The following is a 126,724-nucleotide window of genomic DNA, read 5'->3' on the forward strand; positions in this document are numbered from 1 at the left end:
GAGAGACACACTGAAACTATGCGCTACAGGGAGACTCTTGGAACATGCTAACATACAAAGGCACTGGCGGGCACACATCCTCACAGCTCCTTCTGCCGCCCCTCCCTCAAGGGCACCCGCCGCCCTCATACAACCGTTAATAAGTGCGAGAGGAACCCGTGGTCAGCCCATCTACAGGGCTGGATTCCACATGAAGCCACATTCTGTTGATGCAGTGCTGAGTCTGGTATATCTGTGTATATATGGTCACAAATGGTAACCTGCTCACACCAATCCCCCAGGTCCCAGACATCGACACACTTCTCAAACTCCTTCAAAAACATCCCTGCTTCATGACAACCAGAGCTTGCACCGGCTTCTAAAGGCTGAATAGGACTGGGGTCAGGGCAGACTGTGCTAGTGGCAGTGGGAGGGTAGGTCCCCTGGATTCTTTTGGAATAAATTTCTTGGGGCATCCACCTCCACTTCAAGATTTACCTAGTTACACGTTCTACCTTCTATAGGGCTCCAGGGATAATGAGAGTTAGGGAAAGGCAAAGACTCAGATATTGAAATAGCAGGCACAGCCCCCAAACACAGACCTCCTCAAACTCAAAGGTCTGATGCTGGCAAACACGGACGTTTATAGCCTCAGCCTTCTTCCTCACCTAAGAACTGTGTCAGAAAAGTGTGCAAATGTGCGTCCTCTTCTAAAACACTGTGTGCACACTCACACTTAGACCTAGTCCTGCATCGAGCAAACCACCCACCACACAGACCACCCCCTTCATAACTGCCCTCATTTACAGATATAAACAGCACCCCCCTCAAATCATGCTTACACTTGTGCACACAGCCATATTCAGGCGAGTCTGGTTTCCCATGGAGCGCCAAACCTTGTATAACCTCTGTTATGAGGCATCTCTTACCATGCACTGCCTTCATATAGACAGTGAGACAGGTACCAGGCTTAAGGGGAAGCAACACACACCTTTGCAAAGAACAGTGTCCCCAGGTGTCAGTCTCTGTCTGCACAATTAGGCATAGCCAGAAACACACATAGACAATGTTGTCTATATACGATCGCAGTACTGAAAAGCCATCTCCCAACCCTTAGGGACACATATCTGCTCCTTCAGGCTGAAACAACCCCAGCTAATGGCATCAGCTCTTGAATTCCAGTAATTTATTGCTCTTGTGTGCACACTGGTTCTGAACCAGTCTTTTCTACTAAAGGGAACAGGTACACTGTGGAAAGCAGGTGAGGTGTGTACCTGCACACCAATGTACACATACACACTTGGATGTATATGTACATCCACACGCACACTCTTGGATGCTTTAATCCGGGCCAGGCATTAGAATGCTAAACATTTTACAATCATGATCTCAATTTCCTCTGTGAGGCAGCACACCCTATGGGTACCCATGTTACCTATTTTAACCTGAGGTTTAAAGAGATCACAGCCATCATAGTGCCACGTGACTAACAATAGTCTGAGCCAAGAACTAAAACCAGATTCCTCTACAGAGCTTATGACCTCTGGGCTACACCCATGACCATGACCGCTCCTGGTGAGCATAGATTCCTCTACAGAGCTTATGGCCTCTGGGCTACACCCATGATCATGACCGCTCATGGTGAGCATGTACAGGCACACACACATGCTTTCCATATTTTGACAAAAGCCTGCATCTGCCTTCTGCCTCATGGGCAAATATGGAATAACAACTGTACTGTTTCGTTCTCTCTCTCCCCTCTGGCCCCATCCCCTCTCATCTTCTCTCCTTTTCTCTCCTCTCCTCTAAGTGGCCAGGAGAGGCCAGAGGCCAGTATATGGTACATGACATGCATAGGAACCCTAAAAGGCAAGGCTCTTGTTGCTCCTCCAAAACTTCTTAGGTAAGTGGGGAAAAAAAACCCCAAAAAACCCACATGAAGTGAAATAAAATGCAGTTGAGATTTACATAGTCTGGGGGACAGAAGACAGTGGTCCAGGCAGAGAAACGATGACAGATCCAGGAGCTGAGCAAACAGGTGGTGCCACTGCTAGAGGAGTGGAAATCTGTGCTCCCAAAGTAGTGACAATGACCACCCCAATGTCCACCACTTATGTGACTGAGCTCTGCTCCACATGCACCACCCTCTCAATCCTCCTGGTAACTCTACAAAGCTGATACAGAGCCCTTGTTTATTGGAATCTAGAGTGAGTCCTGGAACACTGAACAGAAGAAACTCTTATCTGCATGCAGTTCCTCGCCTGAATTCTGACTAAATCCTCAGAAAAATCAAGACTAGATTCAGAGGCATTGAAGTCAGTCAGTCCTGATGAAGTCCAAAGAGTGAGGGCAGCTTGCCTCAGCACTGATCTTAACACTACCCCTTACTTTAGGGGTGGCAGCCACTCCATTCACTCCTTCGGCCTCTGTCTTCTCATCTGTGAGATGGCCATGACAACAGATCCTGCCTCCTATGCACAGCCCCACTGAACTGTGAAACATATGCCCATAAATCAGGATGTCTGTCCCATAGCACCCAGCCTATAACAAATATTAGGGGTCACCGTGGCATCGAGTCACCAGATTTGAAAGATACTACTTCAAATTCTTTCTGGAATAGGAAAGGCATCATTCAAATAATCAAAAACTCCCTGGAATAACTAACCCAAGGAAGCTGAAGACCTATTAGTCTATCTCAGAGCATACCCAACTTCAAAGATAAAAATGAAATCATGGGGTTGGGGGTTTAGCTCAGTGGTAGAGCGCTTGCCTAGCAAGCGCAAGGCCCTGGGTTCGGTCCCCAGCTCTGAAAAAGAGAAAAGAAAAAAAAATGAAATCATTTGGGACATGAGATCTTCCTTCCCACAAATCTAGATTTCTGCTACAGAATAGGCCAGATTGTCGAACCCGGAGAGCCTCTTCAGGATGGATTGTCTTTTTCCTCCTGCAGGAGACTATGGGCAGGTCACTTTGCCATTTAGAACTCTAGTTTCCCAACTTGCAAATGGAGCTAACGAACCTTACCCCTCCGGGTTGGAGTGACAGCTAACTGCACATTAAACACTGATACTTCTACAAATGTTGGCTTCATTCTGGAGCTGTTTTGAGTACCGGGCATCTATAAAGTCATCATTTCAGCATCACTGGTGACTCACAGGATGCGGTCATCTGGTCCTCTGAGGTGGATTTTGCCAGCCTCCTCCCCTCCACCCCCACCTGAGACTCTGTCATCCTCTAAGATTTGGGCTTGAAAAGAGGCTTCATTAGTAACCGGATAATTCTGTGGGAGGCCCCCAGCAGCGGTTCCTCCCCGCCGGGAGTAATTCTAGGAAGGTAATGTGAGCTGGAGAGACTGGAGACCGGCTTCACATTTATTTACTCTGACAGCTAAATTGGTGAGCAAGGGGGAAATCAGATGAAAGCCATTTCAGAGTAAATACTAAATACAAAATTTAAACATTCAGGTTGTGACACACAGGGAGAGAGTAGATGGGAAGGGACAGAGGCAGCACACTCCTCTCCTGTCCGAGACCCGATTCCCACCTCGTCACCTTGCTGGACATTTCCTGTTGAGGAAAGGAACCCAGAGTGGGGTACACCCTGAATGACCCTCAGCCAGCAGCTTATCCTCCCTAGTTACTGTGCCCTTGGTGGTGAAACGTGCAAGCTGTCTGACTCAGATGACCTGGGAAGTGATGGAGAGAACTTTGGACTCAGACAGATGCTGAATCCTAGTCTAGCCACTTCCTGGTTGGGTGAACTGTGGGGAAACTGAGTCAACTGTGGGAACATATCAGCTTCAGATGATTACGTGGAATAAATGATTAGCATAAGTTCTTTAGGCCTCAAAGTATATTGCATATACTTCAGGTAGAGACACCCCCAACTCTCCCAGTTTGAGCACCCACAGAGTAAACTGAAGCTGGCAGATATTCATGAAGCCTTTACTTTATCCCTGGTTCCAGCCAGAACCAGGATACACAGAGGAAGCTGACCTGGTCTCAGGCACAAAGGGCTTACAATCTTACTGAGAGAGAACAGTTAGGCTGCAGTGTAATTTGGTAAGTGTTACAGGGAGTACCCTGAGAGCCAGGAGACGGATGATTACCTTGGCTTCAGAGTTGAGCATCAGGAAAGGCAACATACAGGAGCGGACCTTTCAGGGAAGAATGGAAGGACAAGTTAGTGAGGCAAGGACTGAGGGAGGGTTGGATCGGGATAAAGGCTGGGGACCCAGACAGTGTGTACTGGTCATGCTTAGGGAAGGAGATAGGTAGGAGCTATGCAATGGAGGATAGAGTGGTGGGAAGTTTGTATTTATTCTCAAAGTTTGGTCTAATGAACAGGCAGCTCCACTCGCTCTGCAGATCTGCATAGAATGAAGTCAAGGATTCTGGTAGTTTGAGATGACACCCTAACTGTTACACACTACCATGTGTGGGGCTCTACAGCAAGTGAGAAACTCCAGGAGGTCTAGCTTCCCCATCATAAAAGAAGCACAAACAGAAAACCCACCGAAAAGTATTGGTGTAATCCAGGAATCCAGCATGTACCATCGAGTTAAGAACTCAATACTGGGGCTGTAAGAGATGGCTCATTAGGTTAAGGGACTTGTGGCCAAACCTGAAGTTTGAGTTCAATTCCTGAGGTCACCATAGTAGAAAGAATTGATACCCTCATGTCGCCCTCTAACTACCACACAGACATGTACCTGCACAATTACACAACAAACACGCACGCACGCATGCACGAAGGCACACACACATGCACGGACATGCACACACATGCACACACACACAGCCAAAGCCACTGTCATCACTCCGAATGTACAAAGAAGACACTAGATCAGTGGAGTCCTCCTCCAGGACTAAGTCACCTACTAGAGAGTTCTGCACCTACCACAATGTGCAGTCAACCGACTCTACTCCATCATCTCAAATGTAGGCATTACTTCACTGGGTTCGAGGCTTGCCTATCATGCTAAGGGATATCAACTTCAAGATATAAACCACAAGGAGCCACCAAAGGCCTTTAAGCATGAAAATGACACAATCAAATCGGGGGTTTGGAGAGATCGAAGGGCATGGATGTGAGGACAGACTTGAGGGTGGGGAGAGAGTCTTGAGTTACTGCAGGGGTGAGGTGATGAGGCAGCTGTGGGAACAAAGAGGATTGGAAGGAGTATAATAAATATCTGGTTTACTACTATGTCCAGTCACATACTGTATACCTATAACTACATATAATAAATATATCCATTCCTAAACTGGTTTTACAGGTCAAGATTGTGCCGAGTGCTAGATGTTGCATATATATGTGCTCTATATTTCATATATGTATTGTATATAGAGTGCTAGATAGATAGTGTGATCTTATGCATTATATATGATTATATAAAATCATATTAAATCATACATACACACACACGAGTCTAGCGACGGCGTATATAACTTTACTATGCAGTGGAAAATAGCAAAGATAACTCTGGGGTTTTTAATTTCTAATTATCTTCTCTTTCAGGCTGGGCAATTAGGGACAGGCAGGGAGGTTTAACTGAGTTTTGGTCAGGGTAAGGGGGCAGAGGGTGTGTGTTCAGGAGGAAGTACTCTGAAGCGAGGCTGCAGCTGGGAGGAGGTTTCAAAGATGTCATCCTGGAGACAGACAGGAACACTATGGGAGCTTCTGAAACTTCCCTTCCCGGGAAGAATGGCCTTGTCTGCTTTCTGGGGGTTCCTGGCACATGAGGTTTATATTCCTTTCAGTGGCCATCGTTGTTAAATGACAAAGCAGACTGTATAATGATAAATGCTGAAATAGAATTTAGCATTTAAAGAGCAGAGAGGTAGTAACTGCTTTAGGCCAACCTTTACAGACTTATAGAAATATGTAAGACACGTGTGGGGGAGATGCTTGCCGGGCAAGCATTACTTTGTAAGTAGAAGGAACATCTTTACAGCATTTCTGTACAGGGTGGGGATGATCGCTGATGATCTGGGAGAGTGTCTGGTTTGGAGTATCAAGTCTCCTGGGGGTTGGGGACAGCACATTGGGGAGACTGTAAAAGCACAGAAGCCTGGTTTATTCTACACATACAGGTGCCTGGACAGAGCTTGCTTCTATAGCAATTAAATTCCAGGCTCTCTTATACTATTTACTCTCTCCATCACACCCCTCCCCTACCTATGTTCTTCCTAAGTCCTTGGTTTAGCACAGCCATTTTCTGGGAAATCATTATTCTCTCATCTGTGCCCCTACCTGTGGTAGAGGTCTCTCCTCTGTTCTTGTTTTATCATAGTATGTGACCATGCATTGGGATTAGACTCTATCATTCTTATGTCGAAGTCTATGGCTGTGCAATGTTTCCTCAGCTGAGAGGAGGGGCAGGAACAGCTTCTCAAACAGTGGAGATTTTAGGGAGGGGAGAAAGGCTACCACTTTAATGATTTTTTTATTTGATAATTTATTTACTTTATTTCCCAATCGCTGTCCTCCCTCCTCCCGGTTACCCCCTTACACAGTACCTCCCTCCATCCCTTTCCCCTTCTCCTCTGAGAGGGGGAGGGGGGCCTCCCTGGGTCTTTAATGATATTTCTATTTCAGTCACAGGGCACATGGAGACATAAGTCATTCTGTATAATCAATACTCCTAGTAAAAGTTGGACTGAAAAAGGTAAAATCCCAGTGTCCTGTGTCCTGGGGCAGAGTCTTCATTGGTCCGATTGTTTGAACCAAAGATTCAAATCTCTCTCCTCTCCAGAGACCACTAGGAAGAGCTTGCCCACGAAAGGATCCAATCAAAAGGAAAACACAATCCTAAGACAGACCTCTGGACATATCATATGAATACCTGAAATTTTTAGTTACCCGAGCCAGTAAAATTCATACCACGAGGTGATTGGAACATTGATTTTTGTCCCATGAGCTGAAAGAATTCTGACGGGGATGGGAAAACTAACTCAGGCACATCTGATGCTAAGTGTACATACGACCTGGCTTCCTCTCGAGGCCAGTGAGGAGGTTGCAATCATTTGCAGTGTAGTGATACTAGGATGGTACGGACAATTCCCCATTCCAGAGGCAAATAAGGAACTAGCAACAGGAGGCTGAAGCAGGGGGCTGCTCTTCCAGATGACAGGGTCTCAGCACCCATGTAGCAGCTCACAACTCTCTGTAATACCAGTTCCAGAGGACTTGACACTCAGTGGCCTCTGAGGGCACTGCATGCACACGGTGCACATACATGCAGGCAAACAAAAAACAAAACAAAAACCCATGCACACAATAGATGTGGAAAAAAGAGAAAGTAATAACATCCATTGCACACCATTACGTCATCTGCCTCCTGTACTTTCTGTAGTTACTACGGTGGGATCTATTGTTGTGGAATAAGTATGTTTCCTCAGCAAAGGCATTTCTAATAACTGGACAGTCTAGAGCAGATATGTATGTACTTCAGGCTTTGAGGACCCATGGCTTCTTTTGTTGTTGTTGTGTAACTACTCAAATATCGCTATAGTGAAAAATGGCCTGAGAGAGATATTATGTGAATTCATGAGGACATCTGTGTTCTAATTAAAACTTCCTTGGACCCTGAAACTTGATTTTCATGTGCCACAAGATAATAGTCTGACTTTTTTCCTCAGCCACTTACACTCGCAGCTGTACAAAAAGAGTGGCATGTGTCACTCCGCCAAGGCACCGCCTACTTGGGGAGATACTTGTAGGCCTGGCATAGTGAGATTCCACTTAAAGCTCTTCTATTGTGCTGTGTCTGGAGTGCATAATGAAGTGCATGAGGTAGGCTACCTTAGAGCTAAAGGAAAGGGGTTATCTTTGGCAGTTCTGGGGGCCAACCAGAAGTCAAGGGATGGCATCTAATGGTGGTCTTCTTCCTGAGGTTTACATGTGAGGTGTGCAAGATGAGGCATAGAGAGGAAGCATTGCTGGCCCCTCCCCTTCCTTGTCCTTCATTTTTTTTCTTTTTATGTTAGGGTCTCACTGTGTAGCTTTGGCTGGCTTGGAACTCACCATGTAAACCAGGCTGGTCTTGAAGTCACAGATGTCCACCTGCCTTTCTATCCCAAATGTTGGGATCGAAACCATGTGCCCCCACACTTGGCTCGACTGTTCAAGGTCTTAATACTTACTTCATAATGAGGGTTCAGCTTCATCATGTGAACCCTTGAAGGACACCTTGAAACCATAACATCTATTAACTGTATAATCCCGTGTAAGCCCCATTATCTCCCTGGGTTTCCCTACTTTCCACCGGGATACACAAAGGAGTGACGTAGGATGGTCTCACAAGTCTCTTCAACTTTCAAGCAACTGGGATCCTAGTATTTCCCTCAGCAATTTCATTGGGCATGTGTTACATGATAGGCCCTGTTTAAAAGTCTGGTGACATAGCACTGGCAATGTTCTTTCTTGAATCAACATTATATTTAAACAGAGGACAGATATCCAATTATATAGAATGTTGGGTAGTGGTGAGTTAGTTCTATTGAGAAAATAAGAAGGCAAGAAGTGGAAAGTGGCAGGGATGTAATTTTGACAGAAGGCCAAGGACAGCCTCTTAATCACCGACACGTGAGGAGAGAAATGAGCAGATGGCCTGGGCTCAAGAGCATCTTAGGCAACAGCAGCAGCTAATGGAACTTCTCACGGAGTTGTGCCCGAAGGAACAGGGAGGCCACTATGGCTGAAGACAATGACCAACAGGGAAAAGGCCATATGGTAGGTGGTAGTTAAGCCTAAGTCATTTGGGACCATATAGATCTTTGGATTTTATTCTAGATGTGACAGAAAGCCATCAAACACTTGTTTATTTATTCAAACTTTAAATAAAGTCTTGCTGTGATATATAGGCTCTTCATGGCTTTCTGGACTTAAATGGTTCTACTTCTCAGGTAGCTATGACTACAGATACATGCTACTATATGTAGCTCAAGAATGACATTTCAAAAGAATTATTTAAAAAGGCTTGTTGGGTCTCATGATGAGATTTGTCAGCTTGAGGTCTGAGACACAAATTCAACCACTTGGGTTATAGCATGAGACCCTTTCACAAAATGGAAAACCAGGAAAAGGGCTAAGTATGTAGTTCAAAGATAAGAGCGCTTGTCTAGTACATGTGTTCAGCTCTATTAGTTCAAATCCTTTCTACAGGGGCAACATTGGAGGCGGGGTGGGGTGGGGAAAGTTAGCAAGGCACTGCAATAGTTGTGACTTAGAGCAAAAACAGAAGTGTTGGGTGAATAGTAGTTGGATTCAAGATGCATTTGAAAGACGGTCCAGATAGGAGCAAGAAAAAAAGAAAAGGGGAAAAATCAAGGACAATTTGTGAGGTTCAAATATTTTAGGAACACATTGACTTCACACTGGAAATGTTTAACATTTAATTTATAAGGCAAGAATACCTTGCTCTTTTATACACTAGTATTCAAACCAGAGATGTATGGATGGATTTGGAAATTGGCTGCTCACCTTCATAAATCAAGAGACAGGGTTGTAGAATGCAAGGCTTCTTAAAACCAGGGCTTTCCTGATTTACAACATGCTTTGTGTAATGTCTCCTTAGGTCGCCCTTCCCCCAAACATTGAGATGCCAAGTACAGAAATCCAACAGGTTAGAGTAATGCCGTGTGTCTGAGGAACTGTCACTCCTCCCGCCATAGTATTCCTGTCAGCCTTCCACTCCCACCTAAGTATTCCCACCAACCCTCCACCCCCACCTAAGTATTCCCACCAATCCTCCACTCCCACCTAAGTATTCCCACCAATCCTCCACCCCCACCTAAGTATTCCCACCAATCCTCCACTCCCACCTAAGTATTCCCACCAACCCTCCACCCCCACCTAAGTATTCCCACCAATCCTCCACCCCACCTAAGTATTCCCACCAATCCTCCACTCCCACCTAAGTATTCCCACCAATCCTCCACTCCCACCTAAGTATTCCCACCAACCCTCCACCCCCACCCAAGTATTCCCACCAATCCTCCACTCCCACCTAAGTATTCCCACCAATCCTCCACTTCCACCTAAGTATTCCCACCAATCCTCCACCCCCACCTAAGTATTCCCACCAACCCTCCACCCCCACCTAAGTATTCTCACCAACCCTCCACCCCCACCTAAGTATTCCCACCAATCCTCCACCCCCACCTAAGTATTCCCACCAACCCTCCACCCCCACCTAAGTATTCTCACCAACCCTCCACCCCCACCTAAGTATTCCCACCAATCCTCCACCCCCACCTAAGTATTCCCACCAATCCTCCACTCCCACCTAAGTATTCCCACCAATCCTCTACCCCCACCTAAGTATTCCCACCAATCCTCCACCCCCACCTAAGTATTCCCACCAATCCTCCACCCCCACCTAAGTATTCCCACCAATCCTCCACTCCCACCTAAGTATTCCCACCAATCCTCCACCCCCACCTAAGTATTCCCACCAATCCTCCACCCCCACCTAAGTATTCCCACCAATCCTCCACTCAAATAAGTCAAACTTAAAAGTGAGATGATTTTGACAAGGAATAATTCCAAAGTACAGATGATCTCTTACTAGCCCGGGTTCACATCTGTAATTGGGAGGTTCATCAGGCCCTTTCAGCATATTTACAATGTGCACATTCATTCTGTGAAAACTTGTACTTAGAGAGAAGGCACGTTCATGATACATGCAGGGACTTCAGCCTTCCATTTTCCTTTCAGCCACCTGTGCCAGGAGACCACTGAGTCCCCTTCCTCACCTCTAAATGGCAAGGCTAGGCAGGCAGAGGGGTGGAGAGACTCTGTCCATGGAGCCTTCTGGACAGAGGCACTGAAAAGCAGCACGTCACCTGGATAAGGTACTGGCCAACTTGAGTGGAAACCAGGCTGCTAGAGGGCTGTGATCCAGAACGCAGACAAAAGACGAGAAGACCACACAGATACCGTCTTGCATTTATTCACATAAAGGGGTAAGAATTGGTACAAATCATAGACATTGTTTAAATACAAATAAATAATTCTAGATTCTAAAGAAACAACTCTAGATAATCCTAAAGTATTCTCTAGGTTCCTATTAAAAATAGAAGGCTATTGGCATCAAATTCTACTCCACCTACAACCCTTTGAGAACTTAAGGATGAAATGGTGAATTCTATATTCTAAGAAGTCACCAGACAAATGGGAGCCGGTGTTCCCACTTCCCTGAACGAGCTCCCAAGTGGAAGAGTTTCCTGTATCACAGATATACACAACTGATAAATCTGGGACTTATTCAGTATCTAAAGATAGCTAAAAAAGACTGGCCTTGGGAAAAGCAGTAAGAATTCCTCTGAAGCAGTTCTGTGGATTCTGAAACCCCAGAGGTCAAGCGTCTTAACCCCAGGAAGACTTGAGCCTCTGCAACCCAAGTCATCATGGGTGGCACCTGCGGTGAGCAGCAGTGATCTGCTCAGTGAAGAATGGTGCTGCTAATGAAACAGTCTGTCAGGCCTGGCACCAAAGCAGTCAGCCCTGAGCTGAACAAACACATTCCCAAGGCTGCCCATTTATGTATGTCTCTATACTACCATATTCAGCGTGCCCAAAGAGACAATGATATCTGGAGATCTAACTGTCATGCTGTCAAAATAACGCTCACTTTTAGGCTGTGCAGTCTTCCGAAAGGACAGAACCCGTGTGGTTGCTATGGTCTTGGTGCCTGAGCACTGGCTGCTGACTCCTGCTGCTCACTGCACTTCCCTTCTCAGCTGCAAAAAGGCCACTCAGCCGCTTCCTGCAGTCCCACACACAACTGTGAGAGAGCAATGGCTGAGAGCGGCCAATACAGTAAACTTGAGGTTTTCAGAGAAATTCCGCTTTTCTACTTAGACTGATCATGATACAATTCTAACTGGAACAACGTCATGCTATAAAGCGATCCCATGCACGCGTACTAAGATCCAGGTGAGTAATAACATTGGTATTACAGACGGCAAGGTCCTTCATATTCAAAACCATGATTGCCAGAGAATAAAGGCTGGATTTTCAAATAGAGTATCTGCTGTGGTATAAAATGCTAAATGTGATTCTGCACTTTGTTGACATAAACAATTTTAAGACATACACCACGTTTTCCTAATTGAGGTTTGGAAATAAGAAGCATAATTCTGAAACAGATTGCTACAACATTCACTCAAGGGGTCGGCTGCTTTTTGCCAAGAATTCTCTTTTTAGCCAAACTGAAGGATTTCCACAGAACACTCTCAAACAGTTCTAAAAACGACTGAAAATGTCTCTCACTTCCCACCCTCCCCTTATTTTTGTTTATGTTGAAGAGATGTGTACACATAAAAATGCCAAAAGTTTTTGGTGGATGTTAATAAATTTAGTTTCCTGATTTAAGTAACAACTTTGTATGCTTGTTTCTCTCTCTGGCAACTGTGTTTCTAGAGTTACAAATCCAAACAAAGCAGCCAACTAGAGCGTCTCAGTGTTCAAATCACAGTCTGGACTTATTCCTATTTATTCTGGATGATGCTCAACTCAACACATAGTTCAGGGAAGACACATCCATATGAACACCCAAACGCGCTGCGTCACCGGCCTAACAAGACTGTGCTCTGTTGGTTACCATCCACACCTACAAAGTACAGAGGCTAAGGACTTCTGGGGTGCAGACATTGCCTCTGCTGCTCTGTAACTCCTGACCATCATCTTCGAGACTTCCAGGCTGTTCTCGAGTATGGAGTAGTCCTTTTTTTATCAGGCGGTTTAAAGTAGGAATAAACAGGCGCTGCTGGGTACTCTGCGTCAGGATTCTCTGCCATCATCTTCAGCTTTGCTTCAATGGCCTTTATCTTTGCAGTGACACTGGAAAAAGCACAGCAGAGGGTCAGAGTGGGCTGCGGTACATTCAGAAAATGCTCGCATCTCTCCTCTCCTATGCCGACGTGTGTTAGGAGCCAACACGACATAAAATTATAAAATGAGAAAAATGAAACAGAAAACGACTTAAGTTTTTACAGTATAAGCTCAGGCACAGTTCTGCGTGTCATATGCCCTTACATAGTCAGTCCTGAGACACAGACTTTAGGCAGTACCTCAGTGCTTATCAGAAAGTAAACAAAAGACAGGACTGACAATGTTGTTTCCCATCATCTTTTTTAAAAATTTATTATTTTATTTTATTGAGTACATTGTAGCTGTCTTCAGACACACCAGAAGAGGGCATCGGATCCTATTACAGATGGTTGTGAGCCACCATGTAGATGCTGGGAATGGAACTCAGGACCTCTGGAAGAACAGTCAGTGCTCTTAACAACTGCTGAGCCATCTCTGCAGCCAATGGTGTTAAAGGTAGGTTCTATTTCTTGTTTTGAAAATGTTACATGGCTTGTGAGTGAGAGTTGAGATGTGGATACAAGCTGGCGCATAGGTCCATGTTATTAACTAATACCAACTACCGTACCTTTCTAACCACTGAGTAATATAACATTTTTTTTAAAAGAAATCTTATCAATTCTTTTTTCTCTTTTTAAAGAAAACATGTATTTTATATATGTTTATGTCTGGTGCCCTCAGAGTCTAGAAGAGTACATCAAATTCCCTAGAACTGGAGTTACAGATAGTTATGAGCCACCATGTAGGTGCTGGGAATCGAACCTACGTTCTCTGGAAGAACAGCTAGTGTTCTTAACCTCTGAACCGTATTTACAGCCCTGAGTTTCTTTTTATGAACAAATATGTTACATCAAGCCAGACACCCAGCAGTGTCAGGACTTTATTGCTTCTAGTCCTTATAATAACCCAAGAAGGGTTACCTACCCTCAGGATTTTATGGGATAAATGCAGAGGGGCTTAACGTGCCCAGGGTTCACAAGGCTAACAAACTGGGCCTTTGTGGAAAGGCCTTTGTTTTTCCTCTGCATCAGAGAGGAGGCAGCATAGCTCTGCAGACTCTGAGAGGATGAAGGGAGGGTGCTGCGTCAGTCGTGAACCAGTCACTTCTGACTCGGGCCCCTGCACTCAGGCAGTCATGTGCTGCACCAGATTCCCCATTTCTTATTCTTGATGCTGCCAACGGTCTATAGCTGGTAAGGAGTGTTCACATGGCCTTCTAGAGATCTGCAAATGGCATACAGCAGTTGATCATTCCCACATATTTTTGTGGGTGACCAATTAAAAACTAAGTCAACTAGAAGGGATCAAACATGGGAAAAGGCAGATGCTTTCCCTGCACGCACATATCCAAACATCATGTGGACCACACAAATACATGCAAGTTTTTGAAATTCGTGCTATCAGCAGAAGTAGCTCTACGCTGTGTTTCTAAGTGCATTACATTGTGTTACAGGGATGTAATTTGGTCTTTCTTCCATTAATGAGACAGCGAAACTTCAATCTGCATGAGTCATAGGGAAACACCACTGTCTTCTACCGAAGCACAGTTCTAATAGAAAAATGAAGACCAAAACACTCTCAATTTAAAAGTAGATGGAAACTACTAGGCAAACAAGCTACAGGTACAGAGGAAAACTTAAAGCCATGTCCACTACTACAATAGGGAGAGCATCAGGCCTAAGTCAGAGAGTTGTGTAGGAGGGCTATGAAAATCTCCATGGAGATCAACCTGTGACCGAGGAGCTTTAGATGTTGTGGGGATGACAGAACATGGATAGGAGCTCTCAATGACTCTAAAGAAATCACGTTTTTTTCCCTATGTAATTTATTTTAATTTCTAGACCATCTTCCTCCTTGCAGTTTAGTGAGATGCTTTTAACTCTGTGTGGCTCAGCGAACAGTTCGTATAGGGAGGAGATGTTTCCTTCCTGTCTGGGGTTCTATCCAAATAGGTATCGCAGTTTATAATCCTGCGTTAGACTGAGCATAACTGTGGACTTCTGAGCCATGGGTGTTCCCTCACACACACTCTGCTGTCCTGAACAGGCTTTAATAGGAATCTTGACATTTATAACCTGGGGAATTTTGAAGTAATAAGTCAAGGATGGTCCATCAAGCCTGTTTTTAAATTCTGGTTTTGTTTCTTTGTTATGAGCATGGTTTGAGCAGTAATATTTCACTTTTCTAAGCTTTGGTTTTTCCATATGTGAAGTACTTTTTATGGTATTAAAGTATATACTCTAAATAAAGTATTTAGCATAGTTCTTGCTATAGAAAGTTCAATAGATCCTGACTATTGTTACTGTTATTGTTAAAATTTTTCCCTAAGCTACAGTGCAAAGAAAGAAAAAACAAAAACCAACAAAATCCCTGAACACCACACACACACAACTGCTTCTGCTCCCCCACCCACTCAACTCCCCTTCTCTATTCAACTCTTGGTGCCCCTGTTTTGAATTAACTCCAAAGAAGCAGCTGACAAGCCATGTAGATGGGAACAAGACTATTATAGCTGCTGCAGGGACACAGAATCAACATCTGCGAGCACAGGAGAGGCCAGAGTCGGGGAGGAATTAGTATATAACGAAAATGCCAGGGACACAGCTCTCATTAGAATGCTTGTTTTCAGGGTAAAGGGCTGTGTGTGATTTATCTCCTAGCGCTAGCTCAAGGAGCTGTGTGTGACCATTAAACCTGTTCCTTTTTCGGTGAATGAATTCTATGAATGGTGGTACATGATTATGAAGGGGGAGTGTGGAGAAAGAGGAAATATACACTGACCATCTCTCTCTTAACACAACAGACCCGCGGTCTACTCTAGATTAAGAGCCTGTCGCGTCTCACTATACTGTGATCAGAGTGTTGGCAGTGCTCGGATGCTGCCTTACCTGAGGTTAGACTGAGTAGCTTCAGTGCTTGAGGATGGCTCAAGGCTGATGGGAAGGATCTTATCATTCTTGTTATGATCGTATCTCTGAAAGGGACAGAAGGTGGATTACTTCACCCAGGCAGAAGTTAGCTGACAGAAGTCCAACACGGGTAAAATATGCCAATCCCATCCATTTTACCACCAGCGTATTGCTAGACAACCCTAGGCCTGTTTTATATTTAATATTAATGCAAAATTTTGTCCTAGAAAAAGAAGTCCAGAAAAAGCTTCTATCTCGTCATTAGTCTTTTTGGGGAGAGGAGGAATTTCCTAGCTAAGAACTTCATTGCTCAAACTCACAGATGTACAAATGCACAGCAGGGCTGCCTGCCCTCTCACAGGTCTTAAACCTGCCATATAATGCTTCTTACAGTATTGGTTTATTCAAACCACTTTAAAATTCTGCTAGATTCTGCAAAGTAACAAGTATAATACTCAACGCTTAATCGGCCTGCTGGAGAAGAGGAGTAGTAACAACGCTCCATGTTGGACAGAGGAAAGGAGTTTAATTTGATGTCAAATAATTACGTACTTGTTGTGAAAAGTATGACACTGAGAGCAATCAGGGGCCTCTGGTCAGAAAAGAAACCACGAGGTAGACATTTCATATGAAAGGCAGGATGAAGGGTGATTTCTCCTGTTTGCCTCTTCCTGAGATGCAGGATGAGAAACTTAGCTGAGACACTGAGGGTGCCTGTCCCATCGCGACCTGGGATGTGCACAGGCCTCACAGCTTATACAGCCTGCTTTTCAGCAGGGACATGCTACTCAGATGTCAATTTAGTCTGAGTTCTTATGGGGAAGTGTGCTAGGAAGCAGGCAGCACGGCTCAGATCAGAACCTGGGCTCATCTAGCTGAGAGCAGACGCTCTAGCTCTGACAGCTGCAAGTCCGTCTGCTGGCAGATTTGCAGCAAGGGCTGTCTGTTGGGACTGCTGGAGTCCACCCCTTACCACTTGCGTGCCAGCTGGAACAGAATACCTTTTTGCTTGTTTGTTTTGGTTTTTGTAAACTAGAGTTTCTTTGTGTAGGCCAAGCTGTCCTGGAATTTGCCCTGTAGACTAAGCTGGCCTTGAACTCACAGAAATCCACTTGCCTTTGCCTTCTATGTGCTGGGATTAAAGCGTGTGCCACTATAGCCTGGTTAGAATACCTTAAAAAAAATGGCCACAGCTTTTACAGTACCTTTCCCCAAGAGACCAACTATAAAGTGGACAGGGCAGTGTGCCACTTTTCAAGGCCTGGAGCCATACAGACCCTGCAAAGTTCCACAAATCCACACTCTAGTCATTCTCCCAACCTCTGCAGGAGAGGGACTATAGTGCTTTAAGCACAAAGAGCCTACCCACTTCTCAAGTGTTTAGAACAATAAATACATGGGAACTCTCCTTAGAGATGTGAGGCTGGGAAGAGTCATAGACTCTCCACCCCAAGAACAATTCCCATTAAAAAAAAAAAAAAAAGACAGAGGCTTCAGTGTACACATAAGCCACGTGCAAAAATCAATCACAGCAGGATCTGTGAGCATGTGCAGAGAAACAATGAGGGAACTTGCTTCCTCTCCAACAGCTTTCAAAAGAAAAGTCTGGCGAGACACATAGTCAATTCAAGTGGAGGAGAGCAAAGCATGGCTGTGGCACAAACAGGCCGCACGTAATGGAGAGCTGGGCTACTCATCAGAGACTCAGCCAGGGTGGGTGCTTTGTGTCTGTCTCCCTTACACTCACCTTGACCTGAGCGTGGGCCCATCGCACAACCAGCTTCTTAGACAGTGCCAGCTTGCCATTGAGACACTGGATGGCTTGTTCTGCTTCCTGTCCAAGACAGGACAAGAGTCAGTCAGAAATTCAAACACTTATCAGTTACCTGTACTCTCACAGGGCCTCAGTAAGTTTCGATAGCTGGGTTTCTAACCAAATTGCTTTTGGTAACTGGACTTATAATTCAACTTGGCTTATAATTTCAAATGGTCAAACAACAATAACATCTTGAATTTTAAAAACGAAATAAGATTTCAAATCCTCTGTCACTTGTTGGCAGTGCAGGGTTTGCAGGTATTTAAAGTCTCTACATTTGTCAGCTGTAAAATATGGTCACTACTACTCGTTCCCGAGGGGTGGCTGTGAGTCTTCAGAGGGCATGAAAAGCAGGACGCACAGAGGAGGCGCTCCAGTGTGAGCTGACAGCACTGCCCCCTCAGGTGCTATCTTTCTGCACACACATGCGTTAGCCGGTGTGCAGACTACATCACGAACCAGTGCTCACTCGGGAGCTATGGAGTTATATCCTTGACTACAGCTCAAGGATAAGAAGGCAATCAGGCTGGAAAAGGCAGAGCTAATCCAAGAGACTGAGCGAGGCATCTGTGAGTCAACCTATGCGCCTGGTTTTCAGAGCACAAACTCTCCCGACCCTCTCATCAGCAGACATAGCAGCGACAAGGTTAAAAGGAACGCCAAAGCTGAGAAGTCACTCTCAGCAAACCTTCCCATCCTGACAAACCACTGGTATCCATGAGGCATTCAACTAAGTGGAACTCACATCCAGTAGGGGTGAAGAGGCCCGAAAGGAAGACTTGGACAGCAGTGAGTCTGTAGCACTCAGCAGCCATCTATCCCATGCACTTTCATCACCATGCACTGTGTGTCAGGCACTGGCTGCTCACCCGCTGTAAGAAGGCCCCACCAGAGCACACAGAGCGAGACAGGAGACACGCTTTGCTTCACTTGTGGGATTACAATGTCCTTAATGTTCTCTTAGCCCTAAAGTAGCAGCAGCAGTAGAGGCCAACAAGGGATAAGCATTCTAAAAGAACAATTACCATCTCTGTACATTGTTTCAAAGTTCACAAATTTAATACTATATGTTCACTGTACTGTCACATCTACACTTACATATTCTCAGTCTCTCCAAATTTGCAAAAGAGAACCTCTTACCCTTCTCCATTTTTAGATAAAACTGAGGCCAAAAGAGACTTGATCAAAGTTAAAAAATAAAAAAATACAGGAATATAAAGTATGTTTTGACTACTAGGCCAGGGTTTTTAAATATTACATGCCCCTACCATGAGCTCTGGTTTTAGTTGTTGGCAAGAATCCTCATCACTCTATCAAGGAAAAACACTTAAAAATGGCTATTACATGAACAGTCTTTAATTGCTCCAAAAAGGAGTGGACAAAGGTGAGGATAAATGATGCCCTGTGCGACCTTAGAAGTAACTCTGATACATTGCTTCTGGTAGTCAGTGTGGCAACTGTATCTTTTTTTCCTTACTATGTAGTCCAGGCTGCCCTCCAACTCTCAGTCTCCTTGCCTCCTTCTCCCAGGGCTGGATTTACTGTCAGTGCAGCCAGGCCCAGCTGTGGCAACTACATTAACAACAATTATGCCTTTGTCTGGTTTGTTTTGTTTGGAGACAGGGTTTCTCTGCGTAGCCCTGGCTGTCCTGTAACTCATTCTAGAGCAGGCTGGCCTGGAACTCAGAGATGAACCTGCCTCTGCCTCCCGAGTGCTGGGATGAAGCACTAGGATAAAGCTCAGCACTACGCCTGGCTAAAATGGATGCCTCCTGGTGATGCTATTCATTCCATTTCCCTAAATGCAGTGGATGCACATAGAGCTATAACAACACCCACTCCATCATGCCTATACAGTCAGTCACTGCTGGTGAGTTAAATAACTAACAACTGGGGTTCAGGTAACAAACCCATATAACATTATGCAGTCATCAGAATTCAGGATTTTTTTTTTTTTTTTTTTCTTAAAGACAGAGCCTCACTATGTAGCCTTGGCTGGATTAGAACTACTATATAAGACCAGGCTGGCTTCAAATTCAGAGATCCCACCTGCATCTGCTTCCTGACTGCTGGGATCACAAGTGTCATCACCCCATGCTGCACCTTCTGCTTACTTCTGAACTGTACTACAAGTCACATGTGAAATATATAAATCTATGATACAGATCACTGAGGATCAACATGTGTTATTGAGCAGGGTTATCTCAGTGGTACTTCTCTAGCTAGCATATATTAACCCTGGGTTCAGACAGGCATGATGGAGCATGGCTTTAATTCCAGCTCTGAGGAGGCAGAGGCAAGCACTCTGTGAGGGATTACATAGTGAGGTTGTCTCAAAGGGGGGTGGGGGGGAGAAGATATACTGGCCTTGGGTTTAATCCCAATATCACACAAAATTTGTATGTAACTTCTGAGACTGAGACCCACAAGCATGCACACGCGCACAAACACACACACACACACACACACACACACACACACACACACACACTTTGTACACATGTATATAAATTATGTATGCACATGAGTAATACGAGTAGTGTGTGGTAAGGCCAACGCTGAATGCATCCCTCAGTGCTCAAACCTTGTTTTTTGTGGCAGTCTCACTGAATCTGTACCTCAGCAGTCTGTAACTCTCTTGAACCCAGGGAGAGGGTGTTTGTGAGGCTGTACTACTTACATTCACTAGTGAAGGACACAGCCTTTAGCTCAGAGTGAGGTGCACAGAGAATAACCAGACATGACTCCTGCCCATGAGGTCTGGTGGTCAGGAGATTTAGAACGGATTACGACAGAGTGCAGACTGTAAGAGGTAGAGGAGCTCAATTACCTGCTTAGTCTCAAAGTTAACAAAACAGTACCCTCGGGGCTGGCCCTCCAAAGCACCCGACTTGTGGAAGAGGAAATCGAATTGCTTCACCTTGCCGAACCTCTGGAGGAGCTTGAGGAGGTGGTATCTGTGGAGACAGAAGAGCCATGAGTTCACTCAGGGAATGCTGCTGGCTGCTCAGCCTCAAATGTAAGATAAAAGAGGGAGGTAGTTTACCTCAGGCAAAAGGTTCCCTGGCCGATGCCCTAAGCTTTCCTATAGACTGCTGTTAGTTTATTTGGGAAACGAGACTGTTTGCCTGTATTTGGAATGGGAACTAGAATGGCCATGCCTCTGCATCTGTCCAACACAAAATACCAAACACCAGAACCACACCTAACAAAGAGCTGTCTGGCACACAAGCACTGTTTGTTTTACTTTTGGAGAAAAACTCAAAAATAGTGTCGATTTATTTATTTTTTAACTTCTTGGCAATGAAATAGCTCTTATGAATATCTGAAACTTCATCAGAAACACACACACACACACACATACACACACACACACACACACACGCACACACATACCCCAAACCTACTCTGTATCAAAAATAAACAAAATTGCAAAACCATCCCTATTCACACATACAAAACAGCTCTCTATTACACTTTGTAGCTAATCATTAACCACAAACTGTACTGAGAGGGACTCTGCTAGAATCCAAACTGTAGTTAGTGGCACTTCTACAGAACTTAAAATGTGACTGGAAATTAGGACAACACGGAAACCAAACAAGACTGAGGCTGCTCTCACCATATAAGGGACACTGGCCAGCTCTGTGAATCAGCCAACCTGTTTCCATAATACAGTATATACGCTGGTAAATGGTCAAATTAAAGAGTCAAAGAAGGAATTTATTCCAGGTAGAGGTTCACCCAAACTACTGCTTTGCCATTCTGCTTCTCCCTTTCTTATAGACCCACTGGTAACACACATTGGTTCCTGTAAGGCTTTTTGGTTGTTCGGACAGATGTGGCCTTAGCAGGTTGCCATGGCTGATCTCCATTCTGACTTCCTGTCATCCGATGCAAGGGTGAGACAAACCAACAGCTCTCCCATTTCCTTTTCCTCTGGCCTTCCTCCTGGCATCCTCTAGGCTATTCAAATGGAGTCAAGGCTTTCTCTAAACAATGCTGTCCCCTTGATACTAAAAAGGTTATCAGCCCACATGCTAAATGTGTTACTACTCGGAATTCTACCTCACGGGGAAGTCAGGGAGGTCCTATTCACATTGTTTTCTAGGAGAAACACACCACAAGTATATTCTTGAGCAAGGTCTCCTTTGGGAAGCAGAGATAGGAAATACCGCACTAAATCTGACACTGATGGGTATCAATAAGCAAGTCCATCATAGTTAATCAGGTGTAGAAAGATACAATACAGGTCTAGTACTGGGATAGGATGAAAGGCTCCCAAGCCCCACTGTGGAGAGTAATCTGGTCCTTGGACTAGTTTTGAAATGGAAGACCTGGTACTTAATTACTGTCTCCCATCAGGAGACCTCAATTACCCAGTGAGAATGCTGGACTCTTGGAGGGAGGGGGGATTGGAGACACCTCAAACCTCTGTTCTTGATTATCTGGACAGGCTTATAGCAAGTCTGTCTCCCCTACAGGCTTTAAGTCATAGCCACACCTGTTCTTACTACACCCATTCAAACCTCCACACCATGTCAATGTCACAGAATGGTGGGTCAAATCCATTTAAAACAAAACAAAACTTGAAGGCTACTATGGCACAGCTATCTTTTCATTAGCTCCGTTCTGCTAAATAGCAGGAAGGTAACGCGATTGGCATTTCCTAGGAAATGAATTTTAATTTACTCAGGGAAAAAATGCCAACAGATTATTCATTGTAAAGCTAACAAACACGCGCTGCCTGAGAAATGTGACCTTAAGATTCCAGGAACATCTGCTTAGGTCTGTGTCTTTCAACTTCGCTAAGATTTCTTTTCTTGTTTGATAATTTCTTGAAATTATCGGAACACTGAAACAAAAGGAATGAAATGTTTACTACTTTGCTTCCTGGAGATGGGGACTGCAGGCTCAGATAGTGAAAAAAGCCTGAAGCCTCTCGCTTCCACATCTGCAAGCACTTTCATCTGCTGCTGGAGTATGGGAGCTCAGTCCTCAGCAGCGGGCTCGCTTCCCTTAACGAAATGTGCACCCTGCTGCCTTCCAGAGAGATTAGTATGCTTGTCCCCCACCCCCCCCACTTCTGTAACCCAATCAGTGCTTTCTTCTCCTAATGAGTCATTAAAATAGCCTTCCTGCTTGGTGGCACAGAAGCAATCACCTGTACAAATGCTAAAACAGATACCTACTATGTGCCAAGGACCTCTAGATGGATAGAACTGTCTTCTAGGCCCTCAATGCTGGGTAGAGGAATATATGCATAATCACTCGGGGTTGGGGGTTGGAAGTGAGGAGTGTAGGAAAGCCTAAGAAAGAGGGACATCTGAATGTATGTTAGTATGAGTGAATACCATGCAATGAGAAAAGTTAAGTCTGGAGAAGAGTAGAGAGGAAGGACAGGTCTTGAGGAATGTGTATACAGGGAATTTTGTTTTGAGGTTACAGGAAACAGAGAGGCAACAGAGAGCCAATGAAATGACCTTTAGGATTTTAAAATTTACTATATAGTGATTTTAGAGAAAATTTTCTTTATAGTCTACAGAAATTACTATGAAGAGAATCTTTGTGTCCTGTGCTATACACCTTACTAAATGCTTTATTGTTTCAGACTTAAGTAAGAAAACAGCAAACATCACTTCACGCCAGTCACGGACTATGAAGGAAGAATATGGGAAGGCAAGAGAGTAAGGGAAGCAACTGCTGCTACCGGCTCGTGCGTCTGCTTGCAGTGAGTCCTGGTTTACCCAGTTAATCCCCGAAAGTCAGCACCACAAGGACAACTGCACCTGGTGGCTCTCTACCTCTTGGCCTTTAAGTTTACTCACTGTGCTGCAAACTGACTTCTTTACCACTACTCTATGGTCAGTAGGCACTTGAGCTGTTCACACTGCCCAGGCAAGACCCCTCTGTGGCTGAGGCTGAGTTGGAGCCCTAGTGTTATAAAATGAAAATAGCAACACCCTTCAGAATCTCTTTCCTCTCCACTCCTCTATTCTGGTTTTCACATCTCAGACTCACCCACCAATCTCCAAGTTCACTGTCCACACTATCCTCCAACTGATCTGCACCCTCAGTCTTGGCCTTTCTAACCTACCTTGCACAAGTGCAGCTGAATCCCCACTAAAACATCACCGCCTTGATATCAGGTTCTTGTGAAAATCCTCAGGGCACTCTACACGAACTTCACTTGTCTGAATACAATTTAAAGAGCCCAGCGTCACCTGACAGTATTCTACCTATCCAACTGCCTTCATTACCATTTGGTACTCATTCTTGCCTAAGGCCAAAAGGTCCTTTTGGATCTGTTTATATGGAGCCTTCTTTCTTAACCCCGACTTACATACATTTGATAGTGTCCCCTCTGCTTAGAAAGCACTGTTAAAATTTCTACTGATGTTCTCTCTCACTCTTACATACAATGCAAAAGTTACTTTCTGATTTCATAGAGCACATTTAAAATTTGAATAAGAAAGTCAGCCCTAAGTACAGAATGTCAATCAACATCCAAGATACTAACTTTTTGGCTTCCCTGCTAAAAGTATTGGTGATATTTATAGTTCTAAGCTTATAGTTCAGGTCTCACAGTAATTTAGAAGTTTCCACATGTTTAAATTCAAAACAGGATGCTTTAGGTCGTGATTATTCAGTTGCTCTGACTACCAGAACATCTGAGTAAAGGTGCAGTTAACTAGGAGGAGGAAGCTAGGGCTATCATAAACTGCTTTGTAAATTGAGCCAACTTGTATAACTTTCCTTTTCCTATAAAGAATGGCTAATCTGTTCCACTCATCTAGGCTGTTATGAGGTAAAATAAGAGGACTTCATAGAGTGTGAGTTAGAGGAAATGTTTCTGTTATTCAGTTGAACATTCTCACTTTACAAAACCCTGACTTACAAAGAAGCCGGGGAACTGGAACACAGGGGGAATTAGTGGGATTCAGGCTTGACTACTGCTGTAAGAATAGGTGTCCATCACTCACTCAAGAGCCACTTAGTCACGTGAATGCCTCTGGCATACAGCATAGTCGTGAAACAGTAAGATGCTATGTTCACATAAGCTCTATCTTATAATACAGCAACATTTGGGAGTGGTTGTATCCTAGTTATTCATGTATGTTCATTGTATCGAACACAGAAGAACATGACCCAAGAGTTTAGGTAGCTGAGCTGTGTATAAGGAGTCAATCACCATGAGCACAAACAGCATAATGTTTGAGTGCCAGACTGTCATATTCTTGAAAACACTCAAGGATGTCCTAATATAACTTGAGAAGAACCCAGATTAATAATCAAAAGACACAGATATACACAGGGCAACCAGAACTAATGATTAAAAAAAATGTGGGGAAAATGAATGACAGACAGCATTTTTCAATGCTGTTTGAAAAGTATCTACCATCAAGGCTGGAGAGATGGCCCAGTGGTTCAGAGAATGGCTGCTCTTCCAGAGGACCTGGATTCCACTCCCAGCAGCTCACAACCATCTGTAACTTTATTTCCTCCAGGGAATCTGATGCTCTCTTCTGCTCTCCCAGGACACTAGACATACACGTGGTGTACCAGGCACACATGCAGCCAGAAAACCCTGTGTATATAAGCCCCCTTCCCCCTCCCACCACCCACCACTGTATTAGATAGCCTTGTGACTAGTCCTCGCAGTTGACTGAAAAGAAGCAACAGAATATTTTTAAAGGACAAACACTCAAAGCAAGTTCTGAAAGATTAAGAAATAAGGTTAAGGAGCTGGGATACAGGCATATGAAAGAGACGTAAGGATCTGATGAAGAGGAAATGGCAGCAGTTTTCGGTTGGGTAACTTAATGGGCAAAACTGGAAGACATTCTGCAAACTTCCCTTTCGAGTCACTAGAAGATTAGAGCTTTGGATTCAACTGACAACACAAGTTCCCGGTGTTCATCTGCCCTCAGTGCTGGGGATCGATTGTTACTTAACTGGGTTCACTATTTTCTGCCCTTGGAGGATCTAAAAGTTCAGGTCCTTGAACTTGAAGGAAATACTGTTTCCACAAGACTCATGAAATCCAGCAAAGTGATACTAAGCTTTCATGTGAGTGAACCGTACGTGAGCTTTGATCGGAAGCTGTGTTTTTGAAGATAAATGATGTAACAAATCAGTTTCTTTGAGGACAAATCATTTCAAGGTATGGAAATCATAGAAGGAAGATAGAGAAAATTGTTTTGGCAATAGAGAAATAGGGATACTACGGGTACAGCACAGCAAAGCACTTTTAGCCAGCAAGGCCCTGACACACAGTTGGCATTTAGTATCTGCCTTTGACTGAAATGTGGGAAAGTCTCAATCCAGTGTTCCTGTTAAAGATGTAATTCAGGACTACAGTCATACGCTCATTCTGACACAAGCCCCAGGGCAGATGCCCTGTGAGCCTTCGATGAGCATCAGGACAGGAGCAGCACAGGAGCCTCATTACAGAGAGCTGCAGCCAACATGGCTGGCACTGTTTCCATGCTTTAGATTTTCATCCAGACAAGGAGAGGTGGGAATGGAAACCACTCTGGGGAGCATCCCTGTAGAGCCTGCATTTTAGAGGATGGAAAAATTGACATGAACAGACATTAATGAAGAGCTGATTCTCACATCCACAAGAAAGGATGGTAATAAATACAACCACACTCATGTTCCCATGACCATAGCGACAGGACATGAAGATAAGGCATCCTCAGTATCACTGTAATTTATACCCAATGAGACCTACGCTCATCTGACTGGGCCCAGTGCAGGTTTAGGAGTGAAATTCTGTGTTGTGAAGTAAAATTACATCTCTTTTCCTCTTTCCTAACTCCAATCCTTAAATACACCTCATCTCATCTCAGACTCAAATGAAAGGGTTCCTCTCTCAAAACCTTTGTGTTTACTTAGCCCTACTCTAGGAATAATTCCAGGACTGTTGGTTTATTCCGTGCTTGCTTTAAGCACTGACTCCACGTAGACAGTCTACTCACTCCTCACAATTCTGCCACCACTGACACCGGCACCCTTACTCCTTCTGCCCCCATGGACCTAGTAATTCTCTGCCAAGACATTCCTTTTCACTGCAATGGGTCTGATGAAATGAGTGGGAGTGAGGACTCTGAATTCAATTAGTAATGTGATCTTGGGCAAGGTAATTCGCCTCTTAGAGCCTCATTTCCTTTATTGCAGAGAAAGAGGGTTGATGGTGTCAGGGCCCCAAGTGATCACGACTCATAGAGCCTGTTTAAACTGATCAGCATGGTGCTGGGCACCCAACAGGCACTCCAACCACTTAGTGAATAGTGAAAACCAAAGGGTGATCTCTGAGATGCCTTCCCACTCACTGTCTATGGTTCCATGGCTGCTCCCTTCCATCGGTTAAGTGGGGCTCATACGCTTATGCACAAAGATATCAAGACGGGCTGGAGAGATGGTTCAGCGGTCAAGAGCACTGCCTGCTCTACCAGAGGTCCTGAGTTCAATTCCCAGCAACCACATGGTGGCTCACAACCAACTGTAATGGAATCTGGCATCCTCTTCTGGTGTGTCTGAAGACAGCGACAGTGTACTCATACATAAAAGAAATAAATCTTCAAAGATATCAAGACGATTTCTTGTTCTTCCATTTGAGAGACAAAATATGCCTCAGGTTGGTTCTACAATGATTCTCTAGAAATGCTGGGAACAGAGTTGAACAGTTGGCACAGAGTCCCACTCTTTGTTGACTAGGAAGAAAGAGGCTTATGCTTGGCGGAAACGCAAAGCTGGGTCCTCACAGTTGTATGGAAAATGGGAACAGGCTAAGCACAGCATCATATCCCCTTCAGAGAAAAATTCGAACACAAATGAAGGGATGGAGATGCTACCACTGCTCTGAAAAGGCTCCAGAGCATCCATAGCAGATGCTGAATCTCTCTGCACATAACGAATGGACTTACTCTGTGATTTTGGGATCCAGGTTGCCAATCCATAATCGGTGTCCTTCTTGTAGAGAGCCCTCTGAAAGGATGGATGCATTCTCCAGGGGAAGAGTTTTGGTTTCTGCTTCCATCAATCTCTAAAAAATACTAAAGGCGATGTGAACGTTCAGGCAGGAGACTAAAACAATTTTGTGTGAACATGAGACCTCACATGTAATCCAAATATATATCCAAGGAAGACATGCTCTCTGGGCAGTCTTTTAAAGGCCTGTTATTCCCTCACTGGGGCCCTGGACCAGTTGCCTTGGGACAGCACTTCTGGCAGCCAGAGCTACCTTTTAGGATAAAGAGGTACTGTTGTGTGGAGAGTCTTAAGTCTCCCTGACTGACGCAGGAGGCCAAAGGCTCTATCACCACATAATACTGCAGGAAAAAAGGAAAACTGTCTCGATGGTGCTGAAGGCAACAGACATAGAAGAGCAGCTTATATTCTTGCTCTTCTTGGAGCAACACAAAGTACAGGGAGCAGGTGGCACAAAAAAACAGGAGCAGAGTCTGGAGTTAGAGGTGAATGGATAGGAAAGCAGGTGTGTGACTTAGCTAATTATCTAAATTTTATAGGCCCCCAATTTCCTCAAATGTAAAATTAGAGGCAATCGTTCTTATTTGATAGGACAGTTGTGAGGATTGCATACATAAAAAGTCACTATTTAACAACAGTAAGTAGTCTATATTAGCTATTGATCGAGTTTACTGTTCGGGTAGTAACAAGAGATGTTTCTCCTCAGTTATTACAGTTCACCATCTGCTTCCTTTGTGTAACTGTGGCAAGCTGTCTAACAACTGCAGTTCAGTTCCCTTATGAGGACAGTATCTCATTAAGGTATGTAGCTCTGCCAAGTTCTACCCCTGAAGCCTTCAGAACCACGCTTCTTAGAAGTATTCAAGACTGATAGATAGATTGGGCTGGAGAGATGGCTCAGCGGTTAAGAGCACTGAGTGCTTTTCCAGAGGTCCTGAGTTCAATTCCCAGCAACCACATGGTGGCTCACAACCATCTGTAATGGGATCTGATTCCCTCTTCTGGTGTGTCTGAAGACAGCTATAGTGTACTCATAAAATAAACAAGTCTTTTTTAAAAAAAAAAAGTCTGATAAATTACTATTGGTCTTCATTCCTGAAGCATCTCACCTCACAGAAAGGATTGTGATGGAGGCGGTAATGGATACTGCAAAAAGCCTGGAGCCAGAAGACTTCGTTATAAATTGTCCCATTTCCACCGGAAGTTATTTTTCTTGGTACCCCACTTTCCTTGTTTTTACTTTATTATCATGGGTTGGGGAGGGGGCTGGGCTATCATGTAGCACAGACAGCAGTCAGAAGACAACTTTCAAGAGCTGGTTCTCTCTTTTCACTTTTACTTGGATCCTAGAGATTGGACTCAGGCTGTCTGGGTTATATGGGAAGCACTTTTACTGGTCAGCCATCTTGCTGGCCCAGTTTCTTCATGTTTTAAAGTAAAGTCTGAGGGGCTGGAGAGATGACTCAGCAGTTAAGAGCTCTTGCAGAGGACCCAGGAATTCAGTTCCCAGCACCCACTTGATGGCTTACTACCTGCAGTTCTGGAAGATGAAACACTGTATACATGCCGTGCACATACATACGCAGATGCAGGCAAAAGGCTCATACACAGAGTAAATAAATCTGAAAGATCTGTAAAGATATACCCTGCTTTCCTTATTAGTTAAGGTTGCTGAGAAGGAAAAAAATGAGTTTACAGATGAAAAATGAAATTGTAATAAATATACAATATGATAAAGAAAAGAGAACGGGACAGGGAAGATAGCTGCCTATACCAGACTACAGACCTCCCTGCTAGGAAAACAAAGACTTAAAAAAAAAACAAAACCCTAAAACCAAAACATTTATCTTCTGTATCTAGAAGTGCCTCAAGCTCAGCCTTGTACAAAATAATCCCTATTCTCAGAAATTTTTGAAAGGGAAAGAAAACTAAATTTAAAAAAGAAAAAAAAAAGGAAAATATTGATTGAAGTAATTAATGACAGATACCGAGACAGATACTATCATTTAACAAGGCCAGTTCAGTTCCCTTATGAGGGCAGTATCTCATTATGGTAGTACTTCTCCCAAGTTCTACCCCTGAAGCCTTCAGAACCACGCTGAGAACTCATGCAACACTGAGACGGAGGATGTGACTAGGGGCTGCACTATTTTAGACAGAGAAAAGTTGGATTTCAATGCTAGAACTTCTGATGTTCTCATGTCTAAAAGCAACTGTAACACCAAAAGATACTTAAAAATGCCAAAGAGGCCATGTTTCAATAGGAAGAATACAAGACCTGGGGCTAGAGAGACCTGGACTCAAAATGGACTTTTTCAATAATTGTGGCTTCAATAACAGTCCCTCCCTTAGGTTATCGTCCTCACATTCTCTGTCCCTGCCACTTCCCCCTTCCCATATAATGTGAATACATTGGGTAATTTACTTTTTGCCTATTCTTCTAAAATAATAAAAACCCCTACAGCACAGGGCCTTGATCATGGTTCTTTACCCAGGATACAGTACACTGCCTGGCTCAGAGTTGGTACTATTTTCTTGGAGAATGAATGAAACAAAGTCAAGTCTCATCTTTCCACAGGTGGAGACAATTGTTCCTGCATCACGTGGTCATTTTAAATAAGAATATACATGTGCCAGCTCAGGTCATGAGTTTTTGAGAAACAGTAAAGTCTAGTAAGTATGTGACTATCAAGTCGTTTGGGGGTTGCAAAGGCGACAACTCCTTAAGAGTAACAAGTTCATAAAATGCCAATCTATTCCTCCCAGCTGAGATGTATCAACTCTAGTAGTCAGGAGGGCTCTGGAGGGCTCTGGGGTCGCTTATTCCTACACGCTAATCACAGGGTCAGGCCAGCAACCAGGGTTTCCCGATTCCTGGCAGCGAAGTCACTAATGGAATTGTTATTTCCGGCCAGATACAGGACAATCCGGGGCGGGGCCTAGAAGCCTGCGGGTGAGGGCAGTCTTCGCCAAGGTCCCCGCGGCCAGGATGGTGCTGAGCTTCGGGTACTCACCCGCTAGCCTCGGAGCCGTGCCCTCTCAGCTCATGCCCCGAAAGCAGCTTCCGACGCTGGGGTCCGAGCGAGGGACGTGAGGTTACCTCTGCCGAAACACCGCTCGCCGCCCGGCCGCCCGTGACGCGCTACGCCTGCGCCGCCGCGCCAGCCCGTGACGTCATGACGCCCGCACCTCCGCCTCCGCTGTCCCGCGTGTGTTTCTCTATAATCCCGGCTGTAGCTGGTGAGTGGCCTCGAGGGGGGCTCTCAAGAAGTGGGCGGGATCCAGATACCGGTGACACTTTTTCTAGGACCTCGGAGGGACCTCGTGGGGCTAAGGATACCTCCGTGACTGGTTCTGCAGAGTTCGGCTCGACCTTAAAACCAGGGGCGGGACTTCTATGCTCTCAAGGGTGGGGCGGAGCTCGTGTCACTCAGCCGACATTTAGAGCCTTGCCAGGGAACTTGTAATTAGTTCCTGATGTTTAAGACGTCACCTGACAGGAATAATGCCTTTTCCAAATAGCCCTACACACGGAGGTGTAATTATTCCCGATGATGAAGAAACAAAAACTCAAGCGGTGTCTACCAAGGTCGCACAGCTCCCAAGTGATGGAGTTTGAATTCTACCCAGGCCTGAGACCAACGCCTGGGCTTTTAAAATCGTCATTCTGCCGTCCTGTGGGCAAACAGTTGTCATTTCGATGGTGCTTCAACATTCCCGTGACTCTGGCATTAAGATCACATACTTAGGAAGCACTAGAAGCAGGACTCTTGCCTAGGCCCATTTCTTTTTTCCCATTTCTGTGTTTTTATTAACTCACACACAACTCCTTGTCTTCTGGATTGTTGAAGCAGTAAGTCAGCCAACACTTGACCCAGTAATGTCTGTCAAAGCGACTAGCCTTGAACACTGTAGCATCATATTGATCAGAAGGACACTCAACGAAGTCGAGTGATTTTGCCATTTTTCATCCACTTCTTAATATTACAGCACAACCAGCTTAACCTTTCTCTTACACTTATGCTTCTTGTCTGTGGTGAAAGACTTTATCCTTTTCTCAGGACCACCATGAAGTCTCAGCACAGGAGAAAGGGTGAACTCCTTTTGAATGTTACAAAATATGGCCATCTCCCAGCTGCTTACCAACAAAGATTAGCCTCTCTGCTGATCAGAAGGAATTCCTTCCTTATCTTGGATCTTGGCCTTTACATTTTCTGTAGTGTTTGAGGAGGGTTCAACCTCTACCTCGACCTTCCTCTGTAAGGGTCTTTATTTCTTCCCGGGAAAGGCCTTCATCTAGGGGGTGGTTCCACCACAGAGGGTGGATCCAATAGGCAGTGCTTTCTCTTGACCACATTCCAATGTATTTCCCAGAATCTTGGAGAACTCGTCATGGGAAAGTCAGGAAACTTGATCTGATTCCTTCAGTTAATGGCAGAGGTTACAAAACCAAACTAGGAGAAATGATTTACTATAGTTCTCATCCTCGGTAGAGCGGTGATCCATGCTCTTTGGATATGGGTAGTTGTGAATTCCACAGTTGCATGTGATAGGGATTGATGAGGTGGGGATATTGAAATCCAGGTCTTCTAGTCTTAAGGTGAGGCCTTTTGTCCACTTTGTGAAGTTTTTATTATTCCTCCTTTGGCTTGTGCCAAGGACATTTGGATTTTGTATTGAGTCAGATATTCCAAATACCTTTCTTTACCCGATACTGACTTTGAAAAGAAGTACACCAAGTAAAGAACTGGAAATCCAGGGGATAGTGGAACCAGTGTTGAGAAAAGATCCCAAGACCTGCCATCCGAGGTGTTGACATTGGACAAGGATTTAATCTTTGTGGAAGTCCATTACCATACTTAACACATTTGTATGATGTCTGTATATTTGTACTATACTAAGTTCAGGATACAGTGCTAACCTGGTAGATTAATGGGTAGATTGATCCACTAGAACTTTTGTGGAGTGCCAGCAGTCATATGGGGGTGCCTAGACAAGGATCAAGTACTTACACATGCATTTACTTTTACTGGTGGAAACTGTGTACTGTGATGAAGTATTGGGCGTGAAAGCTTAGTTTAGTTGGAAGAGGTGGCCAATGACCCTGTGCTCTGACAGAGTGATGGTTAAGATGGATGGTAAAGAAAAGATGGATGGTTAAAGAGATAAAGGGAGAACATTCCAAACAGGGGATTGGGGATGGAGGCGATGCCCTCCTTTAATCCCAGCACTCAGGAAGCAGAGGCAAGAAGTTTATCTGATTTCAAGGTCAGCCTGGTTATAGACTGAGTTCCAGGATGGCCAGGGCTACACAGAGAAACCCTGCCTTGTAAAACCAAAAAAAAAAAAAAAAAAGAAAGAAAGAAAGAAATGTTGTATACCAATACATAGCTGGTTGTAAGAGGTTGGTGGAGCAGTGGACGAGCCAGGATGTTGGTTCATAAATGTACGAAACTCTTAAATTAAGAGTCAATAAAAAGCATTATTAAAATATTCATGATTTAAAAAGAAAAAGAGATGTGGTGGGACTGACCTTCTCAAGATCACGTATGTAGTGAGTGGAGAAACAGTTCCTCCTGTGAGTGTTATTGGAACAGACTAGAACTAAAAGTTTCTTCTTCAGTTTCAGTTCTTCATATGTGCTGACCTGACCATGTTCCTAAGGTTACAGACCCAGAAGACTGCTGTATTGAACTTCCACTGTGAAATGTCCTGGCTTCTTTGCAGTGATACGTCGTATGCCTCAAGCATTCCAGCAATGCAGTTTATTTATAGAATTGGCTTCCGGTTCACTTGTACTGGGTCTGCTTTTTGGTGCTGCATTTTCTGTCAAAGGTTGTTTATTTCTAACCCATTTTAGTTTCCTGTTGCCTTGTGGGTTATGGCCCACAACAGGAACTCCAGGAAACCTGTCATACACCCTGCAGCCAGATCAAGACCCTGTCAATTAAAAACAAAACACTGCACATTATTATATACCCATATTTGGGTATAAATGTGAGTTGGGTATTGGCTATATTAGGTAGAAACTTAGATTTAGAAGCATCACTCAGAGCCAAACTTTTGTGAGCAGTGTCCTTGGACACTTAATCTCTCGGAGCCTCAGTTTTAATGACTACAAAGTGGGGACCATGATGCTTTATCTGTGGCTCTATTGACAGGAGTAAATGAACGGATACGAGTAAAGCAAGCAGCCCAGGCCTGTGTTTGAAGAGACTACACAGGCTGATGGCAGATATGCAGCATAACTTGCTGTCAAAAATTCCATCAGGAGGAATTGTTTGCCTTTGTACTATTCATGTTGTTTTCTTTTTTGCTTGCTTTTTAAGACGGAGCTCATCTAGCTTAAGCCGGCCTCTAGTTTGCTGTGTAACTGAGCCTGACCTTGAAGTCGTCTTCTTCTCCCTCTTCCTCCTGCCTTACCTCCTAACTGCTGGGATTATAGGCAGGCCTCACCACACATGGCATTATGTGTTATTCCCTTTTTCATTTAGAAGAAGTCACAATAGTAGTAATAGTCACACGCCTTGAGCAGTTAGCTATTCCAGGTACCAGGCTGGATGTTTTCCAGGTGTGTGTATGTTTTTTTATGTGTACTCAGTATTTCATTTTTAAATGAAGCTTATCTTTCTCATTGAGAGGGGAAGGATGAATTGCCCCAGACAGCAATCCACATCCCTGTCTGACTGAATCCAGGCCACCTTACACCTCAGTCCTGATACCGCAAGTGTCTTTCTTGTATCTGACCCTAAGGAAAGCTGATAGCTGCTGTCTAGTAGTCACCATGCCAAGGGTTTTACCTGCCAATCTTCATTATTCCCAACCTGAAGAAATAAGTACCAATCTCATTTCACAGAAGAGAAGATGAAGAGGCAGAGACTCCCGGGGTGGATCTGTCAGGGGTGGATCTGTCAGGGGTGGATCTGTCTGTCAGGGGTGGATCTGTCAGGGGTGGATCTGTCAGGGGTGGATCTGTCAGGGTGGATCTGTCAGGGTGGATCTGTCAGGGTGGATCTGTCAGGGTGGATCTGTCAGTCAGGGGTGGATCTGGGATTGGGTTTTATGTTCCCGCTGGCTCTTGTTACTCCATTATGCTGCATCAACATTTTAGCAGTTGTTTTCTAACGAGATGTGATTTTTCAAAGATAGTGCTTCCCGACACTTGATACTAATTGTTCTTAGTTTTTAGCTAATAGCCAGACTCTTGGCAGAAGCTCTCCTGGTTGGCTAGGACTGTGTTCTGTATCAGAGGAAGCAGGAGCATCTTTGTATGGTCAAAGACCTCAGGAAGTGTGTATAAGTTGTGTTAAGTGAGTGGATGGTGGCATTTCCCAGTTCTAGACTGCGGAGAAGACCTCAAGCCTCACTTATGCTTCAGACTCAAATTAAAGTGCATTCTAATTGGTAATCAGTGCATAAGGAACCAAAGAAAATTTTAATTTAATGCCGCCATGTACGTTTTGTAGTCATTTTATGCCTATTAAAATGTTTTTCTTACTTAAACTTCCCTTCTAGTACTCGGCCCTTCCTCTTAAGCTTTATCAGGATTTGGTGCTTCTGCTCGTATAAGGGCTTAATTAGCGTCATTGCAGAGTTAGGCTGCTGCACATTTGCTGAGCAGGCATTTAGATGCGCTGGAACTCTGCAGACTGGGTGGGTCAGGAGCCTCAGTCTCTTCATCCTGTGAAATGAGGATAACAGTTCTTCCCGGGGCTGCTGGGAAGAGGGTTAGGGATAATGTATACACAGTGCCAAGGTCATGGCTTACTTTGAGGAGTTGCTTGAAAGTTGGCATAAACTCATTTTGTAAGTTGCTGTAGCTTTTCTTTTAGTGAAATTCTCCCCTCTCCTCTTTGAGACAGGGTTTCTCTGCATGGCCCTGGCTGTCCTGGAACACTCTGTAGGCCAGGACAGCCCAGAGATCTGCCTACCTCTGTCTCCTGAGTGCTGAATTAAAGGCAGGCACCACCACTACCCAGCTTCCTGAGATCTTTTTGTGTTTTTCTTTGTAGTGGCTGCTTCTGAGGATTCTCTCCCGTCATGGCCTTGGGAATAAGATGCTTTCGCCTACTACATCCTGCCTTTAGCAGCTACCTGGCTGATTTGAGCAGACCTGTTTCAGAAGTTCCCATGAAGACAGTGCGAGGAAGACAACGTGACCATATACAGTACTCAGCCCACCCAGCAGTGCCAGTTCGCCAGTTTGCAACCAAGAAGGCCAAAGGTAGAGGATCTCCTTCCCAATCTCATCTCTCTCTCTCTCATGTTTGGCAGAGATCTCAGAGATGTCCTGAATTTCTTTTCTTCCCATGTAAGGGAATGGTATCTCTCAGACGTTCACAGACCAACTGTGTTAGAACCTTGTTTTGTTACCATTATACCCCATTTATTTTTGTTAGTGGCTCAGAAAATGCCTAATTTATTTCATTTAGATGCAGAACTAGAGGTAAAAGTGCCAAGCAAACTGGAGGGCTTGTGGCGGGGGATAAGCATACACTCGAGTTCTCGGAAGATTCAGATTGGGGTATAATTAAAGCCAGAAGGGTTTTTGGATGAACGGAGCACTAAAGCCATGGGTTTAGATGGATGATCTTAATGGTTTATGTCATCTAAGAATGAGATTTTGATGTACGGCAGGTCTTAGCTTAAATGCCACTTCCTCTAGGATGCCTTCCTTGGCCTGAGCCTGGGTCAGATCCCCTGTTACATGCACTCATGTACACTATTATTTTTCTTTGACACACTTAGAACTGTAGTAACTCACCAATCAGTTGTAAAATTGATTATTGGTTGTTACCTGCCTGCCCTATTGGATCTGATGAAGGTCAGTTTCTTTTTTTGTTGTTTAGCACTCTCCAGGGCCTTTGTGGGATGAATGAGTGACAGTAAATGATCAGGCAAGCCTGCTGTTTGCAGGGGCTAGTCAGGGAGCGCCCTTGAAGATGGTGCTAGAAAGAAGCTGCTGGGTATTCCACCCTCTCCCCTCTCCCCCTCCCCCGACTTTCCTTTTTGCTTTGACACAGACCCAGACTTGCTTTTTGTTGAAAAGAGAATTGACATTTTGATGAAGGAAAAGTAATGCTTACAAGACTTATCTTCTGTTAAGTTAGTGTTTGATTTGTATGCTATTTTTACCACTTTTTAATCAAATCCTTATCATTATCCATTGAAAACAATTACAATTTTACAGTAAAGAAACCTTTATGACTAACGAATACAGATTTTAACATGTTGCAAATATGTTAACAGTTGCCCGTGGACTCATCCAGGGAACCTGTGGCTTCTGAGGCCCAGTGTGGTCTGCAGGCAGCATCTTTCCTCTGGCTGCTGACAGTCTCTTAAATTTCCTGGAGTCTTTCTTTTTTTTTTTTTTGGTTCTTTTTTTTCGGAGCTGGGGATCGAACCCAGGGCCTTGCGCTTCCTAGGCAAGCGCTCTACCACTGAGCTAAATCCCCAACCTCCTGGAGTCTTTCTACAGTGGGGATACTGTCCCTAGTGTTTGTGTTAGAAGGAATATCTTTTACTGTGGTCATTTTCAGTTCTTTTCTTTGTATCTTTTTCAAGAACTCGTTTCTGTCCCAAGGGATTTTATTTCTGAATGTGTTATGAATTAATAATCTTAACTGTTAAACTGACTGTGGTGGCTCACACCTGTAATCCCAGTGCTTGAGAGTCTGAGGCAGGAGGATTACTTCTGGCTCAAGGTGTTCCTGGACTGCATAGTGAATTCTAGGCTACACCCTGGTTTGTAGAGCGAGATTTTTTTTTTCCCTCAAAAAAAAAAAAAAAAAAAAAAAAAAACAAAAAAACTCAGAAACTAAAACTCAGTTTTGGTTTTCTTTCCAAGTAGGCTGTAAGCCGTGTGGCCAGGACTCGGTCATCCAGTTGGTGTGAACGCGTATGTTGTGTGCCACATTCCCTTATGTGCGTGGTTTTTGTTGAACTGCTTTGTTTCTACACCAAATTGCTCTTCCTTCCATAAATCAGCCGTAAAGCCTTGTATGCTGTGCTGCAGATCTCTGCCTGTCACAGACATTATTGTAGATCTCTATCACACACATTACTGTAGATCTCTGCTTATCACACACTTTACTGCAGATCTTTGCCTATCACACACATTGTTGCAGACCTCTACCTATTACACACATTTTTCCTTGCCTTTTTCTTCTGTGTGACTGTTTCTTCTTTTGTTAGTCACAAACCAACATTTTCTAGAAAATGGTATCATTATTATATCACTTTATGATATACTCATACTTTATTTTGAGGTATAATGTATACAGAAAAGCACATAATTATGTTGTTAAGTGATTGGCTCTGGATTTTTGGAAGGTGTACACAACCATTTATCTATCTCCTAGATCAAGAAATAAAAAGTAGCGAGACTGGAGAGATGGTTTAGCAGTTAAGAGCACTGGCTGCTCTTTCAGAGGACCAGAGTTTGATTCCTAGCACCTACATGGTATCTTACAACTGTAACTACGATTCCAGAGGATCCAATACCCTCTTCTGGCTTCCCTGGGTACCAGGCACACATGTGGTGCAGGAATGCATAAAATAGGAAAATAAAATAAAACGAAGAGAAATAAAGTCTGGCATGGCATGGTATCACATGCCTGTAATCCTGACACTTGGGAGTCAGAAGCCGAAGGTCACTACAATAGCAAATTTTAGGCCAGCCATAGTTACACAGTGACAGTGTCTCAAAACAGTAACCACAAAGTAACATCCAAATGAAAACAGAAACAAAAGTTATAAAAAAGAAAAAGAAAAGAGGAAGAAAATATTTTTATACTCTAGAATCTTCTCCAAGTGATTGGCCTTAACACCATAGATTAATTTTATTCTTTTTGAACTCTTTGTCTGGCTTTGTGGGGTGACAGATGTCTCGTGAGGTATTTGCCTGTTCCTGCAACAGTTGCTGTATGCTTTGATTTTTATAGTGTTCTGAGTGTGCTGCAGTTTACGTAGCTATCCTGTAGTGGCATCTGGGTGGCTTCCAATTTGGAGTTAAACTCAAAATATTGTTAAAATATAAACGTTCTCATACATGTGCTTTGGTGAGTGTGCATGCACATAAATCCCCATTCTCCATTTACACCCTCACTGCATTGCCCAGGAACCCTAGTCTAATTTAAGTAGGTGCCATTGGTGATATTGGGCATCCCTCATTTATTCTTGACTTTAGATAGAATACTTCTTATATATGACGTGAAGAATGTTTCCTTTATATTTTTCATAGTCTTTTTTAAAGCAAATAATCTAATTCTTGAACTTTTTAAAAAGACATTAAATTCTAATGAAATGATACACCATGTTTAGTGAGATGGTTCTATCTCCTTACCTTTAGTTTTTGCACTACTGGGGATTGAACTCAGGGCCTGGTGTGTGCTAAGCATGTGCTCTACTCTGTTCCAAATCCCCTACACTCCGCTGCTTTTAATCTAATAGAATAACTCAACATCATAACTTTTCTGTTAAACGATTTTTGCATTTTTGATGAGATCTCTACTTGTTCTTGGTAATAATTTCTATATATCTTGCTTGGTCCACAATCTGTGTATTCGTTGCTGGATTTATCAAGCTTGTATATTGGATTAAGTATTAGGCTCTTTAGTCTGTGTTTGCATGTATAAAATTTGCCTGAATGTAATTCCACAAACTGAACTCTGTCGTTTTAGGTTTTGCTGTTTACATTAGCCTCATGCTGTGAGAGGAGCACATCTCTCTTGTAATAGGATGGTTTAAAGTCAGACTAATGAGGTCCTTGCCTCATTGGTAGTAGAAACTGCCTGTAAATTCATCTGGATCTGGTATGCATATATAGACTTAAAATTACAGATTCAGTCTGTTTAGTAATTATGAGACTGCTTATATTTTCTGTATTTGATTTTTTTTTCTGTTTCAAAGCTGTTGGTCTAAAATTGTGCCCAATAGCCTCTTAAGATGAAATTTTTTACTGTTTTGATAAATCTTATATGTTCTCTTTTTCTTAGCTTGTGTTTATATCTTTCATATCACCATTCTGTCAGAAGACTATCAGTGTTACAAGCTTTAAGTAATTTTTAATGTTGTGTCTCTTATTTTGTTGATAAATAATATTTTTGTGTTTTCTACTTACTTTTTTTTTGAGATGAGGTCTCAACATGTGCCTCTGGCTGTCCTGGAACTCAACAGTGTAGACGGAGATGGCCTTGAACTCACAGATGTGGTAGCTTCCTGAGTGATGGCAGTAAAGTAGCCATGCTTAGGATCACATTTTCCATGTGCTTTTTATTTGCTCTGCTTAGCATTTACCAAGAAAAATGTGTTAAGATCTCCTGGTAGGGTTGTAGAGTGGACAGTAACCCTTTTTCATTTTGAGGCTACCTTATGTATATGTGCATATTTTACACCTGAATTATTACATGTCTTTTGATACTATTTTGAAGAAGCCCTCATTTCTAACAATGCATTGTCTTAAAATATTTTGCTTGCTATTGATATAGTAAAACTGACTTTATTTTCATCATTATTTTTCAGGTTTATAAAATTTTTCCTATCCATTAAACCTGTAATTTCATATATTTATACATTTTCTTGTATATTCTGAATGGTTAAATTAAAGTCTTACTGAGAGCCTTGAGCTTTTGGCTAGTCATTTTGGTTCATTTCTGTTTATCTTATTTTGTTGAGTATTTACATTTTAATTTTGTTTTGTACTTTTCTTGTGGTTTTTTCTTTTTCTTCCTTTCTATTAAGTTAATCAGGTTTCTTTATTCCTTTTTCATTTCTGCTGATTTGCAGGCTATGTGCGTATAACCATCTGTCTTTACTTGGCTAGTTACCCTTAACTTTTTTTTTTAGTCTTTTCATAGAAATAAAACTACAACTTGCCAATTTTCACAAACTGAAATCACTAGTGTAGCCAAGACTCCTCTTACCCCTCAATCAAGGACCGGTGTGTGGGGACCCATCCCTATAATCTTAGTCCTCAGGAGGCTGAAGCAGATAGACAGACAGGCAGACAGACCTAGCAAGACATTCAGAAACCAGAGGGCTGGTACTGTAGCTCAGTGGTAGAGCCCTCTCCCACATCAGAAGTCCCTTTCCACCCACATCTCGTGAGTGTCCTTTCCCCGTGTCTCCTGAGGGTACTTATTACTCAGATGTCTGCTGTCATGGGTCGGCTTTGTCTGTTACATACTACTCAGGATCTATTCTCATATATGGCTTTTGTTTTTTACTGTAGTATGTGTTTCTGTGTCCAGCCTCTTCATTCAGCATGTAATTTTGACCCCTATGGATAAGTCTGTCTTTTCTCTTCAGCTTTTAGAGTGATCTGTATGTCTTTGGTCTTCCTTATTCACAATCTGCCTAAATATGGATTAGCTTCTACTGTTCTGCTTGTAATGAGTGTTTTTGAATTGACATCTTTTATCAGTTCCAAAAATAATAAGCCCCTTAGCTTGTTTACTCAAAAGCAGTGGGGACTTCAAGCAGGATGGTGACTTGAACAGACCTTTGGGAAAAGTCACTTTGCTTCTTGTTCATTTGTTACTTTGGGCAAATATTTAAATGGCTTGCATCCCAGAGCTCTTATTTTCCTACCTCAGTGAACTGTCTTGAGTATCAAATGGAAGAAGGTATTCGAAATTGCATTATAAACACAGCACAGTCAAGCTCGCTATAGAAATAAAAATTGCTGAATGAACTTTGTTTTGTTAAATAGTCTTCATTACAGAGATATTATTTAGGTATTTTCATTTTTCTGCTCCTTTCCTACCCCCATGTAGAAATACAAGAGTATTTGTGTCATATGCATATTACAGAGCGTATGTGAAAACCCCCTGACGTTTAGACATGAAACCAGATCCCATCCGCCCTCCAGCACTGTTGATTTTCTAACCCGCTCGTCAATGTGCTCTGGTGGGTAGAGTGTAGTGTCTCTGCAGTTCATTTTGTCCAGATCAGCCACACAGTGCTGAGCCTAACCTTGTCTTAGTATGATTGAAACCGAATTAATGCACTTCCTTTCTCTCCATTAGATTTGTGGAGATGGTCTTACGAAAAGTTCATGGGCTTAAAATTAGACAGATCTGGGACCAAATCTTGACTTGATCATTTCCTGACCTGTGACCTTAGGCAAGTTACTTTACCTTTCTTGTCTTCTGTTTCTCTGAAAAATAAGGTATTAATTTCCTCCTGGATTCCTTGGTATATGTACAGTACTCTTTTGGGTATGTAAGTAACTTCATTTGTATTCCTGTAGCAGCTTTATAATACAGACTTTATTAGTCTTTTACAAAGAGAGAGAGAGGCTTGCCTAACGTCACAGAGCCAGTGTGCTCTGCGGTTGGTTAAACCCAGAATGTCTAACTGGAAGGCCTGTGCCCTTGCTAATGTGCAAGGATTGAGCACTGATGTGGGAGCTGGCTGACACCCAGTAGATGTGAGCTCCGGCGTAGGGCAGAGATGATTTTTATAAAATTCTAGCCCTTGACAATTTGCCCTGTGCACAGCAGGCACTTTTAGAAATGGCCAATGCTTGTTATTTGTGATGTGCTTCTATTCTGTTGTTCACTGGATGTTCACTTTTTAGCCAAAGGGAAAGGACAGCCCCAGGCCAGAGTGAACATTAACACTGCCTTGGTTGAGGACATAATCAGTTTGGAAGAGGTGGATGAAGACATGAAATCTGTGATGGAAGCACTTAAAGATAATTTCAATAAGACTCTCAACATAAGGACTGCACCAGGTTAGTGGCTGAACCCGTTTCAGGGAGTGTTACAGTGGGAAAGAACTTGGCCGTGTCACCGTGTCAGCTCCAGCTTTGGCCTCACTACTTGGTGTTTCTGAGCAGTTACTTTTCCATAACTGAGGTGTTTCCTTGTCCAGTGCCTGCCGTAGACAGTGGGGCAGTAGACTGTAACTGAGTTAATGTATCTTCTGGCTCTGGAGTAGTGTTGGATGTGTCCATTTAAGCTCTGTCTCCTGTGGGATATCGGGGCTTGGCCTACTGAGAATTAGCATTGTGGTGAGAAAAGCTGTCCCCAGTGCTTTTGTGGAACTACACTCTAGAAAAGATGGGTTCTTTTATAGTTGTGGGTACTGTAAGCAAATGTAGGCATCTAGGCTCATAGCTCATGTCCTTAGTCTGCTTCTTCCCCAGTTTGTCCTATTTGGTAGTTCTTAGCCTGTACTGAAAACCAGAGTCTATAGACTTGCCCACCTGAGGCCTTTTTGTGCCCAAGAGCTTGACCAGGAAGATTCCGTTTAGGTTAATAGCTTCCTGAAAGTGGCTTTTCTAAGTGGGAAATGTCAGAGCTGTCTAAGAGAACTGTTTGCAGATGTGATGGAGAAGTGGGTTGTCAGCTAATGGTGCAAGCAGGCAGGAAAAATCCAATTGCTGTTAAATTGGCCTTTTGCAAATTGTCATCATCCTATAGTTAAGCCTGGGACCCCCTCTGAAGGTATCTGCAGGAGCTTCAGCCTCTCCCATTCGTGTTTTGATTGGGGAAGTTCGTAAGGAAAATAGAAGGTATTTCATGAACTTGTTTGTGAAAAGTCCTCAGTTCATTATAAAAATGATCAGAACCATGTTGAGTTCAGAGATGCGATCTGGCGGGAGACTAGAAGGCAGTTCCTGGCATTTGTTAACCTTTGTTCTGGGGTGTTTCTGCCTCTGCTGACAGTACAGCGTGCCATTCAATCTCTCCCAACTGTTTATTTTAAGCTTGATTATTATTTTAGGTATGAAACTGATAAAGTGCTCTGTCTCCCCTGTGCTTTCTGGCCTGTTAACATTCTGCAGCCGAAACCAGAGAGCAGCTTGAGAGAAGCCCAGGGAGAAACGTGATACTTAAAATGAGCCAGCCAGTTCCACTCTTGTTGAACTTAAAAAGATGATGGGCTCGGAAAGAGGGTGGGAGTGTAATTTGTTAAATGTTAACCTCTGAGAAAATGAGGGGCAGGAGTGAGCTTGAGGGAGATTCTCACTGGGGACAGATTGAGGGAAGGATTTGATGCATTATGTCGATATGGATTGAAGGGATAGGAACCACCGCAACTGCACACTTACATGTGCAGGAGGCAACTTCTGTGGCACAGGCTCTCAGAGCCCGTCGGGGAGGCTGAGCTAAGACCCATCTGTAGCAGACCTCTCCTTTTCCTTCTCTTTGGGTTGAGTTTGTGTAATGTTTTGTGTAGAATTTGAGGCTGTAAAGAAGCTGTGCGAAACAAGCTAGACTTAGCCAGACTCTCTGCTAGACAGGTTCTTCCATTTCATCTCTCTCTGCTACTTGAGCCAGCCACACTTTTCCTCTTCACTTGGATCTATCCCATGACCATCTCAGAGACAGCGGACTTATGCCGGTGTTTGCCCTCTATGCAGGCTTGTCCTGTCCTTGTGCTGCTTTCCCTCATCCTTTATCGTCCGTGTGTTCGCTTGCCGCAGTGCTGCTGAGCACACACTCTGTGGCACTTAGGTACAGACATGGGGAAGGGAGATCTGGTTCCTAACGTCCAGGAACTTAGAACCTCCTATGAAAGGGCAGACAGGGAAACCACTGTGTATAAAACCACATACCACAGCAGAGCAGTGAATACACAGCTGGGCATGGTCATGCTTGTACTGGGATTTAAGAGCTGTTTTGACAGTGGGCAAATCATTCTGTTTGCCTCAGTTTCCTCATCTGTGAAATGATGGCAATAATAATCATCTTATAAGTTAATGAGAGCATTAAAGAGTATTATCTTGAAGCACTGCTTATAGGACATAGTCAGTAACTTAAGGCTACCATCGTTGTTGTTGAAGCATGCTTAGGATGCTTGAGGGCTTGTAAGAAAGGTCCAAAAGCTGAAGAGTCAGACAGGGTTCCTGTACCACTACAGAGAGACGTTAAAGAGGGGGCAAAGATGTATCTGAGTAAAGAAGTATATTTCTACATAATGGCTTACATATTGAGTTCTAAAACACTAGGATCATGGGAGTGAGTCAATAAACCTAGCTTTAAATAAGATTTATTTAAGAAATGTTGAGGAAAATTATAAGTGAATCTAAAATACTATGGAGTGAAAGATCCGATGTTATTGAGGTATTAGTTCTCTTCTGCTACATCTATTAATGTCTGGAAACCGGAAACTAAAACTTCTAAGTGATTATAGTTAATTTTAAAAGATGAGAAAACTGTAAATAATTTATAAGGTGATTCAGCCAACTAATTTATACCAATCAATGACTGATTCCTTGGATCACTTTGGGTGGTGTGGTCATTTAAAAATGATTAAGTAGTCTGAGCATTGGTATTTCTCAAACCTATGGTAAAGTAAATAACTTTTATAATTTCAAAAAAAGGGAAGTATATTCCTGATAGAAGGGAAATTACGTGCAAGGATGTTAGTTTGATTAAAACACAAAACTTCCAAAAATCATAGCAGTACTATTGGGTCATAGTTATAAATGCTTTTCAGTATACTATTGGGTCTAATTCTCATAAAAGCACTTTATGTACATTGTCTCATTTAAAGATCAGGAAGTGGACACCCAGAAGGGGCTTAGAGTCTTGGAGCAGTGAGTTGGTATTAAGTCCGTGGAATTTTAGAATTGTGGAGTTTTTTTTATCATTATACATTTTGCAGGTTAAAGCCAGTGTTGCCAACTACTGTCTGTCATCTTATGATGACACTGAATCTGGATGAGTACTTCAAGTCTGATCTGTGGTGATGCATTAATCCTACAACATATTGTCAGAGTAGCTTCAGTGTATTGAAGGATCCCTCCCCCACCTCCAGGACCCTATTTTGTGTCTCTGAATAAGCCATCCACGAGTGGTGAGTGGTCCCTACTGTGAGTGATAAGGGTTTTCTGCTAGTTCCATTTGCATAGGAAATCAGGGACTTTGAATAATTTTCCATGTAGAGCTGTGGATTTATTTATCTTTTTTGACTAATGAAAGTTTTCCTCAGGTCTGGAAAAGGATCAGATCTAGGGTAGCAGTGAGGTTTATGATCTGTGCTTTGTTTTCCTGGGCTTGTTTCTGAAGAGGGTTTCAGGACCAAAGGCAAGGGAACAAACGTAAGGAAGTTGTTCTGAACCGGCTGTATGCTAGAATTGTGTGGTGAATTCAAAACATTACAACAGACTCGGGATCTCTGGGGGCGGGTGTGGGGGTGGCAAGCGTAAAGGCTAAAGCCCTGGTGATTGTGTGCACAGTTCTGTATAGAGGAGAACTTAGAAATCAGACATGAGCACACATGAGTTAGACTCTTGGCTCTGGATTGTCTTTCACTTGTCAGCCCTGTGGTCTTGCTGTTTATTTTTCTCAAGTCTCACTTCCTCAGCTATAAAGTGATGGTTGAAGTGAGAGAGGAGGAATACAAGGTAACTTCTCAGCGTGGTTCTTCCGTATCTTCCGTAGTTTCTGTTCAGCTGTAGTGATCATTGTCGTGATGCAAGCAGCCACTCTTTTTAAGCTCGTTGGAAACCAGGGCACACAGAAGGATAAGTGATTGGTTTCTCTGTGCTGTTGTAGCTGAGTGGCAGCACTGTTGGAAGGAGGATCTTTTTCAGTTTCAGCTCTGTGCTAGATAGGTAGTCGTATGTCAGCCTCACCTAAGCTAGTCATGTGAGAGGAGGGAGCCTGAACTGAGGAAAAGCCTCTAGAAGATCAGACTGTAGGCAGGCCTGTAGGGTATTTCCTAATTAGTGATTGATGGGAGAGGGCCACTCCTGGGCTGCTGCTCCTGAGCTCCATAAGAAAGCAGGGTGAGCAAGCTGTGGGGACAAGCTAGTAAGCGGTACCCCTCTATGGCTTCTGCATCAGCTCCTGCTCCAGGTTCCAGCACTGCTTAAGTTTCTGTCCTGACTTCCATCAGAGATGAGCTGTCCTATGTCAAAGGAAAGGCTTTAAGTCCAGGCACACCAGAATGGTTACTCACCTTGGTTCCAGTAAGGAATTCCAATGTGGTTCTTCTAGTGTTACATACATTCTCTCTCTGCTGCCTGAAGCTTCCTATGAACAGCCTTGTCCCATTGGTAAGGGGTTTATGTATGTTTGTGAATCTGAATTAGATAAAGAGATAAAGGCTTCTAAGGTCCTTTAGAATCCTAAAACCTTATTACTTTTTCTTTAGGATCCCTTGATCATATTACTGTGGTAACTGCTGATGGGAAGCTTGCTCTAAACCAGATTGGCCAGATCTCCATGAAGTCGCCACAGTTGATTCTGGTGAATATGGCCAGCTTCCCAGAGGTAAGGTGCCTTATTGTAAGGGTCTGTCTTCAGAGTTTCTTTTGGAATAAAGGAGGTTTGATTAGGTCAGAAGGAAATGTTCCCTTCTGTTTTGAAAGAAATTTATTAAACAAAATTTAGGATAAAGAAAGCTTTCTTATTTTTGTATTTCTTACCTGTTAAACTCAAATATTACTCAAATATTACAGTGACCAAGTACTTACTTTTCAAGTAATTTGAAAAACAATAATGGAGAGCCGTGATTGTCTCTTGGGGGAATGTGAGGCTCTGGTAACCTACTGTCTTAGTTACTTTTCTATTGCCATAACAAAAACACCATGACCAAGGCAACTTCTAGAAGATAGCACTTAATTTGAGGCTCACAGTTCCAGGGGCTTATTCTCTACCAGGGGCATGGTAGCAGGCAGACAGATATGGAGCTGGAGCATAGCTAAAAACCTTTGAAACTTTAAAGTTGACCCCCAGTGACGTACCTCCTCCAAGGCCACACATAATAATCCTTCCCAAACAGTTCCACAAAATGGGGACCGAACATTCAAATATATGCACCTAAGGGGGCCATTCTCATTCAAACCACCACACCTGGAAGTAGTCATGTGGCCTGTTTCTGGGACACCTCTGCTCAGTTCTTGCTGAAGATTGCCAGGTAGGAATGTAGGCATGGTAATTAGTATTAACAGATGCTCCAGTTTTTAGTTTCCAAAGAAGCTAATAACCCTAAATGACATACAAAGTATCTTCCTTCTCTAAATGGTTTGGACTAATTGACTTTTCTCTTTTAAAAATGTTGGGCAGCGGGCTGGAGAGATGGCTCAGCGGTTAAGAGCACCCTGACTGCTCTTTCAGAGGTCATGAGTTCAATTCCCAGCAACCACATGGTGGCTCACAACCATCTGTAAAGAGATCCGATGCCCTCTTCTGGTGTATCTGAAGACAGCTACAGTGTACTCACATATAATAAATGAATAAATCTTTAAAAAAAAAAAATGTTGGGCAGCCAGGAGTGCTGACATGTGTCTGTTATCTCAGCTTTTAGGGGTGGGAGGCAGGAAGATCAATGAAATTGCCTCAAAATAAACTAGAAACTCTTGAGACAGGTAAAACAGTGCCATTTTTGACCCTGTATTAGAATTTGGAGAAGACCCTCCAGGAATTCACTTTTGTTCAGACTAGATATCAATACATAGAGTGCCTGACTTTAGAGACTGGAGGATGAGCTGCATTTCACCTTCAGGCTGTAGTTGAGAAACCTAGAGAACCAGAAATCTAGTCCTGTCTCCACCTCCAACTGGCCTGGTCCTCTGGCAAGTTACTTCCTCCCTGGGCTTCCATTTCCTCACCTTCCTGCTCTGGTCTCTGTTTCAGGAGACTCATCCACAGCAGGCTGTGTGCTGGATCTGACAAACTAGCTTAGCAGCAGGAGCAGAACAGACTGTCTCCAATTGGAAGACTCGTGAGGCTGATAGGTGGATGCAATTCTAGAGCTATAGTTGCTCACTCTGACCCACGCCAGTCTCAGTCCTACAGCCGCAGTGAACTTGAATGCTTCAAAGCATTGGATTGTATCATTCTCATAATTCAAACAATCTTTAAGAAATGAAAGCCCCAAATCTCTACTGTGATCAAGAAGGCTTTAGGTGATCCGGCTTTGGCCTGCTTCCAGTCTTTGCAGTCCTGTGGCACTGTATCCTGGTACACTGCTCTCTGATCCTGGCCTTAAAACACATTATGCCTTTTGCGCTCTTTGGGCCTTTGTAGGTACTGCCTGTGTGGCTTGAACATTAGGCTGGCTATTTACTACTCCTGTGTGGAGGTACAACGTGAGTGTCAGTTTTCCACTAGGTTGTAAGCTCTCAGTAGAAGAGTGTATACAGTGTATTCATTGTATCCACATCCAACACAGTGCCTGACCCACAGAAGCATTCCATACACTGCCCTTAAGTTGGCGGATATGTGTTACTAGTTTTATGGAAGGGGAACACTCACTTGTGGCATTACTGAGGAGCGTAGACATGGATGCAAAGAGAACTGTCAACTCCTTTCCTCCTTGGCCCCCTCTGAACCACTGAGGCCTCTCTGCCCTGTTCATCTAATCCCATAGGCACTGTAGGCCAATTTAGGGAATAGCCTCCTAATTACACAGCTTGAGGACCTCATCAGACAGATTGCTTTTTAGAGCCAGCCACTTCTGGTATTAAATAGCAAATGATATTCACAGAAGTAGCACCTGATTGGCCACCAGAGCATCTCTTATGAAGCAAGAGGAGGTATTAACTGCTTAATTTTTCCTAGGAAGTTGGAGTATATTTTCATCTTTCAGCTAAACTATCTGGGAAAAGCTTTACCAGTGTCTCAGTTATGGGGTCCATGTACATGCACAGGGAGGAAGTGGGAGTTATGTTGTCCTTTGAATTTCTTGTTCTCATCTGGCGTATACATTAAACAAACAGCTCTAACTAAACATTTCCTTCCTCCAGCTTTAGAAGCTGCCCATAGAGTACTGAGGTTCATAGCTTCAGAATGCTGAGCTAATCCTCCTTGTGTTTATAGAATTCCTTTCTGTTTCACGTGCAGTTGGCTTTCTTTCCAAACCTGAGCATTTCTGTGTCATGCTGTTGTGACACAATGCAGATTTACATGTATAATCTTTCAAACGAATTGAAGGCAAAAACTGTTGCATTTGTTTGGCATGTATTCTGCTTGATAAATGGTGCACACAGTTGCTCTCTTCCCTAAACATGCATGAAGCTACAGCTAATGATGGGAAAGAAAAGTAGTGAATAAAAACCATAGCGTCATTTGAATAAAGCAAAGAACGACGACAGCAAAATTCACAGTCTCCATCACTTCTCTATGGAAGGAAGAAAACTGATGTGCGGAAGTCTCTGCTGGGTTGTCAGTCACCTTCTTAGAGCTTCCGTCACACATTAACAGTAAGATCAACACAACGGTTCTGTTTTGTGGGTGAGGCAACAGCTCAGGGAAGGGACCAACCTCCCCTAGCTTCCTACTGCACAGAGCTCTGCTTGACATGGAGGCTTGGGCTCTTCCTCATCCTCCACTAATGCATCCGTGTCTTTTGAGCCCTCCAATTGAGTGGTTTCTTATTTTAGTCCAGAACTCATAGATGATTAAGAGAGCCTAGAGGTCTGTTTTCATGTGCCTTGTATTATAAGGGCCCACTGAGGTGTAGAGAATGTGGAAGGCCAGTAATCAATATGGCACTAACAGGGTTGGCTGTTTACCCGTCTACAGACATTTTGCCATTCCTTATCCATCATGGTGGATTAGCTTAAGAATAGCAAGGGCAAGCATTATAATTGATAATGTAACTCTTCTCTGCCTGTCCCCAGATGGGGTCAGTGATCTTTCTCACTATATACAGTATTCTAGCAGTTGTAACCAGTTGGTTAGTATTAAGAGCAAAGCAACTAGTCTGCCTTGTGATACCAGTGAGTGATTGTCCCCCTCTAGTGAGTGAATAAAGGCTAGGATGAGGCAAGGGAATTGTATATGCATGTATGCATTTTGTTTGTTTCTTTGACCCATGAATTGTTTAATACTGTTAGGGAGATGATTATAATTTCCTGAGGTCTGTGTCCTACCATGTGAAACAAAAATACACATAGCAAGGATAAATTAGAAGAATTACTTTCTGAGGGTTTCTTTAAAAAAACAAAACAAAAAAACAACAAAAAAAAAAAAACAAAAAAAACCCCTCACTTAACATTTTTCCCTGAATATGAAGACATATAAAAACTAAAATGTAAAAAGTAAGGTTTTGAAGTAAAGTCAGGAGATGCATTTTCTAATAGATTTATTTAAGGAAGATTACTAGTATTTGTTCAAGTTGTTGGTACCCACTTGCCTTGTACTTCACCTGGCACTGGACCTTCTACTGTGAAGGTGAAATTTTTGGGGCACATTTCCTGCCTGGCTTGGTGAGTCAGTACTCTCGTGTCTAAGGGGAAGGTTGCATGGAATATATTCATCTGAAAGGAGCTCGGTGGTGGTAGGGGGATTATAAGCAGTGTTTTCTTGGTTTTATGGTGAGAAGACTGGGGGATGGGAGATAAAGCTTCCTCCATGAAATGGGGGTCCTCTCTTCACTCTTAACTCCACCAATGAATGATTTTGTTAAGGATGACTGTTCTTCTCTGCAGAGGATACTAACTTTATGTCTTTACCTAGTTAACCTTTTTAATTTGACTTCATGTCTGGGAGTGTTTTACTGTTTATGTGCGTACTATGTGCATGCAGTGCCCACAGGGCCAGAAGATGGTGATGAGTCCCCTGGAACTGGGGTTACATATGGTTAGTGGCTGCCTCATGGGTGGTGAGAAACAAACTCAGATCCTTTGCAAAAGCAGCAAGTGTTACTGACTGCTGAGCCTTCTCTCCGGCTCCACATAGATAGGTAGTACTCACAGTCCTTTCCTTATGTAATAATTACTGAGTACACTGAGCTTGGGGATCTTTGAAGAGTAAAGACAGCACAACAACGTTGGACTAAATGTAGTTCAGCTTCTCCTTACCCCTGAGAGCAACTGGGGTTTGACAGGTCGTGTCCTTATTGTGCATTTCTTGGGTTGTCAGGGAATACTCTCTGTTCTAAAGGATTTGGCTTTACCCTGTAGGCCCCTTGCCTTGTTCACAGTCAACAGCTGGAGCTTGGTTATGTCACAGGTCCCTTTGCAACCTGAGAGCCTGTGGCCAGAGGTGCCATTTTAAAGCTTTAGATTCTTCACATCTTCATGTGGATGTTCTAGTTTGCCATTTTGACCCCATACGGGTATAGGATTAAGGTTATTTAAAGATGGGATGGGAAGTTTTTACATTAACAGTGAGATGCTTGGAGAAATAAATTAGCTATGTGCCACCCTCCATGCTTTCAGATGTAAAAGCTGGGGAAGAGCTCAAGTCAGGAGCTGGCCTTCGAGATCAAGTGAGGCGGATCAGCCTGGGAAACCTAAAACTCTTTCGAGCATGTCAGAAGCCTCGTTCTTAGGAGTTCATTGTCATCTAGTGGGAATCTCTTCCATTCACTTTCTTTTGCTTTTAGGATCGATACTAGGCTGGACATTAGGGACTCTGTACTAGTGAGTGAGCCTGTCAGAGGAGATCCTGGAGGATGTTAGGACGACGACAGTGTTTCAGTGTAACTCGTACATTAACTCTGACATTGATTTGAGGACTTTACACGTGCTCAGTACATGGACATGGGTTATTCATATCCTAACTGCTCTTACTGGGCATTAACAGCACTGAGTAAGGCACATTAGTTCACCGTCTTAATGATGTTTGGGTACCAGGTCATCTCAGATTGTGAATGGTCAAATTTATTGTTCAGGGAACCTGGTCCCAGAGCTAGACATAAGCTGAAGCTTTTCTGACTCCCAAGACCCACGCTGTGACTCTTGTCCATTCTGCCCTTTGCTGTGCACACCAGAGGAGGTTTACTCTCATGCCGAAGTGTGAGCTTGGGATTGAGTGTAGGTCTGAACGAGTTAAATTTATTTACTCATTCCACATCGGCACTGGTATATTTTGAGTGTAAAATGTCAACTGGAATTTTTAACGTATGAAATCTTTCATCTGTCTTTGCACCGATCTTTGCACAGACCAGTCCTCCTCCCTTGAGGATTTATTGTGGTTTTGATCTGTGTTGCCTCAAACCATTGAAATCTTTTCAAAGAAGCAGAGCTGTTTTCTTTTTATTTTTTCTACTCTTTCTTTTTTCCTTCCGCAATACACTGGTACCAGGAGTGGACATAGTTTGCTATTCAGCTTGATCAAAGCACTCTACACCAGTGTAACTTCCTGATCTTACTGGTAACAGAACTAAATGTTTCCATGTTCTGCCAAGATGGGTTGCCAGTTATCGACAGAGGGCTTGCATCTGGTAATAATTATTTACTAATTCTGTTTACCTTTTGATCTGGTTTTCAGTGTACAGCTGCAGCTATCAAGGCTATAAGAGAAAGTGGAATGAATCTGAACCCAGAAGTGGAAGGAACACTAATTCGGGTACCCATTCCTAAGTAAGTTTGGCTGAAATCCATGTATTCCAGTGATGGGGGTAGTTGCCCTTGGATGAAAACCAGTATCCTGCAGCACTCTTGGGCCAGTGGCATGGCTCACTTACCTGCGTCTTCCACCCTGGCTGTGCTATAAGATCAGTTTGCTGGCACAGACTCGTTCCCAACACCTATGTGTGCTGGACGCTTGGTCTACAGCAGTGAGCTTTCAGAACACCTTGTCCTCACACTTTCTGGCAGAAAAGTTAGGACAAGTTAGCACACAGAGCCATTACAGATCACATTAAGTAAATTCTAGGAGGAAATAAAAGCCACTGGTATCCAAGTGAGAGCGCATGGTGGGAGAGACGGAGGAAAGGGCAGGTTTAGTGTGGGGGATTCTGTAAGGAGCTAATGTTTCTGCTGAGAGAGAGCCTGATGAGGAGGCAGACTCATCAGCCTAGAGGAAACATTCCAGGAAGGGTGAGTGGCAAGCCTCAGATCAGAAAGCAACTTGACACTGTCAACTCTAACCCCATGTTCCTTGTTGAATTATTTTTACATTAGTCTTTGGTAATTGAAGAATTAAAGGCATAAATCCAGAGTCATGGTTTTTTGTTTTGTTTTTTAATGGAGTTTTAAATGATTAAAAATAGATCTTTGTTCCTAAAATTGAAAAGAGAAGGCAGGGCTGATGAGATGTTCAGTGGGTTAAAAAGGACCCTTGCCATAAAAGCCTGACTATCGACTTCAATCCTGAGCCACATAAAGGTGAAGAGACAATTGGCCATGGAGTTGTCCTTTGGCCTCCATGTGTGTGCTGTGGCAGCAACCACTCCCCACCCCCAGGTAATCAATTAAAATTACTTTTAAAAAGAAAAGATAATACTTGGGAAGTGGGGTCAGGAGGGTCACAAGTTCAAGGCCAGCCGGATCTATACAACGTAACTCTTGAAAGAATGGACAGGATGATGACTGAGTGAGTGAAAGGAAATCAGGAGTGCCTAAAGGGTAGCGAGAGTAGGTTTGGACTAGGACTGATGGTGGAGGTTCAAGGCAGTGGGAGGAACTGGGATTTCTTCTGATGGTGAGGAAAAGCCGTTGCATGGGTTGAGGCAAAGGATTGATGGTCTTATAGAGCTTTGTGGGTGTCTCTCTCATTGCTAATTAACGTGGAATTTATGAGGCAGTAGACATGAAAAGAGAAGTCAGCAGTCAAAGTTACAGCAGTCCAGGTGAGACATGAGCCATGGTTACACAGCAGAGGAAGGAAGCCCACTACTACTGTACAGTTCCTCACACTGGATCAGTGTGTTATCCATTCAACAAGTACTACGCACTGACCACAGGACAGCGGTAAATAAAACGACAGAGCTCCTTACCCTCTGAAGCTCACCTGAGCTAGTGGAGCAGATACAGTAAACTGCCAGTGCACTGTCCAGTGATGCTAATGTCTCTGAAGAACCAGCCGGGCAGAGATAAGGAAAGACGGCTCAGCGGGCGAGAGTACTTAACTGCTCTTGCAGAGGACCTGGCTTCAGTTCCCAGCACCTACGTTTAGATACTGTTTCTCCAGATCTAAGAGATTTGATATGTCTTCTGGCATTGTCTTAGTTACTGTTGCTGTGATAAAACACCATAACCAAGGCAGCCTATACATGGAAGAATTTATTTGGGGCTGATAGTTCCAGAGGTATTGGAATCTATCACCATCATAGCAGGGAGCATGGTGGTAGACAGGCAGGCATGATGCTGGACCAGCAGCTGAAAGCTCTCAGACAGAAAGCAGAGTGTACACTGGGGGATGGCAAGAGTCCTTCTGAAACTTCAAAGCCAGCTCCACACCTCCAAATCCTTTCACAGTTCCACCAACTGGAGACCAAGTATTCAAATACATGCACCCAATGGGGTTCATTCCCTTTCAAACCACCACAGGCCTCTTGAGCGCTTGCACATCTATGTGCACGGGAACTCATGTGGGTATGAATACCTACACATAAATTAAAAAAAATCTTTTTAAAAAGTTAGAGAAATTTGGGGGCTTTATAAAAGCAAGATTCATAAAGGAAGGGACATCTGAATGATGTAAAGCAAATGAATGACATCTTCCAGATAACTAGAAGGGAGATGAAATGACCAGGGTTCCATTGTGTCACCTGTCATGCTGTATTACTTTATGGAAACTACTTCATTTGTCATATGATCTGCTCAAAGAGGTAAACTAGTGCCTTCGAGGCCTTCGTTTCTAAAGCTGGGAGCTCAGTTCAGGTTTCCTTGGTTACAAAGTATGATAGCATCATGATTTTTTTCTTTTCTTTTTTTCTTTCTTTTGTTTTTCCTTTTTATGATGAAGTCCTCTTATATGGCCAGGTATTTGAGATCAGCCTGCCTCAGCCTTCAGAGTGCTGTGAGTACAGAAAGCAGAATTTATACTCAGCCACGAGAACCAGTCAGAACACTGAGGAAACGAAGAACTTCCTTGAATTAACACTCTGCTCTGAACTTGTGCGAATTAGACAGTATAACCTAGTACTTAACAGCCATAAAGACATGAGTTCAAGTCCAAATATATGTGTACTTGGGAGGTGTCTTCTGAGCGTGTGTCTATACCAGACTCTGCTGGGACATATAGGCCTATGTTTACCTTATATTCGTTCATAGGTCATTTGTCAGGCCTCATGTTTGTATTACCTCCAGCTTGCTTGAGAAAGCTACTGTGGCCCACAGTTTATTGGAAAAAAGTCCTGAAGCTCTGAGATATGAAGAAATTGCCCAAGATCAGTTGACCAGTAAGTGATAGATAGGTAGAATTTGAGAATCACAGGTTTTCTATTCCTCTGTTTAGATAAGTGATTCTGGAAAGTGCTGAAAGTACTCATGGGTATCAGAAGCAAGATTCACAAGTAGAAGGGCTGCAGAGACGGCTCAGCAGTTAGGGCTGCTACTGCCCTTCCAGAGGACCCGAGTTCAGTTCCTAGTACCTTATCAGGCAGCTCACAGCTGCCTTTAACTCAAGGGTCTGACCTCCTCCGGTCTCATGGAGTACCCACACACATTTGGCATATGACCCGTGCACGTGCACGCGCATACACACACACACACACACACACACACACACACACACACACACACACACGTGCGCGCGCGCGCGCGCGCGCAAATAAAAATAATTTAAAAATTAAGTTTAGGGCTTACATTTATTTGGAATGTGTTGGCGGCAGAGTTTACATTTAAGCAATGTACTCTCCTGCCTGCCTTGTGTGTCAGGCTCCTGAAAGCCCCTGGCAGAGTGGTGTCCAGTGTTGACTGTTCTTCATTCTTAATGTTCACCGTTCACTGAAGTAACAGTGAATGGAGTTTCTTTCCTCCCAACAGATCTCACGGCTTATTGTCTCTCTTAACCTTAGGAAATCTCTGCCTGTCTTTGTGTACTCTTTTACCTACTTTACAAATAGTAATTTAAACACAGCAAGTCACTAGGGCCATGTGGGAGTCACTGCCAAAACCTAATGGAAACTTTGGTCCTTTTACTTTAAAATCAACTTTTATCCCCTCAGATGACATAGCTTCCATAATAAAGAACAGACCATTCATTTTTAACCTGGAAAACTACCAAACACATAATTCAGTAAGGGGCCTCATGACCCTGCCACCTTGTCAAAGAGAAGAAACTATATAAAAAATGAGGTTTGCAGGAGCAGAGGGTTTTGGTCTGTCTACTTTCTCTTGGATTACATCCATTAGCCAAGATAAAATATTGTAAGAATTAATGTAACGAATCCCTGTGTCTTTGAAATTTACAAGTTAAACATACAGATCCTTCAGACTTATATTGGACACACCAAGGGCAACCGTTAACTCCAGCAGGGTTGCAAAGATGCATGTTATGTCAGTCTGATCTTTCAAACATAAATGTGACACACGTTTGGGCTGCTCTGAAGTGAACCCAAGTGAACAGTGAAAACGAGCAACACAGATTCATAGCTTTGCAGAATCTGGGGGCTGTGGAGGGACCTGGCAGACCTGAGGACAGACTCATCATCGGGGACAGGAGGAAGTCAAGGCTCAGTGAAGTGAAGTGGCCTGTCCAGGACTGCAGACGAGAGGTTAAGAACCAGAGGGTGAGGGTGCTGGCTACAATCTATTCCCCTCGTACTGTTTAAAAATCTATTGGGTTTTTTTGTTTTGTTTTGTTTTGTTTTTTGCTTTTTGTTTGTCTTTGGTTTGTTTGTTTTGGTTCTTTTGAGACAGGGTTTTTCTGGGTTTAGCTCTGGCTGTTCTGGAACTCACTCTTTAGACCAGGCTGGCCTCAAATAGCCATCAGTAGCAAGTCTTTTCATTGCTCTTAATCTTGGAAGTGCATCTGTAAAATTAAATTCATGGGATTATTTATGTCGTTCTTGGGAGACAATGTGATAATATGCTTGAAGCGGTTAATACTTGGCAGAACTTACTTTTCGCTATCAAATGCTGCTGTTCCTTTCATTCCTTCTCACAGACAGGTAAGGGCCTCATTCCCCTTATAGGGATAAGGACATAGAGTCAGAGAACTGAAGCACTGCTCTGGGTCTCACAGTTGGTGCAAGGCACATGCACACCCAAAGCAAGTTTGGGAAATACAAAAGAATAAGACGAATAAGTCACTAAGATCCATTTCTGTTTATAAGATTTCAAGCTTACGTAGGAAGATTTGCCTTCTCTGGCCATTTGTGACTCTTGTGCCTCAGGGTTATCTGCAAGTTTGCTTTTTTGCCCTAACTCTGTTTGTCCAACTACAGTTCTCCTGTAACTGAGCTCCTACCTCATGTCATCCCACTTTCTAGAGTCTTAGATCTGTAAAAATGAGTTTGCTGAGTTCATGGCTCTGATCAATGAAGAGGTGGAAGATAAGACGGTAGGAGGTCAGGCCAGGGAGCTGAGTAGTCCTTTTCCTCTTTTTGCTGCCAAAGATCAGCTGTGTGGCCAGAGTTGTTTTGTTTATTTTAAATAGTGTTCACTGGTCTGGAGCTCCCTATCATATGTAGACCAGACTGGCCTTGAACTCAGAGAAATCTGTCTGGTTCTGTCTCTTGAGCACCTGTGACAACAAGCTTGGTGGCTGTAGGAATTTGTCATGTTGTCTTTTCTTGTAAAAATACTCCACCCTGTTCTTCCGGAAATAGCTTTTATACTGTATGCTCACTAAATGAAGCAGTATGTCCATGTTTTCTATGAAAATTCCCTATTTTTTTTCAAGACAAGATCTTATGTAGCCTAGGGTAACCCTAAACTTGCTAGCTAAAAATGACCTTGAATGTTTGCTCTTATGTGCACCACCACACAAATGGTTTATTCCTTATTCTGTTTTGTCTTGTTGGTGTTTTGAGACAGGGTTTCTCTATGTATCCCTGGCTGTTCTAGAACTTGCTCTATAGACCAGGCTGGCCTTGAACTCAGAGATCAGCCTACCTCTCCCTCCTAAGTGCTGGGATTAAGGCATGTGCCACCACTGCCCAGCTTCTTTATTCTTTTTAAAGGTTGTTCAGTGTTTGCATTTTATACGTAGTATTAACTATTTCCCAAATGTCAGATATCTTGTTTTAAACTGTCTTTTGGTGACGTTTTTTTTCTTAGATTTGTTTATTTTAATTTAGTTGTATGAGTGTTTTACCTGCATGTATGTATGTACACTGTGTGTGTGCCTGTGCCTAATGCCAATGGAGGTCAGAAGAGGGTCTCAGATCTCTTAGAACTGGAGTTAGGTGACTGAGCGGCCAGGTGGGTGCTGATTAGCATCCTGAGTCCTCTGTGAGAGTGAACAGTGTTCTTAACTGCTGGGCTGGCTTTCCAGCCTCTTAGCTGTGTTTTAGCTCTTGTAAATTCTAAAGCCTGACTCTGGGTCCCGCTGAGAACAGATGAAGTGGTGAGTTGAGAGTTGGGGAAGAAGTGAATATGGAATGTGGGGCCCATGGGGCCTGAGCGTTTTTCTTGCTACTTGATGTTTCTTGTGTTTGCAGCACCACTGTGTAGTGCTCAGTTGCTTAGAGATATGGACAGTGTAGGACTCCACAGCCATCTACAGCATACCTTTGTTCCTCAGACCCAAGTCTGTTGTTATCCTTGTGGACACCTCTATAGTAGTTGATGCCTCCTTTAGCTTACAGAGTAGCTAACGGTGGCTAGGGGACAGTGCTCTGTGTTTGCCTCATCCCGTTCGGCTGCCCTGTTGTTGTGTGTGTGTGGTTTTTGTTGTATACATGTCACTGTAAACCTTTGGGAGTTCACTCAGGCTCGTTAGCTAGTCCAAGCAGAGGTGAGAGGATCCAGATGCGGAGCTGTTTCACCTCAGATTTATAGTCTTGCTTCTGTAGCCTTGTAAGAGTGCTTTCTGTTTCACATTTGCCTGTTTTCATAGTAAAGGGTGTAGAGATTGATATTTTAAAATTTGATAATATAATTGTCTTAGTTACTCGTTTATTATTGTGAAGAGATACCATGACCAAGGCAACTTATAAAAGAAAGCATTTAATTAGGGGCTCGCTTACAATTTGAGAAGTATGATCACTAAGGAGGACAGCATGGTATTAGGTAGTCATGATCAAAAGAGCTATAGCTGAGACCTACATCCTGATCCAAAGGCAGAGAGACAGGACATGGCATGCACTTTTGAAACCTAAAATCCCACCCTTGGAGACGCACCTACTCCAGCCGTCTAATCCATTCTGAATAGTCCACCAACTAGGGACAAAGCATTCAAGCATATGAACTGTGGGGGCCATTCTCATTCAGACCCCACAATGATAATCCAAGTCATGTAGAATAAGCTATTTCCAGGGCCCAGAGAAATGGTTCAGTGGGTAAGAGCACTTTCTGCTTTTGCAGAGGTCCCAAATTGAGCTCCCAGTGCTCACATGGTTCTAAGGGATCTGTTGTTATTTTATGGCTTCTGTGAGCATCAGGGATGGACATATATGCAGGAAAAAATACTCATAAATCATAAAATAAAAGTAAATTAATCTTAAAAACATAATTTTCAATGCTCAAATCAGGATCCACCATCTGACAGTGGATTTATATGCCATGTTTTTGTTGGGCACTCTGAAGTGCGGTACATCAGGAATCTTTAACTCTACTTAGAGATGTATCTTAAGTTTACTGAGGACTGTTTCCAGTGCAGATGATGTTAGGCTGGGGTAACACAATCACATACTCAGGAGGCAGAGGCAAGCAGATCTCTTTGAGTTCAAAAATAGCCTGGTCTACAGAGTGAGCTTTAGGCCAGTCAGGGTTACATAATGAGACTGTCTCAAAATAAGTAAATAACTGAATATCAAGTGTATGTGAGTGAGTTTATCTAAAAAAAAAAAAATGAAATGTACATGAAGGTGAGTTTAGACCAACTTACATGTCCCTGTAACAACCATTCCACTCAAGATATAAAATAGTTTTTATTTCCCATCTCCTTCTTGGCAGGCCATCTTCCACCCATCCGTGTTTCCTCCTCTGATAAGACAGCTACCGTCTGTTATTGTAAAAATATAAAAATAAAAAAGAGTAATGGTTGTCTTTTATCCCGCTAGGTCCGCACAGCAGTGCCCAAGATATCTGCTAGATATCTTGGTGGAAACACATCCCTACTCCTCGGCGACCCAGAGTCTCTTGCCTCCACACACTTTCCTATATTCAAACCCTCACATAAAAGAACACACAACACAATAATCTTTGACCCAATTGGTAAGATATAATTGCCCACTTAAACATACAAAGCCTGGTACCATCCATCCCTTAGGAACATTGATAACAACCTGTAAATACACAGAGCAGAATCTTAACATCACCTGCCATGGCTTCTCCCCTCTCTCTCTTCTCTGTCCTGTCTCTTCCTCTCTCTCTCCTAGTCTCCTCCTCCTCCTTCAAACTTCTCTTCCGCCCATCCTTCCTTCTCCTCCAATGACAGGCTTCCTTCTATCTTGTACCTGCCCCTCACCTGTACTTTACAAATTCAATGGGGAGGTGGTTCTGGTGAGGTCATCTGACTTCTGAGTAGTGACTAGGTAGCTGTCCTTGGGGCAATGGAATTAGCATCAAAATACAGATAACTTCAGGGCAAACCACAACAACCATCTAGTTTTATAAGAATGTAGAAGTGGGGGCTGGAGAGATGGCTCAGCAGTTAAGAGCATTGACTGCTCTTCTAGAGGTCCTGAGTTCTATTCCCAGCAACCACATGGTGGCTCACAACCATCCATAATGGGATTCGATGTCTCCTTCAGGTGTGTATGAAGACAGCAACAGTGTACTTATATACATGGAATAAATAAAATAAATCTAAAAAAAAAAAAGAATGTAGAAGGGTTTGTTTGTTTGTTTTGTTTTGGACTTTCCTCCATAAATAGAAAGCCTTCTAGAGAGTCAGTAACGTACTCAATAGATAATAGATAATTGGACTGGGGTTCATGATGGAGCTGCTGAGAGGTGTGTGGATGCTGGGTGAATTTTAATTGTTAGGGCCAAGGAGGTGGCTCAACAGCCAAGCTTAACAACATTGAGTTCATCCTTGGGGTCCTTGTGGTAGAAAGAGAGAACCAACTCCTGAAAGTTGTCCACTGACCTCCACTCATGAGTTATGCCACACGCATACCCACCCCCAATACACAAATAAGTAAAAACAAAAAATAATTTTTATTTTACTTTTTATTGATTCTTTGTGAACCTCACATCATGCTTTCCCATCCTGCTCATCTTCCAGTGCCTCTATATCTGCCCTCTGCCCTCTGCCCTCTGCCCTCGCAACCTACCCTTCAAAAGAAAACAAAAAATACAAAAAGAAGAACTTTTAAAAATATAGCCTTTTGCCCAAACAGCTTTACTTGCAGATGCTCATTGTAATGAGTTACTGACCTGGGAGGCCTCTGGTCTGCTACACCATCCCTCTTGGATATCCTGTTGTTGCCCTGTGTCATGGAGTCTGGCCTCTTCATGCAAACCCATCAGCTCATAGATGGGGTAGATGTTGTTTGAGGTGGGCCAACTCCAAGCCCTGGATCTGGGCCTGGGTGGTTGCCAGGTAAGGATCAGGGCCAGCTCTCCTGTGCCAACCCCAGCAAGGGGCAAGGCCAATTCTTCCAGGTCCATGCTGCCAGGGCTAGCTCTTCCAAACTGCCTAGGTGAGGGGCAGGGCCAGCTCTCCCTCCTGCAGGAGGCAGCAAAGGAGAAGCCATCCCAGCCCAGCTCAGCTCAGCTCAGGTCAGCTCACCCTTGGGATATGTACATGGCCCCAGGTGTCAGCCCAGACTACCAATGTCCAAATGGCCTTTGTTGGTAACAGGGCCACAGACCCAGACATGTTCCTCAAAGGCAGCACAGGTACAGATATCAGCATGGCCTCAGATGGCAGCCCAGGCCACTCATGTTAGGCTGTGTTCCTCAGCACCCTTGAGTCTCCATTCTGCCTCTCTTCATAGTGCACAAACTGGTCCGCTTCTCCTTCTTTCCCCTCTCTCTACCACACACTTGCTCGTTGTATCATTTTAATGGTGCCTGCTCGTGCTATTTGGTGGCAGGCTGGCCTCTGGCATTGTAATGGGAGGACTTGCCTGACATACATGAAGCAGGTTTGATCCTCAGCCAGCACCGCCTTTTCCCAGGAATGGGGATTAAACAGAGCTTTGCACATGCTAGGCAAGTGTTCTATCCCTGATCTTTATCCCCAGTTGCTCTGCCATGGGAATATATCAGTTTGTATTCTCCAAGAAACACACAAGATGGGATTAGAGGTGTGAAAGATGGCGGGGACCGAGGCAGCGGGGAGAAGACAGCCAAGATCTGACCATAGGTCTAAACAAAAGCATAGGATGAAAGTTATGCAGCACAACTCCTAGGGTGATTCTGAGCAGAGGCTATCCCTGACGGAGCCCTACCATAGTCAGTGTTATGAATGGTTGAGTGTTGGCCAGGAGTAGTTAGAGAGTCTGCTTGGGGTGATCTCAGCTGAATGTAATGGAAGGGGTCTGACAGTTTGGAAGCCAGGAGCTATGGGCATCTGTGCTCCTCAGAGCCCATCCTGGGGAGTGCAGTCAGGGTGGTGTGCACCTCCCACAGTAGCCACCGTATCTGTAAAATGAGACTGTCAGTGGTTTGGGGAGCAATCAGACATTGTATGTGGGACTTCTTCCCGGGGCCCTGAACAGGTACTCAGTATGTTTTAATTCCTTGTCTTTTGGTGTTTGAATTCATTCTCTCAGTTAAGCAATTCTTGGACACAGCTTTTTTTTTTTTTTTAAATCCTGGTTATTTGGGAGTAAAATCAAGGTTACCTTTACTTTTGCTCCCTGATTCTCCTCTGGTCCATCATGCTTTCCTTCCCCTTCATACTAACCCCTCTCCCAGCCTCACACTCATGGCTTTTTTTTTGTTGCTCTGCTTTTAGGGATGGGAGGAGTTGAGTCATTATGTTGTAATTATCTTGGAATTTGAGTTGCTCAGGAGCACCATAGTTTGATTGTTAATAAGCACTTGGTTTATTCTGTGAATATGAATTACAGTGAACAAGGCCCCTTGGAAGGTATATCCAAATGGGAAAGTCTAGTATAGATTGGCGTTATGTTTCTGGTAAAGCCAGAGATGCTAGCTCTCCTCCCCACCCAGTTCCCTCCTGATGCTTCTCATTGGAGTTTTACCAACATTAGCCCCCTCTGTTCATCTGGACATTGGATGGGAAATCTGAGGCCTTGCTGGTTTCCTCCTCCACACCAAAGTTCTGAGGTGATCAAAGGAGAATTCTTCCTAGAATTAGACCAGAGTTTCCAAGATAACAAGAAGTCTCGGCTGCCTTTCTCCCAGGCTGCCTTTCCCCGACACACAAATACACATGATTTCTCCAGGAAGTTTGCCCATAGCAACAAGCTGGATGAGATGGGTAGGATGAGCCCTAGCTTAGTTGGATAAGGAAGAAAATTGCTATGTAGCCAGGGAGAGCCATGGCAGAGTTAGAGGACAGCCCTAAGAAAACCAATATAAAAAGTGCTGTGTTCTTGGGCAGGATAACCAGCTCTCTGAACCCTACATACTATATATAAAATAGAATAATCATGGCATTTACTCTTGTGGGGTGTGTGTGTGTGTGTGTGTGTGTGTGTGTTAGTGTTTAGTAGAAGCAATACTTTGAATTTTGTATATTTTTTTTCTCCTTGGACTAGTAATCACAGTGATCCTGGTAGGGATAGTGAGTCATGGCTCCCAGCCAGCAACGTGATCACCAGGAGGAGTGCTGTGTTGGCAGACTGCATGGCTGGAAAGGCTAGGTGTGTAAAGTAGTACATTTTCAAACCAGGTGATCTGTAGTTTATAATGAGCTCCCTCCCCACCCTAAGTCAAGTTATGGACATGGGATTAAATGTCTGTGGTACCATAGGTTGCTTTATTATTTTGCACATATCTTTTCATAGTTGTCTCATTTTTTTTTTCAGCTATAAAAGTAACCTTTTGAAGTGACTACAGTAAAACGGGGAAGCTGGGGCTAGGAAGTTTAAAAACTTGCCCAGGCTCTTCATAAGTGGAAGAGCTGTTTTTCAGACTTGAACCCATCTGCTTCCGGAGTTCGTGATTTAACCGTGTTACCAATTGTTCCCTTTATTTTTCTCTCTGGCCGTATAGCTCTTGTTACAGGGGAGTGTGCATGGTTGGCACATCCCAGGACGTATTGGTAAAGCTGCTTGATTATACGGCCTACACATATATAGACTTTGGTAATTTTGAAAGAAAAAATCAAGTCAGAAGAAAGCCCGATGGTCTGACTTGGGCTTGGTGACTTTGAACTGTACTGTAGCAATTGCTGGGTCTCTCCTGAGCTTCTGTGTCACCACCCTCTGCCATTAATTCAGGTCAGTCTAGCAGGAGCTTAGGCCTACTGTTTCATCTGAGTCTCTGCTTTGTAATTTATAAAACCCAGGGCATACACTAATGTCACTGAAGTGTTATGACATTCACTGAGTTAATACAGCACGCATCAGCTTAGAGCTTGGCACTTGGAAAGAGCTCTGCAGGTGTTACCGTTACTGAAGCAGAAAGGATGTTAGAGTCAGATGGCGAGGCAGATATGGTTGAGCAAAATGTCACCATACCACAGATAGCAAGGCTCTCGCTCTATTGTTCTCATACATTTATGCCATTTTGTATATTTACTTGTATACTGTCTGTCTCTCCTTTGCTTGAATGTGAGTACTCTGAGGAGAAGAAGAGCTGTGTTAATTGTATTCATCTATGTATCCCTAGCCCCTGGAATGGGGTTTAGCATGTAGTAAGTATGTAGTAATAGTACCAGTGTTTGTGGTATGAATGAGTGTGAGCATCCACTATGTGTAACCTGCTTTTCCTGGTCTACTGTGTATTATATTATACGATCATAACAGCCCTCGGGCCCTGTTATCATCCCTGTTTTATAGAATAGAAAACCCCAGTCACAGGGAAGGAAGTTCTTTGGATCTCTGTGACTAGTGCCACACTGGGAGTAGGTGTAGGGATGGGTCACCTTTCTCCAGAGCCTAAGCTTGTAGCCACTGAGCTGTTCTTCAGTAAAAGACAGCGCCTTTTGGGTTCTTTCCTTGGTGCTGGGTGTGGAAACTAGCACATGCTTGACAAATGCTCTACCACTGATTTATACCCTGGCGCTCCATCATTTATTCTTTATGTTGACAACTTAAAGAATTTGTCGTTTAGTGCCTGCATATGCTTTCCCTTACCAGCATCTACCATTTAGTCTTTGTGGAAGACAGTGGTTTAAAACATTTACTTACCATTGCTTATGGTTTGTATGCCACACACAGCATGTGTGGAGGTCATAGGAAAACTTCAGGGGCTGGTTCTCGCCTTCCACCGTGAGATCCCAGGAATCACATTCAGGTTCTCAGACTCAGCAGTAAACGCACTTCCAGCTGAGTGTCTTAATGTCCAGAAGGCAACATTCCCTCGTCCCCACCTCGTCCCCAGTCTTATATCTAATAGATGAGAAAGTAATAGTGGATAATGTTTACGAGTACACCACTTTGTACCATCATATTTCTCCCACATAATCCAGTTAACTTCGATGTAGACTTCGATGTGTTTGACAGGCAGGGAAACTGAGACAAGCTTAGACATGAAAAATCTGGGCCTCAAACCTCACTAATATCTTCGGAGACCTGCCTCAAGTGCTCCACCAGTCCACAGTTGCAGAGGAAAAGCTAGTGTCATGGTTACTCAGACTGGCAGAGCAGAGGTTAGAGAGGTCTGGTCTCACTTGTCCACAAACCTGTGCTTGTGTGTGTGTGTGTGTGTGTGTGTGTGTGTGTGTGTGTGTGTGCGCGCGCGCGCGCGCGCGTGTGTGTGCGCGCGCGCGCGTGTGTGTCAGCTGAGAGTTGGAGTTGGGACTCCTGACCTCTCTCCTTTCTCTGTTAGCATAGGTGGTAGGAATCCTTCCCAAGCGTATGATTCTCTTTGGTCTGATGTCTTTATGAGAGATCAAGATGCAAGATGGGATAATGGGAGGGTGGGGTAGGGTATGTAGAAGCATAGGAAATCTGGCCGGGCTGCACAAACAAAAACATTTCCTTCAGGGCTTGAAGCCCCAAACCATTGAGTAGCTCATACCAGCAAACAACGAAGCAGGGCATGTGTCTGCGACTGATTGCTGGTCTGTGCTCCTGGGAGGGAAGGCTCCCAGCTGCCCAGCGAGGGGGTGACACGCTCTCTCTGGAATTGTCAGGGATGTGTTTTCATACGCTTTTCCCTAGAGTGCAGCTGCCTTCTTACTGTGCTCTCTCTGCTGTCAGAGCAGAAGTCACGGTCTCTGCAGCCCCACTGCCTGTTGCTGCCCTCTCCTGTTTTTTTCTTTTCTTGGTAGTGCTGATATTGAACTCAGGACCTCCCATATGCTAGAGCCAGTGCCCCTCCACTGAGCTATGTCCTGGCCCTCTTTCTACTTTTTGTTTTGAGATGGTCCCACAAAGTTGCCAAAACAGGCCTTGAACGCACCCTGTAGTCCAGGAAGATCTTGAACTTGGCTGTCCTCTTGCCTTAGCTCCCAGGTAATGGAGGTTACAGGCTGTGCCACTGGCTTGGCCCTCTGTCCTTCCTATCCTTTGTGTTATCCATCCACTCTGGCCAAAGCTTTAAGGAACCAAACCCTTTTTGAGTGTTTTCTCCCTCCCCACTCATATCCTATTGTCCCTGAGCCTTGGAGAGTCTGTGGTTAAAACAATTAGTGCAGCCATCCTGTGTAGCACTCCTGCAGTGCATATGTGCTGGCAGTGTGCCAAGCCCTTGCCACCCGTCATTTCATTTAATCCTTGCATCCGCCTTTTAGTAATAGCCACACTCTCCTAAGTATGAAGAAACTGAGTTTGGAGAGGCTGAGTATGGTATTCAAAGTTCTGAAGCCAGCAAGTAGCACAGCTCTTGGATTCTACTTCTAGGCCTTTCTGTGTTTAATGCCATCTTTTAAGTGACCAAAAACATCCTAAGTGGGTTTGCTGTAATGACCCAACTCAACAGGGATTTCCCTGAGTAACTTGGTACATGTGTCCCATTTGGTAGAAACAATGGGAGTATCATTTCAGCCGGTGGGTTTCTCTGTGTTGGTTACCAGAGGGGCATGCCCTCTGCTTATTGTTCATGGGAACATGCTCAAGGAATTCTGCAGGAAGGCCCCCATCCAGGATGTTACTGGAAGACCTGCCTGGCGGAGTTTGTACAAACAAAGTATGACCCTGCCGGCCCAGCCAAAACCCCTGCCTCCGTGCTGGGAGGCTCTGTGACCCTGGCGGAAAAGGCTGCTGTCTTCATCACCCAGCCAAGAGGCTGCCGCACTGCAGGGTGGGGCCCTGGCTTCCCTCTCCTTAGATATGGTATGCACATTGTTGTCTATACAAAATGCAGGTCTAGTTGGGTTTCCTTTGCCTCCTGAGCCTCTTTTATGGTGTTTCATGTTGTTTGTAGGAACAATCTGCCAGGGCTCCTCTCTTTAAAAAAACCAAAAATGGAAAAAAAAAAAAAAGCCCAAAATGGTGAGCTGGGCTGTGATTGTGCATGCATTTAATCCCAGTGCTCAGCAGCGAAGGCAGCCAGACATCTGAGTTTGAGGCTAGCCTGGTCTACAGATCGAGGTCTCGGATAGTCAGGGCTACATAGAAAAACCCTGTCTCAAAACAGAAACAAAGACAAAACCAAAATTGTAATAAAATACCAGTTTTTAGTTTTTAAAAATTACTTGTCAGTGTAAGGGCCTTGTAAAATTGAAACTGTACATGTCAGAGTTATGTATACATGCACAGTCCCTAGGAAACTGTACGTGTCAGAGTTACATACACATGCACACAGTCCCTAGGAATCATTCTGCTTCCTGCCTCTGCCTCTTCCTCTGCCTGCTCTAGAAACCTTACATGGATGGAGTCATACAATGTGTCCATTTGAGTTGGGCTTGTTTCAGTTGAGGTTGTCCATGTGTATGTGTATCAGAATCACAATCGTCTTGAAGGCTGAATAGCATCTGGCCCAGTATGACATTGAAGGGCTTGTGTGTCTCACCTGTCAGCCCTTCCAGCATCCTCACTTTGGATAGTCTTTGTCTCCCACTTTCTCCAGTCTGGTCACATTGCCTTTCTTCAGTCTCTGAGAAAGGACCAGGCGTGCCTCTTCTGCATATCAGCCAGCACGGGATGGAGCATGGAGCATGAGGAGCTCAACCGTTGCTCGAGAAACAAGTGTGCACCGGTTTGGAGTGGCCACTGAGGCGCCTGGAATACAAACATGAGTGCGCTCCCGAGTCCCATGAATGTGAGCTGCAGATGATCAGATGTATATAGTCACTGGACTGGAAAGGGATTAGGGCATTTCCATAATATTATGTGGTGTGTTTCTTTTTCTGAAGCAGATGTGCCCTTGTTGCTTCATGAGGAAATCATTAAATGTGTTTGATTAAGACGTCCATAAGCACTGTGATGCATCTGAGGCTACTGTGCTCTGTCTCTTATACTCCGTGTTCTTATATCTGCTTCTCCGAGTTCCTCTCTGAGACGTCGTTCTCATCTTTGATGAGTGTCTTCTGGGTGACAGAGACGGTAATATGGTGGGACCGTCTGCTCTGTATTTCTTCACAGTACACACTCAGTATCCACCAGTGCATCTGCCCTTCTTCCTGTTGGCACTTCCTCTGCATAGTACCCCCAGCTCCTCTCTCCTCATATATACCTTACTCCTCTCCCTTATACATTTTTTGACAGTTGGCTGTGTATTTGAATCCTAACACAAATGTTTTTTAACAGTGTAAAAGTCATACACTGCTATCCTTGGAAACTGATATTTATGGCAATGCTACATGTAATTTTATATATATATCCTTTTATTTTTGAGTATTTTTAAAGTCCTAACTCATGTTTGTTTTTTTTTTAATGTGTGGGTTTTTTTTCCCTCCCATTTGAAATATAAACAAAGCAGTGAAAAGTTAGTTAGCTTTTTTTGTTAAAGGTTTCTCAGCAGTGGGATACCTATTGGAAATTATGAATGAAACACAAGATCGCAGTACTTCAAGAAGATCTTTCTGGAGAGGTTTAAGATGTTTCTTCCAGCCTTCGCCCTGCTTCTTTTCTGCCCCTCCTAGTATTTCAGCAGGATTAGGTTTTTTGAATCAGTGGATCATATTTTAATTTTCCTGTTCCTTTCTTATACTGACATATGCTTTGGCAAAACAAAAAAGAGACCTAAACTTGTCAGCATGATTTTTGTTCAGTGAATTAAAAACCATAAAAGTAACAAGATCAGATCCAAATCCCTAAACTCCTGACATGGTGGTTTTGTCCTTTTCAGCCCCAAGCTTCGTGTTACGACTTTGAAAGCTTTCTGCCTGGAAGCAAAAGTTCATGATTTATTTGAAATAGATTACAAGGGTACAGGCCAGAAAGAACGAGGTTTGAGTCCCAGTCCTGTCACTCAAGCTCATGGGCAGTCACTTACCGTCTCTGAGACTCAGTTTCTCCTTTGAGAAGAATGGGACTCTTAATTTGAGGGAAGGTTTGCAGAGGGTTAGTGGGTCACTAACTCAGCTGGCTGCTTTGTCTTCAGAGGTTGTCTTTACTTAAAATTCTTTTTGTTGTGGGAAAAAGCAGCATATAGATGTCATATACTCTCACTGGTGCACACTGAGCGTGCTCCCAGAACGTGGGGTGCTCCTCCTCAGCCTCCTCAGGATTGTTGATCTGAGGTCAAGAAGCATTGCCAATGATGCCACTTCAGAGCAGAGCATTTTGTTATAATAAACCAACCAGTGGCCTTTCAGACAGGCCACTCCAGGTTTGATGTCACATAATATACCAGACTTTGGCTGGACTTGGCAGTGTGTGCCTAATAATCATAGCACTCAGGTGATTGAAGCAAGAAGATCATAATTTCCAACTGAGAATGGGTGACATAGTGAGACTTTCTCAAAACCCCCCCAAACAGCAACGAAGATTCTACACTTGGTAGGACCTGCTTTTCTTCACATATAAAATGGGGTTTGTGCTGGAAAGTGCTATGTTGACTTGATATATGCTAGAGTTACTGGAGAGAAAGGAGCTTCAGCTGAGAAAATGCCTCTATAAAATCGGGCTGTAGTCTAGCCTGTAGGACATTTCCTTAATTAGTAATTGATGGGGACTACAGCTGGGCTGGTGGTCCTGGGGTTTATCAGAAAGCAGGCTGAGCAAGCCATGGTGAGCAAGCCAGTAAGCAGCACCCCTCCATGGCCTCTGCATCAGCTCCTGTCTCCAGGTGTCCTGCCCTATTTGAGTTCCTATCCTGATTTCCTTCAATAACAAACAGTAATAATGAAATATATCTTACTCTTTAGATCTAGTGAGGTATATTAGGATAATGTGGATTATGCTGCAGTAACAAGCAGTCTTCATATCACCATGGTTTATAGCACTTCACTGTGGATTCTAACAGCTGAGTGTATTTCTCAAACTATGGTCAGGTGCTGTTCTTTATAGTCATCCTAGACCTGAGCTGATGGAGGGCCTGTCTTAGCTTGTACTGTAATCCAGGGGAACATGTTGCCTCTAAAGTCTTCTGCCCTGGATCTACATACCATTTTCTCCCATAACAAAAAAGAATTTTAAGTAAAGACAAGCTCTGAAGACAAAGCAGCCAGCTGAGTTAGTCCAACATGTGTGTACACATTTCCTTAGGTCATTCAGTTTGTGTAGCCTCATCTCAGGGTGGGGAACATGTGTTCCTGCTTCTGCCCTGAGCAAGAGACAGAGCAGTGGTGAGTGGACCTAGTGACCTACCACGTTTAGACCTCATTCTGTCGAGCAGAGCTGCGGCTCTGAGGCTCCTTCTCTTTCCCCACATTGGTCACCACAACACTTCTTACATTCTGGTAAATAACTTTTTGACTCTTTTTTTAGCTGATTTCCTTATGGGCAGGATGAAGTTCTGCTGTCCTCATCCTAATCCATTACCTCAGCTCCTAGCCCTTGGTATTGACAAGATGGAGAAAGGAAGACAGGACATTTATGCTGGGCTGTGTTATAGGTTGTCATGGTGATTCAATGGGAATAGGAACTGCGGTGTGTGGTCACATGCCTTTCTTTGTGGTTTACACTTGTATTTATGATGAGGATGCTGATAATATGAACCAACACTCATCTGGGTGTGGCTTTCAATCCAGCACTAGGGAGGCAGAGACAACCAGATCACAGTTTGAGGCTAGCCTGATCTACAGAGTGAAGTTTAGGATGGCGAGGGATACACAGAGAAACCCTATCTGGAAAAAAACAAAATAATTACATTAAATTAAATCAAATGTGTCAGGGTCCATGCTAAATGCTCATCTCACTACAGACTCATCTTACTCAGCTTCTTCCTACCCGACAGACATTAGACAGCTGTCCCACGGACAGCAGGGATTTTGAGGAGAAGGCATGTCTGTATCTTTTAAGTAGCTTGGTTGAGTTTTGACTCTGGGTCTGCCTATTCTCTCTAGTTCCCTAGTGTCTCTTACGTGCTTTTACCTGATAACTCACAGGACTGAGCATGTCCATTGACATCTGTTGGCAGTGTGAAGGTCACGAGCTGAGGGGTCAGAGCAGTAGACTGCTGGGCTAGTGAACAGAAGAGTATGACATTCTTGGCTGGAGGTCAGGGTCTTACTAGAAAGAATAGTTTTGTTGAACTGTGTGTGTGTCTTTTTCAGAGTAACCAGGGAACACAGAGAAATGCTGGTGAAACTGGCCAAACAGAACACCAACAAAGCCAAAGAAAATTTACGGAAGGTTCGCACTAATGCAATGAATAAACTGAAGAAGTCAAAGGACAAAACCTCAGAGGACACCATTAGGCTCATCGAGAAGCAGGTACTGTGGCCAACAGATGGAGCATCTGTGTATCTCACCCAAGGAATCTGTGTGCTCGTGCCTGAAGCAAGGCCAGCAAACCAGAAGCTCTGGTCACTTAATTCACAGGGTCAACACCGTGTCTCTATTCTAAGACTAGCCCAGTGTTAGACCCTGGAAGGATCCATAGGAACAGATACAATGCTGTTGATCCTTGAGTGGTGCTAGGCTCTGTGCTGGACACTATTTCTCACTACAAAACCCAGTTAGAGGCTGCAGGCGTACCTAAGGGCCTTCGTTCACCAGGCCCTCGGTCCAGTCCCCATTGCTGAAACAGCAGCACCCCAGAGCTGTAAGGGACAGAGAGGAGGCCAGCTCCAGGGAAGTCAGAGGACCTCTGCAAGCCCTCTTGCTCACAGTAGTAGAAATGGAATCCAAACCTAGGCAAACTGACCCTAGAGCTACTTGCTTTGCTTTCTAACTGCCAAGGAGTGAACAGCCATGTTCTCGGTGTGCTGAGTGCTGGTATGGGAAGGGGTGAGACAGGGGCCAGGGAGCTCAGGGTGGGCAGAGGTGTGGTGTTTATCCTGGCTGTTTTAAGAACCCCCTCTGTATACCAGACTGGCATCAAACTCACAGAGATTTGCCTGCCTCTGCCTCCCAAGAGCTTGGATTAAAGGTGTGCACTACCTTTGGTCCTGCAGGTCTTAATCCTAGGATGAGTCTAGGCGATGGGTAAGAAAACAGAGTGACCATGTCATAAAAGGTTTTATGTAGCAGAGTGAGGAATTTGAGTGTGAACATGCCCAGAATGTCCTCACACCAGGCTATACATCTGTATCCGTTACCAGTAGCCACAATAATAGTGCATAACTAGCTACCCAAAATGGGGTGATTTAGAAAATCCACATCATTTCTTATTCTTCTCTCTGTGGGGCAGATGGGTGTATCTGTTCTAGGTTGGGCTTGTGAGCTCAGCTTCACATCACTGGTTGGGCTCATGTGTGTTTTGTGTATCTCAGTCTTCCAGAGTCAGCAAGTGTATAAATCCAAGCACCTAAGCTTGTTTTAAGGACCTGCTCTTGGCCTTTCCCATTGGCTAACTTGTTGTTATTCAGCCCAAGCCAGATAGCATTGCTGCCAAGAAGTATACGCTGACTTCAGAGAGGTCTAAAGGGCGTGTGTGAATATTTGATGAATAATACTTTACCCTTAGGGAAAGGAAGGTGTATGGACTTAGGGAGGTGATTCAGTCAGAAACATGTTTGCTGCACAAGAATAAAGACTTGAGTTAGATCCCTCAGAACCCACATGAAAAGCGGAGTGTAGAGGGCTTGCCTGTAATCCCAGCAGAGGGTTTGGAGGTGTGTGGAGATAGGAACCCTGGGCCTCACTGGCCAGACATTCCAGCTGAAGGTGAGCTCCGGGTTTAGTGAGAGACCCTGATCCAAAACTCAAGGTGGAAAGTGATTGATAAAAAAGGCATGGTCTTCACATGTGTGCGCACACGTGTGCACTTGTACCCACCCCCCTGTCTCGAGGCCTGTTCCAGGTTCTAAGTCAGTGAACCTGGAATGGTACCTGGGAATTTTTAATTGCTTCCCAAGCAGTTCTCACACACTGACTATTTTGAAAGATCTTGTATTTCAGACAGAGAGATCACATGTGTGCTTATGAAAAGTAGCAGTGACCAGGTAGACAACATTGTAGGAGCAAGATCGGAGACAGAAAGGGGATTTATCAGGATTTAGAAGATGGACTGAGTAATGTTCAGAATCAAACTAAGTGTTTCATAGGCCCCAAAGCTGCCGTGTGCACAATGAAAGTATCATGTTAGGGAAGCTGAAAATAAGACGGGGCAGGATGGAGCATGAAAGAAGCAGCAGCAGACAGAGAAGGAGAGGGGATGGAATGAGTCACTACTCTCATTTGGATCAGTAGTTAGTATTCTCGTTATAGATCAGCCAGCAGTCCTCTGGGGAGTTTTGACTCCTGGGTATTGCTCCTACATTTTCTCATTCAGTATATTGCCTAGATCTGGTGGGTTTGTTGTTGTTTTTTGTTTTCTGTCTTTTAAGATTTTTAACATTATGTATACATGTGTGTTTAGGTGAGGGTTATACAGGTGAGTGAAGTTCCTGCAAAGGTCCAGAAGAGGATCTCAGATCCCCTGGGGCAAGGGTTGGAGTTGCTAAAGCACCTGATGTAAGTGTTGGGAATGAACTTGGATCCTCTGCAAGAGCAGTAAGTGCTCTGAACTGCTGAGCCACCTCTAGCTTTGAGGCATGTGGTTTAAATGTTTCCCTGATAATTCTGTAAACACATACTGTAAAGGAGAACCAGAAGCATGTGTGCAAAAGGAAAAACCATTCTGCAGCTGCTGTCCTGTGACCTTGGAAAGATTGCTTGACCCCTGGATCTGTTTTTCCTGTAATAGGGTTTGGTAATTCCTACTCTGAAAGGGCTCCTGGGATGTTAGAAGGTGCTGTTAGGATGCCTAGCATTTAAATCCTCTCCTGTTTTTTAACCTCCTGTGTTTGCTCAAAGGGACATTCATAGGTTAAGCTATCTCCCCAAGGAGAGCCTGCTCTGTCTTGATATCCTAGGGGATCCATCTCTGCAGTGGACACAGGGCCTTTGTGTGCTTCCTGGTAGTAGTCTGCACGGATCACCCAAGCTGCCAGGCTCCTCTCCTCATTCAGCAAGTTGGAGTCTGCCTTAGAGTGCAGAGTCCATGTTCCTTGAAGAAAGAATGATCAGATAGGTGATCAGGGTTCTTGTTAAAACACACTTGACAGAGACCTTGCTAGAAGCCGCCTTTCTGCCACTGGCTGCCCATCCTTTTCAGATTGTCCTTTCTTTTCAGTGTTTCCTATTGTTTGTTACTCTTTCAAAGTGAAAATACTCTGTTCTTCTGAGACTGAACTGGTGCCTGGTTATTGTGAGGCAGCATGAAGACAGTCACCGCTGTCTCAGTTGACCGTCATCAGCATCTGAGGGGGCGCCTGCAGGCTGTGAAATATCACCTCGCACACTGTGTCGTGGTCTCTTGGTGTAAAGGTTTGCAGTGGACACATGTCATTTCCATGTTAATTCCTAGCCTTGCTAGCAACTGCTAATAGCCCAGTGTTTGGAGTTTGGGTCGGAAAACAGCTGGAGGCAGCCCTGTGCCCTCTTCAACATGTTCCTTTCTCCTTTCAGACAGCACCAAAGGGGGTTTGCCATTGCTTTGGGTTTTGTTTTGCTTTATATAATCAAAGCTGCTAGCTGATTATTCCCTCATCAACAGTTTAAGTTCTTTATTACTTTTGTTCTTAACTATCAAAGTAATATCTGCTCATTATAAAAATATGAAGACTGTCTAACAGTTTGAGGAGAATCACCCCCGTAAGTGCAGTGCGGAGGCATCTCTCAGCATTTGAAATAGTCCTTTCCTTTCCTTCAGTGCATAGCTTTGAGTCCATGTTTAATTTCTCATTTGTTATTAAAGGCACTGGCTGTTTATGTGTTTGTAAAATCTTTGCAAATGGCCACTTCTCATGGCTTGTCATATGCAAAATTGTCTCTTAGAAGCTCTGCTTTTAGATATTTTTTTCTCCATCTTTATTAACTTGGGTATTTCTTATTTACATTTCGATTGTTATTCCCTTTCACAATATCCGGGCCAACATCCCCCTAACCCTTCCGCCTCCCCTTCTGTATGAGTGTTCCCCTCCCCATCCTCCCCCCATTACTGCCCTCCCCCAACAGTCACATTCACTGGGGGTTCAGTCTTGGCAGGACCAAGGACTTCCCCTTCCACTGGTGCTCTTACTAGGCTATTCATTGCTACCTATGAGGTCAGAGTCCAGGGTCAGTCCATGTATAGTCTTTGGGTAGTGGCTTAGTCCCTGGAAGCTCTGGTTGCTTGGCATTGTTGTTCATATGGGGTCTCAAGCCCCTTCAAGCTCTTCCAGTCCTTTCTCTGATTCCTTCAACGGGGATCCCGTTCTCAGTTCAGTGGTTTGCTGCTGGCTTTCGCCTATGTATTTGCTGTATTCTGGCTGTGTCTCTCGGGAGAGATCTACATCCAGTTCCTGTCGGCCTGCACTTCTTTGCTTCATCCATGGCTATATATGTATGGGCCACATGTGGGGCAGGCTCTGAATGGGTGTTCCTTCTGCCTCTGTTCTAAACTTTGCCTCCCTATTCCCTCCCAAGGGTATTCTTGTTCCCCTTTTAAAGAAGGAGTGAAACATTTGCATTTTGGTCATCCTTCTTGAGTTTCATGTGCTTAGATATTTTTATTTTAAAATTTTTGTTTGATTTTTTAAAAAAAATTATATTAACAAAGTTACAAAGAATATCTTCTTTACAAATCTTTGTTTTCTTAGGGTGGAACATACCAAGTGTAGATTAGTGAATAGAAAAATGCAGTGGTTTCTTAGGTCTTGTCTCCCCAGTGCTGGTGATTGAACTGAGAACCTTGTATACACTTTGTAAGTGCTCTACCACTAACCTCTCCCCCAGTCTAGAAATGCATTATTTTTAAGGCTCTTAATATATCTTTCCCAAGTCACTTCAAGCTTTTAGAATATAAGTGTCTCTAGCACACATGCGTGGTTTCCTTTATGTACCTGAGTTGGGGCTCATGATCTTCTTGCCCAGGTCTTCTTAGTGCTGGGTCACAGATGTGCACCACTGTACCCAGATTCTTTTACCTCTTACTGGGTCCTAACATTAAACTCAAGTTCCCTTTTTATGAGACATTACCCTGCTGTGTAATCCTAGCTGTCCAGGTATTTGTTATGTAGATTCATCATAGTTCTTAGTCTCCTGAGTACAAAGATTGCAGGCATGTGCCACCATAGCTGGCTGAATTAAAACAATTTAACATGAGCTTACAATTTGTCCTAAAATCATCATCTTTATTTTTGCACTCTTGAGAAATGGGTTATTTTTAAAATATATTTATTTTTTAAATAACCTTGATTATAAAAACCATTGCACACTAAAATTAAGTTAAAGTCTATATTTCACCGAACTTCCGTATAGTCAGAATAACCATTCTTGGGGCTTAGAGAAGCTCAGCAGTAAAGAGCTCTAGCTGCTTTTCCAGAGGTCCTGTTCCCAGCAGCCACAAGGTGACTCACAACCACCTGTAACTCCAGCCCCAAGGCCAGCAAGCACGACAGACACACAGACACACAGACAAACACCTGTATGATTTTGTTCATTGAGGCCACCCTATCTGTCGTACTTCGCTTGGACTTACGTTTTTTTTTGTTGAATTTATTTGTATCCACCTATCTATCACGTGACAGAATGAGAACTGACAAACCATTAGCATTATATCCCCTTTCAAAGTTTGTCTGTATGTTCTTGTTATTATAAATCTGTGTAGTTTTCATAGAGGATAGTGTGACAGATACCTAAAACTCTTTGTTTTTGAAATATGGCTTAGGGATATATCTAAAAGAAATTGTCAGCCTTAATCAGTGGGACTGTGTATGCCATTAGTGTGCTATGTATAATAGCAGAAAAACTAGAAACCAAGCTTCTGGAAAATTTTATGTCCATTGGAATTATCTTAATCGAAATCTATATAGAAGTTAAAAAACATATTTCACTTCATTGATATGGGCATTTTTAGAATTATCTATTAACTTACCCTTTTTTTGGAGGTAGGGTTTCTCTGTTTAATTCTTTTTTCTTTTTTAACTTTTTTCTTTTTCTGTTTTGAAAGATTTATTTATTTATTTATTTATTTATTTATTTATTTATTTAAATACACTGTAGCTATCTTCAGACACCAGAAGAGGGCATCAGATCCCATTACAGATGGTTGTGAGCCACCATGTGGTTGCTGGGAATTGAACTCAGGACCTGTGGAAGAGCAACCACTCTTAACCACTGAGCCATCTCTCCAGCCCTCCTCTGATTAATTCTTGGCTGTTCTAGAACTCATTTTGTTGACCAAGCTAGTCTAGAACTCAGCCTCCACTTCCCAAATGCTGGCATTAAAGATATGCACCACCACTGCCCAGATGACTTTAGTGTTATTTTTAAACAGCGGACTATATAGTAACATTACGATTATATTTTTATAAAGAAAATTGTGACCGGAGAGATGGCTTAGTCGTTAAGAGCACCCAGGTTCAGATACCACCTATAACTCCAGTTCCAGGGGATCTGACCTCTGTGGGCACCAAGCATGTGTGTGGTGTGCATGCATATATATGTGCACACAAAATACTCACACATAAAATGAAACTAATAAATCTAATAAAAAAGTTTTAAAGATACAAAGACATACAAAGATTGGTAACTTGTAATTATCAAAATGTTCACTGATGGGATTCTGAACAGCCTTTTATTTTGTGAAATTGACCTCTTTTTAAATAGTTTTCAAAATTCTTCTGAGGCCAGATTCTCTTGAAATATTTTGTAACAGTATTTCTTTCATCTTTGGTGCATACAGTTGAAACGACTGAGCTGTAGGTCTGTCTCAGTCACTGTGTCTGCCCCCGAGTCTCTCAGCCCTCAGCCCAGGCACCTCTGCTACAGGACCAAGATGTTCCTACTCAGGACCTGACATCTGCCAGCCTGCTGTGGTACCTTCACTTCAGTTCGCCATAAATGGGCTGCTGAACATTAAAGCATTTGGCAGGAACCACCAGTGGCTCTGGCCAAGATCCTTTCACTGCTGTCTTTCTCTGTGAAACAGCACTCTCTGAAATGAAGGAAGCCGGGTGCTGGTGGGGCTAAAGGAAGGGAGGGCCCCTGCAGGCAGGAGGCAGACAGGGCTAGACCTGGTAAGGCGAGCCGCAGGAAGAATGGCTTGTGCAGGCCTGCCTGGAGCTGTTCTCTGTGCTCCTATGCTCCTTTCTCTGTCCTTGGCTTCCTTCCATTTCCTGGACTTGTAACCAGCAGACACACAGTGCTGGTGCCGCTGGTGCCGCTGGTGCTGCTGGTGGTGATAATGTTGTTTACTCTCATAAAGCAAGGCCTGAGAAAATGGTTCCTGCTTTGGAGTCAGGCATTCAGACCCTAGCTCTTTACCTTCCCAGCTGTGAAAGGGAGCAAATGGCTTCACTCATCTGGGAGCCCCTATGCCCACCTGTCAGGTGGGACGGTCTGTGTCCATCTCACAGGAGTGACAGGAGGAGCAGCAGGCAGGCACACATGCTTAATGTGACTACTGTGTGATGCTCCTTGATAATGGTCACTGTTTGTTCTCCCCCTCTGGTTCTCAACCTTGTGATTTTAAAGAAAATGGAACTGACCCTTTCAGTGACTCTAGCAAGATGTGGCTGAATAAGGAAGGGTAGGCTGGGCGTTGTGGAGTGCAGTTGTTACACTGTCCATCAGGAGCCATGACATGTCACATAAAAAGTTAGCGGGCAGAGCAGGCTTGCCCAAATGACCTTGGCTTACTTCTCTGTAGAATGGGCACAGTAGCTGTTGTGTCTGCGTTATAGGGGTAATGTGGAATGGTCAGATGTCAACAAATGAGTTAACAGAAACATTTCATACAGGAGAACTTTTATGCAACTGCTAGGTGAAAGCATACTAAAGAAGACAGTGTGGAGTGCTAACCAGGCCTGTCATGCAGTAAGCACTGGGCAATAGGAGCTGGTGGGTGACACTAATCATCAGTCTGACAAAGTCTGAGGTAAAAATGGTAAACCTGCAGGTAGACGCTTGCCAAGGGCTTGGTAAAAGGTGAATAGATACTCTTGTTGATGGCTTAGCTTGAAGTCAGAAAGTGGTGGTAAAAGTCGCAGGAACACAGCCAGCATAGGATAACCAGATTATTGCATGCTGGTATAGCCTTGTTTTTTACTAAACTGCTAGCTGAAGAGAAGGGACTTGCACCCTCAGTTTGATGGGTGAGGACACGGACTCAAGAGTGGAAATGTCACTTGTTTGTCTTCTCCTGTGTTCTCAGACTGTTAGCCTGGGCCTTCCCCTCAATTTCTCAGTCCTCCTGCTCAGATAACCTTACTACAGCCTTCACCCTTGGCTGGCCCAGGCTGGCAGCCTGTAGTGCTGGTGTTGCTAGGCACAGCTCCTGGCCTACCTGAGGCAGCTCCAGGGAGAATGGCATCTCAGACAGTTGTGACTTGACTCCTGAGGAGGGAACAAGCTGCCATTCTGAGTCTAGCCACTCTTCCAGAGGATCTGGCAGCCCCAGGAGCTGTGCTTTCCCAGCTGAAAGCTGTGTAGCTTTTAGCATGGCGAGACGAGAGCTTGGCTATGTTCCTGCCTGGGACCGAGTGCTGCAACTCCTTTTCAGTTTCTGCTCTTTCTAACTATGTATTTAGTTTCTAATTCCTGGCTGAGGCCTGTGGTCGGCGAATAAAGATGTCAAGCAGCTGCCGTGCTGCCGAGCACAAGATCTGCACACTGGGCCAGCCCTCGGAGCTTCCTGCCAAAGCTGCCTGCCTTCATTTCAGCTCCACTTAGACTTAGAAGGGAGCCTGCAGCACCCACCTACTAAATCATGTTTTCATTTTTAGAAAGGCACGCATACTTACTGCAGAAAAACACAGAGAACTTTAACAATTTTTCTCTTAATAAGTACTTCCTGAGAACTTGCTATGTGCTCTGTCTTAGGTATATGACCAATACAGACCTGAATAACACATCGTTTATCTTCCCATCACTAAAAGATAGAATGTTAAGATTTTAGTGTGTTGTATACGTATATAAAAGGAATTTAAATGAAGTCACCATATAATGGGGGAGACAATACCCCAACTATATGTCTTATGCCACCAAATAAAACTTCCACTGCCAAGAATGGGTTACATCTTGTTGAGTTGCTGGCCATAAAGTTCCCATAGACCACTTCCTTTTAAAGAAAAACTCAAGGAGTCACTAAGACTATTGATTACTCTCTATAAGCTGATGATAAGCCCTATTACTGAAGACAATTTACTTCTGTTGTCAAATTTGTAAATGGAGCTGGTTCCAAACTGGAAGTTCACTCCTACCAACTAGCTTTCATGGTGCTAGGAAGTCCTTTGCATGGTCCTGGCAGAGAAGAGTAATCACTTTCACCTAGCTATAAATCAGTCCTGTGACCTACAACAGATGCTTGCCCGCCAGATATGGTGATGTAATAATGACGCACATGTTATAGGAGTAACCAAACCACTCCCTTTATTTTTGCTTTTGTTTGCCCATTCCATGCAATGTAACCCATCCATGACACTGATAAAGTTGCCAAGAAACTGAGACTAGGCAGGTCATGTGGCTAGGGAAAACCTACCGTTATTATTCTGCTGAAGGAACAGAGTATCGATTAGCCCTCATCAGAAAAGCTTGCTGCAGTGGATAGTAATTAGCACAGAAACACAACTGGTCAAAGGCTGAGACTTCGGAGCGCTCAGCTCTTAAAGGGTTTCTTTAACAAATCCCTCCTTCCAAGACTCAAGCATTCATGTGCAAGAGGAAAGCAGAAAGATTGTTAAGAGCCAGAGGTGGAGAATGGCTCCAAGGAAACAGTGCCTTCTGACGCAACAGGCCTAATATACATGAACTCACAGGGACAGGGACAGCAAACACAAGACCTACACAGGTGTGAACTAGACAACATCCCAGCATGGAGAAGGGAAGTGCACACAGGGTCCCAACCCTAACCAAGAAGCTGTTTGTGGATGAACCTTCTGGAAGAGGGAAGATGAGCTTTCTCAAACGGAGTGTCACTGGACATGCCCTATGTCCAGGAGTAACTGACCAGCAAGCAGTAAACACACTACACAGACTTCATCCCTTCCTTCCCTTCGTTTTTCTTTCTTTCTTTATAGAGAGAGAGAGAGAAGAAAGGGGGGAGAAAGAAATGAAGTTGGGTGAGTAGGGAGGTGGGGAAGGTCTGGGAGGAGTTGAAGAAGGAAAAGGAATGTGTTACGAAAGAATGTTTAAAGAAAATTGAAAGATTTGGGGACGTGTCTTTGTTTTTTAAAGTGTATAACTTTTGTTTAGATATTTTATAGATTAGTTCTTCTATAGATATTCAAACAGAAGTTTCAATCTTGAATTATTTTCTTCTTTAATTGAAAGAAAGCATGAACATGTCTCCAAGATATTATGAGTATCTTGGAGCATATTTCAAATGCATTTTTTATTATTACAAATGTAACCCAAACTTGAATTGTACTTTTTCTCCTTGAGAATTTGACATGACCATTGCAATACCTGTCTGTATTCATCTGCTTCCTATCCTGCAACTGTAGATTTTCTGAGTTTTTTTACTATTCAAAATTAAGCCAGGGGCTGGGGAAGTAGAGAGTTGGTTCCACAGTTAGGAGTACTTCTGCTCTTACAGAGGACCCAAGTTCAGTTCCCATCACCCACATCCATTCCAAGTGATATGACAAGCCCTTTAAGCCTCCTCAGCACCAACACTTAATGCAGTGCACATAAACTTATGCAGACGTAAAAACGTCAAGGATTTTAAAAAGACAGCATCAACATCTTTACACGCTGAGCCTCAGCGTTTGTGGAGGCCAGGGGCAGGGGAGTGGGCTCATTGGTGAGCAACACCCCTCATTCTCAGACTCAGCTCCCAGGACCCACATGGGAGTTCATGGCATCCATAACTCTGGTTTCAGGGAGTTCACAAGGCATCAGGCACACACATGGTACCCATACTCATATAAATAAAAACAATAAAAAAAAAAAAACCCAACAACAGCAACTTGGGATTAGAGAGCTGGCAGAGTGGTTTAAAGTACTGGCTATTCTAGAGAACCCAGGTCTGATTCCCAGCATCTATGTGGTGGCTCATTATAACTCCAGTTTCAGGGACTCTCTGGCCTTCTCAGGCACTAGTCACATACATGATACACAGACACACACATGGCCAAAACACATACATAAAATATTAGAATAGAAGAATCTTATGTTCAGATCATGTTGGCTTGATAATATTGCAGTTGAAACATTTGTGCCTGTTTGAATTTCTACCTGTGATAAGGAATCGTATCCATTCACTGTAGCTTGCTGGGTTTGAATATTGCAATTAGAAACCACAACATCAAGTTTTGTTAGCAATGACAGCTGAAGGTGTATCTTGTTTTAATTTGCATTTTTGTGTCTATTGAATTGGCTGTGTTTGTTGATCGGATGTGCATTTCTCTTTCTGTTTACCTCTAAGGTCTTACTGTCTTTAACATCCGTTCATCTAAAGGCCTTCTGAAATAGAGTAGCTGAGGTGTAGATGTTCTAGAACAGTTGTTCTCAAACTGTGGGTTGCAACGACCCCTTTGTGGAGTCAAACGGCCCTTTCACAGGGGTCACATATCCTGCATATCAGACATTTACATCATGATTCACAGCAGTAGTAAAATCACAGTTAAAAAGTAGCAACGGGGGGTTGGGGATTTAGCTCAGTGGTAGAGCGCTTGCCTAGGAAGCGCAAGGCCCTGGGTTCGGTCCCCAGCTCCGAAAAAAAGAACAACAAAAAAAAAAAAAGTAGCAACGGAAATAATCTTATGGTTGGGGTCAGCACAGCTGAGGAACTGTATTAAAGTGTGACGGTACTGGGAAGGTTGAACCACTGCTGTGGGGCTTACTAAGAGGCAGCAAGGCTGACTTTTCTGCACCGTGTTACAGTTTTAAACGTTGGCTGTACAGTCAGACTCCTGTGTGTTAAAGTTCAGTATTCTGACTTCTGACTGTCGCCCGGAATAAATGATCTGTCTTGGGTTTCTTGTTGTAAAAGAGGAATAATCATACCTACCCTGCAGGATCGTCGTTAATAATCAATAACAGTATCAGCATACATTTCTTAGTGCAGAGCCTGGCTGGCCTCAGTAATGTGAGCTTTGTCACTCTCAGTATTTCCCAGTAACCTTTGCACGTTTCAGAAACACTTGCCCCCTGCCCCAGTCATCAAACTTAAATTGTCCTTGCAGATCAGCCAAATGGCAGACGACACGGTGGCGGAGCTGGACCGGCATCTGGCAGCAAAGACCAAAGAACTTCTTGGATGAAAGTCAGCAGTCACAGCCGAGCACCAGTGTCTGCTCATGCAGTGGGTGGCAAGCGTGTGCGCCCACTGCCCTGACCATCCATCATGCAGTGGGTGGCAAGCGTGTGCGCCCACTGCCCTGACCATCCATGGGAGGCTGACACTGCTGCTCCTCCGTCAGCCACTCAGCTTCCTGTTGGGATGCTCAGACGTATGGAATCTCTTCCTCGTTTCCTTGCTCTGCTCAGAATCTCCTGGTGTGAAGGCCCTCAGAGAATGTCTCCTGGTGTGAAGGCCCTCAGAGAATGTCTCCTGGTGTGAAGGCAGAGGACCTTTACTCTGGCAGTGACCATGACTGTGGTGTCATGGCAAGACTAGGGCCACCGTCAGGCTTAGCAGCTCCTCTCTTCAACATAGGAGCCTCCTTTCAAACTGTGAATCATCCCCTGCCCTTGTGTTAAACTCATTTGGATTAACGTGGACCTTCAGTCCAACTGCTAATGATCAAGCCTAAATAAATTGGAAAATAACAACCACAGAGGAAAGAGAGAGAGGTTTGGATGGAAAGCCCCAGTGCTTGTTTATAAAGCAACCAAGAGCAATGCTTTTGCCTCTAGGTTGTCGTCCCACATGCTGTTCTATGTGGACCGAGCTTCCGCTCCTAACAACCAGCCCTGTTTACTGTGGTCAGTTGCTCCCTCTGGGCAGTCTCTCTGCCTCCAGATTAGGCCCCAGTTTTGGCTGGGCTACTCTTATTTAAACCTCTGTTTTTCTTTTCTGTTAGTCTATATCTGGAGAAAAATTACCAGAGAGAATGACACAGTAACACTTGAAGTTGTCCATGTATTTATGCTGTGAGATTGTTAGCTGCTCTCCAAATGTTTTTCTTCTCTCCGTCACTCCACTCTTGTCTCTGTCAACATTTATTTGGTAATGAGCTACTATTTCTCCTGATAGACAGGTCCTTTGTTGTGACTGTCTTTTTCTTCTTCTTTTCATTGCTGTTTGCCGTGCCATCGCTTTCGTGTAGAGGTCAGGTCAGACAGCTCCCAGGAGTCAGCTCTCACCTTGTGGGATGGACCCAGATCCTCCCTACCAAGCACCTTTGTCTGCTGAGTCATCTCACTTGCTGCGCTGTGGCTTTCAGTGCCAAGTTAAGTCAGTCATTTTTCCCTTCCCCTGCAGACATTCCTTCATTCATTTAATTATAATAAAGCTATATTTAGGCATTATTTGTAATCACAAAACGAGACAGATACCTGCACTTACAAATATGGAAACTGGCACGGCAGTGTTAGGTACTGAGTCCTCCAGACAGTGGAGTGGGAAAGTGGTGGGACATTTTATTTTCCTTTCTTTTTCTGATAACAAGGTCACTCTACATAGCCCTAACTGTCCTGGAGCTCACTCTGTATACCAACTGTGCTGGCCTTGAACTCGGTACTCCTGCCTCAGCTTCTCGAGTGCTTAGTTTAAAGGTGTGGGCCACTGCCCAGCTAGGGGCATTTCCATTGTACAAGATGCAGTTTCTCAAGCCCTGTCATACAGCCAGCAAGCGGCTAGGCAGAGAGAAAAGTTGTAGGCTTGATTCCAGAGTCTGTTCTTTCCACCGAACAGAGTGAGAGGCGAATGACCATTTCCACCACATACCGAGCGGTTCTCCAGTGCAGACCAACCAGGTATCCGGTATGGAGTCAATTCTGAGACATAACTACCTGTGGAGTCTGGGGTTCTGCACTCCGCCCTGAAAAATGCCCTATTTTTCTGACAACAATCGCAAGTCTGGACCACACAAACCTAGTTCCCGGCCCCCCCCTTTGATCTGGTTAATCAGCGGATGATGCTCAGGGCTTGGGAGGTAGGTTTTCTGGCTTTTTATAAAGCATGCTCTGAGGCGTACAGATGAACACGATTCAGGGGATTAGGGGAGGTGGGATACTGGGAAGCAGGAATATGCTCCGAGGCACCCTGGGTGGCCACATTCCCAGCACTGCCAGATTGTCCAACCTGAAGAAGCCACTGCCACCTGCTGTCCTGTCAGGACGCAGTGGGCACCAGCTGTTTCTCCCGTGCCCTATTATGTGCTAGAACACAGAGGCTGCTGGGCTGTGACTGCTGGCTTTGAGCAGTGCCACTACACTGAACTGAGTGGCCCTCACAGTGCCCCAAGCAGGAAGGTCTGTTCGAGGTCTAGGTGGTGAGATGTGGCTCAAGGAACCTGCGCTAGCTACTAAAGCTGCTGCTGCTGCTGCCTCTGCCCACACTAGTGGGACCTGCTGGGAAATAGCCAGTGCGAATTAGGACTAGGCCAGGGATGAAAGGAACTAACATGCCCTCCCACCCCATTTACTTACCCTCAAAGCCAGAGACAAATGGGAAGTTAGGCTGCCAGGGGAGAGCTTCTGGAGCCACAAGGTGGAGGCTTTGCCAGGGTTCAGTTCTGCGAGTGACCAGAATTCTCGCTGCAAATGTGCTGCTCAAAGATGCAGGATTTTTTTTTAATAAACAGAGGAAATGATAAATTATGTTGTAACTCCACTCCAAAGGCATTTGGTTCTTAACAGCCAAATCCTCTGTAGTCTTTAAATAAACAAAACTTATTTGGTGAACAGACGGGGGTGGGGAGGGATGAAAGATTTTCAGTACTTGGGTTCCACATGTCAACAATTTCTCTCCTGTGTGTATGTTGGCCAAAGCCATATATCATGATAAATGAATAAAGGAAAGCCCTGAGCCCAGGGCGGTGAGACAGCTCAGCAAATGGTTTTCAGCTGATTGCTCTATTTCGGTCGATATTTATCAAAGAGGCTCTGCTGGCCTGTGTGTTAGGGTGTGCTGGTGGCGGGGACCAGAAGGCGACTGCCTGGTTGGGTGTGCTGAGGTAGCAGCATGCAGGAACTGCTAACTCCATCCCCTCCTCCCCTGACAGTCTCTGTCTTAAGAAGAGCTAGCCGGGTATCAAAGTTCTCACACTAGCCTAGCATTAACTACCTCCTCTACTCAGTTTAGTAGCTCTCAAAAATAAAAAAAAAAAAATTCAGTTTTAGCCTGTTTAGAAAAACTTTACTTTTGGTCTATATGTATGCACAAAAACACAAAAAGAAATTTAAAAATGTTTAAATGACCTTTCACAGGACTGGGGAGATGGTTTGGCTGCTAAGGGTGCTGACTGCACGTACTTTGACCTACGATTTACTCAACACCCACATAAAAAGCCAGACATATAACTCCAACACTAGGTAGGCTGAGAGAGACAGATCCCAGGAGCTATGTGTTCCCCCACCCCACTGGAGCCCAAAGAATGGGTGTCCAATTCAGTGAGAAAGCCCGTCTCAAGAGAATAAGGTAAGAAGTAACAAGATGGTACCTGCCATCCTCTTCTGACTCCTGCACTCATTTGGCTGCATGCACCTGCACACTCACATGTGCCGCTCTCCTACACAGATGCACCTGCACACTCACATGTGCCCCCATACACAAATGCACCTGAACACTCGTGTGCCCCCACACACAAATGCACCTGTACATTCACATGTTCCCCCTACACACAAATGTACCTGCACACTCACATGTGCCCCCATACACAAATGCACCTGCACACTCACATGTGCCCCCACACACAAATGCACCTGTACACTCACATGTTCATACAAATTTTTAAAATAATTTCTCACAACTCCAGCCTTAGCTTCATTTAAAATAAAGTATGAATAGAGGAGGGCTACTTGCTCATATTCTGGTTTATTTTTCTTAACCTAAAGCTGTTGTGGCCATCTGTCCATGTGTATATATAGACAGCCCCTTCCCCTGCACTACGGTCTGTTTTTGTAATCCAGTGCACCGAAGGATGTTTTTACTTATAATTTTTTCTCTTTTTGATGATTAAAGGATCACTGTTCACCAGATTTATGACTTACGGGTATAACCTCACACTTGGGAGGCAGAGGCAAGAGGCTAAGGCCAGCCTGGGCTAATCCCATCTTTTAAAAAAAAGTGGGTGCAGCAGCTCAGCAAGTAAAACCTCTTACTGCCAAGCCTGACCGAGTTCAATCCTAGGGACCTACATGGTGGAAGGAGAGAGGACTGACTCCCTCAGGTTGTCCTCTGATCTCCATATGCGTGCTGTGATACACACGTACTCACACAGAAAATAATTGTTAACTTTTTATTAAAAAAACAAAACAAAACCAAAGATCCCTATTCTCAGATGATCTGGTAAATTCCACTCTTTGTCCTGTAGCTGCAGACGTGTATGCTGAATGTCCACTGTGAACTAGGCACCATGCCAGACCTTAACATGCGTCACTCCACTGAATTTTAGTTGACATAGGTACTACTGTTACCTGTGTTTATGTAACCGCAGTCATGCAGCCTAGCAAGCACTAGAGCAAACCTAGATCTAACTTTGAAGCAGAATCATAAACTACGTGCTTCACTGGTAGTTATTCCAAATGCATGGGGTGCTCTCACGGGAAGGGACAATAATGGAAGAGAAGCCCCTTGCTGAATAAAGCAGCAAGCCATTTCAGACGGAAGACCACCTAAGATAGTATCCGTAGGCCCTGGCCCCTTAAACACCCAGTGAGATGGTAGGATAGCAAATTCTCACCTCACCTGGCAGCCCCTTCTCTAGAGCCTGTCAGAGAACATGGGGTGAGCAAAATGACAAGCATGTAGTCAATAGCGGTACAATAGCAGCAGCAGCAGCCAGTGCCTGGTTTGCTAGGTGCCATTTGGTTTGCAGAGTGTGCCTTCCTCTTTCCCCTTGGGAGCCAGTAAGCCCAACTCTGCTGTTAGGAAAGAGACTTGCCATAAAGGCCTATGCTCCTGAAGCTGCTGCTGACGCCTTCTCTGTGAGCTCAGATTCCATGATATACAGCTAAGGAGCAATCTCCATGCTGAGGACAACATTTATATGCACCCAAGAAATAAAGTTTAGAAATGGTGTTCTTAAACTGGGTGGTGGTGGCATGTGCCTTCAGAGTTCAAGGCCAGCCTGGTCTACAAAGCAAGTTCTAGGACTGCCAGGGCTGCAAAGAAAAACACTGGCTCAGAGGGAAAAAAGGAAAGAAAGAAAAGAGAGGGAGGGAGGAACGAAGGGGGGGTGGAGAGATGGCTCAGTGGTTAAAAACAGTGGCTGTTCTTCTAGAGGACCCAAGTTCAATTTCCCAGCAACCACATGGCAGCTCACAACTGTCCGTAATCCAGCTCCAGGTGATATGACACCCTCATATAGGCAAAACACCAATGTACATCAAACAAAAATGGAGGATGAAGGGGAGGAAGAAGTGGAGGGCTGGAGTGGTTAAGTGTATTTTGTCATCGAACACTGTCCAGAAGATCTCCAGAACTCTTCATCTCAAAAAACTGAAACCTATACCCATCTAACAAGTACTACTTCTGTCTCACTTTCCGGACCCTGGGCCAGCACTGTCTTTTCTCTTTCAGGATCCTCCTGTGAAGACTTACGCAAAACCTGCTTATGACTGGTTTATTTTACTTGGGTTAGGTCCTTAATATTCATGTTACAGAATTTTTCTTTTCCAATAATAAAGAGCATTCATCCATGCATGAGTTATATCTGGGTGTTCACAAAGCTCCCTGCCATCGTTTTACACTGACAATGCTGACGTGTTTAGAGACCTCACTTGCTCTGCAATACTGACACTAAGACTGAGAACAGTTGCTTCTGCTCAGAGGGAGGAGGGGGTTGACTGGATGAGCAAATAAATAGTGATGACCTTGGTCTCTTGTTCCATTCCAGTCCTCTTCTATCCTTCCTCCTGTGCTGTGAGTAAAGTAAACCTGAAAAGAAGGTCCAAAACTTTCTGGAACTACCCCCTTCTGTCTCTGTGTCTCTGTGTCTCTCTTTCTGTCTCTGTCTCTCTCTTTTGAGAAAGGGGTTTTCTGTGTAGCCCTGGCTGTTCTGCAACTCGCTCTGCAGACCAGACTGGCCATGAACTCAGAGATCCATCTGCCTCTGCCTCCTGAGTGCTGGGATTAAAGGTGCGAGCTACCACTGCCCAGCTCCCCAGAACCCTTTTATTGCCCCATCCCACACTGCCAGTGAATTAGACAGACTCTTTAGCCTCCTCCTATTGACTTCCGGCTTCGGTATCTCCTTAGGAAGTAGCTCTCAAACCACCTAGGTACAACCACCACTTGGATCCTTGTTACCCTTCCTCAGATGGCAGGCAGCTTTCTCACACTTTCCATCTTTCCTTCCACCATGTTCTTTGGGTAGTGTGTCCTGCCCTAAACCTGCCCCAATGGGCAAAAGTCGCCAAGACTTGGAGGCTCTTTGTTCCCCATTCCTCTCAGCAAGTGCACCTTCCTACTCACTTGTTCCTTCTGCTTTAACAACCTCACACCTTCAGACTCAGCAGACCCCGCCTTCTCTATGTCCTTACTTAAATGGCAGGTTTACCCGCCTAGGGCCAAACCATATGTTTTGAGACATTTTAACCATCTGCCGTTCTCTGTCCAATAAGTCATCTCCTCTCTTCAAAGTGACTCTCTGTTCAAGACAAATCCTTGGGAGGTTCTTACTGGGACAGGGTTGGCAGAGGTCCCAGGAAACCTCCACAGGGGCTCTGCACTCTTTGCTCCACCCGTGAGGCAATTGTACCTAACTCTAGAGGAGCCCCTTGCAAGTGTCTTGCAAGGATCTCTGTGTTCCTTGCAGGGTTTACATCTCTGCCCAGCACTGTATTTGGTGCAGACTAGGGCTGGAAGAAACATTTTGCCCACTTCCAAGGGTCTGCTTAGTCTTGAAGACAAATGACGTCCCATTTTCTCCAGTCACTCAAAGTCTCTGTAGTCTTTGGAACATGTTCACCCTGGACCTTCAGTCTTCACTGGCTAAGCCTGCACGAGGGGTTCTGGGCTACTCTGGAAGGCACTGTGTACTGTCCCTAGGACTGGCATTACCATTCTTCCCTCCACGCAGGCACCTTGTGGCTGGCCTCTGTAGCCAGCAATGTCCATTAATTAGCAGGCTTCCCATTGCTCCTAATAAGAGTGCCCTCTTTCCTGACAAGGGCTAGCTCCTGGGTTTGGTACACAGCCTGCTACAGTTGTCTTCAACCTAATCCTGTGCCTACCTTTTGACCCCTGCATTCCAAGGCATCCTGGGTGAGATTCCAAGCCCCTGTCTAAAGTTTTTCTAAGGCACTTCTCCAAACTGACTCATTCTCTGTGGTGGGGCTCCCTGATGGCCCACGGACAGTGCTGGTCACATGTCTTTTTTCCTCTCCAGGCTTTGGTCTCAATGAAAATAGCTCCCCACCCCTTCCTTCCAGATAATACGAGTGGCTAACAAGTGCTGGGCCCTACTATTCTGGCAACCTAGGGGCCACTTGATATTTTATGGATGAGGATAGACACACAGAGATCAATTTACTTAGCCAAAGATACAAAGGATGCTGGGAATCCAGACAGTCTGATGCCTGACTCCAAGCCAGGCACCCCCAGAAGTTAACTGAGAGACTGAGAGTAGGGGGGCTGGAAAGGACTCTATGGGGTGCTGAGTGGCCTTGGAGGGGTTCTAGATCCTGCTCCAGTTTGTGCTTTTTATTAATAAAAGTCACTGTGCTTTTCTACAGGTACCAGGAAGAGGGGCCCTGTTGGGGAGCCCTATCAGCTTCACCTAAGGCAAAATAAGTAGAATACAGTCAATACAGCAAACGATCTCTTAAACCATCTCTCACATTCATAGACTTTGTCTAAATTTAACCTAGAAATGTCAGTTAAGATGGTGGCATATCCCTGGTTCTTGCTCTTCCTCCTGTCTTCGGTGTTAAACATTCTATTGTGTAATGAGAATCCAATGCTGCTGCTGCCTTTTTTTTTTTTAAGCCCGTTTAAAAAAATGAGGTCTTGCACACTTACTGGTTCTCACCTACCATTTATTTCAAATCACATTATTTTGTGCGTACGTGCATGGGCCCATGTGTGGAGGTCAGAGGCCAACTTTCAGGAGTTGGCTCTCCCCTACCACGTGGGTTCTGGGGACAGAACTCAGGTCACACGGCTTGGCTGCGGGTGCCTTTGCCCGCAGAGCCATCTCTCTGGTCTTTATTTATTTATTTTTTTAACTTCTGCCGGTTCCTATTTGTTTGTCTATTTTTAACTCAGCAGATGCCCGAATCTCAGAGTCTGGGAGCTATCGGACCTCACGCCCACTCCTGGTGCTGACATCTGAGAGAAGCTGGAGCTAGAACTAGGGAGAAAAGGAGCTAATGGAGGCGGTTTGACCCCTGTTTTGTGTCAGAGACCCCTGGGTGAACATGCAGTGGTGGTGAGGCCAGGGTTGAAAACAGGAGAATAGTCAATCAGGAGGGTTTAGAGTGGAGCAAGTGGGGAAAGGGAGGAGGGGGCATAGGGGAGGCACGTCCTCAGAGAGAAGAGGGAGATAGAGAAGACAGTGCTGCACAGAAAGGGGACAGAGACAAACATGGAGATCTGAAGCACTGCCACACACTTGCAAGCACAGATATTCCCAGGTAGAGACTGACAGCGAGAGGGGAGATGGTGAGGAGTGTGACAGTGACAGAGACGTTTCTTGTTGCCATGGGAGACGCTTACCCATACAGGGGCTGAGATACATGGGGGTGATAGAAACTGAAGACAGAGAGGAGTCAGCTTTTTAAAAAGAAAAGTGGGAGAGAGGTGGGTGGAGGCTGATCCCCGCCACCAGCAGCAGCCTGGAGGTGGGTGGAAGCTGATGCCCCCCCCCCCACTCTGCGCAGCAGCCCGGGCCCTGGAGGGGTGTGGGTGGAGGAAGCTGCATCAGCTGGGGCTGGCAGGCTGCAGGACTAGATAAGGGCTCTTGCCAGAGGAAGGCAGGGAAGGAAAGCCTGGGAGGCTGCCCCAGCCTAGAGAACAATGGGTACTTGACTCCGGCAGGTCATTAAAGAGACAATGAATACAAAGAACAGCAGAAGCTTCCCCAGGGAGAGCAAAGAAGTGGGATAATTGAGGGCCTGTCCCCACACCCTCTCTGTGTCCAGAGTACACCTGAACTCCTCTGGGGCTTCTGCTCAAGCCCCTCCCTCTACCTGGAAGGTCAGTAGTGGACCTTTAAGGGACAGGTCTTGAGAAGCCAGGGTGGTAGAATGGAGCTTCTAAGCACAAAGGCCGTAGAAGAAGGAAGCACGACCACATACACAACATTGCTTTCATAATCCAGACGGTCACACATAGCAACTGTTCCTAAAATGACTGCCGACTTTTTTTTTCTCTCTTTCCTTTATTTCTTTTTGCATTAGAAAGTGAAAAGGAGAGCGGGTTGTGAGAGAAAGCTATTACATTATAAACCACTGGGGAGTGGTACCCTGACAATCACATAGAATGTATAGATATTTATGTGTACGCGTATGTTTTCACAGGGATGGTTGTTACTGTGTATTCTGGGCGTTGTTTTAGTTGATTTTATTTTTAAATGGGTATTTGGGCTGCATGTATATTCACGTATGTGAGCAGTGCCCATGGAAGCCAGAAGAGGGTATACAATCCCCTAGGACTGAATTTATAGACAGCCGAAAGTCACCATGTGGGTGCTGGGATTTGAACCCAAGTCCCCTGGAAGATTAGCCAGTGCTCTTAATGGCTGAGCCATCTCTCCAGCCCCAGTTTTGGTTTTGGTTCTCTTGAGTCAGGGTTTCACTGTGTAGCTCTGGTTGCCCTGGGACTTGCTCTGTAGACCAGGCTGGCATTGAACTCATAGAGATCTGCCTACCTTTGGCTTCTGAGCATGTGTGCGATCATGCCTGGCCCTGAGTATTTCTATTTTTAATTTTGAGATAGGGGCCCCCTCTGTAGTCCAGGCTGGCCTCAAATTCTAACTCCATCTGTCTCAGCCTCCTACATACTGAGACTGTACGTAGGCGTGACCTGCATACACAGCACTCTCCAGTTCTATTTTTCCCACCCATCGCTTTTATGTCTGTGTGTTTATTCACATATCTGGTGTATGAGTGTGTGCACATGTCGTGTGCATGCGTGTGTGTGTGTAAATTAAAGGACAACTTCCGGAGGATGGAGTTCAGGCTGTCAGGTTCATCGGCGACCGCGCACTGAGCCATCTCACCTTTCCCATCAGGCTTGCCTTTTAAGTAGTTTTCAAAAAAGGAAAGGGAGTGAGAAAGGGAAGAGAAGGACTGGAAGAGGGAGAAGGGGAGGGAGGGAGAGAGCTTGAGACCTCCTACCCTAAATGACTCCACATGAGGGGATCTCCCTTCCCAGGATTCCTCTCTGGTCTCCTCTTGCTAAGAGTTTTAAGAACGTTCCTCCCATGTCCCCTATAATGATGTTCCTATATCCCCGCAAAGCAGCCTCTTAGGAGCAGGGGCCTCATGCACAGGGCCAACTCCGGGGGTTGTTCAGGTGTCTGAGACTAGATCTAGTCCTCCTGTGAAGTTAAGTCAGGGTGCTCTGATCACATCTCACAACACACAGTCAGACAAGGGGCTGGGGGAGTGTAGACTCTTGAAATCCCACACATGGCTTCTAGAATGGGAATGAGTCAGGGGCAGCTGCTGTAATGATGTTGGGAGGAAAGAGAAGACCACATTGGGCACTGTATCTGGGGAACTGTTGTAACAACATTGTTAACAAGACCCACTGCTTTGGGGCCCAGTGAAATGGCCCAGAGTAAGTAAAAGTATCTACCATCAAGCCTGGAGACAGAGTTTCATCCCCAGGACCTACTTGGTAGAAGGAAAGAACTGATTCTTGAAAGTTCTCCCCTGACCTCTACACATGTGCTATGACAACATGCGTGCACACACATACACTTAAAATGCTTAAACCCTACAGTCTTGTACCCCAAATTCTACCAGCCCCAGAGAAACCAAAATGCAATAAGATGAGGCAACTGTGGAGGATGACAAAGAAGATATCAGCCCTACCCCTCCCCAATTCCTGGGCATCCACTATTTGCAGAGAGGGTGAGACAGAAAGGCGGGCTGCCTCATACGAAGCAGTAACTCCTGGGATCTGGGACTCAAGAACGTTGTGTGAGGGTGGATCTGGGAACTGGCAAGTTGAGAGCCTTCACCACTTCAGGACACTCCACCTGGTGTAGAGAAGGTGCTAGTGAGGTGAAGGTGTGTGCGATATGGTGTGTGTGTGATATTGTGTGTGTGTGTGTGTGTGTGTGCGCGCGCGTGTGTGCCAGTGCTCACACATGTGTATGCACATGTGGGTGAACTGCCCATCAAAAGCAAAAGTGAGTGTCCAAGTTGGGTCTTGAGCCCACATTTCCTGACTGTCTCCTGTCTCCACTCTCTGTAGGAGTCTCATCTATAGCTTGTCAGATACCACACTGGGATTTTTTTTTAAGACAACGGATCCAGAGGTGTCTTTAGCTCTTCATAGGGATCAAAAGCACAGATGTTGGGAAACAGGGAAAGAATCCAGAGCTCATCCACTTGGACTCCTCGGTTTTGGTGAATTTAAGACTGAAAGTCTGCAAATGACTCACAAAGGTCCTTTGGCGTCACCAGTTCCCTGCTTGGGCTTGTTTGTTTGTTTGTTTTTAAAACAAGGAGTTTCATCATAGCGTGTCCTGGATTCTCAGAACCGATTGATTCCCACTTAGAACCGTCTTAATAATACGCAACTTGTCTTGGCCATAAATTCGAACGAGGAGAAAGACCGCTTTCCCACAGAGATGCAATGCTGACCTGTGGGCCGCTGCAGCTGGCTCCTGCTTCTGACTCCCCCCTTCCTCTGCTCCATCCCTTACCATCAGTTCAAACCTCTCGGGACAGCCTTTCCAGTGGGGTGGCCCTCCTCACAGCCTCCAGTGACTCCCCATGGCTGGAGGATGGCCAACCTGGGGCCATCTCTGTTCCACCAGAGACTAGGAGCCCCCTAACTGGTCTTTCTCTATTTGACTAACTCTTCAAAATGCAAACCATGACCCTCCCTGGCAGAGGCTCTCTACTGCTCCCAGAAATTAGCATTCCTGCCCTAAGGTCTTAAGAGGAAGTTGACCAGGACAGGTGCTCACCAGGATCCTCGCTCCAGCTGGGTCCCCTTGCTCAGTCCAGTTCCCCATCCCCTCCGAGACTTTGCATAGTCTTCCCTCTGCCCAGAATGCTCCCGACTGAAGTGACCACGGCTGCATGGAGTAAGTAGCCTTTGGTAGCCTTCCCTAGATGAGTTAGTGAGACAAAAAGAATAAAACATCCCAGAGATTCGCACACAAAAGGGGATGCGGAGAGGCTGGGAGCCCTTAAACTACAGTTTAAGAGAGCATTAGCCAGGGGAGCAGCTCTAGAAAGCCCAAGTCACCTGAACTTGGGAGGGGTGGGTCCTTCATAAATGACTCACAACTGAGGACCTGCCTCACTTCTCTCCTTCCTTGCCTTCTTGGAACCAGACCACAGTGGAGGACATGTCCCAGCAGCCCCTCTGTGTCTCCTTTCCTGAAACCATCCATGTGTCTCCGTACAGTTCACTGTGAAGGGGCACTGGAACCTGGGAAACCCAGCACCTCATCTCCAGACTCAGATCCCAGGCTGTTTTATCAGTGTCCACTGAAAGCTATCCCATGCCCCTGGACCTTCCGCCTCACCACAACAACGGATCTGATTGTGTGTAGTCTTGTATCTTTCTTCTGCCCAGGCTGTGAGTACTGAGAGAGCAAGAACCTTCTTAATCCCCACAGCCTGCTCAGTGCCACCAAGGAAGCCTCACACACTGTCCATTTGGCAAGGACCGGCTGAATGAACAAATGGATTTAACGCATTTGTCTGCTGGATGGGGTGGGTTTATCAGTCCTCAAACGCGTCTGCGTCTTAGTCCATGCTTGTTGAATATCCTCTGAGGCTGCCTCCACAGGTCCCAGAGGTGAACCAGTGACCACACGGTTGCTGATCTCTCAGCCTGAAGGAGGAGACTGACACCCTCCCCTCCCCCCGCCCCAGGTAAAGTCATAAGATAATGCCAAGTATAGGAAGACCAAGCCCGTCGCCAGAGTAGAGAGGGATTTTGTCAGAGAACACCTCTCTCAGTGGGATCAGTCCAGGCTTCCAAGAGACACGACTCTCCCCTGCTTGTGGTTGGTTGGACCCAAGGAGCATCCAGGTGTGGCAGACCCGGATTCTCAAACCCTTCCGGTTGGAGCAAAGACTCAGGAGGGGGTCTTCTGTGCCGTGGGTGGGTGGGTGGGTGGGTGAGGCGGCGCGGAAACCTCAAGCCGCTCTTCGCACGCAGCCGCTGTCACTGGGTTCTTTCTGCGTGGAGAGAGGCGGGTTGCTTTGTGCACTGAGGCCTCAGCTGATTGTGGCCAGGCGCTTGGCACCCACAGACCGCGACCGCCAGGGTTTACCGCGCACCCCCAGAGCCCGGGCGGGCCGTGCGCAGCGCGCCAGCCCAATCTCGCCTCCTATATTCAGAGTTGATTAGACGCTATTTCTGCCTGGATTTTTCAGAAGGCTCAAGAGCTTTTTTAATCACTACAGTGGCTCATTACGCTTTTGCAGTGACACTCATGTCCTTCAGTTCTCTTCTCAGATTAGATTCTATAGTCAGATGAATATTGGATGATTTCATTACATACAAATGCAATCAACAGTTTTGCATAAATTTCTTCTCTTTTCTTGAGTTTCAATTGACCCCAGCACCCATGGTGGCAGGCGCGATCCACATGCAAATGAGCTGGGTTTGCAGCGGAGGGGAGGGGCTGAGAGGAGGCGGGCACTAGCTCCAGCCGGGGGAGGCGGCAGCCTTGATTGCTCAGGCTTTGGGAGAGGGGCTTCGAGGAGCCAGGGCTTCGAGGAGCCAGGGGTGATGTGCGGTGGAGGGGACTTGTGTCTAGCCTTAACGCCGGTCCAGGGCTCCCAGTCGGTTCTCCAGGTGATCCGAGGCATAGTCATGCTCAGAGTGCAGACTCTCTACCTGGGCCCAAAATGGACAGTGGCGCCCCTGACCTCGGCACCTGGGCTCGCGGAGGGATGTTAGAGGTGATTCGGCAGAGACTCTTTAACAACATGTGTTTTACGGTTTTAGCAACCAGCTGGTGGGTCTCCCTGAGCATTCGTGCTACGTGGTGGCTCTGACCTGATGAGAGCCCACGGCGCTGTTGTTATTATCATTACAGAGCATCATTATTCCTTGTGGGAGCTTACGCTGTGGTCCTGAGAGCAATCAGCAAACGGTGAAAGCCAGCCTAAGACACTTGGCAGAGTTGAAACCTGTCTGGAGCAGTTGTTCTCCGGGTCTCTTTCTCAATTTCTCCAGCTCTTTTGTGATGAAGGAAGAGAATAGTCTAAGAGTTGAGATGCCTACTTTACAGATGTTTGGCGACTCTGCTTGTTCCCCTCGGACTGGGTAGCTCTCTCCATGCAGAACTCATTTCCGGCTCCCAGGACCCTTTGATGAAGCACCGGTCTGTCTGCACCTTGGCTCTGGACCTCTCAGCCCATCTCTGCTGCTCACCTCGTAGTAGCCTTGAGGTCAGCAGGTAGCAAGTCCACCATGGGAGTTAAGTCACCTTCCCTAGAGCTGGAAAGAGTCTCTAAGGCTGACTTGAGCCCCTCGTCAGTGTTTGCCTCCAGGTGTTCCTAGTGGCTTTCATGGGTCCTAGACCTGGGTGAAACCAGCATCTTGATGGAGGCCATGGGGAAAGGAGATGAAAGGGAATCCCGCTGTACACTTTAAACTACCAAAGAGACAGCATCGAAGCTGCCGGTGCCCAGAAGGCAGGTCTGTTTGTGTCCCACCTCACTTCCTTCTGGTAACTTCTTTAGGAAAGCTCCCTCTGAATGCAGATGTGGCACACTAAGAACAGAGTAGCTGGGACCTAGAGATAGATGTGCACATGCACACATTGTGGGGGGGCCCTTGTAGGGATGTACCTGACCTATTATCTTCACCCTGGACACAATGGGGCCCCCGAAGTAGATAGAGTGACTGCCAGCCATGGAGCATGAACGGGTCGTAATCAGTGCTGCACAGCCTGACTCAGGCCCTTCTGTCCCTTCCCTAGACTGGGTTTGTGGACACTCGGGAATCTGTATTTAAACCAGTAGAGCCATTGAGGTCTAGAGAGGGGAAGGGTTAGTAAAAAAAAGTCACACAGTATTGAAGCCAGAATCTTCTGCTGTGGTCTGGAGGGGCTTCCTTGTTCTGGCTGCCCATTGGGGACCATTCCCATCTCCAGCGTCACCCCGAGTTGCTTGTGCAGTCTACCTTCTGCTTTTCCTGGGCCTTCTGGCCTCTACTATGCAAGTGGGCACATTTCTCCCTCTGCCTTTTCCTAGCTCTATCTAGCTTGGTCCCTTGGCCTGTTCTCTGCTCTCGGTGGTGTCTGTTGCTGTGGCCAGAGTGAGCCTCTGAATAGAACAGGGTGATCTGAGACCGCAGAGCTGTCCCACATAGAGCTTCGACTCCTGGAGAGAGGAGCAAGGTAGGCTGATTTCTGACTTCTCCAGAACCTTCCTACAATGGCCTTCCCTGGCCATCCATCTTCTCCTCCTGGTCAAGGACAGCAGGGAGGCAACCATCTTTCATTCGTTAGAGATATGACACAGGTAGTCAAGAGTCTGAGGCCCAGAAGGAAAAAGAAGGCATGCAGACGTGCAAGTTATCATACTTATCAAAGGCATGATCAGACTGGTCGTTATTCTAGACGTGATGGAACGGGACGGAACACATAAAGTAGACCAAGCGGTGGCAGGCCTGCTCTTAGCCATCTGGAGGATGGGGCTGAGAACTCAAGGCTTGCACCACTCACTAAGCAGACGAGGGTGGTCCTGTCTCCGCCACCATCAGGTCTGAGCACAATGTAAACATTGAAGAAAAACACTTGCTAGGAGTAAGTGACTGAATTGGCAGTGAGTGGTAGAATTGAAGCAGGCAGACACGGGCATGCAGAGGGACTGGGGTCAGGAATGGTGTGGGAGTGAGTGTGAATGAGAGAAACCCCGGGACAGGGGCACAGATATCCAAACCAGCTGCAGCCAAGGATCCCAAGGAAGTGTCAGGTAGGAGAGGCAGAGGGCTCCACTGTGCAGTTGGGCGAGCAGGCTGGAGGCCTTTGCTTGATTGGCTTACACTGGGCACTGTCTGTTTCGAGGAAAGGCATGAAGGGATTACTGGAGGACTTTGCTAGGTGTCAGCAAAGCGAGAGTGCCCACAGCAGCACCGGTCGCTCCAGATGGGGGTCTTGTCTGTTCTCACACCAGTCCATTCGTTTCACCTTCTGAAGGACAAATTGAGACTCAGAGAAAGAGATGACATCTTCAAGGGTCCTTTCTGGGATTCAAACCCTAACTTGGCTGCCTTCAGAACTGAGTGCTCAGTCCCCTGCTGGCACTGTTTTCCAAGACCCTGCATCTCTAGAGAGGAGAAGCCGTGTATGTAACATGCCTCAGAAACACCTTCTTTGAGTGAGGGGGGTAACAAGGGCCTTGTCAGAGGGTCTGGATGCATAGAAGGGGGAGCCCGACTCAAAGGAATCAAGGAGGGTTTTCTGGAAGAGCTGGGAAGGGAGGGTCATGAGCTTGGCTGTGCCTAGGTCCTGGGGCTAAGCTGTCTGGTTACCTGGTCCTAGGGCTTCTGACCTTGTTCTGCGTTTGAGGAGTACATTTTTTCCTGCCCCATTTGGTACAGTTAATGCCTTCTTCTTGCTGTCCCCCCACCCCCTCCCAGAAAAATCCTAATGACACCATGCAGCCCGCCCCAGTCCTGTCCTCTTGCTTTAGGACTTTAGTCAAGTCCGATGCCTGTGCTCACCAGCTGTAAGGCAGGGCTGTGCCTGCAAGCACAGGGATGGATATAGAGCTGGTTTAGGGACCAGCACTACCCCTGGACCAGGCCCAGAGCCCATATCAAAACCCAAAAGAGTCTCTCTCTCTCTCTCTCTCTCTCTCTCTCTCTCTCTCTCTCTCTCTCTGTGTGTGTGTGTGTGTGTGTGTGTGTGTGCTCTCATGCTCACGAGTGTGCTATGGTCAGTCTGTGGCTCCAACTGCAGTCTCTGCTCCAGGGCATCCCCTGCAGTAGGCATTGATCTTAGCCTGTGACAGACGCCTCAGCTGTGTACTAAAGATTTCCCATCTACAGCGCCTGCCCTGTAACCAGAGAAGTCGGGTAGGCGCGAGCCTTTTCGATTGTAAAGTCCAGCAGACGCAGTGACTCAGTTGGCTGTGTTCTTGTGTAGCATATATGAGGCCCTGGGTTCAACTCCAAGTATTAATGAAGCTGGGCACAGTGGCCCATGGCTGCACCTGGGAGGTGGAGGAGGAAGATCAGAGCTCCAAGGTCATTCTTGGCTACGCAGCAAGTTCAAAGTCAGCCTGTGCTGCAGGTCAGCCAGCCAGTCAGCGAACCAAAGAGAGCCCTCTCTTATACTGTCTGGGGCCTGGGCGCCTCTCATGGGCAAGTCCACGAATATCTTCCACAAGACAGGAACGTGTGCGTCAGGTCGTGGGAGACAATGTCCAAACAGCCTGTCTTACCTTGGGTGGGCTTTAACGTCAGATGCCCGAAGCTCACTGAAGATGAGACTGTGGTCCTGCATCGCCGGCCTCATGGGGTTGGCGTGAGGGAATGCTGAGCCACTGTATGCAGGATGCTTGGATCCATGCCTGGCACACAGTGAGTGAGTCCCTTTCTTGTTCAAGACTCTCCCGTGGCTCCTATGTCCTCAGGATAACATGGAGGTAATCAGGCCTGGCTGTCAGGGCTTGGGCCCCTGTCTCAGGTCTCGCTTTGTTCTCTGCACCCCAAGCTCTATCTTTAGTCACCTTATTATTCTTCCTCTTTTCAGTTCCTTCCACACGCCACTTTTTTTTTCTTCTGCAGACCGCCACATTGTCTGGGTCTTCCATCCCCCCACTAACTCTACATGACCCTGTAGACCGAATGACTCTACTTTAACGCACGGCAAAGGCTGTGAAAATCCACAGGTTTCCCCTCCAGATGGATCTCCCAGAGGGCAGTGGCCCTGTGCGCAGTCTCTTCTGGCACGCAGCTGGTGTATAATGAATGGATTCCCTCGTCCAGAAGAACGTTTCAACTCAGGAACTGAGTATGTGTTTGTTGAATGAATAAATGAAACACAGCTTTGGAGGGAAGGTTCCCTGTAGGGACTCCTATGTACCCCAAGAGAAGCTTCTTGAGATGTTTTTCTTTCCTTTCCCAAATTTAAGAGTATTTTATAAAGAGGTCCCAGGTCTGTGTAGGGCCTCCAGGACCATAGGGCTCAGTGAGGTGACGTCAGGATGTCAGGCAGAATCCACTTGTCCAGGTTTGCTTGAGGCCTCTAGGGCCTGGGGGGGGAGGGCAAAAGTGGGGCAAAAGAGGCCTCAGGGCTCTGGAGCAATTGCTATAAAGTAAACTCCATAATCAGGTAAATACAGGCATGCAGAGGATGGTTACCACGCAGCTGTGGGCGTCCTCTGGCCAGCCGGAGGGGACCTGTCTAATCTCAGGGTAATGAAAACGTGGGTCTAATTACGATGACAGCAGGCCAGGCCTGGGCCGAGACTGGAGCTGGGGGAGCCTGTCTTGGCAGCGGAATTAGAACATTTAAACTGTCAGGCCAAATCTGCGAGAGGCCTGATTACCTGGCCTGCGAAGAGGCTGCTTTGGTTTTGTGTCGACTATAATTTCCTGGTCATCAACTGTGAAGCCAGTGGCCACCTTCTTTCTCCTGCAGTGGGTGTCCAGGCCCTACTTCACTGACCCACATTTCTATGCCTTCCCACCCAGAAGAACTGGACTCGGACGTCAATAGGGACTTGGAAATGGGCACAGAAGTCACCCTCACTGGTGACGAGTGACATCTGACCTCAGGTTGTGCTGAATGTGTGCACTAGCAGGATACAGATGCCACAACGCAGGAGATGCGTATAGCATCTGTGGCATGCACACTGTATGTGGGGTGCGTGGAGTGCAGGTGTGAAGATGGGTGCAAATGACACAGAAGTCATGTGTGTGCATGGTCGGTGTGTGGCTGATCCATCTGTTTGGCACACGGGAGGGCCACATACTTATGCCGTGTATTAATGCTGCTGAGATATCAGATATGGGTACATACGTAGGCCATGTGTACACAGGTTACATACGGTATGTGTTCTCAGCGTGTGCTGGTTTGCCGTGGATCAAGTCCCTCAGCTCCAGTGCAGTGCATGCCTGGAGGTGCATGGAATTGGTTATAGAGCTGGTGAGTGAGTTGAATCTCTAGATAGACACCAGAGAGTCATGTGCTATAAGCATAGATAGCCTAGAGATCGTGTGTGTGTGCATGTGTGTGAGTGTATGTGCAAGTATATGTTGAGTGTGTGTGTGAGTATATATGTAAGTGTGTAAGTGTATGTGTAAATGTGTGTGTGACTATATGTGTGTGCATGTGTATGAGTGTGTGAGAGAGTGTGAGTGTATGTGTAAATGTGTATAAGTGTATGTGTGAGAGATAGTGTGAGTGTGTGTTGTGAGTGTGTAGTGAGTGTGTGTGTGTGACAATATGTATGGAGTGTATGTGTGTGAGTGTGTGACTGTGTGAATGTGTATGAGTGTGCGTGAGTGTGTTCATGTGTGTGACTATGTGTGAGTGTGTTCATGTGTGACTGTGTGTGTGTCAATGTGGATATGAATGTGTGTAGGAGTATGTGTGTGAGTATGTGTAAGTGTGGGAGAGAGTATGTGTGTGTGTGAGACTGTGTATAAGACTATGTGAGAGACTGTGTGTATAAGACTATGTGAGAGAGTGTGTGTGGGGGGGACTATGTGAGTGTGTGTGTGTGTGAGTGTAAGAGTGTGTGTGTGACTATGTTTGTGAGAGTGTGTGAGTGTGTAAGGTAGTATGCATGTGGGTATGTGAGTGACCATGTGTGTATGAGAGAGAGAGAGAGAGAGAGAGAGAGAGAGAGAGAGAGAGAGAGCGCGCTCTCATCTGGGGTCATGAGCTGTGGATCAGGACTATGAAGTACTTCAGAACCTTGAACTATGGTGATGGAGATTTGGGACCAAGGCCTGCCTTCTCCACTGACTGGTTGTGTGGGCCTGGATGTACTTGTCACTTTCATTGTTTCTGACTAAAACACTTGTTAGAAATAACTAAAAACTCTATAGAAGAAGGGTTGGGGCTCAGTGAGTAAAAGTTCTGGCTGCCAAGACTGAGGACCTGGGTTTGATCCCTGGAACCAGCCTGGTGGATAGATAGAATGGACTCCCATGGGGCTGGTCTCTGATCTCCACACACATGTAGCATGTTTCCCCCCACCCCAAACACTCACACACATAGATAAATAAAGGTGAAAAATACCCCTTTCCTTTTATTATGTTATTTTATATTATTTTATCTCACAGTCTGGAGGTCCAGTCAACCATGGCGGCAAGGCATGTCACGTGAACGTCTACTCCCACGGCTCCCATAGTCAGGAAGAGAGCAATGCTGTTCCATCCCCTCTCCTTTTTATACAGCCCTTCCCTAGCCGTGGGATGGTGCTGCCTACATTTAAATCCACCTCAGTTAACCCAGTCGACAAGCTCCCTCACAGACATGCCCAGAGATTCGTCTCCATGGTGATTTCAGATAGTGTGGAGTTGGCAGTCGACATTTACCTCCACGGTAGGTCTATTGCCCACCGCTCCAAGCCTCTCGGCCGTCACTTGCTGAACAGGTAGATCCCTGGTGCTGTACTGTGTGCTTATGACCTTTAACGGGGAAACAGACGCCCTCAGCAGGCTGGGTATTAGTGAAGCAGGATTCAGATTCAAACCTAGGTAGTCTGACTGCTGCGTGAGGTAACGTCGCTCCGCCTGGATGAGTGGGAGCACCTATGGCACAGATGTCTCCTAAGTAGTGACTGACATAATCTACTAAGCTCCATCCGGTCGAGCACACAGCCAGAACCCACATGATATGTGCACATGCGGCATACCCTAGCTTTGAGAATGTGTGCAGAACATGCAGGAAGCTCGTCTGTGCTTACATGTCGTGTGTTGATTACACTTTCAAAGGGCTCGTGATCCACACACGCCTGTACATTTCACATGAAGATCACAACACTTGACATACAAATCCTTGTGGAAGGGTGTCCTGAGATGACTGATACGCACACATGACTTTTGAAATTAGGGAACACATAGTTGAGATCTATGACACAGATGAACTTACACAGAGTAGTGACAGCCACTCAAGGAGCAGGCATGGCCTGTGTATAGTACAAAAACAGTGGACACACGTATTGCACATGCATAGTGCTTAGATGTATGTGGCTGTGCGGGTGCGTGCGTGCGTGTAAACCAGGGTGCGGTGTGTGGATTGGTTGGTATGTTGTATCTGCTCTCGAGATTCGTCTGTTTATTAGCAATGCATGTTCTGTGTGCTGTTGCTAAGTGTCGTCCTAAAACTAAATTATTAATAACGACTGCATTCAGGACAGCCCTGTCCCCACGACAGTCTCCTTATTGTGCTCTACAAAATATAACGTAACTTTAATGTAAGACATCACTCATTTTGAGTGGATTATGCACATTTTGGTGGTGCAGTGGTGCGTGCCCAAGCAGTCAGAGACCACAGGAGAGCATTTCAGTGAACGCCTACGACCCACCTGTCTCTGTTCTCCCACACAAATTGCAGAGGCACAGGCACCTGGATGACTTCTTTTGTAGACGTTGGGGATTCGAACAAAGGTCTTCTTGCTTGCACAGTGATTGACAAACCCATGGCTGGCTTTCTTCCTCACTAGCTCGCTAAATCAGGTGCCTCAGTTCCCAGTGTCTAGCCAAGGGCCTGGGTTGCTGCCCAAGCTGTGTCTGCTGAAGCAGCAACGACTGAGGCTCAGGCGCTGAGACACAGCGCTCCACCCGGGGAGTAGGACCAGTGCCTGGCACCGCGGATGCACTGAGCATCCAGGCAATAACCTGGCCTCCCGGATTACTCCTGCGCGCTGCCCAGCGGGCTGGGGAGGCTCCTCCTGCGGTCTCCCGGGGCGCGACCTCGTGTACCCGAAGGGGGAACTGGTTTCCCGGCGGCGCAGGGCGGGCAGGAAGCCGCGCATTGTTCCCTGGCTGAGGCCGGAGGGGAGTTCCCGGTCTGCGCGCACTGGGGAGAGGAGAGCTGTGTCCGCCTGCAACTCGCGCTCTGCTGACCCCTGGCATCCGCTCTGCTCTAAAGCTCTTGGATCTAGGTTCGAATCCCTGTATGCAGTCTCCTTTAATTTCCTCCATAGCCCAGCTCAGGGTCAGATCCGAGATGCCCTTAACTCCCTCTAGCTTCCTCACTCTTCAGCCCACCTCCGAAGAGGAGTTTTACTAGCTGAAGAAAAACTAGTAACAGGGCTCTACTGAGTTCTCTTGCTGCAAAAGGGGGCTTCCTACATTAGAGCCTAAAAGGCCCTCTTCTGGGCAGGGATTTGCCTGCGAGTATTGTGATGGATGGGGAAACTGAGGCCTGGGAGAGGACAATATTGGCTTAAGGTTGCCAATCACAAAGACTTGCTAGCTCAGAAGTTTGATAATCCCAGGGGCCTTCTCTATGTGTGCCTGAGACAGTCACCTTTGTGGCTGTGGGTTGTAGCAGATCGAATTGACACTATTTTAGGTGTTAGTAAGGGTGCTAATTAATTAATAATCATTGATTATTAGTTGGTACCTAATTAACTATGAGGGTGAACGAGCTGCACAGTTACTCACTGAGTTCCCATACCTTCTGCAGTGAGGCAGGAAGAATCAGAGACTCAGAGATGTCCTGTCACTATGTGGCTGAGGTCACACAGCAAAATGGCTGTGAAGTAAGGTGACCTCCACCCACAGTTGGACCCGGACCTCTCTTTCTGGATTCTGTCTCTTGCCTATTGAAATGTTGGGGACCTGTCCTGAAGTACCTTGGATGGCTGGGCCTAGAGATTCTGATCATGGAGGAACTGCCTCTTCTCCACCCCTGCCCCCCACCCGGGAACCCTACACCGAGGGTAATTGAAATCAGATGTGGCAGTGACCCGCAGAATGCTCCCGGGAACCTGGAAGCATTTATTGTCTGCAGGGGAATCCAGGGCTCTCTCCCTGCTACCCTCCCTCCCACCCTTTCTCCCCTCTCTCCCTCATTGCCTCCTCCCCAGGCAGAGCCTCGGGTACTGCCTGGGGTTAGAGCTGGGCCTTGATGAATAGGGCTGCTGAAAGCGAGTCCAGGCTTCCTCCTTCCTGGGGATATGGTTACAGGGGGCCAGACTTCCTGCCCCTCTGGCAGCCTCTCCTTCCAGAGTGGATCTGCAGGCTTTCAGGATAGGATCTGAACAGCTGGCCCAGGTTCAGACAGTCTAGGGCTCGAATGTCACCTCCTCAGGGAGGCCTTCCTTGACCACCCCATAGGAACCAGCCCACCTACAAGCAGTCCTTCCTTCAGCTCAGATGCCTAGCAGTTATTTCTTCTGATAGTGTTTACCTTGTACCCCAGGTAGCTGAGGGAGAGCAAAGGGTTTGCTTTGCTCATGACCGTGGGTTGTAGTTCTGGGCCTACGCATATGCTCAACAAATACCTACTGAATGCAGCCCCCTCCCCACCTATACGGAATGGCTCTCACTGACCTCCGACAATGGGATGTGACCTTGGCCCTGACCTCCAGACCCCACGTCATGACAACTTCACCCTCTTTTGGTTTCCGGCTCCAGTTTCTGTGGCTTCCTGTTCTAGCTGTGTTCTACTGTCTCTGGCTCTGACTTGGGAGCTCCAGGCTGACCTCTGATCTCAGGTGTCTCTTGTCGGCCTTGGCTTTCAGTTCTCCTGTGTGACTCTAGCCAAACCTCTTGCTTTTCCTGAGCCAGCAGGATTCTTCTTCAAACAAGAACTGACCTGTGAAGCCCAGGATGGATCTGTGACCAGCAAAGGTGGAAGGCTACGGGGCTGATGCCTGAGTGGCCTTTCCCCTGTTCCCTGGTGGTGACCCAGGACACTCCTGCAGATCCCTAGTTTGAAGAACATAGTTTGAAAACCCACTTACTTGATTTTTTTTCAAAATATTTTGTATCCACCCCCCCGCCCGTGTGTGTGTGTGTGTGTGTGTGTGTGTGTGTGTGTGTGTGTGTGTAGAGAACAATTTTCAGGGGTAGCCTTTCTTCTGCTGCTATATGGATTGGGGGGGATGGAACTCAGGCAATTACCTTTGCCTGCTGATTTGTCTTGTTGGCCCCTTCTGTCTTTCTGTGCCTTTTCTGAGTGACTGCCTGCAGCGTGTTGGCCCATCATTTCCTCCCGACACCAAAATGAATAGGTTCCAGTGTGCTAGTCTTGGTGCTAATCCCTTGCCTGATCTGTAAGCAGCCTGGCACAGTCGCAGGGGTACAGGAGGGGTCCCCGCTGACTGAGCACCTAGTGTGGCGGTGGGGAAGTCCTGTTGTGAGAGGGCACTCCCCCTCCTGCAGCTCCGTGAGCAGACAGGGTCCTTGGGTAAAGAAGGGACACCAGTCTTCCTAGCCGGTGAAGCTTTGTCCCTGGGTGCGTGCTGTCTGCAATTCAGCCCCACCCCTCTGTCTTCCTCGGTGCTTATCGCAAGGCCTGGAACTGTGCCCGTAGTAGATAGTAAGTGCTCAGCGAACAGCCAGCCAGGGAGGCTTCCTGCATGTGACCTGTGATGAGTTTACCGGCCGTCTGCCACCACCTCTGCATTGACCGTGATCTCTGTGCAGAAGCCACACATTTCCCTGTGCACTGGTCTCGGCTGGCTTCCACTTGGGGGAGGCTAGGCATACTGCTCCCAGGCAGTCAAGCATAGCCTCCTACCCTGGACACTTAGGTTCTGCTTGGAGCGCCTGCTGTAGGGCCGAGGTGCAAACAACAGGACAGTGTGGGGGAGGGGATACGGCACCTTTCCTGGGAAGCCTCCAGGGCTGATGTTGGGGGGTGGGGTCCACTCAGTGGGGTGGGAGAGGGGCAGGAGGGAATTCTCACGGAATCGATAAGGATGTGCGCCACAGATCGCCTGGTGCTGTTTGGGTGCGTGGGCAAGACACTGGAGTGATAGGGATGAAGACAGGTGAGGGGGTTTCCGGCTGTTCAAGGTTTCCCAACTCCACTCTAACAATAGCAGGCCGGTGTAAGTTTGGTCTCAGTTTTCCAATGTGGGTAGACTTGCGGCTGACTCAGGACTTTGCTTCAAACAAAAAATGTTACCTCAATTCCCAAAGAAGCCTCACAGGGTAGGTAGGACACCTGCTCTGGCTAAGCAGTGCAGGAGCCCACTTCTCCTGCCTTCTTCACCAGGCCCTTTGAACCCCGTGAGTGCAGGAATTTGTTTCTGAGAGGCCCTGGCAGAGGTCCCATTCCAGTTCCACCATGGTCAGGGGCAGACAAACCCTCCAGCCTGGCCAGCAGGAAGCCTCCTTCTCCAGAGAGTCTTGCCCGAGCAGACATGAAAAAGGTGGCCTCTGCTGCCACCTTGTGGTCACTTCGGAATACGGTCCTGTGCGCGCGCGGGGTGGGGGGTTGCGCAAAGCTGCTCTAAGGACCGAGGTACGAGCCTATCACGTGCCTTGCTTTTTGTGTTTACTGGGCATGGGAATCCAGAACCCTGGCTGTGTGTGCAGAAGCCTGAAGTTCATAATTAGCTCCTTCCTTTCTCTTCATTTCAAATCCAGCCTGTGTGGAAAATGTAAAAAGGAAACTCAGTATCTTTCTAAACACATAACAAGACACGTTTCATTTAAAAACAAATATAAAGAAGCTACTTGGAAGACAGTCAAATTCCTTCCTTGTCAGCACTTATTTTCTTAATCTGGAGTTTTGTTTGTTATGTATCTGTGTGTTTTGCCCACAAGCCTGTTGGTGTTCCTGATGCCCAGGAAAGCCGAAAGAGGGCGTCAGATCCCTTAGGATTGGAGTTTCAGGTGGTTGGTTCTCCCCGTGAAAGTTCTAGAAGCCGCGCCTCCAGCCCCGAGGTCAGCGCTTCCTGAAGTCAAAAATGTGTGTACTAGTTGCTCAAAATCACATCCCGATTATCAACGGTGACACTTTAAATGAGCCGTCACGTAAGGATGTGAGGCGGAAGGAACCCTGGTGCGCAGGACCCACTCTCCGACTGGTTTGGTATGACTGTGCACCCTCTGCACAAATCAAACTTACTGCCCTGCTGAAATACTTGGGATCATGTGGTTATTTTCTTGGGACCCCAGACCCGCTAGGCAGCTACGGAATACATCTCCTGCTATCCATCTTGAAGACCAGCTCAGCTCCAGTCCCATCTTCCCCTGTTCCCTGCGCAGCCTCTGGGAAGTGCCTCACAGTGGTCCAGGCCCGCATTCCAGTGCCTGGCTCCACTTTCAGAGCTCACGTTTGGTATTAGATGGTCCTGCGACCTCAGTCGGGTTGCTTGACTCAGTGCCCCAGTCTAGAAAGCAGAGTAAAGATGACCATGCCTCCTTCAGGGAGATATCTTTCAGGTGAGAAGAAATCCCATCTAATAAGTTGGGTCCTCTACAAGGTTAGAGGAGCCATGCTCAGGCAGGGCTGTCTTGACTTGTGGCACTCCACCTGCTAGGCGAGGGGTTCCTTGAACCACTCTCAGGTTTGAGGATCCTCTAGAAGGACTCACAGAACTTCCCCAGGAGCTGGTGTGCTCAGGTTACGGGTTAGTTTCAGGGAGGGTGCGTGTGAAGGGCGACTGAAGGAAAAGACAGAGCCCTGTGTTACTTTCTGTCTGTCTGGATGTGCTGCTCCCAAAAAAGGGTGTGATATTATGGAGTATGTCCAGGGGGTCACCTTTACCTGCACTTCCATGTTCTGAGATGATTTGCATGGTGTCACCGGGATGGGGGGATTGGTTAGCGTCCCCACATTCTGTCTCCAGACTGACGGATATTGCCTGATCCAAAGTCCCATGACTTAAGCCATGTGCTTGGTTTCTCCCACGGCCAGTCCCCCACCCTAAGACAAGGCAAGCGTGGTTAGCCCAACCCGAGTCACATCTGTGAGAGTATCTAGTCTGCCCCAAGGAGACAGAACATTCAGAAGGTCCAGAGAACTTGCCAGAAGCCTAGGGTGAAGCCCAGTCCATGACTACACAGACGTATCTAGAATGCTGTGGTGCTTATGTGCATTCGCAGTTTTAACCATTAGTACACAGTTCCCATCTGTTTCCCAGAGGCCCCGCCCCTCAACCCCTGGACCTTTGCACATGCTGCTGTCTCTGGGAAGAGCATTAGGGTTGAGCTAGGTGCCTTTTGTGTATGTTTCTGCCTCTTCTATCATCTCCACAGCCTTGCCAGTTGTCTGTGCCCATCTCCCCCTGAGCAGGGCAAGAGGGTGTCTCTCCTGTCCTTTCCCATCCTGGTGCTCAGACAGAGTAAGCACCGGGCAGCCAGTTATTAAGTTAATTCTTAACTCCTCACCACAGGATGGAACTTGAAAACCAGATCTGGAGAAAGGATCTGCATGCAGAAGGCACAGGTCTAATAAGGAGCCTGTTACCCGCTCAAGCACAGTAACTGCACGACAGGTTTAGGGCCAAGCCTTCACGCCATCGTGTTTCTCATTTAGATCCTTGTGTGTCTAATTATCTCCATGTTAGAGAAGCTCACAGGCGACTCTCCCGCGGGCTCGTGGGCACATGGAAAGCCAGGCAGGACTCTGGCTCCTGAACGGCCTTTTGAAAGGGGCTTGGTGGCAGCCCGCCTAAAGGGCCGTGAGGCACAGGAAGACAGGAGACAGTGTACCACACACGGGTTCTGGAGATTAGAAAATTAAATTCCATTTTCATGTGCTCCAGTGCCTTCCTAGGAGGAGGCTGTGTTCTGGTGAGGGGGGGGGGAAGACACATAGGGTAGCCCCACTCATCTGCCAGAGGAGGGGGTAGGAGCCAGCACAAAGTGTAGCCCCCCTCCCCAAACTGCCTCAGGTAAAGGAGCTAGTACACAGGTAGCCCTCCCCACCATCTGCCATGAGGTTGGGGGAGGGGAGGAGGCTGTACACAGGGTAGTTCTATCCTTCTGCCAAAGGCCGTTTGAGGTCCACACACTGCTGTCTGGGAGGCTAGGGCCTAGGGCCGGTATCTCCCTTCACATCTGTCCCAGTCTCTGTTGAGCCCAGGGTTGGGTGGAGAGAGAGGGCCTGAAAAAGGGGAAGGAAGATCGCCTGGGTAGAGGTCATCCAGAGAGCAGAGGGAGGAGGGAGGAGGGATGAGGGGGGAGGGAGGAGGGAAGAGGGAAGAGGGAAGAGGGAGGAAGCCCCTGGGAGGGAGCCAGGATTCAGGGTTTCCAGGCACAGGCTGAACTCTGGCACTGAGAGAAAAGGCACTCTAGGGTTTGGGAGTGGACCACTTGAACTTGACCCTCAGAGCAGGTAAGCAGAAATCAAGCCCTCAAACTGACTCTTACCCTGAGAATCTACTGGGAGAGTTCTGGGGGCCAGGAGCTCTGGGCTGAGCTCTGTAATGTGTTCTTGGTCAACCTTTCCTGTGAGGGTGAGGGGGACCTCAGTCTCCTGCTGTTGAACAGAGGTGTGGGTGGGTGACTGCAGAGAGACTCAAGGGGTGCAGAGCAGGTCGCAGAGGAGCCTGGAGGTCAGGTTTGATGTGTCTTCTGTCCACAGGCTCAGCCCCACCCCCACCCTGCTTCTCCTCTGTCCACCACAGCGACCACAGCTTTTTCTTCTCCTTTTCTATTTTCAGATATCCTAGAGTTCCAAGGAAGAAGGGCCAAACTGTGCCAAAGAGCCACCTCCAGAACGCTGGTGCGGCGACACGGAGCACGAAGGGTCCTTCCTCTGCCCGGCCCTGTTCTTGGGGGAAAAAACGGGTTCCTGTTGGAACCTGGACTGCCCGGGAGGCTGGTGGTGGGTGGGGCAGAAGGAATGCAGCCCTGGCTCTCAGCCCGGAGGCTTTTGATCTGCCTGAGGCAGTCTTGGGGGGTGTACCTGGCTGGGCAGGGAGCTGTGACCAAGGGCTTGGTGGCTGAATTCTGAATTTGGTGTGGTAAACTCTCCTCTTGCCTGTGGTGTGTGTGTGGGAGGAGGTGGGTAGCCCTCAGCTTGGTTTTCTTTTCTGCCTTGGACCAGAGGTGTTCCTTCTTGTGTCTGGTGCCCCCCCCCCCCCAACCCCCGCCCTCCCGGAGTTGGGAGAAGGCTAAGTTAGTGCTGCAGGACAATCAACCACCAAAGCAGCAAACAGACTGCTTCTGGTGCCCTCGCCTCCCACGGAGACTGTCAGTCATGTGGCTTTTGTGGGTGGGCTCTCTGCCCCTTACTTTCCTGCACCCGAATCTCCTTCCTCTGTGTTCAGAGTCTGAGATATGAAGCACCATGCTCCCCTCCATTCATCTGACTCCTGTTGGTCCTGGGAAGCCCCTCACAGTCTCTCTCAGTGCTGTGCCTGCTCAGGTCTCCTGGCTGGGAGGGAGGGGCGCTTTAGCTCCAGAGTTTAGTACTCTAGGCACAGTGCTACATCCTCTAAGGGCTCCTCAGACAGTTTTTCCTGGTGGGGGTGTAGAGGGGGGTGGGGGTGGGAGGAGGAGGGAAGGAGTGGGGAAGGCTGGAGGTTGGTGGTGGAAGGAAGGAGGCATCTTTGATTAGAATACTCCCGGGGGAAGTGTGGAACATGAAGCAAGTCTGGCCAGCAACACTGACAGACACAGGCAGAGGGGGAAGAGTTAGAACCTGAGAGAGACGCGGAGCACAGAGATAGCCAGAGAGGTCAAGTCAGGGCAGAGACGAAGAGGCAGGGCTACCCACGGTCAGAATGAGGGAGGGAGAGAGCACAGAATGCATAAATAATGACAAGAAAAGAGGGCAGGGACAGTAGAATGAGGTCTGTGTGGCAGAGGAGCCAAGGACAGAGCATGTGGCTCCTGCAGTTGGAGGCAGCCATCGCCCTGCAAGGTACTGGGCCCTAGTGAACTCCTTTGTGGAGTGATGGAGAGTCCAGATCTGAATTCTCAAATGGAGCATTGCCAAAGTATTGGAAGTAATGAGAAATCACCTCCCAGTGTTTCTTCAGATTACACACACACACACACACACACACACACACACACACACACACACACACAGAGTCATGCACACACACCCATATATGGACACAGATAAAATATCCCATGTGTACACAGTTAAAGTCATATGGAAACACATACACACATAAATACATAAAATACATAAAAACACACATGAGCACATAAACACACAGGTACACAAGTAAATGCATGTATACATACATACGCAAATGCACAAATACACAAAGATATAGGCTCACACCCATAAACACACGAACACATACATTTGTGGATATATGTAAACAAGTATGTGCACACATTCACAAATACATGCTTGCACACATACGCACGGGGACATACTAAATGTGATGCATGTATAGATACAAACACACACCCTCCCAATACATATACACACAGATGACACACACATGAATACACACATGCAAACATAATAAACATGTATGGATCTGTACATGCATGTCTACACACAAGCATGAAACATATATGCAGTATCTTGTACATGTGCAGACATATATGTAGGGGGTGGTTCTGATGATAAGGTCCTGTTCCCAATTGGTTCTTGATCCGTCAGTAAAGAAGGCATGAGCCAAAAGCTAGGTGGAAGGAATAGGTTGGGACTTCTGGGTCCTGGAGACAAGCAGACAGAAGCAAGGGAGGAGAGGAGAATTTCATCATGCTTCTGATGGAGAAGAGTTGACTAGCCACTTGAGATCTCAAAGTGGAGTGGTCACATAGGCCACTCCTATGGGTGGGTGGTTATGGGTGTTTAGCAGAAACTAGATGTAACTAAAGTTTAAGACAGGTGTGGAGCTAAGAGTACTGATAAGGGCGTGCTAGCTGTGGGAGCTTAATAATGCCCAGCAATTGTGCCAAGAAGGCAAGCTGAAAATGAACAATGTGTGTGTCCGTGTCGTTTATCTGTAGATAAGGGAAGCTGGGTGAGGGCTGGTAGTATGCCTGTTCCTGGAGCTTTGGTGGGGTAGCAAAGCTACACACAACACATACATATACATACATATGCACACACAGATTACATACACAAATATGATTACATGTGTGTGCGCATGTGCATACATTTACTCTCACATATGCAAACTAAACAAATATATGTACACACACTTGGATACATGTACACAAACAAGTTCACACAGGAATGTGCATATAGGCAAACATACATATATATTTGTACACATACATACACAAATAGACAAACACATACACAAGTATACATAATCACATATACACACACACACACACACAAGAAATCCACATACATAATATACACATTAGAAAATGCTGATACATGTGGGTGCATGTGCCCATCCACACATGTCCCCTCAAAAGTTTGTGCACATAGTTAAATCCACATAAAAGTTGCACACTCATATACATATGTGTGCATAGAAACAACTATATATCAAACACATGGGCATATATAGAAATACCCATCCATTCATATCCACTCAGTCATATATACTTGTACACATAAACAAAAGCAGGCAGATGTAAGCACACATCTATACTACAATACATATACCTATACTCACACAGTATAGTTGCACACACATATGCATATACAAATACTGTGCACTTACAGGCATACATACAACACATACAAACACATATATATGTATATATATTATATATATGTATATATACACACAGATGTATGTGTGCACATCAGAGATGCACGTGCATAGTCAGACACCTATCTTTTTACACAGAGATACATGCACACACTTGCAGGAACACATACGTGCACAAACTTCTGCAGACTCACCATGCAACACATACATACTTGTATCCAGGCATGTGCACATACACACACTCATATGCACATATTGAATTACAAGCAGGAAGTTAGTTTGTTTGTTTGATTGAGGGTTTTTTGTTGAGGGTTTTTTATTGTTGGTTTTAGTTTGTTTTTCTTCTTATTCCTCCTCCTCCTCCTTTTCTTCCTCCCCTTCCTCCTTTTCCTCTTCTTCCTCCTCTTCCTCCTCCTTTTGCAACAGAGTCTTACTGTGTAACTCTGGCTAACCTGGAATTCACAGAGATCCACTTGTCTCTGCCTGTCAAGTTCTGGAGTTCTAGGTGCAAATTTTCAATTTACATTTTTTTGAAACAGGGTTTCGGTGTGTAGCCCTGGCTGTCCTGGAACTGGCTCTACAGACCAGGCCGGCCTTGAAGTCAGGGATTCACCTGCTTCTGCCTCCTGGGAGCTGGGACTAAAGGTGTGCATCATCACTGCTTGGCCTTGGAGGACTTTTTAAAGACCAAAAGGGGAAAGTAGAGGTCAGAATGCTTCCTCTCAGCCTCTTAGGCTCTTGGGGGAAAATGTAGTACTAACTGAACACCTACTGTGTGTTTAGTATTTTCACACCTACTGTTACATTAAATCCTTCCCAGGCTCCTTCACTGTGCTGTAGAGAAACTACGGCCTAAGGAACTGAAACAATGCCAGGGCCACACTGTGATGAAAGCATAGGCAGGCATGGTCCTCTCTGGCAAGAGAGTGAAAAGAGAACAGAAAGGCTGGGATGTGAGCTGAGGAGTGACAAACCAGCGGGAGAGGCATGGGTTTGAAGGACGATGGAAGGCGAGTGCCAGAGAGGACTGGATTAGGTGGATTTAAGGGCAGTAAAAGAAGAGAAGATGCCATTGTCCTTGGGATCTCTGTCTGTAGCTCCTGCTGGGCAGTGGCAAGGCACATGCTGATTCGTGACCTTCAGCACTGGGAGCTGGGAGCCTCCTAAGGTCTAGGCTGGTCGGTTCTTGCAAGGCAACCCCAACTCCTTCCCCACCCTTCCCCTTCCATTCTGGATGCACGCCCCACAGTATGCCAGATTGCTGAGAGGACTCGTATTGGTGTCAAGGGGCTGCCTAGCAGCTGGCTAGGATGCCAGCTGGGTATTTATGGGGTGGGTGGAATGGAGCAGAGCTGTGAGCTCACTCCTGTGTGCTATCCAGAAGGTGGAGTGGGGGAGGGCCCCAAGTTTTGGGGTTCTAAAATGTCCACATACCCAATCTGCTTCAGGGAGCGGGTGGTATGGGCATGTGGTTGACCAGGATTCAGTGTTTACCACCCAGTGCTTTCTTGTGGTCCTGTGGTCTGGGGTGGATGCTTTGCTTCCTTTCCAGAACCTCAGTGATTCACAGGTGCATCTCTCTCTCTCACTTGCTCTCTCTGTCTCTCGCTCACTCTCTGTCTGTCTCTCACTCTCTCTGTCTCTCTAGCTTTCTCTGTCTCTGTCGTCTCTCACTCTCTCTCACTCACTCTCTGTCTCTCACTCACTCTGTCTCTCACTCACTCTCTCTGTCGTCTCTCATTCTCTCTCACTTGCTCTCTCTGTCTCTCGTTTACTCTCTGTCTCTGTCATCTCTGTCTCTGTCTCTCTCTCACTTGCTCTCTCTCTTGCTCTCTCTGTCTCCGTCTGTCTGTCTCTCTCTCTTTCTCTTGCTCTCCCACTTTAGCTCTCCTCCCAGTAAGGAGAGGCTCCAGAAAAATCACAAACACAAGAATGTGTGCAAGGTGTGTAATGAGAACACAGTTACCCCCTACACACACACACACACACACACACACACACACACACACACACTAGACATTCATTCACTCTTGCTAACTTACTTAATAAATACTGGCGTAATGCACCAGGCAGGATCTTAGATGTTTTGCAAAACTCACACGAATACTGTAACAGCCCTAAGAGGGTACTGGCATCACCTCCATTTTACAGATGTGGAAACCAAGGCCCAGAGAGGCCAAATAACTTGTTCAATGACATCCAGATAGTGAATGGTCCTGCTGGGATCTGTATGAGATCATTTCTCCTGGAGTAGTTCATTCATTCATTTAACATGTGCCTGCTAAGAGCTTTCTTTGTGGCAGGCATTGTGCCCAATGGGAGGAGCCCAGCTTGCACGGGGTGATGGAAGAGGGAGTTGGGACTGTAGCTGGGCCTGCAGGGATATGAGTTTGGGTTGGTGACACACTATGATCACCATTAGCTCACTATTAGCTTCTTGTCCTGTGTAGGCCAGTCCCTCACAAAATGTCAGTTAGCACACATGAATAAACTATTTAAGAGGGAGTAAAATCCTGGGAATCATTCCAGACTTGGGTTGAGCCTTGACTTGCCATTCTGACTGTGTGACTTGCACAAGTGACTTTGTCTTTGTGAGGCTCAGACACCACCTCTAAAAAAACATAGTTAGAGACTGTGCTGGCTAGTTTTATGTCTGCTTGACACAAGCTCTAGTCATCAGGGAGGAAGCAGGCTTAGTTGAGAGAATGCCTCCATAAGATCAGGCTTCAGGCAAACCTGTAAGAAATTTTCTTAATTAGTGATCAATGGGGCAGGGTCTGGACCATTGTGAGTGGGGCCATCCTGGGCTTGTGGTCCTGGGTTCTATAAGAAAGCAGGCTGAGCAAGCCATGGGGAGCAAGCCACTAAGCAACATCCCTCCATGGCCTCTGCATCAGCTCCTGCCTCCAGGTTCCTGCCCTGTTTGAGTTCTGGATGATGAACAGCGATGTGGACTTGTGAGCCAAACTCCTTTCTTCCCCAACTTGATTGGCCATGGTGTTTCATCAGGTTGATGGGGACAAGAGATATAATCAGAGTTGGTTTAATGCAGTTGAAGATAGGGGTTTGTATCTTAGCTAGAAGCCTGAAATGTCTTTGATCCTGTCCTAGCTGGAGTCAAGACATGCTGATAGTATGAGGGTTTTAGTTTCTGGTTTGGTTCCTTAATGGCTTTTGTCTTAAGCTTCAGAGAGAGTTCTAAATAGCCTTGGACGCTTTGGACCCCATCTTTGTTTCCCTGTTGATATCAATATTGTCCTTCCTTAAAATTCAGATTACCATATGAAAAGGTGGAGGATGAAGCCCGTTAAGGCAAAGGTACTTCCTCCCGGGCAAAAAATTAGTGTCTAAGTATCTACTTCTGGCCCTGGGAGGAGACCCAAGATCCTCCGGGCCTGTCCCTAATGCAGCTGGGCCTGTCAATCACTCAGCCAAGACCTCTCCAAATCTGAGTCATCTGGAGGAGACATGCTAAGGAGGGGGTTTGATGAATGATCTTAACGAGATAATATACTTTCCCTTCCCAGAAGCCCTGCCCTGGAGACAGATGCTTACAGAGCTTCCACCAGGCACCACAGTGGAGCCCTGCCATGCTTGCCCACGCATCTGAGCCCTAACTCACTGTGTAACTTTTTCCTTATTTCTTAGATACTTACTGGCCAAAGCTGAGTGCTTTCCCAGACGTGAGGCTTTCTCACTGGTTCCCTGAAGCGGCCCCCTCCCTCCCTTCATGCCATGAGACTGTTTGCTGATGCCAGTTGTAAAAGAAATGACTCCAGCCCTGTCCCTGTATCTGCCTCTGCCTCTGCCTCTGCCTCTCTCTCTCCCTCTCTCCCTCTAAGATTTATAGCTTACCTGCCCTGTTGTTTCTCTTACACTCTAATAAAACTCTAGGCTCCGTTGGAGTCTGTTTTTCACTACAGAGACTAAGAAGCCAACAGAGGGAACCCTGGTTTCACCCTGTAACAGTGGGTCTGAACAGTGTCTCATTGTCCTCGTGAGCCTTGGCTACTCTGCCGATGTCCTCTCTTGCTCCAGCCTGGACCCTAGCTTCTCCAACAAACCATCCTCAGTGCCTTGAGGGCAGAGAAGAAGACACCTGGATGCTGCAGTAGGCTGGGCTCTCCTCAACATGTCCATCTCTCCATGCAGGTCCAAGGTCAAAGGCTTCCTTCCTTCGCCTTCCAGCTATGGGATTGCCTGGAGGCAAAGTTTCCTTGCCTCTTAGTGTATACCTGCTCTTTCCTTGTTGCCTAGAGGGAGAGAGGGACCCCAGTTGTTGTCTGCCTCTCTTCCTTCCTCTTTTAATTTGACTTATGTACAAAACTGTGTGTGCAACACACGTTTGTGTGTATACACGTGTGTGTGTATATGTGCAGCCTGAGTTTGATAGTGGCTATCGTCCTCAATTGCTTTCTGCCCTATTTTTCGAGATAGAGGCTCTCACTGTGTCTGGACCTCACAGATTAGTCTAGTCTAGCTGGCCAGCAAACACCAGGGATCCTCCTGTCTCTGCCAAGAGCTGGAATTATGGGCAGGCACTGCAGCACCAGGCTCTTTATGTGGGTCCTGGGGAATCTGAATCTAGCTCCTCATGCTTGCAAGACAAGTACTTTACCAAGTACTGTCCAAGCCATCGCCCTAGCAAACCTGGTCTTCTTCTTCTGATAGCTGCCCTCTGGTTTCTTGTGGAAACACCCTGTTCCCAAATCTGTCATGCAGAAGGCACAGTCTAACACTGATCAGCCAGAATAATCAGGGCATTACGTCTTCCTGGTGATAGCAGTTGGTTCAAGAGTGGCTGCCAGAGCTGAGGCAGAACTATCTGAATAGTCTCACTTCTGTGACACCGTTAGGGGAAAGATGTCATCCTATCTTACAGGACTGCATGAGGGCAGTGTGAACCTGGAGAAACTCAAGTCCTGGGAGAGGGGAATGAATATGAATTTGGATGTAGCCATATCTGTCCTCCAATTTTCAGCAACTTTGCCAAAGTGACCTTAAATGTCTGTTTCTTACATTGGAAACGATCCCTGCTTCTCCAACTCCCCCGCCCCCATTCATAGGTGAAACCCCTCACATCGAAGAGTTGCTTCGGAGATTAAATAAGAAGCCGGTTATGAGCGAGAATGTTTCCTGGCTATATATGGCTAAATGGCGCTGAGCGATTAACAAAACATTAAAGCTGGAACACATTCCGTACATGGGGCAAGCCAGTCCACTCCTGTCTGAGAGGCTCCAGACAGTGGACTTGTAGGGCTATGGCCGGAGAACTGAGGAGTTGTTTGAAGTATGAATTCTTGCCCTCTAAGTTTCTAAGCCACACTGCATAAGTTTGCCAAGGATGAGGTGCCCTGTGTCTAGACATGGCTGCTTCTTACATGATTGGTTCATTTTATAAGAGGCCACAGGGTACAGAGGAGACATTAAATTCTGCTACCTGTTGGCAGCTGAATTGGACTTTCTCTGGGTGCTCCTGGCTGTGCCTCACTATGGTCCTGCTATTTTTGAACTTCCTTTGGCTGGAAAGTGTGACTCGCCTTGGAACTGCAGTTTCTGATTGTGCCTGTGTTCTTCAGAGGAGTCAGCCCACCCCACAGACACTCTTTTTTTGACTTTTGACAGACATCTGATAGCCAGCCGCCAAGCTCCATTCCACACGTCTTGCCCTTTGCTTGCCCGTTACAAAACTCCATTTCCCAAGCTCCTTTGCGGTCAAGGGGACCACGTGACACACACTGGCGGAAGAGAAGTGGGAATCTTTGGGCTACACTTGGAGCACGGTCCCTGGGGGTGGCAACACACAGATATAGCCAGCATAAGGACTGACTGACATGACAGGACTGACATAAGGTCCTCATGACATGACTGGACTCGACTGGAATCTCTGCCATGACACTTCCTGCCATTGGAGGAAGAAAATTCCCCATCTTTTGATTAAAATTTCCCATGTTTTTTTTTTTTTTTTTTTTTTTTTTTTTTGTCATGTGCAGCTAAACATATCCTGACACAGGAAGCCAGCCCATGCCTGCCATCATTCTCTCTAAAGTTCCCTCTAGATAGCCATAATCTAGGACCGCAGTGACAGACTCGAATTCATCGTATAGTTATTACTTATAATTATGACACCAAGTACTGGTCATTTCCCAAATGCCTCCTGGGAGCTATGAGTTGGGCTAAGCGATCTCTTCATTGTAGCTATTATTGTCTTCATCGCCCAATGAGGAAAACGGGCTCAAAGACATCAAATGAGCTACTAGAATCACACAGCTCAACCATGAAAGTCAGGTTCTAAACCTAGGTAGGTCAGACTCTGGGGACCCCCCCCAAACCCCCAATTCCTCATGCTCAGTAGCTCGATTATCAAGTAGGGAAACTGAAACCCGAGAGGGAAGGTGACTTACTCAAGGTTGCACAGGAATTTCAAGGGGTTTAGTTACAAGAAATCAGATCTTCTGGGTTCCCCATTCCTTGGCTCTTTAGGCAGTGATAAGGCTAGAAGTCTAGGCTAAGGTTCAAGGGCAGTGGGAGCTATGGAAGGTTCTAAGCAGTTATAAAGGTAATTCACATATCAAAGGAACGCTGTGGCATTATCTTTTCTTCAACTGTGATTGGGGTAGGCTGGGGCAGAGTGATATTTTATAGTCACAGCCACCACTTGAAAAAATCTGGTCCCTTACACACACACACACACACACACACACACACACACACACACACACTCATCATGGCTTCTCTGTCACAGGCAACTGAGCCCCCATGATCTCAGGAACTGATATCTGATTCTCTGTAGATTCCTCAGATGGTAGGGGCAGGGTGAGGAGGACACTGGTAGAAGGACCACAGGGCTAATCGGGTGGTGAGATTTGTCCAGACACTGCAGTGGAAACTTCCCAGAGGAACAGGGAACTCTCCATACAACAGCCTCCTGCCTACCTATTTGTTCTGCTCATCCCTGGCAGGATCTGGGTGTTTGTCTCTTGGAGACTCAGGACTGGGAGTCCAGGAGAGGCAGTGATAAAATGTGGCAGGTTATTAAACCTGTAAGTTGAGATCCAACAGATCAGGGCTCCGATCTCAGCTCCATCACCAACAGCTTGTAGCTTCTAGCAGGTCAGCTTGCTCGCCTGTTCATAGAAATAGGAAGAAACAAACCTACCACATGGGGCTGTTGTCACTCGAAAGAGATGATGCACGGAAGCCTTGACTTCCCTGCCTGTGGCTTACAAATTGCTATGGTGGTGGCTATAGTTCCTCCTTTTCCCCCTCCTCTACTCAGCCAAGGTTTAGAGGAATCCTTGAGCCTCTGCCTCTCCTTCTGCATTGTGATACTTTCCTCTCAGAGCTGTTTTTGGGGATTAAGTAAGAAAGACAAACAAGTGGATTTTGTGGCTTTCAATCCTTGGCTCTCTGGTGGACTGAGTTGTGTAACTTAATGGGACACCCCCCCCCCCAAGTCCCCATCCCAGCTACCCACTGCCTGCAGGGGTTCTGTTTTCTCTTAGTGTAACCTCGAGCAAACCACTAAAGTTCTGGGCCTCAGTCTTCTTTCTCTGTAAATGGAAACGACACTATTGGATTCATAGTCCAGTGGGAAAGGGACACACACACACACACACACACACACACACACACACACCCCTTGGAGGTGACATATACATAGTAGGATACATAAGAAATCCTATTTTCATTATCTCCAATACATAGTGAAAGGTTGGCACTGAGCAGGTACAGAGGAGAGGAAGGGACCTTTCCACGAAGCCACTCCTGCTCAGGAGGGAAGGAAACGAAGGGTCAATGCTGGTGAAGGCTGGATGCCCACCTGGGGTGACTCCTGCAGAAATGGAAGTAGTAACCCCATTTTTCAGATGGGGGAAACTGAGTCTCACAAAAGGCAGCAGAAAGCCTAAGGCTGTGGTGAGAGTGGAGAGCAACCAGAGTTTGGGACCAAGCTTTGAGGAGATTTGAGGCCACTGACGACAGAACTTTCCTGTTCCCTGAACCAGCGGCAGAGGTGGGGTGGGTGTAGTTGGGCTCATAAATGATTCAGGTGAGAGTCAGCTTGGGATTTCCAAATGCTGGGTGGGGCCTCCCCAGTAACTTTCAGATGTGAGCTAGGTAGGCAGGAGGGCATGTGACTGGTGTGTGTGTGTGTGTGTGTGTGTGTATGTGGCAGGGGGTGGGGCCCTCAGAGAGAAAACCTTGTCACTCACTAGTGGGGTGGGGGTAGGGAATCGGCTCTTGCTACCTTGCCTCAGAATAGCTTGGGTTCTTTGGTCATCTCCGGCTCTGTGTCCAGAGATGCCTGTGGGGCTGCTGGGAGTGTTGACCAGTGGGTTCAGTGGGAAACTGAGGCAGACAACAACATCCTCGTGGTTACCCTGGCAGACGGATGAACCAGCTGGCACCTTGATGAACTTGGCTCTGGTCTCCTCAGTCACATGAGTTTTCCCTGTTCATTATTATTTGACCATTTTTACTTTAGATTCTTTTTATTTTATGTTGTATTAAGTGTTTTTGCTTACACACACACACACACACACACACACACACACACACACACACGGGTGCACGCGTGCCCCATAGGTGTGACTGGTGTTCAAAGAGGACAGAAGAGGGTGTCAGCTTCCTTGGGACTGGAGTTAGAGGCAGTTGTGAGCCACCATGGGGCTGCTGCTGGGAACCAAGCTCAAGTCTTCTGCAAGCACAGCAAGTGCTCCCAACTGCCCAGCCATCTCTGCAACCCCTTTCCTGGATTATTCACACCAGTGCTCGTCCCATACAAGCAACCAGCCTCTTGTGACATTTTCAGTCAGCTAGACCCTGTTCTTGGGTTTAAGGAGGCCAGAGTGACCAAAACATTGACAGCTCAAAGGAGGAATGGAAGGGCAACTTCGATCTAGTCCCATCTTGGGTGGTAGAATTTCCTTTACCTGACCTGGAGCAGAAGAGACATCTCAACAACCAGAGGGTCAGCTGCCCTCTACAGGGTCCACATTCAGGACATTGGCTCTGGAACAGGAGAGCTGGGAAAGGTGACCCTGAACTGTGAGCCTTCTAGAAGAACAAGGATGTTCCCCCAACCTGGGCATTCACTTGGATGTTGGATCCTTTCTTTGAGGTGGACCAAGGATTAACTGTACATTTTCTAGCCACTGCCTGTACCTGAGTGTTATCCCTAGTAACCAGTAAATGTTTACCTCTTTATCCATACTCCAGGCCAACTTGTCAGGGGCTGGCGTCTCAGCCACCATTTCCTTGCCTACTTCTTCCTCTGCTCCATCCCCCTGGCTAGGCTTGGTCCCTGGAAGCCTGTATTGGCACCCTGGCTGGTCTCTTGGCCTCTGGCTTCTCTACTGCACCCGCCCTTCAATTGCACACTCCCATTGCGTCCCTCCTTCACTGTATCCCTCTTCTGACGGAATGATGGGCTGCAGAATGTGGTTACAGCAGGAGCTCCTTTGCTTTCTACTGGTGTGGGTCTTGCCCTCCATCGCCATCCACCCACTGGTGTTCGAATGGGAAGCAGGCCCTAAGGGCTTGTCTACTGTCCTGTCGAAGAAAGGAGACTTGAACTCAATTTCCTTGATTCCCAGGCTAAGTCACCTCCCTCCAGGGCGGTGGCTGAGACAGTTAGGTTTTGTTGTTTTCAGTACAGGACAGGGGTCTGGGAGTGAGCTACAGGTGTGGTAACTCCCTGGGTCCAGGCCCAGGGTGAGGGCGAGCCAGGGAGTGGAGGTTGAGACTCATGCTAGCTCTTCTTTCATTTCTTGATCACCAGAAGGTCCCCTGTCTTCTGGGGAACAGAACCTCAGCTTTCTTCCCGGATCTCATTATTTTGCTGACAACCACTTGAGCCACGCTTCCTTGCCCAGGTGGGTGGTTACCAGAGGGGTCCTAAATCTGGGGATGTGGAGAAGCTGAGGCTGGTCTCAGTATCCTGGGGCCCCAGTTCCTCCCCTGGTCTGTCCTTGCTTGCCCTGTCTCCTTAGAGCAGTTGGCTTTTGTCCCAGTGGAGCATGGGAACAGCTCTGGTTTGAGAGCAGGAGGGGCATCCCAGCAGGCCTCACCTTTCCCACCTGCTGGTGTTCCTTTCCTGAGCCCAGAGAAGCCTGAGGGCCAGCACAAGAATGAATAGGCCTCTGGGTGTGGGTAGAGGACAGCTGGGTGTGCTGGGAAGACGGAGGGAGAGAGCTCCAAAAGAGAAGGACCAGGAGACACTGCGGCTTTGCTCCTGTTCTTGGCTCCTTCTAGGCTCAGTTTCCCCAGCTATGAAAAAGCCAATGAGCCAAACGCTTAGATTCTATAAGGTTGGCAAATGGTCATTCATCTGGCCGGTGGTATTTGGTCAGCCCTGGAATCTAAGTTAGGTCAACTTTGAAAAAGGCCCTTTGACCACAGAGTAGCCACTGCAGGAGAGATTTGTGTGTTTGCCTAGGGTGGTTTTTTTTTAAAGTCTCATTAATTTTATTTTGTGTAAGGATAATATGTACAAATGTTACATTTTTCTTTTAAAACCATTCCCTTCGCCTCTACCTATCAGTAAACAAAATTGCCTTGTGTCACATATTTCTTTTTGATATCTGCCTTATATCTTTTTAAAATTTTAATTTTTTTAAATTTAATTTTATTTTTTACTTATTCACTTTACATCCCACTCGCTGCCCCCTCCCAGTCACCCCTCCCACAATCGTTTCCCCACTGCCCCCTACCCTTCTCCTCTAAGCAGATAGGAGCCCCTTGGTATCCCCCACTGCCTGGGGTGGTTTTACCTGTCCGTTTTATAAATAAGTACACTGAGGACCAGCAAAGTCTAGTGTGTACCTCATTTAAGGTGAGCCAACTGGCAGGCTGTGTATTCAGAATGTAAACTACAGCTCCTCATGTCTGACCTAGGAGAGAATGGTTCAGCAGGCAGAGCCCAGGGCATGGGAAGGAAGCCCTCCTCTTGGCTTGCAGGAGTGGTAGTAGTGTGCTTTCCATGCAGGACCCCGTGTGCAGGCTGGGCTGGACTGCAAGGCTTCTCACCTCCTTGCTTCTCATCTTCTGCGCCAGCTATGGTTCAAACCAG

General features: G+C 45.8%; 2 protein-coding genes and 1 long non-coding RNA gene across 9 annotated transcripts; 2 read left to right on the forward strand and 1 right to left on the reverse strand.

Moving 5' to 3' along the window:
• Window positions 1-10,919: 10,919 nt before the first annotated feature.
• On the reverse strand, window positions 10,920-30,727 carry Rbm18 (RNA binding motif protein 18). The gene is given in 6 exon segments (NM_001107838.1): window positions 10,920-12,828; window positions 15,747-15,832; window positions 17,515-17,601; window positions 20,414-20,540; window positions 27,516-27,644; window positions 30,594-30,727. Coding segments are annotated over 5 exon segments (573 nt in total). The 5' UTR covers window positions 27,629-27,644; window positions 30,594-30,727; the 3' UTR covers window positions 10,920-12,668.
• Window positions 30,509-86,876, forward strand: Mrrf (mitochondrial ribosome recycling factor). Of its 7 annotated transcripts, XM_087652767.1 has the most exons (8): window positions 30,509-30,819; window positions 35,592-35,803; window positions 41,607-41,703; window positions 42,161-42,316; window positions 46,693-46,811; window positions 52,761-52,852; window positions 72,018-72,177; window positions 84,060-86,876. In XM_087652767.1, exons 4-8 carry the CDS (start codon window positions 42,250-42,252, stop codon window positions 84,135-84,137), a joined length of 516 nt encoding a protein of 171 aa, XP_087508893.1. In that variant the 5' UTR covers window positions 30,509-30,819; window positions 35,592-35,803; window positions 41,607-41,703; window positions 42,161-42,249; the 3' UTR covers window positions 84,138-86,876. The 7 variants fall into 7 exon arrangements, with proteins under 7 accessions (XP_087508893.1, XP_087508895.1, XP_087508890.1 ...); XM_087652769.1 differs by lacking the exon at window positions 72,018-72,177; NM_001008354.1 differs by lacking the exon at window positions 41,607-41,703 and having other exon boundaries at window positions 30,799-30,819.
• Window positions 86,877-112,294: 25,418 nt separating this feature from the next.
• On the forward strand, window positions 112,295-113,044 carry LOC120101536 (uncharacterized). The gene is made up of 2 exons (XR_015684284.1): window positions 112,295-112,403; window positions 112,732-113,044. It is a non-coding gene; the product is annotated as an uncharacterized LOC120101536 (long non-coding RNA).
• The last annotated feature ends 13,680 nt before the right edge of the window (window positions 113,045-126,724 follow it).

The sequence above is a fragment of the Rattus norvegicus genome, chromosome 3 (genome assembly GCF_021556685.1).
Source record: "Rattus norvegicus strain SHRSP/BbbUtx chromosome 3, alternate assembly SHRSP_T2T, whole genome shotgun sequence".
Lineage (NCBI taxonomy): Eukaryota > Metazoa > Chordata > Mammalia > Rodentia > Muridae > Rattus > Rattus norvegicus.

Excerpts from the sequence above, each read along its gene's own strand:
- Mrrf (NM_001008354.1), top strand. The coding sequence starts at position 35,620 with ATGGCCTTGGGAATAAGATGCTTTCGCCTACTACATCCTGCCTTTAGC. Across the intron at positions 46,812-52,760 it reads ATATGGCCAGCTTCCCAGAG|TGTACAGCTGCAGCTATCAA; the intron begins GTAAGGTGCCTT and ends TCTGGTTTTCAG. Across the intron at positions 72,178-84,059 it reads TTAGGCTCATCGAGAAGCAG|ATCAGCCAAATGGCAGACGA; the intron begins GTACTGTGGCCA and ends TTGTCCTTGCAG.